The 144,179-nt window shown below is 45.4% G+C and overlaps 1 protein-coding gene across 2 annotated transcripts; it reads right to left on the bottom strand.

The window, feature by feature from the left end:
- Positions 1 to 24,660: 24,660 nt before the first annotated feature.
- On the bottom strand, positions 24,661 to 143,223 carry RNF144A (ring finger protein 144A). 2 transcript variants are annotated; one of them, XM_063078419.1, is made up of 10 exons: positions 143,138 to 143,223; positions 141,577 to 141,663; positions 117,898 to 118,097; positions 64,106 to 64,251; positions 49,899 to 50,003; positions 49,686 to 49,746; positions 43,803 to 44,010; positions 39,951 to 40,098; positions 34,320 to 34,409; positions 24,661 to 28,666 (listed from the first exon to the last, which is right to left on the bottom strand). In XM_063078419.1, exons 4-10 carry the CDS (start codon positions 64,238 to 64,240, stop codon positions 28,535 to 28,537), a joined length of 879 nt encoding a protein of 292 aa, XP_062934489.1. In that variant the 5' UTR covers positions 64,241 to 64,251; positions 117,898 to 118,097; positions 141,577 to 141,663; positions 143,138 to 143,223; the 3' UTR covers positions 24,661 to 28,534. The 2 variants fall into 2 exon arrangements, with proteins under 2 accessions (XP_062934489.1, XP_062934488.1); XM_063078418.1 differs by lacking the exons at positions 117,898 to 118,097; positions 141,577 to 141,663; positions 143,138 to 143,223 and adding an exon at positions 78,528 to 78,873.
- Positions 143,224 to 144,179: the final 956 nt, after the last annotated feature.

The raw sequence follows: 144,179 nt of genomic DNA, 5'->3' as shown, positions 1-144,179 counted from the left end.
GCATCCCAAACTTCAACAAGTGTAGTATAGCAAAGGTACTGATCTTGTATTTAGTAAATGCCAGGCCTCCTGCTTGCACTTCACAATGACATTTACTTGTAATCATCACAGCAACGTCAACACAGGTGCCGTGACAAAAGTGGCATTGAGAGATGAAAGGTGAGTGTAAATACTTGTGCATATGATGCAAACTTAGACTTTCTGACTCTATGATAAATGTTCTCTCCCCAGGAGCTTATCCAAAGACAGGCATGCTGCTGGTGCGTGCTCAATCTCTGGTTATCAGGAATACAAGGAGGCTCTTTGGTGCCTTCTATGCCAGGGAAAATCCAAGACACCACACATTGCATCTCTGCCAAACAACAATCTAAAACTCACTCTGATTAATTTCCTAGGGTTACCATAAAAATTAAAAAAAAAAAAAATCCCACAGCACAGTGGGTGTCTGAAAACAACAGAAATTTATTGTCTCATAGTGCTGGAGGCTTGAAGTTCAAGGTCAAGGTGTTTAGCAGGAACATACTCCTTCTGAGACTGGGTAGAATCCTTCTCCTCTTCCTAGCTTCTGGTGATCGCCATGGTCCTTGGTATGTCTTGGCTTTTGACAGTGTAACTAAAATTGCTACCTCTGTCATCACATGCTTTCTCTGTGTGTGTTTGTCTTCACGTGGCGTTCTCCTTTGGATGTGTGTCCAAATATCCCTCATTTTATAAAGACACGAGTCATTGGATGAGTAAGTAAGATTTTTAGCCAATCTTACTTTCCCATTCAGTATGAACTCATCTTAACTTGATTAAATCTGCAAAGACCTTACTTCCAAATAAGGTCACATTCACAGGTCCTGGAGGTTGGGACTTCAACATATCTTTCTGGGGTACACAATTTAACCCACCACAGGCCGACAGCAGTAGGAGGTGTCTAACTTCTGCAAAGCAGTCATGATACATCCCTGACCTCATGTAGTCCTTTGTATAAACAGCTCCATTTTACTGTCTCTGCTGAACGAGTTCCATTGTTCTGCAAATCTCCTAGAGTCTCATAATTCAGTCTGGTTAATACTGGTAGAGCTCTGATACTTGGAAAGCACTGTGGACCTTCTCAACCATATGCCACATCTTGATTGAGACAAAATTGTGTCATTATTTTAGCACTTCCATGCACAGAAAAAAGACAACTCAAAATCTTGAAAAGTTCAAGCAAGAGAATGGTTGACAACATACTGAAAGCTAAGCGGTCTCTCATCAATAAAAGCAACATTTTAAACTATTACAAGGAGTTAATTTCTGTCATATTAGAAACTTCCATTAGTTTAGTTAGACTGTGCATCTTCGTCATCTTATAGACTGACTGCTTTTTAGCCAATCTTCCTGAGTATATGCTGGGACCTGAATTCAAATTCCCTGTGCTCATCTCCCCAAATTTGGGAAAAAAATTAAAAGTAAGCAATTAGGTTTTGTCTATTTACAAATGGCTAAAGACTCCTATAAGAGCATTCTATTTTAAGCTACTAGAATTAGAACAACAGAGTCAGGCAGAGAGAGAATGAAAGAAAAGAAGAGAGAGACCGGTGTACAGAATGAGACAGATAGAAAGTGACACAAAGAGTGAGAAACAGAAACACTCAGAAAATGAAGAGGGGAGAGGAAAGAGAGAGAATATGAAAGAAAAAAAGGGAATGAAGTTACTCAGGAGAGAAAATAGATATCACTGGGACAATGTTAGGAAGAAAGAACAAAGCCTGGTGGAAAAACTTCCCACCAAACAGCCCTCTGGTGCTCAAGCTTGTTTTCAAAATAGGATTAATTTATTGCTAAAGGTATGATAGGGACCTGTTATCCATATAGCCTGGTCCCCTGGAGGCTGTGACACAGTTCTGGCTTGTGCAGAAGATAACTCTGGCAATGGCAGGGGGGAAGGGACCCAGGTGATGTGCTGTATCGTCATCCAGCACAGCTCCCCTCAGCTCAACATGTTCCAGATCCATCTGGACAAGCGCCATGCAGAATCACGGCTGTGGAGGCTGACCGAGCTGGTGGGCTTTCTTGCTGTGCTAAGATTGACATAAGGCAAATGAACTCATTTCTCAATTCCCAGGTCCCTCAGCTGTGAAACAGAGACAATGCCTACCTCCCAGGGCGGCTATGAGGACAGGGCTTTATAACAACATGTGGGCAAGCACTCAGCTCAGGGCTGGAGCCTGGGAAGTGCCAGTTCACCTCTACTTGGACGTGTGTGGTGACCTCAGCCTCCATGCCGGTGAAGCTGTCAGTGCCCATCTCCACACATCAAAGACGCTGCTGTGACGGCATCGCTCCAAGATGGTCCCCTGCAGGAACACGGAGGCTAAACCCCCCTCTCTGCTGCAAGCTGTCCTTGTTCCCCATCTCCTAGTCCCTCACTCACACCCAGCTGCTGTTACTCTTAGTAAAACATGCTCTCTCTTAGGCCAGGGCTTTCAGTCTGGCTTCTCTTGTCTGACTTGGAGCCTCCAGTCGCGCCCGCCAGTTTGACATACTCAATCCCCTCCTCTTGATGGTTTTAACCAAGACTAACAGATCAGCACAGAAAATTATTGCTGTCTCCCTCTCTTTATGATCCTTCTGTTTTGTGTTTCTGTGGCCATTCTCCAGGCCTGAGGGATGCAAAGCTCGACTCACTCAGTCTTGATTCTCCTTGCTTCCAAATGTCTGAAAGCCAATCATCACATCCTACCATTATTTTCACCATAAAGTTTCTCTTTTTTACTACCCAAATTACTTAACCTCTCTGTAATAGTTTCCTCATCGTTGAAATGTGGGATAAACTACCCATCTCTCATGGGTGACATACAGAATAGATACAGAGGCTGGACATCTAGTGTTTTAGCTCTAAAATTTCCTTCACCCTGTTAAAAAAAGAATTATTCAAAGATATTTGTTAAAACACAGTAAGGAAGACTTTATTTGGGATGATTGCAATATAGGGAACCCTGCAGTGGGATTTTGCAATGGGGGAGAAAGATTGGGCTCAACCCCAAATACAGCATGGGCAAGTGGGAATTTATAGCAAGGAGTAGGATGGGGGCCAGTGGATGGAAAATTACTAAGAGGAACTATTAGAGCTAAGGTGTGTTGTGGATGATAACTAAGCCAATTTAACAGGATTCTTGCTGAAGACAGACCAGAGTGATCATTCATCACTTTGTAGATGGATCATTCATCACTTCAGGATGAAGAACCTGAAAACATTGAAAATATCTGATCAGATATTGAGGGTGGGGGTTCTTGCTAAATGGACTTAGCGGGGTTCTTTTGTTAAAACCAGATTTTACAAGGAAATATGCAGATGGGGCTTGGAGAAGTGACGGAAGCTTCACTAAAGTCTGAACAAGCAAAGAATTTTTGTCAGTGCTCACTCTGGTTCAAGGAAAGACATTCCTTTGGGCACTACGAGGGGTCTTCAAAAACTTTACAGAAAGATTTGTCTATCTTTTAAATCTTTTTTTCATGATCTTTTTGAAGTACCCTCCTGTAATCCATTTTCTCATTCAGTAGCCTTTTGTTCATTAAGGGTCATTTGAATTATCTGTTGGGACTTGATAGTGAGGGATAGTTGCTGGATGGTGCTAGCAGTCAGGCATTTAATGAGGAAAATTTCTATGAAAATAGATAAATTTTAAAAAAAGATTAAAGTTGGAAACTCGATTTCTGAGTACAGAGGACAGCCAGTCATGAAAATTTCTAGATGCTGGGCTCGAAGCGTCTTAAATAGAGTGAGGGCAGGCAGTAGCCATCTGATAGATTTTCCTGGATTGTTGTCTGAATGTCACAAAGGTTGTCCATACATAAGTTGTTGTGGAGATTTCTCTGAGGTCTTTATCAAGTCACCCAGCTTCAGCTTTCAGGGATTCAGGAAGGGGAAGTTTAATTTCAATGATTCCAAGTCAGAAGGATGGGGAAAGCTAGAAATATTAGTTTGCAGAGTTGTAGCAAGGTTCGGGAAAAAACTTGAAGAATTCCGGATCCAGTCCAGTGTATAGGTAAATAACAAACCTCAGAAACAACGAGCAGGGCTAGAATTTAATAATGGGTGCTCTATAGTTTTCTCCTGAAATGCAACTTTTCTCTCTACAGTCATTCCCATTTCTACCAAAGATAATCAAAATATAAGACTAATTTGTTTGCAAAATAAGTTTAGTCTCATTAAACTTGGCCTGATTATTTACATAAGGGCAGCAAAAATAAATGATTGACCACATAAGCTCTTCTTCTGAGTTGGCTTTGCTAGAACTTTTCATAAGGAACTTCAGAATGGACTTTTAAAGGCCTCTCAAGGCTAGGAAGCTAAGCCAAGGTCTTGCCATCAAACTTTGCCTGCAATACCTATAGATCTGGGTAAATTCCTCTCTTCCCAAGGTTCCCCAAATATCCCAAGGTTCCTGGGTCTGCCAGGACGTGACATTTTTTTCTCACCTGTAAGGCAGCTATTTAAGGGAACTTTGTATGTGAGGTATGAAGCCATTTTTTCCCCCAGGGGGTTTATTGGCTTTATGAAGTCACCTTTAGGTTCTAAAAGCTGTATGGTAATATCTGAAAACATGACATTCCAGTTAAAGCCGTGGTAATATAACCACGGTTTCCAATAGTGTCCTGTTATAAGAACAGGTTTTTATTGAACTTGTGCAAAGAACTATATTGCCATAAAAATAAGAACGCTCACTGATAGCTTCCAAATTCTGGAGGGATCAGGTAGGGAGAAAGAAGTAATTGTTTCATCTTTGTTTACAAAGGTACACTTTACCAAACTGCTGTAAGCTATAAATAGCTTATGAAAAAAGAGAAAGTTTCCTTAAATCTGGAAAACAAAAAATTAGAGAACAAGCAATATTTCAAACAAAAGTCATAAAAAAATCCTCATCAGTTTATTCAGTTCCATGTAATTAATTCTTGTTCCTCTTGATCTTGGGATAGCACTTTCATGAACCCTCCTTCCATTTCTTCATTAGGGTTCTGGAAATTCTTTTTTTTTTTTTTTCCAATGATTATGCATATTCATGGGGTACAAACCTGACTGTCACCACCTGTGCCCAAAATGTGATGATCAGATCAATACTATGAGCATGTGCATTACCATAAATTGCAATTACTCCCCATGTCCCCCATCTACCCTCCCCTGCTCCCCTCGCCTCACTCCACAACCCCAGGTCTGCTCTCTCCCTCTGCAAGTCCAATGCACCACTGTGGTCTTTCCTTCCTTCGTTCTCTTTTAGCTCCCACTTATGAGTGAGGACATGTGGTATTTTTTCCTCTGTGCTTGGCTCATTTCTTTTAACATAATTTTCTCCAGCTCATCCATGTTGCTGTGAATGGGAGAATTTCATTCTTTTTTTATGGCTGAGTAGTATTCCAAAGTGTAGATATACCACATTTTCCTTATTTAGTCATCCATTGATGGACATTTAGGTTGGTTCCTTATCTTGGCTATTGTAAATAGGGCTGCAATGAACATGGGAGTGCAGGTCTCCCTTCAACATGATGATTTCCATTCCTTTGGGTATATACTTAGAAGTTGGATTGCTGGATCGTATGGTACATCTATCTGTAGATGTCTGAGGAATCTCCATACTATTTTGGGCTCTGGAAATTCTTACCCAGACCACTGGTATGAACTTAAAATTTTCAGCAGAGATCTGTATTTTGAAGTACCTTTCAGAATCTTTTCCATAAATCTCTCTGAAGAAGAGGTTTAGAACTATAGCTGATTGCAAATACTTTCAGAGGAGAATCAAAGTAAAACGGTGCTGTTTACAAATGGCAAAATACTTGAAATGGCCTTGCTTAAGGTCTGATGAAACTCCATTATAATAGCAATTCAACTGACAACGAAACTTGGTTATTTCTGTGCAATACAACATTTTCACATTATTTTAACAAAGAATACCAAATTTTTCTTTTTGCACCAGTGTACCATTGATATTAAAGCTAATTTTAACAAAACCTTATAAATGAATCCATACAATCTCAGCCAGTTTTGACCACATAAGACATGATTTATTTTCCAAGATTACTTTTCCACAAAAGTTTGGCCAAGCAAAGAAACTATGTTGACCCCATCCCACTTTTCAAGGACCTGCCCCTCCAGCTCTCTTGATTCCACGTGGTCAAAATGGGTGTAGTCATTTTTACAGTAGGTCCAGGACCCTTACTGTACCCCTAGCTGATGGGCCAGAGGGAGGCACCTGATCAATTCGTACCAGGAATCAGGGTTCTTCTCCAGGAATTTGGATTTGGAGCTAAGAGATTCCAAGATCAACCTAAATCCTCTTTGAACATAGGAAATATAAGATTAAGAACAGTTGTCATCGGGAAATATGTGTAGGAAACCTACAGAGTGTCTGAAGTAGGGACAAAGAGGTCAATGGAAAAGAATGGAAGAGAACTTTCTGAGTTCACTAGAAACCTCACGTGCTTTTTCCATCTATTGCAAGAGCCACCTGTGTGCCCACCTGTATCATGTCATGAGTCCACCTTCCTTTTTCTTGTGTCTTAAGAGAGCTCCATTTGATACCTGCAGATCAAAGGGTATATGAACTACTACACCACGAAAATGGGTTGGCGTGTACTGGTTTGTTGGCTGCCTCTGGGGACAGATCAGCTGGCATTTCATTCCGTTCTGCTGCTTCCTAGCTGTGTGACCTCAGGACAATCACTCCACATTTCTAAGCCCCCTGTGCTCACTTCTAAAGGGGAAATGAGAGTATCAAACTCATAGTGTTGTTGAGGGGATTAAATTTTTAAATGTGCCTAATATATAAGTGCCTCTCTGGGGACATGTTAAGCACTCAAGAAAATTAGCTTTTCCTGCATGGGTGGAACTGCTGAGCAAACTCCTCACACGTAATAAGCCCTTTAGACATACAAGCTGTGTTCATGGCAGCTGCAGGCTGTATCCCTGACTCCATGTCAATCCGTTTGTTCTGTGCTGCTGGATGACACTTCCCAAACCACGGCTCTCATCAAGTCACTTGACTGCTGCGGAAATAAAGTGGAACTCGGTTCAGATGCAACGTCCCCATGGAACTCGTGCTGACTCTCCAGCTACACAAGCGCTTTCCCTCTCTCGAGCGAACACTCCACGAGACAATGTGTGTGGTGGCATGGCCCCACGCTGGAGACGAGGACCCCCTCGGTGGCCGTGTGACGAGTTCATGAATCGCTCTATGCGTCGCCACCCATTTCCTCACGTGTAAGCTGGAGACAGCAGCGGTGCCTGCCTCACTGGACTGTTACAAGATTACAAACGTCAGCACATGCAGAACGCTCCGAGTGGAGCCTGGCACACAGCAGACCCTGCCTAAACGTCAGCCAGCACCATCACAGCCCTGTCACAGCAGCTGGCACAGAGCTGTCACAGAATGTGCTCCTGGAAGGCAGAGACCATGTTTCGTTTATCTGGGATGGCCAGAAAGGACCTGCTATCGCCCTGAGTTCTCGGTGCTGGTTGACTTAACCTGGTACAAAGTGGCTTGGAGTGGCTCTGCAGCCCTGAATCCCTCATCTGAATTCAGGGCCACTTTGAGCTTCTGGTTCCACATGAGTGTCCCGTTCAGCCTCAGTCACTGCTCATAGAAAGGGGAGAGCCATGCACGCAAGCGTCAGGGCCAGCTCAAGCACCACCTTTTATCCTTCCCTATTTCTGAGACTAGTGCAGATACCTTCCCCCCTCCTAGCTTCCATCAGAGTAGCTACCAGAATCTTCCAGAATCTACAGCCCACACTGGCCTGTGATCACTGTCCTGTTCCCTCCATAACTGAAACCACAGCCCCCCCCCCTTCCCTTGGCTTCAGTGAGGCTCTGAAAGTCCTCAGACGGGGGCTCCTTAATTTGGCTTTAGCACCGCTGTCAGTTCACCCGCCCCCAGGCCCGGGGCTAGCCTCCTCCCTGTGTCACAGTAGACCAGAGCCCTCCTTCCTAAAGCCCCTCACACCAGGATCTCCCCCGTTTGTTCCTGCTCACTTCTCAGCATTTACATGCTCTTCCATCTCTTCCACCTTAAATGTTTCTTAAAAAAGCAGTTTCCCTCTCTGGCATGACTGTGCTGCTTTTCCACTTCTTCACTCAAACATCTCCAAAGCACGGCCTGCCTCCCACTCTCTGGTTCCTTCCTCCTCTTCCATGAGGCTGGATTTGCCAAGGTCACCAGTGATCGCCTTGTTACCATAGACGACAGATGCTTTCAGGAGTCTGTATCTTGCATTCTCTGCAGCAATAGGCGCTAGACCATTTTTTTCTCTTTGCAACATTTTATTCTCCACTCCTGTGTTCTCCAGCAGCCACTTAGGTCACTTCTGAGTCTCCCTTCATGGGCTGCTCTTCCTCTGCCCATTGTTTAACACTGGGCTGCTGCCTTGAGTATCTTCTCTTTTGGTGTGTATCTCTCTCAAACAGTTCTTTGACTTCCATATCCTTACTTCCATCTATGTAACAGCTCCAAAAGTAACCCCCCACCCTGGTTATTTTCCTAAGCTTTGTTCTCCCACCTGCCCTTTGGACATTTCCATTAGGTTCCACATGTGCACGTTAAGCTCAACTGCCTCTAACTAAACCCGTAATCTGCCCCCGCCTGCTCACTACTCCCAGGATGCTGTCCACGTTCAACCAGGGTCTGCAGCCAAAACCAAAGAGTTATTTCTCCCTGTCACTTCTACATCTCTACACCCAAGCGACTTCCCATGTCTACCCTGCAAACATCTCTTAAATATGTCCTCTTTTCTCTAACCCAACCGCCAATGCTTTGGTTAGGGCCTTCATTGTCTCTTAGGTTTGGATTACTGCAAACTTAGTTTTGTGCTCTCTAATCGAGTGTAGCATCCACACCGAGTATGCACATTCTAAACTACAAAGCTGATCATGCCTCTCACCTGCTTAAAGCATAGCTCTGGGATAAATGTCAGGTTTTTTTTTTTAGCTTTTCCATCTCTGCTTAGTACTCAGATCACAAATATATCAAATAAATTTATGTTGTTTTGTTTTTTACTTATATTTTTTGGTTCCCCAAAAGAAGAGTTTTTAGAGAAGAGGAATGACCTGTGAGTGTACAGGTGTTCACTGGAAACCATCCCATCCGTAACGTGACCACCCAGCATACAGAGGAATCAGAAGTTTCACATTTGAGCTGATTAAAGATTAAAGAAGCTCCTGCTAGCACTGCTCCACAATCAGCCCCTGACCAGGGACAGGCTCTGCTTCCAAGTCAGCAGGGACAGAGAGAATCCTGATACACGTCTCTGCTCTCTTTCCTCTGGTCCATCCACTCCATACTCTCCACTCTGGTATCACAGGTGAGCAAAACTTATTGATCACACTCTTTTCCTTAGTTGTCTATAATTAATTTATTTTAACTTGGGGTATAATGTCTTTCCTACCATGGATGCAATGTCTCCTGTGACCTTTTTTCATTGACATTGAAAGCCCCTATTTTATTCCTCTTTTTCTCAAGTACCCCACAGCACTTCTCAGAACACATCTGTCATTGACTACACAGCTACTCTCTCCCCACAACCTCTGCAAGGTGACTTTACAGCAATTCCCACTAAGAGGAAGAATGTATTTCCCCACTCCTAACTCTGGACCAGTCTCCAGACTTGTTCTGGAAATAAAACAAAACAAAACAAAACACCGGCACCACCAACAAAAAACACAGCAGAATTAAAATGCAAGTTTCAAGCCCAGACCTTGAGAAACCATGCTTGTTTATGCTCTTGCTCAAACCTCTGCCCAGCCTGCCCTGAGGACAATTTCTGCCAAACTTGCTGGAAATGAGAAGCTGCATAAAACAGAGCCAATTCGGTCCAGTTTTCCTAGCAAAGGCTCAAGACATGGAGAGGGCCCAGCCTTGATCAGCAGAACCAGCCAACCCAGAGCTAATCAGTCTCAGTTATCTAGATTAGCCCAAGTTATTCCTGAGACTAGAAGGGCCCAGGTCACCACTAGACTCATGGACAATAATAAATGCTCACTGTTTTAAGCCACCAAATTTTGGGGTGATTAGTTACTTATCAATAGCAAACTCATGCACTCTTACCTCTTATCTCTGTATTAGAGTAAAATGTGAGAAAAAAAAAAAGCATATCATACAAGGGTACTTCAAAAAGTTCATGGAAAATTCATATTACCTTTCAATTCTATTTTCTCTGAATGTCTTTACATGTGTATTAGTCATAATACATGTAATGTGTATTAGTCATAATACATGTAATATTTGACAAGTAATGCCTATCAAATTGTATAGCTAAAGCACATAGTAGGTACTCAACAAATGTTAGTTCCTCCTTCACATTAACCTCTGAAATTCTAGAAATATTTCCCATTCTGTGTCAGGTAATTTGAAGAGCAGTGGTACCTTTACTGAAGTAAATGCAAGATGCAATTCTAGGCCTCAGTATTTGGCCTAGATCATGAACTCGAAAAAGCAGGCATGCCAACAAACTCCACCTTCTGACAGCAGGAGACTTACATCTGAACTGCGTCCTTTAGCTGGCTGCTTGGTGATGCAATTTGGCCTTGGACTGTGGAAATGTGTGCAGATCGATACAGGAGATAATCAGATCTTTAGGAAAGCCTGGGCTGAGGTTATTATTTTGCTCATCTTGGAAGAAAAAAAATCACCGCCAACCTCACCATGTGGCTTGGCCCTTGCATTTTTCCTGAGATTATGATTAATTGTTCTCTAAATAATAAACGTCTTCCAGGAACGATAGAAGGCAGCTACAACAGAATACTCATAAACACTTATCTGAAGACTGGTGGGAATGTTATACTTCCATCTGGGCTCTGTGCTGACTTTGGAAGTCAGAAACCAACTCAGAGACATTAAACTGTGCAGAATGATATTTACATAAACAAGCTTGGGGTGAGTTGTCAGAGTGCCATGTTCTGCCTTTGCCTGGACATTGGGAATTAATTTGGACCTGATGGTGAAGCTCAGGTCTGGAATGACTGACAGCAGCCTCTTTACATCTGAGACCAGCTCACGTGAATGTCAGGGGAGAAGAGAGTAGCATGACTCAGGCCACTAACACTGGCGAGCCTGGGTCATGAAAATATTGCTTTATTTCCCTTTTGATTCCATAGGTTCCATCCACCCTTTTAAAATCATTTAGTGTCCATCTACTAGACACAAGGAAAGACAAAGTATTAGACTCAGGCTCCATCTGCTCTCAAGGAGACTACAAAACAAAAGGAAAGACAGACCCAGAAAAAGGTCTTCAACAAATGGTTAGCCTTGGAGGAGGCTCACCGTGCCTCCAGGTGAGAAGAGAGCAGGGAGGGAAATTCTGGGGTGGCTGGATGCAGGAGCTGGAAAAATCTGGACAGAAATTTGGGACTCCAGGAAAACAGAGACCTTTCTCTCTATTCTATTTTTTGTTTCTTCTAGCTGAAGTGTTGGCAAGAGAGAAAGACTTTAGAGGGCACTGGAATCTTAGTCTGTCTGAATCCTTCGGGATTTGAGGAAACATAAAACCATCCAGTCCTGTTGGTCACCAGGTGCTTGAAGAGAAAGACACACGGTCGTGCGGACCCCGTCCACGTGGAACAGCCCCACGTCTCCCCTGTCAGGCTCTTCTCAGCTCCAGACACCCTTCTGGGAGCCTGCATAATCCAACTGGGAACTTTGCAGTGAGGACAAAAATAGAATCCTGTCTTATTGAGACTTTCAAAAGTTTGGGGGAAAGTATTAAGAGAAGGGGCAAAAACCAGGAGAGAAACGTAAGAAAGAGAAGTGACAGGAGATGTGAGGGAGGAAGGGGAGACGCGTGGTGGAGCTACGTGTAGCAGCAGATCCACTCTAGAAGATGCCGGTTTTAAATCTTGTTCTTATTCGGCATCTGGTACATGGATAAGGCTTCAAGACACTGACAGGATGAGCAATAACAAGTTACACAGATGGGAGCTCTTGAGATGCTTCTGTGACAGCATTTCAGGTCCCTAAGCAGAGTCCTTCCATGGGTTCCAATGTCTACAACAATGCAACTTAATTTTTCTACCTCCAGCAGCTCTTTAACTCAAGGGCAGAACATTGGCTTTTAAGCAATTTTTGTTAAACAATCAATTCAGGGCTCTTTTTGTTCAGTTGGCTTAGAGTTTCTACCTCACCCCTTCTCCCTCTGAATTAGTCTATGTCCCCAACTAGGGCAGTACTGGGGTCTCAGTTGTCAGCATTTCTTTTCATTAGAATCTATGGAGATTTCCACTTGACTGCTGATCTCTGGTTACTGGCCCCTGGAAATTCTGGCATTGCTTGAGATATCTGCCCCCATGTGGTCCCCAAGGCTCTGTCTACACTGGCCACTCTGAATCATCATCAAAAGTCCCTTTGGAATCTCGAAAGCTTACACTTGATTCTTTCGTTTCTCTCTGCATGTTTGATGTAATAACCCTACCCAGAGAACTTGCACATAGATGCTGCCTGGCTTGGGAAGTTGGGTTGGGGGTAGGAGGGGAAGATGGGGTAAGCTACAGAGAACAGAAAACACTGAGAACTAACCCCTTTGGTTGGTACTGCCCAATATTATCCTGGTACACTCACAACATTTTTTCTTAATGCGTTCCTCCTCTCATCTCTCAATCAACTTTACAACTCCCACTTTAAGTTCTTTAAGTGCATCCCTGGATCCAACGAGCCCACATGCACACAGGTAACTACTACCACCTGCACATATGGAGATGATCAGGACAAAGAGATCTTACTTACAGCACCACAGGGATACAGTCAGCAAAGTGAAAAATGTGGGGCATTCTATAGAAAAGACAATCCTGTTTCTTCAACAATAATGTTGCCAAAAAAATAGAGGGAGAAATCTACAGAATCAAAGAGACTTAGATATGTCCACCAAATGCAATGTATGGACCTTTCTTGGATTCTGATTAGAACCAAATAATGTAAAATCTATGAAATAATAGAAAAGGATTTTGACACTAACAGATTTGTAAACTTAAGAAATAATTATTACATTTTTTAGATGAGATGATAGTATCAGAGCTATGCTTAATGGAAAGAGTCCTTATCCTTTAGAACCTCCTGGGGAAATACGTCCAAACTGATGATAAACATCTGATTTTGGCTTCAGAATACAAAAGGTGGAAAGTGAATGGAACAGAGACGGAACAAGAGTCGATGGCCATGACTTGACAGTAGCTGAGGATGATTTCAACTCACAGAGGGGCCATCAACGATTCCATATGTTTTTGTGCTTGTTTTAAATTTTCTGTAATAAAAAGGGAAAAAAGAAATCAGATAATGGCTTTTTTTTTTTTTTTTTTTTTTTTTGTCATCTCTCTGTGCACATCCTCTTCTTTCACAAATGGGTGTCACGGCTCATGCTGTTCTCTCTGCCCGGAGTACACTTTCCTTGATTATTACTTTCCTTCACTTTTCTGCGTCTCTGATCTAATTCCTCTTTTTCTTAAAGTCTGGAGGTGTCTCTAAATCCTTAGGACAGGCTCTATGTTCCCACAGCAGCCGTATCAGGTCTCATTGATTCACTTTGTACCTTATATATCTGGTACAGTGACTGGCACACATTGGTACTAACATCAAGAAGATGATGACTATTTTTACCTCGGTGGTGCTGTGATGATAAAGTAACATGTGCAAAGCACCTGGCAGGTGTTAGAAGAGCAGCATTGCTACCTTCTCCCTTTCCCCTCCGCCAGTTACACCTGCCCATCCCCTCAACACTTAGTTCCAGCTGCTCTTGCTCCAAAAAGCCTCTCAAAACACCAGCGCCCCCACTGGCCCCTGTGCTGCCTACCTACGTGTCCACGGACAAACCCAGAGTAACGTTTGATCCCGGGCAGATTTCTAGGAGAAAATGTGCTATGATTTTCCTCATCTTTCCTCTTTTCGTTCCCTATCTACCCACCCCAAGCAATTAGCACAGTGCTGGGAGGGCTATCTAAAATTCATTCACGTGGATGAACAGCAACTAGAATCAGAGAGTTCCAAGACTGTTCGAAATTGTCAGCTATAACCCCAGTCTCCGTGGAAGGAAGGGCACCCTTCTGAGACTTACACATGACAGGCACATAGCAGCTTCCTTGGCCATTACCTTTACCCCATCCAACAGCAGTCAGAATGGCGGTTACGTTCACTATCTGGTAAAGAAAAAACTAGAGAATCAGGGAAGCCATGTGTCGAAGTTCTTCCGGCTAGTGAGAGAATTGAGGACACAGCCCGCGTGTCCTGACTCCTGATGTCTTGCTGTCTATGATACTCTTGCCAAAGGGACACCCAATTTCCTTCAGATTAGAATTTCCTTCCTTATTAAACTGTCCCTAAACCTTGCTTCTGGAATGATCCACAAACCACTTGTTCAACAAGTATTTATTGAGCCTGCAGTAGGCATCAGATTCTGTGCCAGAGTTGGGGCTAGATAAAGAGAAAACAGGTCAGCCATCAAATAACTTAGAATCTATTGTAAATACATATAATACAGTTCACTGTGTCAGTCTCTCTAATAAGGGATGTGGAAAGTTCTGTGTGGCACAAAGACGGAGGCGGACAGTTTTAAACCTCTACATTGCCATTACTAAAGCTGTGATCGTGCATCCTGTAAGCATCCCTTCTCACTCAGCTGGTGTATGAACAGTTTCTTTGATAAACACCAAACTGGTGAGAGCCTCCCAAGGTGAGATTCAGCAGTCCAGGCAGGGAATGCCGGGGTCCTCAGGATGGAAAACTCCACAGAACTAAGAACTTCCAGGTAAGGCTGATGTAGAGCTGCGAGTTTTGGGTGCACACAGTGAATGAGGTCCTCATTGCACAGGGTGCAGATACGGGAGGTCTACAAACAAGGGAGGCATGGGACAGCTGATGGCTCTTTCCAAAGCTGCAGACCTTGTTATAGATGGATGCTGTCTTAGTCTATTTCCGATGATATCACAACATATCTTAGACTGAGTAATTTACAAAGAGCAGAAATGTATTGTTCACAGTTCTGGAGGCTGGGAAGTCCAAGATAAAGGTGCCAGCCAATTTGGTGTTGAAAATATTAAGTCAAAAATGCATTTAGCACACCTAACCTACAGAACATCATAGCTTAGCCTATTCTAGCTTAAACACGCTCAGAACATATACATTAGCGTAGAGTTGGGTAAAGTCATCTAACACAAAGGTCCGAGCAGAGAAACCAGTTAGACCCATGGAAACAGGGAGATAAAAAACATGGTTTAAGGTACTAAGTTTTTACTAATTTGTTATGCAGTAATAGCAAACTAATATGATGTGCATACAAATCACCTGGGATTTTGTGAGAATTCAGATTCTGACTTAGTAGGTCTGAGGTGGGGCCTGGGATTCTGCTTTTCTAACCAATTCCCAGGTAATGCTGATGCTGCTGATCTAAAATCACATTTTCAGTAAACAGGAGACAGATGCCTATTGAGGTTCCTTCCAACTCTAAGATTATACACCAGCCAGAGAAGAAAATAACATGGAAATCAAATAAAATAATTTATCACTAGTTGCAAGTACGTAAACTGACTTTTGCAATTTCACTAAAAACTGAAAAATTATGTTGGACAAGTTTAAATGCACATGGAAGTATTTCACAGAAGTCACTTTCAAGAGATACTTAATGCTGTGCAGGAGAAAAAGACTAATGATGAAATAAATGTTGGAAAGAAAAATATAGTAAACTTCCAGTTTTGCTTAAATATTGCATATGCAAATGGGAGGTGTGTAGTTGGGGCACAGGGTTCTTCTGCAGGAGTTGTCCTGTTTCATAAGTAAGCAGAGAATTCTGGGGAACAGGAAGGTCCTCAGTGAATGAGTGACCCCCTCCCTCCATGTTACAACAGAAACTTAAAACATGCTCTCAGCATGGGGGTCTTGACCAATGAGTTTCTTCTTCTAAAATGCAGGACTAGAGACAAGACTGCACGTGTCCCTGGGAAGCGTGAGTAATGCATGTCCTTGGGGGTTTCTTAATGTTGCCAAATGTAATGCTTCTCTCGGAAGTGTGCTCTAAGCTTGGGAAGATCCTGTCGTGTAGCCCACAGTCCGGGGGACAAACTGTCTCAACAAACCCCAGGAGCACAAAGGGCCCAAGTACCCACCATCATTACCCTGCACCCCTAGCAAACGGGGCACAGGTGGGACGTGGCCACCCGATCGCTCAACTGACAAGGGAGCAAGGTTCCACAAGCCAGCCTTTGGGAACTGCAAATACCCTTTCATCGACGTCCTTGTTTTATGTTTCCACTCCACAGCCTGGGCACTGTACTAGCTCGTTTTCTGGTGCTGATAACAGAATACCTGAAACTGGATAATTTATAAAGAAATGGAATTTATTTGTCATGGTTTTGGAGGCTGGGAAGTCCAAGGTCCAGGAGGAGTGTCTGGTGAGTGCCTTCTTCTCAGTGCACACTCTGCAGATCCCGTGGTGGTGCAGGTATCACATGACGAGGGCTGAGAAGGGCGCCTGTCAATGTGCTTACTTGCTCTCTTTATAAAGCCCCCACGCTACTGCCTGGTAACCCATTAAACCATTAACCCATTAATACATGAACGGATTAATCCATTCATGAAGTCAAAGTCCTCAGGATCCAACCACCTCCCAAAGGCTCCACCTTCAAATAACACAGTCTGATTTCCTACTCTCTTCACCCTGTTACACTGGGGATGGAGCCTCAGGGAGCTTGGGGAGGACATTGAAACCACAGCATTCTAGACTCCCATCTCCTCCTACCTGCTATCTCGACAGCTTCCCAACTCATCTCCAGGCCTTCACCTTCTGCACTCCAAGCTCCCCTACCTACAGCCAGCATGGTGTATGCAGAGCCCACATCATATTATGTCACCACGGGCCACTCTCTAAAATCCTCCAGCCTGGCTTAAACCTGGTGGTAACTTCCATCCCTTACGGCTCCACTGCTCACCCCCACCTGAGTTTAGCTCTGCCCACAGGTTTGCCACTCTCTCCCTGTGCTTCTGTGGCTCCCCCACACAGGGCTGTTTGCAGCATGAACTCCCTCCCTGTCCCTGCTTGGAGAACTTCTGCTCGCTCCACCCACCCCACACGCAGTCCCTCTCCTCTGGGCGTCTGCTCTGACTTCCCCTGTGGGGCTGCTGTGCCCTCTGCTCACAGCTGTGCTTCCAGGGCAGCAGGATCTTCATGATTCTGTCTGCCTCACTGGACTGTGATATCTGAAGGCAGAGGCTCGATGCACAGTGGTCTGGAAGGGGGTGGTATCAAGACACACGTGAAGGAAAGAAATGACCAGAATCTCAGTCCTAGCCAGGCTGAGAAGCAGCTGTGGGGCTGTGGATGAGCCAGGAGGCCTCTCTGGGCTTCAGCCTCCTTATTTATAAATATAGATGGTGCCTCAGAGGTCCTTCCTGCACTGGGGCTGCAGTGACTTCTCCCTGGGGAGCCCCTTTACACATCAACGCTCGTCTGAGATGTTGGTATGTGGGGTCATCAGACTTCCCCACTGGGTTCAGTGAGAAAGCCCAGGATCCACTTGTCCTTCAAAGCAGAGTTCTTCGCCTTTCCCTTCAAGGTACCCCAGATAATTCATGCTACTGGGATATTTCAATACGTTCGAATTTGAAAAGTGTACATAAGGAGCAGTATTGGGGTCAAAATTTACTTCTTGAGAAATTAAAAATCCAAAACCAAGTAAAAAGGGTAACGTAATGAACAGCCATGCACTTTTTAACTTTTTTTTTTTTAACCTAACAACCATATATTGTTTGGTGTACGAATGAAAACATTACAAACTTGAGAAGTACCTTTGGGCCATTCCCTAGTGTCAAGCTCCCCTTCCCTTCTCGCCTTCCCCCTTCTCTCTTTTCTAGGAAGTAACTATCCTCAGGAATGGTTGTGTGCAGTCCCCATGTGCAACATTTCCACAGAATGTTGCCATAAACCCTGCAGAAGTTTTCACTCACAGGAGTTGCCTTCTGCTGTACGTACCACCCTGCACCTTGCTTTTCCCCTCAGCATTAGGTTTTTCAAAGCAAGCCATGTTGGTAGATGCAGATCTGGTTCATTCACCTTAACTCTGGCCTCGTATTCCATCATAAGACCACTACCCTCCGCGTGCCCACCCCCACGTGGCCTTGCAGGTTGTTCTTCCTCACAAATGGCACTGCAATTATCTAAGTCCGTGCTGGCTTCCGTGTTTAGGCAAACATGTCTGGACCATGCCACACCCGCAATAATAGAAAAAAAAAAAGACTCATGATAGACGGTGTTCTCCACTGCCATGGAAGCTGGAAAAGAATCCTGGGCACATCTAACTACATAATGTTTTGCTTTTTCCTTTCAGTCCTTACTTAGAAATAACAATCACAACACCAAGGACTCTATTTTGCTCCGCACCACAGTTGGAGTTTCAGTGACTTAAAAAAACAGTAAGAAGATGCCCCCGAGGGCTGTGTCTCAGGCCACGCTGCAAGGTCATTCATTCCTTCACTGTTTCATTCCTTCATTCCCACTGCGGTCAGCATCCACTGCTTAAAGGGCGTGATGTGTTTGCAAAGAAGCTGCAGGTGTCTGCAGAGGAGGAGGCACCCGCAGGAGAGGAGGAAGCGAAAAGAAAGAGAGGGCCACATGAGCGGAGCCGACAGCGGCTCGTGGGCGCACAGGAAAGGGCACATCCATCCCCCTGGAGGATCCAGGGAGGGCTTTGTAGAGGACACACACAGAGCTGCACCTTCGAGGTTAAGCAGTAGGATTTCTAAGGAGAAGAGGAAGAGAATCCCTTACTTGTGGGACAACAGCACGCAGGCAGAGGGAACCTGCAAGGTGCTCCAGCAACGTGGGTGCTGCCCGCCCCTTCAGGGACACTGTCCTGCTCCATGTGGCCCCTGCTGCAGCAGCAGGTGCTTCCTCTGCAGGGCCCGAGGTCATGCCTACAAGGGGAAGGTGAATTGATGTGTCTCTTTGGGGTAGGGTGGGGTGGGGGAAACCTAGGGAAGTAGGTAGAATTAGATGATGAAACATAGGCAGTGGTAAAGAATTTAGATTTAGTTGCACAGGTAATGAAGGGTCCACAATGGTTTTTAACAGAAGCATCACAAGAGGGAAAAAGGTAACATCCTAGGGACAGTACAGGGGAGGGCAGGGGAGCGGGAGCAGAAAGGCGAGTTAGGAGGCCCCAGGTGTGTCCACGAGAGATGACATGGACCTGAACCAAGGCACGAAAGGACCAAGGACCCAAATCAAGGACAGAGAACAGGGCCTGACTCATGGTGAATTCATCCCCCAGGAGGACAAACCAATCCTTACTTCAAAGACAAGCCTAGTTCAAAAGTGCATCCAAAATGAGGCGACTTGAGACTGAATGTATTTTCAACTGGGAAAGCAGAGTTCCCCACCCGTTTTCATCACACGTCCTGCCCGGCAGCATTTCCAAAATCCATCACATGGAACTGTTTTCCCTTCTAAGCCTGCGTGGGCCTCGCCTCTGGGCTTCCCCACCATATGCATTTTTGCAGGTGCATCTGCTTGTATTTTGCAAAACAGAAGTTCGCTTTGTTGTGACTTTCCCTCTCTGTTGTCCCTCTTCATTGTCTGCGTCTCCTAATTGTGTTTGTAAGAACTCCCAGTTTAGTATCATCTGCAAGTTCCATTTACATGCTGATTGCTCCTTTGTCATTAATAAAAACATTAAATTATTATTTAACACTCATTGTGCCCCAACAATGTATTAGGAGTTACAATAGAGAAATAGATTCTGCTGTAACTGCAACCTCATTTTCTCATCCCTGAAATATTTTCCTTAAGCTCAGTTGAGTTTTTGTCCTTTTCATCCTTGTGAATTCCAAGGGAGTCACTTCTTAGGATCTTGTGCTCCAGGTGGAACCAGCAAACAAAACCTCCAGAGGTTCTCCCTCCTGAGAGTGAGTTGTGTTACCCAATCAGTCGTTTGTCATCCATTGCTCTTATCATTAACCAAGAATTTATATCCCACCAATTTCACCTCATCCCTGGCCTTCAACCATATGAACAATTATTATTTTCTCATTAGAGCAACAAACACCAATTGAGCCACCACTGTGCTCAGCCACTGGACACAATTTTTTTCTGAAAATGTCACACCTTTCTATGTCTCTATTTCTTATCTCTTATCCTCCTCTGCCTGGAAGACCCTCACCATGCAGCCCACCTCAACATTCAATTCGGATGGTTAACTTTGCACGTGGAGACCCCCAGGCCCTGCCTTCCCTCCACATGTAGTTATTCATTGACGCCTCCTCCGTGATCCTGTAGGGCCTCACACAGCCTCTCATATAGGGCTGTGACTGTCTACACTGTAAATCCCACCAGTGAGCCCCGTGAGGACAGGAGCTAGGAACCTTTGCATCTCTTTGTGTCCTTGCTTGTCATAGGTTTCTGCAGAGTAGGTAGCCAGTGAAGAGCCAATGGCATCCAAGAAAGCCATGTAATCATACTTGACCTTAGGTTAAAGTGACTCTCTTACAGGATGGGTTGAGTGGACTTTGCCACCATTTACTTCTGTGGTTTTTAGTTTGATTCTGCTCTTGCTTTTATTCTATTTCAGACTGGACAATGCCAATTTCCAAGGTGACCCTTTCCTATGAAGTACTTTGCTGTCATGGAAACACAGTTTGGAAAGGGCCTCCTGCTGGTGTTAATCCCCCTAATTCCAGGCCCCTCTCCATTCCAGTCCCTCTAACACCCTTTCTGAAGGGAGGCTCCCTGGAACCCTTCACTGCCCTTGCCAGTCAAGTGGCTTTGGGTGTCTCGCTAAGTCCTGTGCTTGTTTCTGCAGGTTATGGATGGAGCTGGGCTCCACGCTCTACTTGTCATTGGGCAAGACTCCATAATTCTGAGCCTTAGTTTCCTCATCTATAAAGTAAAAACTTGTGGCAATAACATTTTCCTTCTCAGAAATGTGAAAATCAGTTCCTCCTCTGAATAGAACGTGGATTGGGAAGCGGCGTTTGTCCTGCAATGGGCACCATCTCCAGCCTGATACTGGTTCCGACACCCCGACAGGTCCTGTGTGACAGCTCGGGGCTGAGGGCTGGGTATTCTGTCTACAGCACCTTAAAGCATTCCAGATGCTATGTGTGTCCGAGTAACTATTTCTCCCTTAGGATCCCTGGGGTCATTTTTCTCAGTCATTCAGCTGGCTTGAAAATGCTAGTGTTTTTTGTCTTCAAATGGGATGTTAGCTTCAGGCACAGGGTTTAAAGTGTCCCAGGAGCAGAAGCAAGGCCGCACACCTTGCTGAGGGACGTCCCCACAAGGTGAAGGCACATCAGGAAAGGAGGGTGGGAAACCGTGTAACAGGAAGAGCGCTGGTTCAGGAGGGCAGACCTGGGATCCCAGCCCCACCCTGCCACCTGCTATTGATGCCACTTGTGGCCAATGGGCCTCTCCAAGCCCATTTCCTCGCCATACTGTGGAGATAAGACTTGAGATGGGTCGTGAGCATCACGCACCCCACGGAAAGCAGCGGCAAGGCGCCCCTCAGAACAGGTCCTTGCTTCACAATGGGCTTCCTTCAACCCAAAGTGGGGCTCTTGTTCCTAGACTGTCTAAACACCTTCAGTGCAAGCCTAATGCCTTTTTCTTTTTTTAGACGAACAACCCCAAGTGACTGGCCATCGTCTCCAAACACACACCCACACTCATGCACACACACAACAGAGCTTAATTCCTTCATTTGACAAGCGTTCAGTAAGTCCCTACCATGTCACGTGTCCAACAATAGTAGGAGCTGGTGATGCAAATATGAAAATCTCATTTACAATAATTTCCTAAATCCTTGGATAAAACTTAACAATGGAATCCGACTGTCAGAAGCTTTTGAAATTTCTTCTCTTTTGCATTTTGGGCCTTTCATAAAAGTGATAATGCTGGGAAATTCTGAGTGAGAAAAGATTATTCCTTCCTGGATCTTTCTTGTGTGGTGAAAAATGCATTATGTGTATGTACATTCTGAATGAATTTTCTAAATCAATGATTTAAAGAAAAAAAAGTAGACTAAATAAAAATATATTTTTAAAAAGTCCAGATAACTTCCAGGGGAACAGATGAATAACTTTTGATACTGAAAATCATGATTTTCCCATATGGAGAATTCTATTACATATTTCTTCGCATAAACCGCAGGGCCCAGCAGTCACTCCCTGGCATCCCTGGGCACAGTGATGAGAACCTGCCCATTTCACATAGCCTAGAATGGAAGCAAGGGCAATAGGGTGCTCTGCTGTCTGGAGTTGGAGGCGTGAGCACTCTTGTTGGACTGTCATACACACCCACAGCTGAGCTACATTAACGATTTAATGTATCGCCAGACACTATACACCACGTTTTACTTGCCATTCCCACATTTAAACCCAGAAAGATCCTGTGAAGTATTTTTTATCTTCATTTTCAAATGAGGAAACTGATGCTCCCAGGCTGTGTCACATGCACAAGAAATCCCCCACCCGCGGCCTGCACCAGCCCTCCCTGGCCACAGCGGCCACAGCCGTACTCTCCCACACTGCTCTGCCTCCCGCTCAGAGTCGCCTTCATCCTAAAATGCACACACTGAGAGATTTTGGAAAGGGAAGTGCGAGTTCCAAACAAGTAATGAGCAGCGATTGCTGTTTTTAAGTGTCTCAATCACTCACTGGTGTAGACAGAACTAAGATCAGTGCTGGACCCTGACTCATGGTCCAGCCACATCGGCAGGTGCATTCTCTCCCCTGAGTAATACCTGCAGATGACGAAGTCAGCCTTCAGAGCAACCTTCCACAAGCACATGCTATCATGTGCTGTTCCCAGCCGCCAGTGCCCTGTAATTTAGGTTCCTCTAAGAGTCTTTAATGTTGGTAAGTACTGACATGGAGAGAATCATTTTACAAAATCTGGAAACAAATACATGTGCCTATGTATACACATGTACAGACTTATTTAGCTTATACATCATTTTCTTGGCAGAGTGTTTTCTGGGGCAATTCCCACATCCCAGGTTAACTCAAAAAATTGAGGTCCCACCTGTTGTAGTGAAGAACCATTTCTGGGCTCCACTCCAAGCAACCCTCAGGCAGCTAAGCCACCCCCCACCCCACTTCTGTTCTTGTCTGCCTCACTTGGGGCACACTGTCCACTCATGGACAACCTCCTTAAGTTGAGTTGTGTTCCTCCAAAAGATGCTGAAGTCCTAACCTCCAGGACATGCAAACGTGAACTTCTTTGAAAACAGGGTCTCTGTGGAGGACCAAGTTAAGGTAAGGTCATCAGGGTGGGCCCTAATCCAACGTGACTGTGTCTTCATAGAAAGGAGAAATCTCAGCAGACGTGCACACAGGGAAGACTCCATGCAAAAATGAAGGCAGAGCCTGGGGCAGTGACTCTACAAGCCAAGGATGCCGAGGGTCACCAGCAACGACCTCAAGGCAGCAGAGTGAGATGGCAGCCTTCCTTGTGGCTCTCAGAAGGATGCAACCTTGCTGACACCCTGATCTTGGACTTCTAGCCTCCAGAACTGTGGGATAATGAACCTGTTGCTTTAACCACCAGTTGGTAGCCCTAGAAAATTAACACTACCTCCGCCCCCCACCCCCACCCCAGGACAGTCACTGGGGTGATTCTCCATCCCCAGCATGCCAGTCAGTCCAAACTACTTGCACCTGTAGGACTGGCCCATTCCCTGGAACACTCTTCTTGTTTCTGCTGGACTAACACAACTTGTCTGCAAGACCCAGCTCCTGCATGGCATCCTCTGGACAGCCCTCCCTGACCCCCAGGCCTGGCAAAGCCCACTGTGCATGTGTCTACCATAGCATTTGTCACACCTGAGCATGGTGACTGACTGTTCTGTCTCCCCCTGCAGACTAAGAGCCCGTTGAGAGCAGATACATTGAGACTTCAATACCCACAATGAATCACCAGTTAACAAAATACACCTCCCTCCATTTGCACCTTGAGATAGTAAGGGTGGTTTTTAAAATTTAAGCAGAGGACAAGCAATGGATTTCCTATTCCTAGTCTTTAATTTCATGTTAATGAATGAGGTATATATTTTCCTATGAAGCCTAGAAGAGGCTAATCAAAATCAAAGCAAGATATTCTAATCTTTGTGTTACTATTATTTATCCAATTAAACAAGTACACATATTTATTCTAATTTTTTTTCCCCAGCAGAAAAAGGATGCTTACTGATTTTTATGATGCTAGCCATAAAATGATCGGTGTAAGGCACTTGCCTTTGCCGATGGAGGCAGGGTACCCTACACGGGGATGCTTCCTCATACTGCATTATGGTTTGGCACCACGAGAGGGCGCCAGGGAGTGGCTGGATGTGGTGACTTATGCAATGATCCCAGATATTTTGGAATTTGAGAGTTGGATAATTCTGAGAGATAAAAACCTCAGGATACAAAAGCTGCTTTCCCAGGATGCAAGATCCCTCCCTGCCCGGCCTTTCTCCGTTGGACCTCTAATGCCCAGGATAGTGTCAACTGTCAGGCCACAGTGGTCAACTAAGCATCTACAAAAGATGGAGTCAGGCAGGATGCACAAAAGTCACCTGTATTCCAGCCAAAATATCTAGAAAAAGAAATACCTTCTAAGGCGGGGGAAGGGGGAAGACAAACTACATAAGACACAATACATTTAAAATATGTATTGAAATTACAAATCAAACTTTTCCATAGGATTCCAAAGTACAAAACACAACATTAAAAGGCATTCAAACAGCGCTTTTATACATCACAGTGTTAGTGGCACAAAATGTACTGACATTTCAAAAACACAAACCAAATTTGTTTTGTTTTTGTTTTACCACCACTTGTCAAATACAGAATGTCTACATATGCATGACTCATTCATGCGTATCTTTATACAAGATTAAAATACACCCATGGTAAAGTGAGCAGAGAAGAAGAGGCCAGGCCTGTGGCACGCATGTCCCCCAGGAAGGCTCCCACGCTGTGGAAGGCAGGACTACACAAGCCGAGGGCGGGGAGACCACAGGTCGTACAGACTGAGACTGCGCGCTCTTCTGGCTGTGGCGCATCGGCAGTTGTACTGTAATGCAGGACCCTGCAATCCATTTGGTGTGTGTGGCAATACCTGTCATAATCTCTTCATTTTGTTTATTTTCATAAGGGCTTGAGTTAATCATAAGGAATAAAGAAACTTTGGTATTTTTAAAAGAACTTCATGAAGCTTTATACGTGCGAAATGTTTTCCCTTGATTTTCTTGGGAATCATATGCATGTACATATGTATGTATACACACACAAACTGGTGTATTTATTAATAAATGAGAATCTGAGAAATATGCAAACGCCTACCCTGGTTCTCTCCAATCCCCTAATTTATTAAAGACTACCAAGGGAAAATTTGCTGTCCTAATTTATTAAATATCTTTGAATTTTTGTAATCTAAGTGAAAAAGATAAACTCATCTGGAAGGAATTTTTGCATCTCTGATAATCCCCCTCCCCTCGGGCCCTGTGTTCGAATCAGGAATTGGCCTGGGTCCTAAAACAGTTTTATGGAATAATATGTTGTAAAGAGAATTTGTTCTCCTTTGAGAAGATGTCAGAGGTGGCAGATGTTGGTCCCTCAGTGTGTAGCTTCTTCTGGGAGGTGATGAAGGAAAAACGGACTTGGACAGAGATTCATGCTAAAGGCTTCATTTCTGCTCAGATGCTAAGTCAGTCTCTGCTCCATGAACAGCCACGGTGACTCCATCTCTGAAGGCGCTGGCCTCGTGTGACATCAGGTACGTCCAGTAAAATCTCATAGCACAGTCAGTTACCAGAGGGCCTCAGATAACCTCTAGGTCAGCATGTCCTCAGCAGCCACCCCGATGGCACAGCAGTACAGTGGAACAGTCCCTCCCTAAGGGCCTCCTTCCTCTGCTCCCCAGGATTTAAAGGCCTCTAAATAAATAAACATCTGTGCTTCCAGGACATCAGACTAAAAAAGTGAATGTCATTTTTCAACTAAGACAGACCACACCGGATCGGAGGCGTGAATCCGTCCACTCCCACGTTTCACTGGGGAGCGGCAGCAAGACCAAGGTGAAGTCCAGGGCATCCTCCTGTTTCTATTTACGTTGTACGGTAAGCACGTGATCCCGCATCACCATAAACAATGGTAGTGGCATTCCTCACGCAAAGAAAAGCAGTCTGGCAGGGGAAAATGCAAGTTTATGCACCTCTATGTGACCCTGCTGGTATTTTGATACGGAGTGAAGAATTTTAACTGCGTTACTAAACCAAACTGAGGAAACAGGCATGCTTGATACAAAAAGTAAGAGCAGGTAGGTGCTAATTTGACTGCTCCTGGCTGGCCCCAGGATCTCTGTGGTCCCTACCTGGGTCACACCATATGCTTGTGAGACACATCGGACTGAAGGCACAAGGATGTTTGGGGCTACAGACGTTCATGATTGAGCCAAAGACTCTCCCAAGATAGAAGGAAATCTTGTCCCTCCAGGAATAAGGGGATCTGAGTGCTAGCCCTGGGGATGCAAGCTTTCCAGAATCTCTGACTCCCACCCGAAGGACAGGGTTCTACTGAATGGACTCATGCAGTGGACAGCAGGTATTACAGGCAGGAGGGTCTGGGGTGTCATAAACTCCTGCTCCATGGGCCAATGGAAATAGGGTCATGGCCTGCCATCTCTGATAGGCATTTTAAAGGGCACTGGCCAGACCACTGCACCCACAATTTGCAGGCTGAAAAGCCATTCTACCACTAGACCCCATCGCAGTATCTCAAACCTCATCCAGAAAGATGTTTCAGGCATGTTCTTATTTACTAAACTTTTATATTACAATTACAGGAACATTTTGAAAATAAATTTGACACAGATTGATTTTCTAAATGGCTTCAGTGTCATAAAGAAAATCAAAACTGGGTGAAGAGTGAGATGATGCTGATTCTTCTCACCTATTTAATATTAGGTAATAAAGAAGAAATTTCTCCACAGGGAAGGTAAACTAAGACCTGACACTGATACACAAATGTAGAAGTCAAATACACACAAAATCACCACATTTTAAAAATGTGCTTGCTATGAGCAAATAACTGAGATAAAAGGATTCTGTTTTTGTTTTACTTCTTTGTAGAATGCTTATTAACACATTTTAAGAAATGACACCATAATAAATCTACATTTGCCTTTTGCTCCTTAGAAGCACATGTGCCTTTGAAAGTCAACTTTCTTTAAAGAATACACTTTCTCTACTTTTCAATGTCAACTGATGGAGCGATGTGTGTCTTCTTATCGATCCATGCATTTTGCTGCCATAGAGAGAGTCACACACAGCCCTGCAAAAGACCAAGTGGTAAGATCCCCACATCGGAATAATTTAGTGAGATGGAAGCTTTTTCCCAGCCATGGCAAAAAGGTTAGTAAGGGACTTGGAACTGTGTAAGGTATATGATTTTTCAAAATAATTAAAGCATTTAAAACATGTGAAAATCCAGGAAGCTCCTCCCCAGCGCCCTGGAGCCCACCAGCCTCTGCCAGGATCAATAGCACTGCTGTTTTCTTACTGTCTACTGGAAGACTGGGGCAAGAGGCCATGCCAGAGTGATTCCGAGGAGAACTATTTCCAAGTAAAACATTTGGTCTGAAGAACTTAAACAGTCTTTGCCACTATCTGGGTGAGAAGGGACGAGTCCTGGGAGCTGAGCTGAATCAACAAAGAGAGAAAGAAACAAAAAGCAAATCTAATGGAGATGTTCCTTTAAACATGTCAATATTTTCAAAGAAACGCAGCAATAGAGAAACCATATTTAAAACAGTACACAGCTTACAGCGTTCGAAAAGTTATTACAGCAAGTTTCAAGAAAAACACAAAGAGCGCATAAGGCTTTCTAAATCTCCTGAAAAGTGGCCAAGCCAGAAAAGTCATTTAACCACAACTTCTCAAAATACACATTTCAAGAAAGGCATAGGCTGGTTTATATGCACCTTGTTCATTTTTACAAGTCAGTTGAAAAAAAACACAAAAAAACAAAGAACAAAAAAATACTATCTAAAAATGATTTTACTAAATGCCATTAGTAATAAAAAGAGTTGTCATAAACAGAGTGCTGTTCTCAAGCTGGAATAATCGGATTCTGTCGGAAGAGAGTTGTAATTCTTAAAAGATTTCTCGCAACAACACGGCGCCATCCTGAAGCCGAGGAGACGGGCTTCATTCTGCATGAGGTCTCTTAAGCCACCACCAGACACTCCTAGTCTACTGCCACAGGGAGAAGGCTGCCCGGTGAGCTGCCCCCAGACTGCACTTCCCTGTCACATCGCAGACCGACTCGAGGACGTGCCCTGCCAGTGCCTGCCTCGCCTCCCCACGTCCCCATGCCTAGATGACTGCACCCGGGGCCTCGGCAAACCTTCTGACACCAGTCCCTGAAATCATGGCATTCAGCCTGACACTGTGAAGCTCAATGGGGCACATAAGGCAAGAAAGATGTTTAGTGAGGGGGCAGCAGGGCAGGGTGGGGAGAGCCGCACTTCCTGGAGGCCGGGGTCGTGTTCCAGCACCGAGCCTGCTCTAGGTGGGTAACGGGTCATCATCGCCTTTGCTGCACTTGCACTTGCAGCAGAGCACAAAGGGAGTAGCCAGGAGCAGGAACGGTGAGGCCACCAGGAGCAGGAGCCCAAATCCAGCAAAAATGCCCACAACCTGGAAGAAAGGAACACAGGAATAGAAGTAGGGAGGGCTGGTATGTAGGTTCCATAGTTGAAGTGTAAATCACTCAGCCACCCACTTCTCCACCCATCCATTCATTACCCACCCACCCATCCATCCGACCCACCATCCATCTAACCAACCATCCAACCCACCATCCATCTATCCATCATCCACACATCCATCCATCCATGTAACCATCATCCACCCATCTATCCGTGTACACATCTATCCATCCATCCACCCACCAGTCCAGCCAACCACCCATCCACCCACCCATATTTCCTTCTCTTTTTCCCCTCCCAACTCGTCCTCTCTCCTCCCCTCCCTTCCCCCCTTCACTTCACTTCTTCCATGTAAACACCCAAACATCCATCCATCTACACAATGAACCAACAAGTACCCCTGAGCACCCACCCTGAGCCAGACCCTGTACTAGGTGTTGCAAATGCGGAGGCACTTAAGGTATTGGTCCTCAAGGAGCACCCTGAAAAGAGACCAAGATCTAACCAACTGAAAATGATACATTTTACAGAAACTGCCATCAGGTTCATGTACGAAGGGACCCCAAGTGACGGACACCTACATTTGCTAGGGGAAAAGAAGGTTTCCAGCGGGAGATGGCCAAGATTACGATGAGCAGGTGGTTAGTATATGAGAATGACTGGGATAAGGCATCCCCGATGAGAGAATAAGAATAACACGGGCATTGTACATTAGACAATGACCTGACCCTCGTCATTCCTGGTGTTTAAAGCCCAACACTGACTGTTAGGAATTTTGATTTTTGTTATAAAAGATGTGTTTCCCTTGGTATGGATAAGTGCCAAAAGGAATGAGCTACAACTGCAGACAAGCTGCCATTTAAATCAGGCAGCGGCTGGGCAGAGCAGCTCGGTGCTTTCGAGCAGCCTCCATCTGCCCAGGCCGTGGAAAGCCCAGAACTGACGCCTGAAGACGGAGTCAGACCGCCACCTAGCGTTCAGAGTGATAAGAACACGAATGCTCTATGCACGTGGTTCTAACTGATTAAGTCCTAACTTCTCCCTGGCTCGGTTTTCCCATCCATACAACAACGAAAAGGGAAAAGATCCCTAAGGAAGCATTAGAGGGCAGGAACTTTGCAAAATCAAAATTACCAGCTCTAAAACATGATATTATGCTGAAACAGCCCAGAAGTGTGAAAGAATAATGAAATCATATTTGATCCCTGAAATATAACCCAGTCCAACTTTCCCATTTCCCAGATGCCAAATCTATGGCCAAAGAAGCGATTTCAGAAGTCCCAGTACTTGCTTAAGACAGGGCTGGGCACCATAGTGTAAGCACGAGAGACACCATGGGCACACTTCACTGAGCTCTGAAAAGTTCCCTTAGAAGACACTGCACGTGGCTGCAGGGACACGAGCGTTTCTGGAAGGAGCTCCCGTCCTGCAGCTCAGCCTTGGAGGACATTACTGTGAGCGCCCCCATGGCCGTGTGTGGACGCAAAAAGTCAGTAATTAGCTGGCTTCAGGAAAGGCCGTCGTCAGGCCAAACATGAGCTCTGCCCTTTACCTGAGATTTTTTTTCACTGCTTAGAAGAGAAGGAAGAGCCGGGGTTGGAAAAGCATCTTCCTTGCTGGGTTCTGGCATCCTAAGGAAGTAGATTTACTCTGTGATAAAGTAATGTCCCTTCTCATGCTGGCACACCATGGCTGGTTTCTAGGATGCAGCTGGGAACAGCAGGTGAACACCTCACAGCAATCGTGTTTAAATAAATGTGCCAGCGGGCGATGAAGAGAGCACAGCTGCTGCAATCGACTCCTGCTCACAGCGGAAGGTGGCAGTTAGTGACACATAAAGCGTCTTCCGCACCCACGCCGGCAGTCAGGGCATTCACAGTGCCCTGTGACGCTCATTCTATTTGCTCCAGAGGAGACCCTGCTACACAGGATAAAAAATACATCACTTGGGACAAAATAAATGGTACAAAATCTTTAGACCACAGAGACGTGATTTCTTCGTTCACAGCACAGTGTCTTGTTTGGAAGGCCCGTTTGACAGGGCGCTGGGTAAAATGTATTTGGCACATTTTTACTCTCATAAAAGTAATGAAAGCAGCCTGTGATAATCTCAAGGAGGCACGATGAAATTCTCAAAAATCTTTTAGAACAATCTTACTGAACTTCACCTCTAAAGGCAGGAAGCATCAGGAAGCAAGAACTTTGCAAAATCAACAAATTATCTTGTGCGACTTCAGGCTCCCCAAAGTGGGCATCAGAGGACACTCAATTAGTGCATACTTCTGAGTAGTGTTGGGGTTTGAGTTGGGCAAGGCCCTGGGTGACAAACAGAAATATTTCCCCAGGGAGCTTATGAACCCTGACTCTGGCAGGAGGTTCTAAGTGACAGTGCGGTCTGTGCTGGGGGGTAGCACGTGACCTGTGCAGGAAATGCTGAATCACACTGGTGGGTCCAGATTAGGGGGTTAGTAAATAGAACAGAATATATACAAGCACAAGTGGGTAAGACATATATATTTATAAGATATATATGTATATGAGGGCGTGCACAGGTGTTTGTGTGGGGCGTGCACAGGTGACAGGAATATGCACGTCTGCCAATGGGCTGCGGTCAACTGAAGTTCAAATGCTGCTGCTCAGGTCATGCTGTGCCTGGGCCAGTTAGAGGCAGCTCACTAGAGGAGGTGGGGCTGAAGCAGGGCCTTGAAAATGGATGGAAGGGACGTGTGCCAGGGGAAGGAAGGAGCAAAATGCAGCAGGCAGAGAGGCAGCGGAGAAGTCAGGACAGCAGGCCACCCTGAGAGGGTTCTTCTGAGAGGCCAGCAGGCTGGCGATTTCTGCTTTGTAGAGCAGCGGAGAGGAAGTTAAATGGGCAAGGAAATGCCAGATGTGGAGGCCCAGGATCACCAGGATGAGACAGGTCCTGGATATGTCCTCTCTGAGCATTTTACTCTTCTGCTCTAAAACCTTCTGTGGCTCCCTAGTGCTGCAGTCTTAGGTCGACAGCACGACACTCTGTCCTCTCCAGATCCAACCACTACTCTGTCCCCGACTTCCCATCAGCTGCAGCCCCAGATGCTCCCCAGCCAGCCCCCCCGGGGCTCACATTCTGAGCACCCGCTTTCAAAGTGCCTCCTGCAACCTCCGGTCTTCAGAACCTGCATGGTCTGATTTAGTTGCCATTCGTTTCACACCATTTTTCGTGAATCTTTCAGCCTGAATCATGAAAAAGAAATGCTTCTTTGCTTCTAGCATCTCACCCTGCCTTGTAATCCTGTGAGTTCCCCAGAGTCTGGCACATGAACGTGCTCAATCAGAATTTGCCGTGCCGAGGGTTTCCTGCAGAGCACTGCCCTGGGGACAGTGGCTGGTACTGCAGCCGTGGAGGAAGGCAGGGCAGAGGCGAGAAGCTGGAAAGCAGGCAGGGGATGGCAGAAGCAGTCTCCTCAGGTGGACCCATTTCTCAAAGGCACACGAAGATGGGCCTGAACGAAGCCAGGGGTTTCTCAGGAAGGTGGGCGTCTGCCTGAGTCCCCGCACATCCATCATTTGTGGCACTGTGTCACATCCCCTGAAGCTCTGTTTCCCCAGGCACCACTGCTCTAGGTCAGATTTCACTTTTCTGAACAGGTATGTTGTTGTCTCCTCCAGGGAAGGGAACAGCAACACAGCCTCTCTAAGGACCCCCAACTGTTCCCTCTTTCTTTGACGAGGAACAAACAAGCTCCACATCCTCCCCCAGGAGCAGAGCCAGAAAGTGACACAGCTCTCACGGGCTCAGTGGCAGGAGCGCCACCACCCTCTGCGTCCTGCCCACTCCTGGGAAATGTTTCCCGTGTGCAGAGAGCAGCCACCGGGAAAAGGACCATCGACTCTGCAGGGGAAGGCTGCAAACCAGCACCACGGGAGGCCAAAGTGACCACTCACTGCTTCCCCCAATTACTGTCTCCAAAGCATCTTTTTGTCCCAGGCACAGGACCAGGGCTGCAGCAATGACAAAGATGAGCAAAACAAGTCCCTGCTATCAAAGACACCTTTGTGTGCTGTGAGAGAGAAGACACAGTCCGGGCAGACTGACACTGACACGCAGGGTCAGCATCAGGCTGTGTGAGCCCACGGGACAGAGAAAAGATCAGTGCAGCTGAAACCAACTCTCAGGACCAGAGGGCAGCAAGCTATGGCCCTCGGGCCGAGTCTGGCCTAGAAGCTGTTGTCTGTTTTTATAACAGCTTTATTGAGGTGTAATTCCCAGGCCAGACAACGCAGACTTTTAAAGTGCACAGTACAATGGTTTGCAGCGTATTCACCCAGTTATGCCACCACCACCACCGTCAATTCTACCACTTGTTTTGTAAACAGTTTTACTGGGACACAGCCATGGTCACTTGCTGGTACATGGTGGCAACTGCTCTTGGGCTACCAGGTGGAGTTGGTAGCTCCAGCAGAGGTCTATGGCCTGCAAGGACAGGAGTATTTGCCATCCAGCCCTTTACAGAAAACCCTTGTCAGTCTCTGCTGGGGATGCCTATGAGCTTTGCTAGTGATCTGTGTTTAAGACTGTCGAGGAAGTGCAGTTACAGGTGGATCTTTCCCTATTTCTTTCTGGATGTTTCTTCCACTTTCAGATGGAGATGACACAACTCCCTCGGAGGCCCTGGGGAGAAAGACTGTGACGGATTATGGACTTGTGCCCGTCACATCTCTTTCTTCCACAGCAGCCAGGCAGCTGCTGCAGACCTGACTTTCTTCTGGCCGATCCCCTGGACAGCCTCACACTTCACCTGGAACAATGGCCCAGTGTCATACTGTGGCCTGCAAAGCCCTCCGGGTCTGGCCCTGCCTTCACCTCTAACTGTCTCCCCCTCTCCTCCTTCTACTCTGTCCACATGGTGTCCCCTCTGCCCTGCCCCCACATTCATGTGGCCAGCTCCTGTCACTCAGCACTCGGTCATGGCTCCAACTCCCACAGGCTTTCCCCACCCTCAGTCTAGAAGACCCCCCGCCCCATCACATCACTTCTCTGCTGATTCATGTTATGTTCACATTGCTGGTTTATTGTCTCTGTCCCTAGACAGAATGTGGATTCTACACGAGAAGGACACATCTCTTATTCACTGGTGTGTCTCCTAGAATAGTACCATGCACAGCATTGGCGGAAAATACGTGCTGAAAGTGTAAATAAATGTGAACTAACACGAAAGCCATTCAAAACTCCAAAGGCTGTGCAGACATTACTACACAGGGATTTTTTCCATTCCTTCCCTGTTACTAACATGCTTAGCTCAGTCCTCTACAGATAGCTCTTTATTAGGGGCTATGTGAGGATTAACAGAGCACAGTCAGCAGATTATTACCAAGGTCATGAGTTATATGCAGGTAACCTAAAGTCTCACGCTACAGATTCAGTGTGTGCTAAATGTGATGCACATTTAGAGTAACTTTGAGTACTACCATAAGCATAATCTCAGACAGGAAAAGATCCCAGCAGGAATCACATTTACGAGCTCTGTTTTTCTATATAGCGCGCACGCGCGCGCACACACACACACACACACACTCTCTCTCTCACTCTCTCTCTCTCTCTCTCTCTCTCTCTCTCTCTCTGTCTCTTAGATCAAAGTTCCATGGCAGCCACCTCCTACCTGTGTCCGATGCCAGATCACAGATGCCCGGGAGTGGCCCAACTTGTTCCGACAGGGTCCTTTGTCATAATGTATCAGGAGGAAATCATCCTGTGAAGTGCAGAGAAAAGCAGGAGTGAATGGGGGATTCCTGCTGGGTTCACTGAGTATTCTGGCCTGAGCTGCAGCATTTCTGTTCCTCTGCTCACACTAAGTAGAGACATGAAGGAGGGGTGACAGCAGAGGATGGGCACACACCTGCAGACACCTGGCTGCCACCACCCCAGGGCAGTGGCCCAGCTCCTCCCAGGGGCCTCCATTCATTCTCACGGAGCAGTCTCAGACACTAGGGGAGGCATGGACCAGATTTCAGTCTCCAGCCCAGAGGAAGGCCTCTCTGGCAGTGGCCGCCTCTTGAGCTGGTAGGAAAGGGTGACTGCTGTGCTGACACCGGGCTGCTGCCCAAGCAGGTCAGATTGCTACTCGAAAAGCTCCCTGGCCAGGCTGTGTCTGATTCTACAGGGTTCCTCTGCATTTGCTTCTTCTGTCCTGGGACAGGACTGCGCCCAGGTTGACATCATCTCCTTGATCTCTGGTCCATCCTCCTGACCAGACTTCTCACCTGAGCACTGCTTCCTCTTGGCTTAGACCATGACAACGTTCCTCATTACTCGCTCATCACTCACGAGAAGCCTGGAACCATCTTCTACCCACAATTTCTCAGCCTAGAGTGAAGAGCGGCTCCCTCTCCAGCGCTCGTGGACACGTCCTGTCCGTGCCTCGTCGGGGGTCTCCGCCCCACCTCGAGCTCCAGTCTTCTTCCCAGCACAATCCCCAGCATGCTGTCAGGTTCCGGAAGCCGGGACTTTCACACCTGTCGATCTCTCTATGTCCCCAGCTTAGTGTTTGGCACCCAAATCTCAATACGCACATCCTAAGCATGAGGGGATGGCTTTTCTGTACAAAACCCTCTGCTCCAACAGGAGGCACCATTTTCTATCCTATGGCCAGTAGAGGAAACAGGTGAATGGTACCCAGGAGGGGAAACGGCTGTTTATTTGTCGCACTGAGGCTGCAAACAGCCCTTTTTTGAGAAAAGAGTAAATAAACACAGAGCCCAATGTGTCGGAGAGAATAGGAAGTCATACTCTGAAATCCAGGGAGAGCTGGGCAGAGTCGCGGCCTTCTGGCCCTTCACATCGATTACACCAGCACTAGGTTTCCTGTCCTCCCGAGAGCAGTACCAGCCCTGAGTTTGCCAATTTTAGAGGTCAAACCTCTGGGTGTCCAAATACATAGAGGTGTATCATTAAGTCCTGGCTTCATGGTGCAGTAGCAAGAAGCCGTGGCTGGGGGATGAGGTCCCAGCTGTCACTATCCACTCATCTTTTTGCCCAGACTCCTCACCTGTAAAAGGATGGGTGGGGGTACATGAACTCAACGCCCCTTCCAGCCACGTTTGTCTTCTACAAAGCTGCTTCTGACAACTGTCCTCTGGGAGCTCGCTCCTCCTCTAACACTTAATTACACTTCTCTTTACACTGATATTAATTTAAACACACCACTGACATCAGTTCATTTTTCATTTGTATGGCTTGTTTTCCCAGACTGCCTACCACAATGTCTTGTACCGTGAGCTCTTAAAAAGTTTTTGAGTTCGTTTTCTGAAACACAAACCAAATCATGTGGTTCTACCCAGTTTAAATGTCTTTAATAATCTCTACTAGCAGATGTGGACAAACCCAGCTGCACATCAGAATCACCTAGAAAATGAAGACTCCTGGGTCACACCCCATAGATACTGACCCACAGCTCTAGGGCAGGGCCCAGTTCCCAAACTCCCTAAGTGGTTCTGACCCAACCCATCTTTGGACCAGTGCTGGGAAGCACAGGCCTCTGTGCTGGAGCCTGCACCCCCTAGCGTGGTACCCAGAGACCTTCCTCCTAGCACTTGCGGCCAGGCCCAGGCCATGTACAGCTTCATGTCCTTCATCATGTCCAGTTCTTCGGTAGCTGCACATTCTGCTCTCTTTCCTGGTGAACAAGCTCTCACTCAGCCTGCAGGTCCTCGGCTGCCCCCAACACCCCCAGACCCAGTGACCTGCAGCCTCCTGCCTGGGGCTACCAGGGATTTTGCAACCATGACCACAGAGTCCTCTTCATAGTGAGGTGTCCGTATCACACATTTCAGGGTTTTCTGACAGGGAGATGACAAGCTCTCAAGGGCAAGGACTTCACCGGCCACCCTCACCTCCCTCACCTCGGCCACCCCGCATCACTCAGAATGGAGCTGCAGGCACTCACATGTATTTCCCAAACAAAACCAAAGCTTATTTAAAATACACCTTTCTCATCCCCTGACAAAAGCCCTCTAGTATGGATTCATGATAAATACGTGATTTAATTGTGATTTTAAGTTCACTGAGGAAGCCCTTGGGCATAACAATCCCAGGAGCTGCCAGGAATCGAGGTGTATTTTTGTGATAGGAATCATGTCCCTTACTATTTATTGTTCAGAGAAGTTTCATGAAACTCCTGGTGGGAACAGAAACAAGAAGTGTGGACAGAAAGCTGAAATCAGCACAAGTTCAAAGATAAAAGAAATGCCTTAGGGCAAGGCAAGCTGAGGTTTACAATTTCCTGCCACAAAGATGATGAATTTTAGAGTTTGAAAGATAAGCAACTGGATCCTCTCTAGTTTGGGGCTTTGGGAAAAGACTGTTAAGCTCCTTGGACTTTCTCTTGAAAAAAGGAAATAATAATTCCAACTCACAGAAATATTGTCTGTGTCAAATAAAGTAGGAATGCTGAGCAAATTGTACAATGCTGACACGTAAAAATGACCTCAATAAATATTAACTATCTACCCCCCAAAATAAGTGAAAGAAAGAAGCTGTTGGGACAGCATTTGTAGCTGGGAACCAATGAGGACTCCCTGGAGATGGGTTTGGCCAGGTGCAGAGGAGGGAACAGGGATCCAAGGAGAAGGAGGCAGTCTAAGATAATTTACTAAACTCCTGGATGCTGCATGTGCAAGAAACTGTGCCTAAGGTGCAAAAATTCCCAAGAGGAAAGAAAAGCGAAGTGAAATGTCCTCTTCTCTCCCCTTCCGAGTACCCCTGGCTGGCTTCGAGCTGTGCATTTATGCACTTGTCTTAAATCATTGTCAATGCCCTTGATAAAACACCCCCACAGTAGACTCCTTTTCCTTCAGAATCTGCTTTCTATGGCAACAGGGTCATTTTCCAGCAGCTCTTCAAGCACAAAGAAAAACAGGAAATGCTTGGCCACGAGGATGCTATCTTTGACGGAGGAAAAGCACAGTGTGGTTCCTGTCATTAGTTCAGGCAGAGCCAGATGCGAGGAGGCAGGATCCGAGCTTTGGGACAGAGGCAGATGGAGGGTCTTCCTTCCGGGACCACCACAGAGTGTGCCCACCTTTGAGCTCTGGGGAGCAGAACGGCAGCTTCTCGCCCACTCCCTGTGACATCATCAAGGCAACTACTAAGAGGGAGCAGCAGAAAAAGCGATTGTTCCAGAAACCACTTCTTACAATGCCCCTAAGAAATCCTCCAGGGGATCTGAGAACATGTCATAAAACTGGCATTCCACTTCCTTCACCCTTTAGGAAAACTCACGAAGGGTGCTAAACTGCAGGCCAGATATTAGACACTACATCGTAATTTGATGTTTAGTTTTCAAAAAAACTGAAATACAGGAAAATGCAACAACCACCCCCTGTACCCCCCAAAAGACTTTGAAGCCTTAAAGGGCTTTGTGATGCTTCAGATGTCACTCAAAACGCCCCCTCCCCACTGCAGGAAGTCAGGGAACAATCTCATCATTTGGACTTAAGCTAAAGAAAATGAATCGTGCCAAGTGAGTTCACTGACTTTGTCTAGGAAGAGAAAATGAAGCCTCAGGGATGGAAGGAGGATAATATTTCCCCCCGATTTGTTCAGCTACATCAGGTTCTACTGTAAAGTTTATAATTTAGAGTTAATAAAGGAACAACAAGCTTTTCAAAGGAACCACCCCAGACAAAGCAATCTAATTTTATTAAAGGTGGCCTTCATATTACAGACCTGTTACCTTATTTAATATTCCACCTCCAGTAGATACTCATTTTCTTCTTGACAGTCCATTGGCCTGTCCTTTCAGGACCGGCAAACTCTCAAAGTTATCACTGCATGTGCTCTGAGCCGTTTCTCCTTTACCTGCCCGGCCTGAGTTCCCCTGCCCGGCCATCCTGTGCTGAGTGGAACAGCTCTGAAATAGCACTCAGTGTGGACACTTACCGGAAATAGTGATGTCACACAGTGAAGACAAGAAAGAGCAGATGGACTCCTACCGGTCTAAAGCAGGGATGTTCGGACGCCCTCTATCTGAATTAGATCTAAGGGCTCAGTACTACTATCGGATGGACTGGATGCAGTCACCCTTGCTGTACAGAACAGACGTACATACAACCCTTTCGTGACCTATGACTTGATTCGCTTGCACTGTCACTAACTACAATGGTTTTTATAAATAATTAGATCTGCAATCTAATTCGAATTTTTAAAAAGTATGTACAGATGAACTCTTCTAAAACTAAAGTCACAATGTCATTATTGGGCCAAACGCCCACCCCCTCACATGGGTGAGCAAGGAGAAAAGGAAGCTGAAAAGAAGCATCATTTTCATTAGGCCTCAAAGGTCCAGCAGGTGTTGGGGGCTCTGGGAGAGGAGGGGCGCACACCTGGCAGGAGCTGAGCTCGTGCAGCACACACGGGTACAGGTGTTTGGGAAACGCTCATAGCAGAAGAGCCTCAGCATAGACTGCGCTTGGGAGAAGGTTACCCTACGAGGCTAGAAACTTCCATTCTGCCACACGGCAAAAGGTTTGTGCATTTTCCCACCCGCAGATGACATGAGTGTCAGTGAAGGGTGACACTGCCCCATGCCCAACATGTCTGTCCACAGCCGCCTGCCTCTGTGTATCCCTGCTGTTCCACTAACAGTCCCTGCTATGGACTGCACAGCTATGCATCCTTTCCCAAAATTCATGTGTTGAAGCCGTAATCCCCAATGTGATGATATTAGGAGGTGGGGCTTTCAGAGGTGATTAGGTTCAGATGATGTCATGATGAAATTACTGTCCTTCTAAGAAGAGAAAGAGACCAGAGCTCCCTCTCTCTGCCATGTGAGGGCACAGTGAGAAAGCAGCTGTCCACAAGCCAGGAGGAAGCCCTCATCAGAAACGGAATCTGCTGGCACCCTGACCTCAGACTTCCAGGCTCCAGAACTGTGAGAAATAAACGTCTGCTGTTTAGCTGTCCAGTCTATGGCATTCTGTCATAGCAGCCCGAGTTGACAAAGACAGAACTCTCTTAGACAAAACCTGAGATCCTAAACACGGCTTTAATGCTTAGGCTGAATCCCAAGTCTGCACTGGGCTATCAAGCTCCAGAATTCCTGCACGAGTTACCACCTGCTGATACCACACACTCTATGAGTTACTATTTTCATAAATGCAGAGAAAAACATGGAATAGCGTTACTTCTCTGTTTGACAAGCACAACAGACACACTCTTTAGGAAACGCTGGTCTATTTTTCTCTCTCCAAATGTGAACCTCAAAGCCCCGGGCAGGGGAGCGGGCCACACTCACGTCCAGGGACTCCAGGCAGTACCAGCAGAAGGCGTGTTTGCAGCTCTTGCACATCATCTGAGCACAGCCCTCGTCGCGCTCGATGTACACCCTGCACTTGGGGCAGCGCTTGATGGGCGCGTCATCCTCTTCCACTTTGAAAGCAGAACTGCAGGAAGAAAAGAGGGAGTAAGGAAAGGAAGGAATGAGAACATGCCTCAATGTAGGTACATACAGACAAGCAGAAAATACAGAAAAAGGCTTATCATGGAGGTACCCGAGTCATGGTATTACAGCCAAATATTATGTCCTTATTCAGATATTTGTGTACTTTGCAGGGTTGGTAATACCTTGTATGCACTTTGCTATTATCAGGAAAAAATAAATGTTACAAACACACACACATAAATGCACAGCACTGGACAGGTCTGGATAGGTCTGCAGTGGTTCACATGAAGGGCTCTAAGCCTAAGGTCAGGTGCTGGCTCTTCTACAAACTAGCTGTGGAACAGCTCCCTGAGCCTCGGCTTTCTCATCAGTGTGAGCACAAGAGAAGATGCTGTGTGACCAGGGCACAGTGCAGTGTCCAGCTTATGTGTAATGCCCAAGAAAGGTGGCAAGAATTCAAGGCTGCTAATAAAAAGGTAACACAGATATTTAGGTATGACTACAGAAGGATGTCCATCCCATGCTATTCATTTTGAAAAGATGGTTAAAAATATTCAAGAAAGCATCTGGAAGAACAAAGGGTAAACTGTTAAGAGAAGTGGTCCCCGATGATGGGGGCACATGTGTTATCTTACTTGAACTCCCTGCATCAATCCAATATCAGCAAAAGAAAAATGACTTCCCTTTGGGGTGGGCAGGCTTTTCAGGATTTAATACACTCATGAGTATATATTCAATGAAGTTGAGCAAATTCCGGCCTTTTGAGTGCATTCTGACTGAAGGTACGAACATCATAGTCAATATAAGAATTAAATATACTTTCACTTTAGTAGAAGTTGTCTGATGACTATTAGTGAGCTTTCCACATGACTATGTAGGGTTTTCCTAAGCACACAGTTCCTCCACTTGAGGTGGAGGCTCCGCTAATCGTGATTGTTTCATCCACTAGAAGGTGCTGGAGGGAGGGGGCAGTTCGCCTCCGTACTTGGGAGCACCATGGTGAGACGGGCAGACAAATCCTAGCTGTGCTATTTATGTATTATCTGTCTCGGGCTCCTCATCTGCAAAACAGACTAGTGAGGGTAACAGCATTGATCTCTGAGGGGTGTTGCGAGGATTTAAGAGTTTACACATGGTATATACATAAGCGCAGAAGCCGGCACATAGTTACCAATAGATGGCAGTTGTCGTTAATACTATTACTGAAAGATAACAAAACTCTCTCTAGTTCAGATTCTTCTCCAATTTAAGAGCAAACTACAGACCAACCTGGCTGCACAGAATGTGTGTCAGAATGAACTAGGGTTGTGGCAAGAGCAAATGAGATAACACATGTCCCAGAACCTCCAGCAGGACCCAGCAGGTCAGCTCTGCACAGACATTATCCAGGATTCCTTCTGGGAATGTTTTTGATATTGCAAAGAGCTGGAAGTCACAAGGCACTGAATCTGGCAATCAAGGTTGTTTACTAGGTTAGATAACATTGTTTTGGTTTGAAAGCCAAGTGTGACCTTAAAGTAATGAAACCAATCTTCTAATGTGACTCACAAACTAATTTTGAAAGAAATGTCAGAAACAGAGGCAAGATCACAGGGGTGTGTAGAGTGTCTCTCTGGGAGACTTTACAAAATAGAAACAGTTAAAATAAGTAAGCTCTGGTGCATGGTGTTATGCATAAAACTTTGTGTGGTATGTACAATGGTTTTCAAACATTTTCTGATATCTGAATTACACTTAAAATTATTATTAATAACTCTAAGTTCAAATTTACAAAGGCAGATAGGAGTTTCAGACAGTTTAATCACAATCTATGCGCCCTGATGCCTTCAAGGAGCAGGCAGGCAATTGTGGTGAGTGAAGCTGGTCAGGTGGAAGAGAAAAACATGGAGAAAGCGAAGATATAACCTTAAAAAGGAAAACTCTAGTATATGAAAAATAACCGAACGTCTTCTCAATTATAAATGGCAGCTCACAGTCAGCCTCAGTTCCAGGGAGACAAGATGGGAACGTAGGCTTTGTGTAGCTACACATTCAGATTTCCCAGAGAAACATGAAATTCTGATTTTTACGTGAAATCTTCTGGTTTTCAAATTTCTACAAAATAAGATTTGTGAATTTTGATTTGAATTGCTTTTGTGGAATGATGAAAACGAGACCAGAATATCATGCGTGAAGAAACACTCGGATCAGGTTTCAAACACTCACCACCCTCCATGGTAAGAAGGGTTCATGCTAAAGAAAACCTCAGGCTGGGTCCCTCTCCACCGCCCCCAGGAGCAGGACGTGGCTCCTTCTCACGCCTGGTCTTTTTGCTGAACAGACGCAGGAACTCACTCACTCATGCAATTGGGATTTCTCTTTTAAAAGATAGTGTGACTGCTTCACAGGGGAAAAAACCTCAATCTGCCTTCTACTTACCGCTTCCCCACCCTGGAAATCAAGCTCTCCCAGTTCTTTTTAATATTGCCAAACAAGAAGTGTGTTCCTTCTTGCAAAGTTTTGAAGCCTCTGTGACCCTAAGTATAAGTTCAGTGATGCATGCTAGCATGGGAGAGTCTGATACATGTTAGAACAAAGTTCACACAAGCGCAGGTCCTGACGTCAGGGGCTCAGCCTAATGAAAAATTGGCCACGGGAACAGTTGGGGGTTGTAATCAATGCAGACAATCTCAGCGGGAGCACAGAGAGTGGTGTCACCAACCCTGCCCTGGGATCTGGAAGGACTGACAAAGGGGACGTGAGCTCTGTCCTGAATGGGGGCAAGGAGGACAGGTCCGGGGACAGGAGGAGGGTGAAGGAGCACTGCAGGCACAGGACCAAAAGTGCGAACCTCCAGTGCGTGACGTGGTGTGTTGCAGGGACACCGAGAGGTTCTGAGGCTGGGGCACGGCACAGGGGTCAGTTGTGGGGACAGGAACAGGGGCTCTAGGATGGGAAGAGAGAGGAAAGCAGGGAGCAAAGGGCAACCACACCTCTGGGTGGGTGGTGGACAGCTGGAGCAATTCTCTGTCAAGAACCTCCTGTTGTGGCCTCACCAGGAACAAGGTACCTCTGTCTAGCTGGACCACGTGACGCTGCACATTATGCAGGACAAAAAGACCTCAACATTATCAGTTTCTTATGGTTCAACCTACTAAATTTCAAGGTACATGGAAGGATGCTGCAGTGTACATCTGGGCAAACAGCCTGACCATCTGAGGATAGGAGGGCAGGAGCACACAAGCATTTGCCCATATCTGCCTGACGGACTCAAAATTTTAGGGAGATATAGCCACCTGGGCCTCAGGCAGCTGCAAGCTTGTTTTTGGTGATCCTTCTGGTATTTATAACCACCATCCCACTCTCACTCCTGTTCCTGCACCACCATTTTGGGTCACCTTCGACCTGGTGGAGTCTTGGAAAAACTTCAGCTATCTCAGGACTTAAAACCCATAATAGCATTGAACTGTTCACGCATTTGTCATTCTGGGCAGGCAGTGTAGATATGGCTCTTACACATCTTTATACTTCCAGGGCCTTACAGCATGTCTGGCAAAGAGTTCCCCAAACACATTACAGGTTTGAATGAGATTCAAGAGGCAGAGTGTGTGTTCAGGCTGACCTAACTGCAGCCACGTCCTCCCTGGTGGCACCTGCAGGAAGAAAGCCACCGCCCCTCCAGCCCGCAGCCCATGCCTTCAGTGGCAGCTTATGCACAGAGGGTACCTGGTCTCCCCGGGAAGGAAGGTGATCGGCATGGTCTCTGAGCAGCCTTGGCCGGGGTGCCAGCTGGCTTTGCAGGTGGAGCAGAACTGCATGTCGCAGGCTTTGCACTGCACCAGCTGCGGGGTCTGCAGCCCCAGGTCCTGCAGCTGGCACACAGCCTGGCAGGAGGACGCCGGGCACCAAGTGCGACAGGGATCGAAGAGCACCTCTAGCACAGGGAGACAAAACAGGCAAATCAAACTCGAGAGGCCAGAGGATCCTGCAGAGCTTTGGGGTGGAGGAGGCCTGCAGGTGCCCTGCTCACATTCTCAGCAGAGAGGAGGACACCCGGATAACACAGTTGGACACAACGGGCTTCAAGATCCGGTACCCATCTTGCTCTTCCACCCAGGGCCTCCCAACTCATGTGGGGCAGATCCCCAGATGTCAGGTATCCTTCAGGGGGGCTCTCCTGCACTGGGAATGCCCCTGGCTCTCTAGGATACACCACCTGCCCTCATGCCAGGCTCACAGCTCATCTGGGCCTCCCTGAGTGTCGCACACCATGCCTCCATGTCCGCTGCCCAGGAGCCAGCCGTCGGGTCAGGCTGTGTCCCCATCCCACATCCCACAGCCTGGCCCTGTGCTCACCACTCTGTTGGCGCCCGGAAGACATTTGTTAGAGGATGAAAATACAGGTGGGAAGGATGACGGCTGAACTGTTCCTCTGATCAGATGGCTCATTTGCCTGGGACCACCGCTCCTCCCAGCTTCGAATCTAAGCTATGAGCTAACCAGTGAGGAAAACAGCCCTCTGACAGCCGGGTTGGCCCTCAGATTCAGAGCCCACGTCACCAAGAAGCCCGACTGAGTGCAAGTGTCAGGAAGCTCAGTTTTTAGAACAGGATACCAGGACACGCCTACTCTGTCACATCCTGGTCCAAACACTGCATTTATCTAAATAATGGGCCCCGGGCTGCCCTTCATGTTGAGCCTGGTTATTCCTGTCACTTTGCCTCCTGCCTGGTGTGACATGGAATTCTCAAGGAGGGGACAGTGGGCGGGGACCAGGAGGAATGCCACGAAGCTGTCGGAGGCTCACAGACTGTGGGGCTGTTTTTAAAAGCTTTCAAGCAGGACGCCAGTTTCTAAGCCTTTCAGCAGGACTGTTCTTGGCAGATAATCAAGACAACTGAATTCTGCCCAGGACCTAGAGGGTGGTGAAAGGGCCTCACACACTCGTGGGCCCTGTGACAGGCAGCTGGGGGCGTTCAGCTGACCTGCATCAGATTCACGCCTGCGGGGTTCCACTCGGGCAGAGGCTGCGCCTGAGCCCACACGTCACCTACACACGTCGCCACAGCAAGGGCAGCAAGTCGGTCTCCAAATCACTAGCTGGGGGTCCCTATGTGGATGCCCTTGGGCATTTTAGCACATTCCCCAATAAATGGGGAAGCCAAATTCTGCCTTTTAGGAAAAAGCTTGTGTCCGGTACAACCTTGACAATGATCTAATTGAATACAGGGGTTGGCAAACTCTTACAGTAAAGGGCCATACAGGGATTATTTAATCTCTGAGAGCCGTGCGGTTTTTGGATTTCAGTCAAAACTACTCAGCTTTGCTGTCTTAGCACAAAAACAGCCACAGCGATGCGCGAGTGACTGTTCCAGTAAAACTTTAATTACAACTGCAGGCCCTGAGCTGGGGCTGGATTTAGCCGTTTGCCACGGCTGGCTGACTCCAGATCCAATCTAACTACTGCACCCCCCCCCCCCCGCCTTTTTTTTTAAATGGTAAATTTATCAATGATAGAAAATTATGAAATTGGTAGGTCTAGCAGAAGATATAGAATAACTTGATCATATAAAGGAACTAAAGCTCAGAAACATACTCCTCTTTAACTGATCATTATACTAATGTAAATTCTTCAGGCTTCTCCTAATACTAAGTGAAAGAGCAAAATTAGCTTTTCTTATTGATACTTGCAATGTTTGCTTTTCTAAGAATGTTCCTGAATGTCAGATCTGAAGGGGTAGCTTTTTGGGAAAATGCAGCTGTTGCTCGTGGGCACATGGCTCGGGGCAGCTGCCTGTGCCTCGCCTAGGCTGAGGGGACATGACCAAGCCAGGAGGGAAGGGTGTACACACTGGCCTGATGCATAGAATGCGCCACTGAGACCTGGGATGAGCTGAGCATGTGGCGGAAATGCCAAAGGCAGCTTCAGGTCCGGGCATCATGCCCAGGGAGCAGAAGCTGCTCGGTGCCTGGAGTCCCCTCCCCTCCATGCCCTGTGCTCATATGCACACAGCTCCAGGCCTTCTGCCTGTGGTGCTGTGGCACGAGCCCCGCCTGGCCCTAGACCAGCTGGGAGGTCCTCTATGTGCACAGCCCGTGACACAGGCCCTGCAGGACACCAGTGCGCAAAGTGCTCAACACCACGAAGCACAGGAAGGAAGCCTCGGTCTGTCCTCACTTCCTTTCCCATGTGACCCTGCCTGCTTGGGTCCCCTCTGGTTCCCACTGCTCTCCAACCCTTCCTTTGCTCAGAGGAGCCGCTGACCTCAGGAGGGCACAGACTTTGCAGAGCTGTGCTCGAGTCTTTTCAGGTGCTTTCCTGCCACTATGGGCCACAGCCCGTCTTTCCTGCTGGCACCTCAGAGTGAGACGCTGTTATACTCCTCATCATGAAAGGCTCCGTTACATCATAGGGTGGAGGGGAGACCTGGATAAGGTTTCCATAGTAACAACTTAAATTTTGAGCTGTGGCATGGTGCTGCCTGTCCCCACGTGGAGAGAGTCCCTATCAGAAAGGTAAAGGACGAATAATCATTTCACTCTGCTGACTGCAGACATCCTTCCTATCTGCCAGGCACATCGACCTGCAAACACAGCCCTGGCTTCTGGCTGGGTGTCTGCTCATGCTCTGCATCACCCTCCCGCTGCTGAATCCCACCAGCTGTGTGTCCAAGATGGGATCGATCAGTAAGAAAGTCCACACCAGGCAACACTGGAAAGGTTTTCTTTTCATAATGTACATAACGTATATATCTTTCTCTCTATTGCATTCATATCTAGCAATAACATGCATTATACATTATATCTTAGTAGGATATCTCCTATACTTTATTTATATATTTTCAAACAACCATGCAAAGCGAATAGTTTCAAACATGCAAACAACATATTTCTAGAAGAAACTACAAGAAACCAGTCGTAACTCCAATCTCCCGAAGACATATAGATTAATGATGTAGGTCCCTAATAGCTCTCTACTTATGAAAGAGTCCAGGACATTTTTAAAAGGGGGTTTTCTTTTTAAAAAAGATTCTTAAGTTTCCAAAGCACACTGTGAAGAACAAACACCCAGAATATTCTCATGCACTCCCTCTCACCGTGCTGCCTGGCCTGGCTGGCGCCCTGCAAGGGGACTGAGGTGGTGGGTTTGATTCTTGTGAGACAGCCTGATTTTCAGGAGTCATGGGCTCTAGGCAGAACTGATTACTGGTGGATAACCCCAGCACGTTATTTAATCTCTCTGAGTTTTACTTTCTTTAAAAAAACAAAACAACGCAAGACCAGACCAGACTTCAGCATTCGTTTCAGCAGGAGCTCTCTTGGCAGTGGGACGGAGAGACAAGAAAGCTGCAGTCACTGTCTCTGGGATGGCATCAGCTTCCAGAAAGATCCACATGTAGGCACAAGTGGAGAATGGCACACACATGTGAGTGACCCGAGCCACCTCTCTCAAAAGTCCATCCCCACCCCAGACTTGTGAGTCAGCCAGGTGGGTGCTCAGACAGAAAAATAAACTTGCTAGTCCCCTTCCCTGGCTCCCTGCTTGCAAGATGCCCCAGCTAGAAAAGCGGAGAAGTTTAAATTATAATCAAGGCTGAGAGATCAGGTGAGATATTCCACGACTAAATGGAGACAGTGTTTGCAACTTAAACCAACCATAGGACTTTTTGGTAACTAAACCCTTTCAGAAAATTATTGAACTGAGTTTTCTCCTAAGAGTGTCCTCCACTGGCTGAACTTTAAAAGCATAGAACAAGTCAAAATTTGCCTTCTGATCACATTTCCAAACCTGTTCAAGATACCAGCTATAATCCATAGCTATATTTTAGCTTCAACATTCTAACATTTCATTTAGACAGGTCTTTTGTCATATTATAAATCCTTTAAAAAAAAAAAAAACAAAACTTTTAACATAATGTCAGTAAAATGTTTAAAAGTGATAGATTTAAGAGATTTTTTTTTTTAACCTAAGTCAAGTTGGCTTCATTTTTTATGCAAAAGAAAAAAAAATTGACTAAGCCTACATACTCAAAAAATAACAGTTAAATTAGGTAGGAAAATCTACCCAGCTGCATTTTTAAATTTAACTCAATGTCACAGAAAGTTCATATTCTTGTAACTCAAATAATTGCTAGTTTCCATCAAGATTTTCTCTGGAAAATATTTTTCAGAAGAGCCTGAAAGTTTCAGAAATCCAAATTAATTAATTTTACAGCTTTACATACAGACTTTTTCACGTCACAGCATTGTGTTTAAGCTATAAACTGCCCCAAAGCAAATGATAAATACCACATAAATAAATAAGGTCTTGAATACAAGTTTCAACGACATGAAAAATTCTGTTTGATTTCATTTTTTAGGTTGTAGCCATACATTGCCCCTTTGTTCTGAGAAGCAAACCTCAAGTGGAAACATAGCTAGCTAGCACTCCCCACATTCAGCTGAACTGGGAGTCCCTGGGCGTTTCCCTCTGTCTACTCTGCCTCGCATTCCCATCTTGACAGTGTTTCCACATAAACACGTCCTTAGAGGTTAGAACTTGGGAGTGAATCCCTGATACAAGGCTGGATCTCAGGAGTGAGTCCCAGTCCAGGAGAAAAAAGAGTGGGCTTCAGCGATTCTACACTAAGCTGAAAATTTCAGAATTCACGTACTGTGTCCTCACAACGAAGTTCTGCATAAGAGGTGTCTCCTATACACGGCTGCTATTCTGCTCTTTGGCAGACGAGCCTCTTTTGCAGACTCTTTTAAATGTCCTTTTATGATCTTGGAACACTTTAGGGAGCAAAGACGGACTCTCCTAGACATTCAACATGTTTTAAAGCTTTGCAATGAGATCCTGAAAATAATGTTAACACTGCACTGTCCCTACTGTTCTCCCTGAGAATCCCTGGGTCTGCTCAGGCCAGACTCCAGCAAGGAGGATTGTGCAGGGCCCGGGGAGTGGCAGGGTGGGGGGTGGGGGGGTCATAGCTAAGAATAGAGGGTCTGTCCCGAACCACCAACTAGAGAATGTTAGAAATCAGGTGAGTCACAGGGCCCTCTGGGTCGCAGTTTAACAGATAACGACCAATTAACCTTGCAGGGTTGTTGAGATGTTTACTGAGTTATGAAGCTCAATTATTCATTTATCACCACTATCAGAGGCCTGCAGTGGTTGCAGACTGCATGCACTACTCTCTGATTGTGATGGTAATCCCAATTACTACTACGTTGAGCCTAAGGACTACTTTCCAGGCCTTTCTATCTTTTAAACTCAGGGCCAGTCTAAGAGTTTAGCCCTCACTCCATTAGGCCTTAACCTGGCTGAAGAATAATGCACCATGAGGATCATATCTCTTTAAACCACCCGCAGAAGCCCTAATCCCTATAAACAAACTGTGTTTCATAAATTCCTCCTGCTACCAAACAGATCCCCAGCCAAGAGCTTTAAACTGTGAGCTGTTCAGAGAATTCAAAATATCAGCTGAATTTCAGAAGTTCTGTTTACATCAACTTTTTCACTCTTATCAACTGGTGTACAATCATATCTACCAAAAGAACTCCCGCCAAAAGTTACCCACATTCTGTTATAGGAATTACAACTAGCTAATATACTGGGGCACCTACCTCTTTCAAACTGTAGCTTTTTATATCTTTGCATAATTTCAGCTGCAACCATGCACTCAATCTAAGGGAAAAAAGATAAACAAAGATTATAACAAGCTGAGGGCTAGAATACAAAGCAACGTAAACCCAAACAGAACTGGCAGCATCTTGACAGCTAAGCAGGGCCTACAAGGACGCCTCCGACAAACCGACCAGATTGTTATCTGCACATGCCTCATTCTCCTGCAAGTGGCCCTGCTTAGGGCAGGCAGCATCTGGGCAGCTGATTGCAGTTTCTAATCCCTCTTTGATCAAGAGCTCAACATACTGTTTCAGGCACTGAAAGAGAAAACAGAGAAGTGTCTGTAAACATTGTACTTCCTTAATGCTGAAGAAATAGGGATGCATTGAAACAGTGATCAATCAAGTACATTGTTCCATTACAGTTTTATATTTTCACTGTGTAGTCCATAGCAACCACCAAATTAGAGGTTTAGAGGTTTTACTCATTCAACAAATAGTTGTGGGGTATCTGTTCTGCACCAAGGACCGTATGCTGGCTCCCAAGCTAATGCTGTGGATAAGATCCCTGTGCACAATCTCAGCAAACAGAAAAGCCAATACCTCTAACAGCAGGAAGAGAGAGGCAGCGAGGGAGGTTGGGAAGTAATACTTCTCAAACGCATATGAAATGTCAGGCACTGTACTAAATTATCTTCCACCATTTCATTTAATCCCTAGAACATTCTTATAAGATATGCATGACCGTTGCATCTTTTAGAGGTGCAAACTGAGTCACCAAAGAAGGAACTTGCCAGCTTACCCAGATAGTGAAGGCAGAGCCTAGATTCAAACCCAAGCTTGCTCGGATAAATGCCCACGTTCTCACTACTGAGAAGCCATGTGTCCTTGACAGTCCTCATTTCTGACGTCTCACTTACCTGGCAATGTCTTACTACCAACCTCATGTACCTGGGAATACTGCTTAAAATCTGAAGTGGGTCAAAAAAGACCAAGTGGACACAAAGTACAGTTGATATAAAACATTATGTGGCCTTTCTCGGGACCAATTTGCTCCTGTTTTACAAAGTCTATCAGTTTTAGGATTCTAGTAATTCCCTGAAAAACACATCATAAACAACAATGAGAATAAAAGATATAGACTTCTCTAGGCTCGCTACCAAGGGACACTAGAGACAGAATCTTTGAAGAGTTTATGCAAGAACCCAAAGAGCACAGAAAACTGGGGCTGTTAAGTGAAGGAAAAACAATGCGAAATACTTCAGCAGCATCTCAAATCAACTTTTTTTTTTTTTTTTTTTTCCTTTTTAGCCACTGGCCGGTATGGGGATCCAAACCCTCAACCTCGGTGTTATAATATTGCACTCTAACCAACTGATCGAACCAGCCAGCCCCCCCCCCACCCCAATCAACTTTTAATCACAGTCCTGGATAATATTTGAAGTTCATAATAGCAATGCTGCTAGTATTATAATAACACTATTAAAATATTATAATAACAATTCATCAAAAAAGCCCACAAGCTATGTTTGCTAAGCTGCTACCTCCCCCCCAAAAATGTATAATCTTTTTCATTCCAAGAACACATGGCTATTATTAATGAATGGATCTAAATTGAAATCCAACTGTAATTTCTACTACTTCTATGTTTAGAACAAGTCTGGTACTCTCTCTATACCAGCCTTATTTTCCTGATCTGCAGTTTGGGATGATTTAATCTGCCTTACAGTGGAGTTGTAAGAATTTTATGCAAGTGAAAGAGTCTACAAGAATACATGGAAAAGAGCATATGCTTGATACATAAATAATAATTTCATCTAAATGGGCAATTTTCCCCATTCTTGCAAATCAGAATATTTCATTCACTAAAGACTCTAGATAACAATTTCTTTAAAAAATAGAAATCAGTGCTATCTTCAGAAAGAACCATTTCCCAAAGCTTTTCTTATGAGTTTCGTGTGCGAATTACGATGTTGACAGCTGTGAACCGAGGCCCCCGGGTTTCAGCCTGCTTTCTTTTGATCTGCCTGGCCTCTGAACTTAGATTCACAGATACATCTACATTTTGCCAAACCAATGTTTGTGAAGGGAGCTCCCAGTGTAGTGAGTATGGATGAGCCCAATCTTGGAGTTCTGTTTGAGGCACAAGATGTCAGAGTTTTTAGAGATCAACTCACTAAAACCAATGCAAAGGCTTTCCCCAGAACAAGGGAGGGACAAACCCAGGGAGAGGCAGAGCATGAGGGAGAGGAGGTGACACGCCATCTCCGTCAGGGCTGCAGCCAGTTCTGGGAAGCACCAGCTGACCTGTGATGGACAATGCCGCTGTGGGTTAGCGGGGTGGTCAAGTGTTGCAGCAGCAGCCTGTTTATAGCTGGCAGAGCAGTGGAATGTGCTGTTTATGGCTGGTGCAACATGAGGGGAAGGACCATAGGCTTTGGAGCTAGATTGACTCAAGCAATCCTTATCCCTCTGTCAAAGGTCACGGGCCAGTTACTGGATGAGTTTGGGCCGGCCACAGTGCCCTTGATGATAAAATACCAATGCCCGTCTTGCTAGGGTTTGTGACACTCAGAAATAAAGTGTATGGAAGGACTTGGCACAGTCCCTGGTATACAGCACAAGCTAAGTAAAGAGCGGCTGTTATCTCTCATTTGTCTATCTGCGTGATATGTTTCTTATAGTTACAGGCATAAAGAACCTCCCAAACCTTAGTAACAAGATCATTACTGTACTTTATATAACTAAGTTTGTCTAAATTGGGTCTCTGGAGGATGCTGGAATGCTTTAAACCAGTACAACGCTGAAAACTCTCACAATATTGTGCAGAGCAGTATACAGTGACAGAGGACTACACTCCCTATGAAGCAAAATACAACAATTAAAACTGATGTGATACATACATCCTTGGCAAGTCTCTGAACATCGTTCCTCAAGAGCTTGCATGTGGCACCAAGTGGTGAGTCATTTCTGGCTGAAAGCCACCCCAGAGTGGACATGCTATGCTGTCGGAATGCATCGATCTATGCAAGTTGCAAAATGATTACATTCTAGGCATATCTGTTTACTGTCCAAAGAGAGATGAGGATCCGAGTGTCTGACCCTGCATCTATCAAAATCAAGCCCAGTCTTCTTCCAGATCTAAAGAGGGTCATGACTCACAAGCTATGTTTTTCAATCCAATGGCAAAAAGATATCTTGAAATGAGCACATACACACAAAATAAGTAAACAGACTTCTGTAAAAATAAACATAGAGTCCAAAAGCAGACATGAGGCATTTTCCTTCTATTGTATTAATTACAGCTATCAGTAATGAAATATCTTCTAAGTACCAGGTTCTAGGCTAATCCCTTTACCTATGTTCACCCAGTAACAATGTGTAAGAATCATAGGAGATGTTTTCACTCCCATTTTACAGATGAGAAAACTAAGGCTCAAGGAAGTTAAAAACCAGCCTAGCCACACCCTGTAATTAAAGGCACCAGGGCTCAAACCCAGGTAAGCCTGACTCCAAAGCTTTTTTAGGTCTTTTTTGTTTGTTTGTTAAATTCTTTGCCTCCTTCCTCAATTAAAAATTCTTTTCCATGAACAAGTTTAGAGGTGTAATGTACAACATAATGACTAAAATTAAGAAAGTTGCATTAGGGATTTTTGTTAAATAAGTAGATTTTAGCTGTTCTTGTCATAAAAACAAGTAACTGTGTGAGATGCTAAGCACATTCATCTAGATCACTATAGTAACCATTTTACTATCTGTATGTACCCCACAACATCAGGCTGTAAACCTCAAATGTACATGATAAAATTTATTTTAAAAAACTCTTTCTTAAGCCATCATTTATTAAGTATTTTCGGTTACCTCATATACTTTTTCATAGAACAAAGAATCACATGTATAAACTTTAAACTGGCGGAGTCTGAGTCAGTCCAGAGCACATCTCCTTTACACGTTCATGAGGCTGCAAAAACAAAGACGATCGGAGACCCCAGACCTCACAGCCTGGTGCGGGAGAAAGATGTGTACGCAGGTCATTATTATAACCACTGTGCTCGGTGGCCTACTGGGGCTTCTACGTTAGGGGTGGTGAGGCTCTAACAGGCTACCATGGGTTAGAGAGGAGGGGTCCCACCTGAATGGGGTTTGGGGAAGGCTTCCTAGAGATGAAACGTTGGCGAGACAAAGGCATTCCAGGAAAAGAGGCATCAGCTGCGCAAAGGGAAGAAGCGGGAGAGGCAACGGCGAAACCACAGAATGTTCCAGGCATTCCACTTTCCATTACGGCTTCCAAGTCTTTGAAACCCCTGAGACAGCACTGCTGATTTGCTAATATACCCCCACTGCATCAGAAGTTTCCTGCCAAGGAGAAGCGGGCCACAGAGACTCTCTGCCTCATCTAAAACTACAGCAAGTCTGAATTTTGTCTGTTTTCTCACTCAAAGGCCTGTTGGCTACAGATGACCCTAACAGCAGGAGAAAATGCCCAGAAACTGTGCTCAAAGATGCCTGAGTGGCTTAGGCTTGTCAGGGACCTACAACTTACCAACATTTTATGTAGGCAGGTCCAGACAAAAGCAGTGGGACCCCAGCAAACAGTGTTTAGTGATCAAGGACCCTGGAATTGCAGAGCTGGGTTTGAATCTGAGACTCACCCACTTACCAGATATGTGACCTGAGCAAGGACCTTCACCTCTATGAGTCCCCACTTCCTTGTAGTATGGGACAAGCTTGGCAGACAGAAAAAGGACCACTCAGAGACAATGCTGCTCCAGAATACTGCTGACACACCCCTCAAATGTTTCTCTCAGCATTTCTATAGCCATCAATAATCAATGATCTGTTTATGTTTCTGCTCTATTAGGCAGTAAGTTCTTTGAAAGCAAGACCTGTTTATTATTTATATTTCTATTCCCCATACCTAACAGAGTGCTGGTGAATAGCAAATCAATGCTGCACAGATAGATGGTGGGTGGGTGGCCATACAGATAAGTGGAATATGCACTGAATAACCAGACACCTGGCAATAGACATGTCACTGCATCTCGGCAGAAGAGCTGTCGACCCGAGGCAGAAAACATGCTAACTACACATAGCTACTGCAAAGCAGCGCAAGTGGCAATCCTGGTCCTCAGCACAGGCAGGAAGGCTAAGCCATGTCTTGCAAAGCTGTTGTCAAGGAGGCAGGAGACACGACCCAGCACAGCTTTTGAGAACGGCTTCACGGGAGTTCCCAAGAGACACTCGCTGGGTGGCCTTGGGATCCTGGACCAAACTGCCTGGCAAGCTGCACAGTGTATGCTCTGACAAAGATCACTTTCCTTAAGGCTGTAGGCATGTGGCCTTATTTACAAGAAAAAAAGTCCAAGATATAAAGGGTGCTTTTGTAAAATTAGTGGAATATAAAAAAACAGACTTTACATGTAACAAAAATGCTCTCATTGGCATATACTCTGTTCCTGACAATCCATTCGATCTGCTGTCTCCTAAACAAACATGCCCTGTGCTCTCTGCCTGCCACAGCTCTGCTGAAACTCAAGTGCAGTGCAGAGGAGGGAGGTGGGCCTCACAGTGGCTGAGTCTGGGATAAGATCAGTGCAATGCCCCCCATATTACCTCAGACTTTTCCTTAAGGTTTCTAAGACTGGGTTCCTTTAACTGCAAAACAAGGATAATGGCTCCATCTTGCAGGCAGTAGGTACCCTTGCTGGAAGGACTGCCTTTGCCCCACACAAAGGAGGGCCTCAAGAAATATTCTTTCTTTTACCCCCTACACTATCTCTTCCCTACCAACCTTACTCTGTTCTTACAAAATTTCCATCACCTAAAAGCCTTCCAGACCTCTAGTCCAAAACAGAATGGCCACAATCCCTCATCCAGACAGATGCCACGTGCCGTCCGTGGGAGTCCTGCTGCCACTGAGAGCATCAGTGCACATTCACATCCCCCACGTGTGGAAAAGGGGGGAGTCAGTGACATCAGACCTCTCTGTGACCCTCACTCAGTGGCTTGTGACTGCAGATGATCCATAAAAATGTGGATGGAGAGATCTGGTGTTAAACTCTTTCAGGAACTCCAAGTGGAAGGTTGTTGGTTATGGGCTCGTCACCTGTCGGGGACTTTCAGGTTAATTCAGCCAGTAGTTCTGCACTGAGCACCTGCTTTTTGTGGGAAGGCATGCAGAGACCTGGGGCGGAGCCAGGAGGACATGGACAGCCTCGCTCCACAGCCATCAGGAGCTCCCAGGAGCAAGGCAGGGAGGCAGGGCTAAGGCAGGTGAGGGCTGGATACGGACGCTGTTTGTTCACTATCAGTACACAGGGAAGAACTCGCCCATTCCCAGGTTGTGTCTATCCACGACAAAGAGCCATGCAGATGAAGGGACGCCAGCTTGACAAGAAGTGGTGTGCTCAAGAAACAGAGGACCTTGCCCTGGGTGGGCTGTAGGAAGCCCATATAAGATAGGGACAGGGAGGCAGCCAGGCCATGCCAACAGCGGGCTTCATTCCAAAGGCTGTGGGGAGCCATTTGCAGGGTGTCTGGAGCAGGGGTTGCATCATCAAAAGGCTGTTTTATCAGAACCAACTCTCGGCACTGCGAGGACGAACCTGAGTGGGCAGCGAGACCAGGTCATCGTTCAGGGCACCGTGTCACCCAGCTCTGGGGAGGAGCTCACATGATGGCAACTCAAGGGTGTAGAATTGGGTCCAGTCTGCAGCCTACATGGGACCTAAAAAAGCCACAATCAAGATGTGGTGTTCCCAGGGGCTTACACATGCAGCTGCGCCTGCTGACAGCAGGAGGGCTGCCCTTTGCTCTCACAGCTGCCTTTTCTGAGAACTGGGCAGTGGGCACAGAGACAGTGAGACGGCTCAATGACACCTGACCCTGGGGAGCTGGAGAAAGGGGGAGACTGGGAGGTGAGGTCAGGAAGGTCTGAAGATGGCACGGACCAGCTCCGGCCATTCGTGGCTGCTCTTCAGCCACAAGAGACTGACACTGATGCTGAAGCTGTGCTTCCCGCAGCTCCACAGAGACCAGCGAACCATCCAGTGCCTCTGCAGACCTCCCAGGGCGGTGCAGGGCTGCCTAGCAAGGGCGGGACGGAGAGAAGCCATGTCCTCTCTCCAGCAAGGAGCCGCCCCTGCACCTACGTGCTTCCAACCGAGCTAGAAGGGAAGCAGTGCAAGGACACCATGTTCTGTTGTCTGAATATGAAACCCCAACACCACAGAGGAGCAAAAATTAATATTTAACCCAAGCTAGACTTCATCACGAAGACCTCCCAGTGGAATGCAACACAAAGGCACTGTGGTAGGAGCATGTCAACACAGACAGCATCAAACCTCAGAGTCAGCAATGCCAGGGTCTCACTCTTCCTCCCCTTCCATGAGCATTTATTCACTCTGTTCCAAGGATGGGACACTGAAGACACTCGGTGGTTAAGCAAGTGTGCTAAATGCCTAGGCGGGATGAACCCTCGGTTGGACCATCATGGGAGGTGAAATAAATGTGCTTCTGCATGTGACTGTGTGGGGTCTGCGTGTGTGTGAATTTAGGAAGGCATGCGAGGGGGGACACAGGTGCATGACGATGTGGCAAGTCTGAGTGTGAGACAACATAAGTGTGTGTGTGACTGCTCAGAATTACTGATACCAGAGGGTACTGTGACACAGAGATACTCACTAGGCAAGATCTGAATTTTCCAGACCACCGGAGATCATTCCATCAAATGGCAAAACAGAGAGTTTTGTTGGTTTTTTAGCTCACGAGTAGGAAGGGGCCGGGAGATGGACAAGTGCACCAATTTGAGTGTCTTACCAATACTGGGGCAGGGTCCCGGGACCCCACCAGCAACAGGTCCCAGAGAGGCCTGCTGGAAGAAAACAGGGAGGCTGGCTTTGGCAAGGAGAGTCAAGTTCACAAAACAGGGACAGAGAAAACAGATCCCAAGCGCCCTTCCCAGGTAGGAAGGTGCCGGGGGACGTGGGGGAAGAAGGCACTCCCGACTTTGACCAGGCGACACAGATGCTTCCACGGCAGCCTTCCAGCCCTCTGTTACATTTCTGGAAAAGCCAATACTAGGAGTCAGTGTTTTCTTAAGGACTGGACTGTTAGCAGATATGGAATTTCTAGTGGAGAGACAGCCCTATCCACGGCAAGGACCACTTCCAGGTCCCACTTAGAAAAAGCAAGTGTCCGTTTTAGAGGATGCTACTGGACCAGCAAGAAACAAGAATGAGAAGAGAGGAAGGGGGTCTCTAGGGAGGCAGGCCATGGAGAGAGCACAGCGGCAGCCAGCCTGGTCCCAGGCGCTGGTGAGGAAGGCAAGGCAGCAAAGGGGCCAGGGGCTTGGAGTGCCAGCACCCACCAGTACAGACTAGCAAGGGTAGGGGGCAGCATGCAGACCTCGACTCTCCTCTCAGCCAGCGTGGGCACCAGAAGCAAGGGCCACAGGGATGTTACCCGCTCCCGCCTTCTGACATAGAGAACAGGATGCCCCTTCCTGACCCTCAGGCCCTGGTGAGGGTATGTGTCACCGCACGGGGGACCACTCTGTAGTGCAGCTGTGGTGCTTTGGTTATTTATCCTGTGCTGTCAGGTTGTGAATTGTTGCTTCTCATTAATTAAATGAACCCAGAACTCTGTATCTTCCATGTTTGTAGTATTTTTTATACTATAGATTAGGATAAACATGCACCAGGTTTGAAAAAGCTGTGGCTAAAACATGCACAGGCTCTTAGTGAAGTCCTCTGTGAGGAGTGAGGTGCATGAACTCAGACACTTCGAGGCCCCCATCAAACTGCTGGCTGCACCTGAGGTCTGAGCTATGCTGTGGATAACAGAGACAGTCAGATCTAAACTTTAAACAGGCGGGGGTGGGGGGGCATAGCTGCCCACAGCAATTTTCTGGGCTTTGGTAAGAGAAAATTATTTTGATTAAAGGAATAATGCTGTTGAAGATACCAATGTGTGTGCGTGTGTGTGCACGCGCACATACATGAACGTGCAAATTAGGCTATGTGGAATTCTGTAACAGCAGTTCATCAATACCACATGTAATAATAACAATAATAAAAGAGTAGCAGATGTTAATGCAAGGAGCAAGCACGCTGGAGCCACAGCACGCCTGGCAAATGCTGCAGAGCAGGCCATTTCATCTTTCTGAGCTACAGTGTCCTGTTCATGACACAGAGAATTCTGCCTGCTTCACAGGTTTTTATGACAAGTGAGATGATTCTGGTAAGCGCGTATCCCAGGCATTCAAGAAATCTTACTTCCCTTCCTCTTTTATCAATAAGATAAAATTTTAGAGGGACCCTAAAAGCCAGAAATAAAAATAAATTCTCGATGGTAGCCTGTGAGTTATGTTAGTAGAGAATCTGAGGGGGCCGGGTGCCCTAAGACAACAAGTTCAGGAAGAGTTCTGTACATGGGGACACAGAAAGGACTTGCACAGGCACCTCTGCACCTTGAAGTCATCTTGGCAGCCAGAAACCCCAGCTCTCTGGTCCATTCTCAGACCTGGACAACCCAGATCAGGACGAGGCCGCTGCTCAGCAGAAGGACCCCTCACTATTGGACTCACCCATCTCTGAGCCCTTCAGAACCCAGAGGAGGGGTCTGGGGTCTATGCCCATGGGAGCCTGTGGTCCTCAGAACCGCAGACCACCAGTGGCAGCTTAGTGGTCATCACTGGGCTGAGTGTGGTCATCTGGGGGGTGTGGCGGAGCCCCAAGGCCCTCCCCCATACCTGGCTTGAGAGCCGAGGGGGCTTCCAGTCCTTCTAAGTTTTATAGTTGTTCTTTGGTGGTGTTAAGACTTTTACTGGTATCAGAACTCTGTCTCCAGTCTGTGGACATTTTGTTTTTTCTTTTATTTCTGTGTTGGATTATTTGTATTTCCACCACTTAAACTCTACACTGGAACTAATTTGTGTCCTTTGCTTACTTCTAAAATAGGGAAACTTCCTGTGGGAACCAGCACTTGAGCCTTTGGGTTGAGCTAAATTGCTGCTTTGTTGCTGATTCCCTGGGGAAGTTTTTCTTTCTTTCTTTCTTTTTTTTTTTTTTTTTTTGTGCAACCCAGATTTTAATTGTTGATCTTGTAGGTACTTCCAGCTCCCATGAGGTCCAGCACACCTGCGTTGTGTGGAAACTCTGGTCTGGGCTGAGTCTTTTCAGCAAACTGCACTCCCTGCAGTTCTGTATTCCTGACCAGTCTACACAGAGTGGGCATGTGCTGATTGGGGGGCAGATCGGCTGTCCTTGCTGTGCCCCAGTGTTCTCCCTGTGGGCTCTTCTCCCCCACTGCCCGTGCTGCCAACACTTCCCATGGGACAGGCTGTGCTTCGGTCCCTTGAGATGACTCACCAGCCTCTGAGTGGCTCCTTTTTTTCAGTTGTTGTATTCTCTAGCTCCTTTGTGGGTTCACGGGAACCCTGTTAGTCGTCTTGCTTGCCTGGGGGCCACCAAGGCCCTCTTCTCTCCTGCTGCCTCCAAGCAACTTCATCTGAAGGGCACAGCTTGCTCCGTGTACTCAGCAGCTCCAGTCTTGAAGTGACTGGGGCTCGAAATGGTCAGAGCAGTTTTTTGTCTCTCTCATCATGGCTTCTCCCACCTTCGTGCACTCTGTAGGTCTCTCCTCCTGCTCTAGCATCCCCAGCTTCACTGTCGCTGCTTTTTTATAGTTGTGAACTGGTTGATTTGTGGGAGAGAGTGACGCTGGGGATGGTCTATTCTGCCATTTTGACTGGAAGCCTAAATGTCTCCTACATCTTCGGTTTTGGTCCATGAATCTCTGGGGCCACTATTCACAGGACTTGTATCACTGACCAACATAACGAGAATGGGACTGGCTCTCACAGTAGGACAGGGCGGCCTTACGTGAAGGAAGTATCAACAACCTTGTCTCTCCTTTCAGCATTTTTAGCAGAGAAACTGTTGGTTATGTAACATTTCACTTTTTGGCACACAAATGTTCAGGTTTACATTTGTCTGTTTAAAGTTTCACTTCACACCCAGCCAAAACAGAATGGTCAGAGATAACTGGTAGCTTTCAACACCTCCAAATTCCCAAAGCCTGGCATAGTGCCAGGAATGTGGCAGCACCAAGGTGGTCCCTGGGACCACTGAGACCCTTTGTCCACAACATAGTTCTCCTGTCCAGGTCACATCCCACAGACTCCGGTGCACAGACTCTCTTCAGCCTCATCAAAATCACAAAGACGACGTCTGAACTCACCCTAAAGCCACCAGACACCCACAAGCAAGGAAATCCCACAGGAACATGTTTTGGGGCAGTGCCATATTAGTAACTGGCTTCCTGCTCAAGTAAATTTGGGAAACGGAGGTTAAATAGTTTGTCTCTAGCTGTAGATTTCTCTGTGCTTTCCTTGTGCTCTGGGGCACCTGGAATGTCTTGGCCGGGGGTGGGAGACAGAAACGCAGTGAGCAGTATTTAGCAAACCCATCGAACCACAAAATTCTCTTCTGAGTGCATCTTTCAGGATGAACGTTTCTCAGAACACACGTTTGGTGATAGATGCTCAAACTGTTATTTCTGCCGTTCTAAACCCAAACTTAGAAGCTAAACGAGAAGGAACTAGGCCTGCTGAATGCCTACCACGTGATGGGGACTTTGCAAATGTTCTTCCGTTGGAACCTCGGGGTAAGCTATTTTTATCTCCACTGCACAGATGAGGTTGACAGGGCCCACTGAGGTCAGACCAGAGCTGGCAGGGGAGGCCTGGCCCCCAACGTCAGGTTTCCCAGCTCCTTCTTCCTTGAGATAAACTCACTTCAGAGCCTGCCTGTAATTCTGTAGTGATTATTGTTTTATGAGTGCCTCCTTTTGTTCTTACACAATTTTCTACCTTCCCATGTCTGTCCCCCAGGAAAGGGACAGTTGCAGGTCCTCTGGCCGTAGGCCTGGCTCCTCCCCAGGCTTCCAATGGCACGCCATGCGGTGACTTGAGCCCACACAGAAGAGACTCCTTCTTCCCCTTCTCAACCTCCCAACACACACGTGCTTCCTTCTCTTCACCCCACAGTGAGCTGCACACAGAAGCTGGACTATTTTCAACACTTTAATTTTTAATAAATAGTTGCAGAAAAAATACAGCTGTCTCGCTGTGTCTTGGTATCCCTAGCAGCCCCTCTTTGAGAAAACAGTGCTAGTTTTCTCTGTTAGCATTCATTGATGTAAATATAACTTTGGTATGAATTAGAGTTGCTTATTTATTTTTACTAAAATTCTCTAGAAATAGAAAACTAAAACAACAGCAATAACAAAACAAAATGAAAAGCCTTGGCAAAAACTCCAGGCAGAATGGAATATCTTAAGAGGGACACAAACCATGTGCTCACGACAGTGCACAGGCGACTGCAGAGACAGCAAACACACTCAAAGGCACTCTCAGCAGAGGGGACACTGTTCAACTGGTGGACACTGTGGAAGACATCCCTTCAAGCAAGAGAGAAGTGATTTTGCAGAAAACCAATTATTGAATCCATCCTGATGTGCTCAACCATCCTCGCTCACCTAGAAATGAAAATGAATCCAATTCACCGTGCGAACTGGAGATCTGACTCTGTGTCGTCTTCCACAGTCTCTCTCCCTCTTAGACTCCCCCATCTCATAAAAATGTCAAAAGCAATTTCCTTTCTTCCAGGTTGAAGTTACTTTCCTGGGGCTTTAATGAGGAACATTCTTGGATGTTAACTACGGCCTTGAGATCTATTCACTCCAGTTCAATCCCGTGAGCCTTTATTGATTAGCTACTATGAGTCCTGCACTAAACTTGGGGATACAGAATGAGTCAGAAATTCTTCTGCCCTTAAGAAAGTCCAAGTCTAGCATAAACGAGGAATTAGAAGACATAGACTCAAATGTCTGTAAAGTCCAGTCTCCTTATCTATAAAATGGAGATGATAATATTGGCTCTGCCTACATTCCAAGGAGATCATGAAGCACAAGTGAAGTAACACCTGAAAAATAAGGGCAGGAAGGATAAACCCATCTAATATAAAAGGGAGGAATAATTGTCTGAGTGACAAATTTAACCTACACATTTGAAAAATACATAGGCAGGCTGTCTCTACTGTCCATTTATAACTAGTTAAATTCAGAAGCAACTCTTTCGTTTTTTTTTTTTATAGTTTGAAGATAAAGTTTTCCTTTTTCCTTTTCTGTACTTTTTAAAATGACAAATGTTTTATTTTATTTTTCAGCTTTATTGAGGTATAACTGACAAATAAAACCGTATATATTTAAGGTAGACAACTTGATGTTTTGATATATATACATTGCAAATGATTACTACAATCAAACGAATTAAATATCATCACCTCACACAGTCACCATTTCTGTGTGTGTGTGTGTGTGTGTGTGTGTGTGTGTGTGTGTGTGTGTGTGTGTGTGTGTGTGTGTGTGTGTGTGTGTGTGTACAGAACACTTAAGGTCTATCCTTCCTAGCAGATTTTGAGTGCACAACACATTATCACTGAGTGCAGTCATGGTGCTGTACAGTAGGTCTCTAGAACTTACCTTGCGCAACTGAAACTTCGTACCCTGCGACCAACATTCCCCCCTCCCCTGACTCCTACTTTTTGTTTCTATGAATTTACTTTTTGTTTTACCCGTTCCTTGAGTGGGAAGAAAAATCAAGTAAAATTGCATGAGATTAAATAAAAGTAAATTGTACACACTTACTTTTCTTTTCCAGGATAAAGTTTGGGGTTTGAATTAGACCCAAACCCAAAACTTCTTGAGTTAGAAGTGCCTATATTCAAGGCCAGCCCGTGGCTCACTTGGGAGAGCGTGGTGCTGACAACACCAAGTCAAGGGTTAAGATCCCCTTACCGGTCATCTTTAAAAAAATAAAGAAAGAAGTCCCTATATTCATTAAGAACAAATCATTTAGCCCCAGAGGAATGCTGCTTACATCTTAAAATATATTCAAGGTGACTTTAAGACATACATATTCTAGTTTAGCACTAAACCAGTGAAAGATGACACCAGTAACTGAATGTTCTAGCTACACATAGTCACTAGGGTAGCACTGTGACAATCTCAAGCATGTGATTATTAAATTATACTTAAAATGAAGTGTGGGAAAGTTTTTCCTGTCCAGGAAGGAGAACATGTGTTATGATAGGTTTTTTAAATGGCATCACTAGCTTCCAAAATTCTGTTTAAGTGATTGCTTCTGCATCATAAGCAACCGTAATGGAAATCTCCTGCTTTGGGAGCCTGCCTGACTCACAGAAGAATCCCTCCAGTAATGGTGTGAAAGCCTCACCAAAGAGACTCCACCATCAAACAAAAGCTAGTCCAAAGGTTCGCTTGGTGTTTCTGAAAACAAAAGCAAAAAGCTCTCTTTGAAATTATTGTAAATACATATTTTATCCCAAAAGACCAACCAGCGTGCAGAAGATGCACTGGCACTGGGCTATGGTTGTCATCTGCTCCACCGGATACTCCCCAAGACAGAGCTTGCAAGACACCAGTGGGTCAAGGGCCAGGTCCCAGGTGGGCCGGTACCTTGCTGTGGTCATCGCAGAGCAGTCTGAAACGAGAGAAACACAGATGGTCAGGCTTCCCCACTGTGGCCTCCACCTGAACCACTGTAGGGATCACTTCTCTTGGCTGTGCCAGGGCCCGTGGAGGTGACCAGCTGACTGTTGACGGGACCTGGAGTTTTAGACAGCACTCATCTGGGTCCTCTGAGAAGTTTTAGCTTGGGATCTCTGACTTGGGTTTGAGGGCAGTTCCTTTACCATTTTGATGGTAAATGTCTACCCTCAAAATGGCAAAGGACCCACCCACCCTCCCTCCATCCTGCCAAAGTGCATCTAGTAAGACATCTCCTACCAACCAAGCACCTAGCCCAGGAGGGCAAGAACTTAGCAACCATGGAAGAGAAGCATTTGGTAAAACAGTTACTGCATGCATTTGACTCTTCTCCGGTTTCTGTTCTAGACGCATCCCAGGGAAAGCAGTCAGTGAAGTCCTTTTCCTTGGTTCCTTCCATATGGAATGTGCCTTTCTACAACTGGCTTTCATCCAACCACCCAAGTGTTACCTGAGCCTCCAGAAACAACTGAAGAACCATCTGCTTCTTCAGCCCCAGCAGAATTTCTAGAATGTTAAATTTCAGGAGGGCAAGGGTCTTTGGAGGACTGGCTCACTTATGTAGGTCAAGTGAATCCAAAGGTGCCTGGTATAGAGTAGACACTCAATAAACGATCCTCACTTCCCCATCCTCCCAAAACATTCTCTGGCCACATCCTAACCCACCCATGGTTGGTGTTCCCTGACCTCATGCATTTTTCTGCTACTACAATGGTCACGCCATGTCACCACTGCTTGCTGGGCGATCTGCCTGCTGAACCAGTGAGCAAGAAAGAGTGGGAAAGACAGGGAAGGTGTGAGTTTCCAGTTCTTAGCTTAGCATCTGGCCCCTGGTGGCCTCCTACTAATTGACTGTTGGTTGAATGAACAAATCACTTAATTTAAGCCTTAAGCTGCTCATTTTGTACCTGTGATAGATAAGACTGTGTTTTCTTATTCCAGTACCTCTTGCCCTCCAAGCTCATGCTAACCAAACTCAGACCTGAGTAAGATTCAGATAAAATTTCCGATAAAATCTCTGGCCAGCTGAACACTCACTACTTGCTATCCAAATCTGAGGATCCAAATTGACATAGATAATGTGGTAGCCTTCCCCATCTAAACTCACTCTCTCAACCGAGGAGTGAAAACAGATTTGGACAGCAAGAGATACCTGCATCCCCTGCTAGTTTGTGAGGCCAAAAAAAAAAAAGAGTATTTGTCTTGTCCAACTTCACATTTCCCGCAGAGTCATTCACATAACAAGACAGAACACATGAAGGAAAGGGAAGCCAAAACAGATCGTACTGCCAGCAATGCACACAGATGGCTCTAGGATCTCGGAAAGACTGAAAGATGCGTGAGAGACAGTTCCCCACCCACAAACCTTCAGATGCAATTCAGGAACACCCTTTAACAAATAAAAAGTTAACCCATATTTCAAGGCAATGTATGATTAGGGGCTAAATCAGTGCTAAAGACCCTAGGTAAATACTAGAATGAGCCTGGGTAGAGGAGTCAGAAGAGCAGGGCTGGGTGGGGGAGACGAGGCTTGTGCTTGGAGGGGACGTCCCACAGGTGAACGGGAGGCAGGTACCAAAGCAGGAGGAAGAAACCACCTCATGCCTTCAGCAGCTGGCAGTGACAGGCAGCAAGGCAGGGGCAGAGCCAGCTCTGTGCTTTGTCATCAGGCAGAAGGACACTTCCAAACAATCTCTGCCTGTAACCATCACAGTGCACTGTCCACCACCACCAGCCTCAGTGTGCCCATCTGTACAATGGGGTTCATAATCCAGAGGGGCTGTAAGGATTAAGTTGAGTGCACACAAATTAGCTGCCACACATCGTAGCTGCTCCGCAGAACCACTTCTCCCCTTCCCGGGATGCCTCGTCTGTGACAGCGAATCTGACATGTCCCTGTGCTCTGCAGTCAGGTGCTGGGCCTTACCGTCGTGTGTGTACCTTAATCCCCGGGTCAAGAAGCTGTCATGAGTTTTATTTATTTATTTTTTTAAATTTACATCCCCTTCTCAAGTTGTGTCAGTCATAGCTCACTGGGTGTCACTGACAGAATAGTTAGGACAAACCACTTTGCGAACTCTACACAGGGCACAGCGGGAGATACACGGAACGCCGAAGGAAGAGCCTGCACTATCCTGAAAATTCACACAGCAGAAACAGCAGTGGTGGGAACATAATAGCCGAGGGCAGGAGACCCTGGCCGGGAGTGCTCGTGCACACCAGGGGGGATGCAAGGGCGGCCTGGGGTCTGCGCTGGGGACAGGTGATCAACATGCAGGGCAGGCACAATTGCCTCTTCCCAGAGCAGCTGGTGCCTGTGATGAACTTAGTCCAAAGTCAGTGTATTTTCCTTTATTACAAAAGGACTCTGTGAAACACATTCAAGTGATTTTTGCATTGGTTGGAGACTTGAAGATAATTTAAACAAGCACCAGAATTTGGCTTAAAACCAACAGGCCTAGAAGAGTAAGATGGTTTGTGGGGGTTACTCAGCTCTCTGGGAGAGTAAGGAATACAAAGATCAGGGCTTCTCCTGCCCGAGGTCATGTTCACTTGGAACATTTCTCTGCACCTTGGACTTATGTTTTTCATTCTCATTATTATCATTATTATTTTAATGTCCACAAGGGTTTTCTGGGTCCTGAGCTCATGGGCCATGATTTTTTTCTTTGTATTTCTCTGTATCTTTTTCTGTTTTAATCCTTAATAATTTTTTTTTCAAGTAGCATCTTTTAAGATTCACTGTACAAAGTGGTGATTCTATTTTGAGTAAGAATGTTAGCTAGCCCCCAAAGGGATCCCAAACCTTAACCTGAAGCACTGAGACTTGGGATGGGCTTCAGAAATTACTCAAGGCTGAAAATGTCCCCAAGGGGACAGCGGCCACTAATTGGCTTCTCCAGCCTGCAGAGTCGGGGACAGGATGTTGTTGACAATGTTGAAAAGGCACAGGGTCCAGATTCTGTAGGGCATTGTAGCAAAAGTTCTAAGGGAAAGAGCTCACACTTCGGAATCAAGCAGACCTGGGTTCAAATTCTTGTTCTGCCACTTGGTTATGTGATTTTGGAGAAATTACTTAACCTCTACGAACTTTAGATTTTCCCCCCTATGAAACCTACATGCCATCATCTCCCATGTAGATTCGTGAAGAGCCAGTAAGAAGTAGTACACTTAAAGTTCCTGGGACATATTATGAGCTTGGTAAGTGAAAGTCATTATTACACATCGGGTTAAAGAACTTGGACATTAACTTATACAGACTAAAGGGAGAAGAAAACTTGTTGAGCAGAAAAATGATATGATGCAAATAGTCTTTCAGGAAGATGAATCCAATGGCTGAAATATCTGGAAGAAGCTAACACCGAAATCTCCTAAAGCCTCCTGCTCTATCATCAGCTATGCAGTGTGGTCCAAGACTAGACATCACCCCAGAACGCATTTCAGGATGGTAGGAATTCTAGAACTTAACCAGTGTATCAGTTAGTTCCTGTTGCTTACAACAGAACAGCTAAAACTGGGTATTTATAAAGAAACGGAATTTATTTCTTACAGTTTTGGAGGTTGAGAAGTCCAAGCACAGGGAACACATCTGATGAGGGCCTTGTTCTTGGTGGTGGCTCTACAGTAACACAGAGTGTCACATGTCAAATGGATTGGGAGAGAGAGCTAATCTGCTCACTCACTCTCCTTATAAAGCCATCAGAATCACACCCATGACAATCCATTAAACCATTAACTTATAACTCCATGAATGGATCAATCCACTCACTAGGGCATGGTCCTCACAATCTAACCACCTCTTAAAGGCCCTACCTTTCAACTACCATAACAGGACTTCTCACCTTTAATACTGTCCAAGTGAGGATTAATACAATTCATCCTATAGCAACCTGTTTCACATAGAGTCCTTGAATCTCCCACCTCGCTCCAAGTCCCAGAGAGGGCAACATCACGTAAATGGTTTCTTGCCCCATAAACCACTTGCAGCCTCTATCCCAGACCACTGCCCTATCCTGTCTTGCTTGTTACTAAGTCTTCTCTATTCCTGGCTCTGGGCTGGGCACATTTTCCTGGTTACAGCTTCTCCTATGTGACCCTTAACACAGCTTGGAGGGCTTGACCTGCCCGGCATCCTTTCTTCCTGTCCTGGACCATGATTTCCACATGACCCCCAGTGGCTTCCCACTGCTGTGGGCATAAGTTAGCCCACAGCTTCACCTCCCACTTCTACCCCAGCCCTGCAAGCTGGACGTGAAGCAGGTCAAATTTGTCCAGGCACATCAGATTCTTTCCCCTCTAGAGTACACAGCCTTTGAGATGTGCTCAAAACCACAATTCATATGGTGACAACAACAACGGGACACATTTTACAACAACAACAAAAAATGTATATACTGTCTAAGCCCATCACAGAGCTTCCCTATACACAGGATGGCCTGAATATGATTCTGCAAACATTGAACAGCTGCGAACTTGCGATAGGAATTTGCTAAAAGAATCACAATGCACAATAAAAGAAAAAAACAGTCTTTGTTTTCCTAATGTGAATGTCAAGTCATATGAGACAGCAAACTATTTTAAGAACATCTGGTCAATTATAAGTATTATTCAATTTAAGCAACTCAAAATGTGTGCAAGGCAAGTTACTTATTAAGCACCACTGAGGTTACACAAAGGGTTGTGTGTTGTGATGAAAGAGAGATAAATATGAAACAGAATTGGAAGAGAGAAGACTCCATGCAGGGAGATATCCAGCATATTAATACATGGTCAGATGTGGTTATCTGGCCAGAACCATCCCATCACCAGGCTCTGAGGCTATGGATGTCTATGGGTTCCTCTTCTCTCCACCTTTACCCCTTCAAAGCAAAGTGAGGGAAGGGAAAGAGAGCAGTTGCCTGCAAGTTGTTACCCACCTCTAACTCTCAGGACCTCCTCCAACAGCCCCTGCTCTCCCCTGGAGGGCTCGGCCACAGCCATGTTTCTTTCCCACCAAACTCCCTTCCCTTCCTCAGCATTTCCCCAAATCCCACCAATCCTTCTGCCCACCATCAGTCTATGGTGCTCTGTGAAGTCTCCGCTGGCTCCTCGGAGCCCCTCACCTATCTCCCCTTTCTCTGAGTCTCTGCTGTGTGTGGTCCATCAGTGGTTCTCAAAGTGTGTTCCCCGGAACAGCAGCATCAGCATCACCTGAGAACTTTCTAGTATGTAACTTCCTGCGCCCCAGCCCAGACCTACAAAAGCAGAAACTCTGGGGAGAGTGGGGAGGAGGCTCAGCCTTCACGAGCCTTTCAGGGAATCCTATTCACAAGAAAGTCTGAGACCGCCGGTCTGTACCATTCCACTTGATAGCACTTCCCACCCAGGTCCATCTGACTCCCAAGTCAGGTTAAGCCCACCAACTGCACCGTTCCTTAACAATACCACAATCAAGCAGCCTGTGTCTGCCAGGCACTGGGCTACACTCCGCACATTAACTTTTATTGATTCTTTACCACAACTCTGCCTGGGTAAGTGTGGCTTTTGAAGTCTACCATTATGTGTTAGTTTGTCTCCCCCACTTGTGCTCTATCCTTCAGGACAGTGCTGGTCACAGGCAGGTATTCCATAATTATAACAATTATATATGTATATATATAGAGAGAGAGAGAGGGAGAGTATACACACACACAGACACACACATACATACAGAGAGAGAAAGAGACTGCTTAACATGCATCAGGCATTGTGTTAATCATTTTCATGCACTCCTTCAGTTATCTGCACAATGACTTTGAGACTCCACCACTGGAGCGGGAGGTGACAGATAAGCAAGGGGGAGAGGCCAGAATGACGCATATGGTGATGCAATAGAGCTGGACATATCACTATGAACTCATGTTTAACTTAATTCAGATGATGACATATAGTAGTATTTATAGATATGTCCACATATTTCCTTGCTGCGTCAGCTGACAGGGCACAGAAGCAATGATCCCTTAGTTTGCGACAGGCACATCTAGTGCCCAGATCTTGGTTTCTAACACCATGTTCCAATTAAAGGAACAAGGGTTCACTGGAGAACGCTTGATTCTCAGACTATGGCAGAAAATATTCAAGATGGTCTTGGAACACCTTGCAGTGTCACAAAGCAAGAAGAAAATGCTCAAAACAAACACACAATCACATGGGTGGGGGAACATCAAAGCAACATAGGAGCCAGCTGAGAGCGCTCCCAACGGCTAAAGCTGAAAACTTGTGCAACAAGGTAGTATAAATTATAACCCAGAAAATAAAATAAATATCCATGAGTCTAGACTAATATAAGCAAATGACTGAATAAATAAATAACTGAGGGGAAAAGGACACATTTCTCGTGTAGACAAGGCCCATGTAACTTTAGTGGAAACTCCACCCTCAAGGCGTCGGACTGTAACTCCCAGCTCTTGCGGGGGCTGCAGACAGAGTGGCTTTTCTCCAGAGCGCACTGTGCAGACAAGTGAGAAGAGCACCTGTACCGTGCAGAAACCTGGTGAACACACCTCAGTCAGGTGGTCAAAGTCGACACCAGGGGATGAGTCACGCTGATAGTGTGCACCCTTGACAGGATGCGATAAGAATGGCACCTCTCCTCTGCGGTCTTCCTCCTGGAACCCTGAGTCCCCAAATCCCAGCTCAGGAATGCTCTGCATAACACCACTCGAACTCCTCAAAGTGTCAAGGTCTTCAAAAACAACGGAAATCTGAGAAACCGACGCAACCTGGAGGAGCCTAAGGACACATGACCCTGAATACAACGTGAGGTCCTAGAACAGAAAAAGGATTTTGGGTAAAAACTACGAAAATATGAATAAAGTGTGGATTTCGATGACTAATAATCTATCAGTATTGGTCCATTAACTGTGACAAAGGTACTACACTAATGAAGATGTTAACAGAGGGAACTGGGTGAGGTACATGTAAACTATCCCGAACTTCTGTAAATCTAAATCTGAATCTGTCAATCTAAATCTAAAACTAAATCTGTCCATCTAAATCTAAACAGCCCGGGGTCTCAAGATGGCGGCGGCTGCGGCGGCTGGCGCGGAGTAGCTGAGGTGGAAAAGGTGGCCACTGGGCCTCAGGCAGCCGGGAAACTTGTGGACCTTCCTCTGGCCATCTCTTAAGGGAGGACTGCTGCTGCTGGCCGGTCGTGGGGGCTCAACGCCACTTTGCCCCCGGCAGGAGAGGCTGCCTCATTTACAGGCAACAGCTTTGAAGTGTGGAGCAGGAAAAGAACTGATTCTTAGCTGCAAAAGCGAGTCTTGAAACAGGGAACACGGCGCCAGGGCTGCTGTGGGTGCAGCCAGGATCCCGGAGGCTGGGGCCGCACTGAAGGCAGCCAGCTGCCCTATTCAGGATTCGAGGTTTCAGGCCGGCATTAAAGAAGATTCCTGGGAGCGCCCGAGCGGCGCCGCGACTGAACAGCCCGAGGCGGCAGCGCCGAGAACACGGAAGGCAACAAACCAGAGACAGAGCGAGCGCCCGACCTGGCACAGCACTGTGAGTGATCCCTGGCCCACGCGGCTCCCGCCTGCACCACCAGGCCACTCACTGCCCCGGTGCTGCCTCCATTTTCCCAGGTGCGGGCAGCTCCGCCCTGCTCGGCCATCACTGAGCCCATTTGCTCGGCCTGGCGCGGGGCTTTCCGGACCCTGCGGGCCGGCCTCCTCTCCCACTCCCTCCGCGGTTCTCTGGCGGGGCTGGGGGTGTGGGGCGTCCCGACCAGTGTTGGGAGGGCTAGAAAGTACAGGCGGGCCGACTGTCACTCCACCACACCCTGGACTCCGGTCCCGGTAAACTTCCTGTTACTGGGAGGCAGATAACATCTCTGCGACCACCAGTTTGGAAAAAAAGCCTAACGAATTTCTGGTTGGGAATAGTGTGGCAGGAGAGTTCCCAGGTCCGCTTGAACCTGCCGGAGAGCAGGCTGCAGGCAGGCACTAGACTCGGTTTATACCGGGGGGATACAAAGGTGAACAAGACCCGAGAAAGATCTACACAGTGCTACAAAGGCACCCAGAGAGACCGGTTGTCTGTGCCTAGCAGAAACCTGATAGACTTCCTGGGCGAGGCGGTGCTGAGCAGGGTCTTGAAGGCCCAGCTGATAGACGAGGGGTGCAGAAGACACGCCCCAGCCCAGCACAGTGTGCACAGAGGGGGGAGACTCGACAGAAACCACACACCCGGTGGGGTCGCCACTGCACGATCTAACAGCCTGGGCCAGAGCACACGGAACGGGGAGAAGTCCTGTACAGAAAGTGAAAGCTCAACAGAGATCACACACCCTGTGGTACGTGATCCACCAGCCCAGCAGAGTACAAGCTGACCAGAAAGGTGGATCCCCGGAGAAGCCCAAGACCCGAGGCAACCACACACACAAGACACTAGAGGCTAACTGAGCAGTCACGGCGGGAGCCATACCAAATTAGCAACCACAGCAACATCCTAGTTAGTCATTAGTCTCAAACCGGTGGACTGTGAAACCCCCTGCCACAATGAATAAACACCAAAAAAAAGACACCAGAAATACAAAAAATCAAGAAAGTACACCACCAAAAGTTAATAAATCTCATACTCTAGATCCTATAGAACAAGAAGCCCTTGAAATAACTGACAAGGAATTTCGAGTGATAATTCTAAGGAAACTGAATGAGATACAAGAAAACTCAGCTAGACATCATGATGAAATGAGGAAAAGTATACAGGATCTGAAAGAGGAAATATACAAGGAAATCAATGTCCTGAAAAAAAATGTAGCAGAACTTGCTGAACTGAAGAAATTATTCAGCGAAATAAAAAACACAACGGAGAGTTTAACCAGCAGGCTTGTCGAAGTTGAAGAGAGAACCTCTGAACTTGAAGATGGGCTGTTTGAAATAACACAAGCAGACAAAAAGAAAGAAAAAAGAATCAAGGACATGGAAGAAAATCTGAGAGAGATATCAGACAACCTCAAGCGCTCAAATATCCGAGTCATGGGTATTCCAGAAGGGGAGGAAAATGGAGATTCCATTGAAAACATATTCAACAAAATAGTGGCAGAAAACTTCCCAGGTATAGGAAAAATCACAAATCTTCAGATCCAGGAAGCTCAACGATCTCCAAACGTATTCAACCCAAAAAGGCCTTCTCCAAGACATGTCATAGTCAAATTGGCAAAACTCAGAGACAAAGAGAGAATCTTAAAAGCTGCAAGAGAGAAGCGTCAAATCACCTATAAGGGAGCCCCAATCAGGTTAACATCAGACTTCTCATCACAAACCCTAAAAGCTAGAAAGGAATGGGATGATATTTTCAAAATACTAAAAGACAAAGATTGCCAGCCAAGAATACTCTACCCTGCAAGGCTATCCTTCCGAAATGAGGGGCAAATAGTATATTTCTCAGACAAACAAAAACTGCGGGAGTTCACTACCACAAGACCACCCTTACAAGAAATCCTCAAGGGAGTACTGGGTTTGGTTCCCGAAAAATAACTACCACTGCCATAAAAACCTAAGAAAAATCTAAACCCGCTAGTACAATAAAAATGGCATTCATGAAGAGAAAACAAGCTAACAAAAACACTATCTACAACCTAAGGAACCAACAAACAAAGAAACCAAACAGTAAATCAGAAAGCAAGGAACAAAAGACACCTAAGACAACCAAACAACCAATAAAATGCTAGGAATAAATCAACACCTTTCAATAACAACTCTTAATGTTAAAGGCTTAAATTCCCCAATTAAAAGACACAGACTGGCTGACTGGATCAAAAAGCAGGACCCAACTATATGCTGCCTACAAGAGACCCACCTCACCCATAAAGATTCACACAGACTAAGAGTGAAAGGATGGAAAAAGATTTACCATGCAAACAGAAAAGAAAAACGAGCTGGAGTGGCTATTCTTATATCTGACAAAATAGACTTTAAACTAAAAACCATAAAAAGAGACAATGAGAGACACTACTTAATGATAAAAGGACTGATCCATCAAGAAGACATAACAATCATAAATATGTACGCACCCAATGTTGGAGCAGCCAGATTTATAAAACAAACTCTATTAGACCTAAAGAAGGAAATAGACACTAATACCATAATAGCAGGGGACCTGAACACTCCACTGTCAATATTAGACAGATCATCTAGGCAAAGAATCAGTAGAGAAACACAAGATCTAAACAAGACTCTAGACCAATTGGAATTGGCAGATATCTACAGAACATTCCACCCAACAACCTCAGAATATTCATTCTTCTCATCAGCACATGGATCATTCTCCAGGATAGATCACATATTAGGTCACAAATCAAGTCTCAATAAATTCAAAAAAATTGGAATTATCCCATGTATCTTCTCAGACCACAATGGATTAAAACTAGAAATTAATAACAAACAAAACTCTGGAAACTATGCAAACACATGGAAATTAAACAGCATTCTACTTAATGACATATGGGTCCAAGAAGAAATCAAGCAGGAAATCAAAAAGTTTATTGAAACTAATGAAAACAATGATACATCATACCAAAACCTGTGGGATACTGCAAAAGCAGTATTGAGGGGAAAATTTATTGCATTAAATGCTCACTTCAGAAGAATGGAAAGATGGCAAGTGAACAACCTAACACTTCACCTTAAAGAACTAGAAAAACAAGAACAATCCAATCCTAAAGTTAGCAGACGGAAAGAAATCATTAAGATCAGAGCAGAACTGAATGAAATTGAAAACCAAAAAACAATTCAAAAGATCAACGAATCAAAAAGTTGGTTTTTTGAAAAGATAAATAAAATTGACAAACCATTAGCATGGCTAACAAAAAAAAGAAGAGAGAAGACTCAAATAACAAAAATTAGAAATGAAAAAGGCGATATTACAACTGATTCATCTGAAATACAAGGAATCATTCGAGACTACTATAAACAACTATACGCCAACAAATTTGAAAATCTGGAGGAAATGGATAAATTTCTGGACACACACAAGCTCCCAAAACTGAACCGTGAAGACGTAGAAAATTTGAACAGACCAATAACAATAAAGGAGATTGAAGCTGTTATCAGAAGGCTCCCAACAAAGAAAAGCCCAGGACCAGATGGATTCACAGCAGAATTTTACCAAACATTCAAAGAGGAATTGACACCGATTCTTTACAAACTATTCCAAAAGATTGAAACGGACGCAAATCTCCCAAACTCATTCTATGAAGCAAACATCATCCTGATACCAAAACCAGGTAAAGATATAACCAAAAAAGAAAACTACAGGCCGATATCCTTGATGAATATAGATGCAAAAATCCTCACTAAAATACTAGCAAACAGAATACAGCAACATATACGAAAAATTATTCATCATGATCAAGTGGGATTCATCCCAGGGATGCAAGGTTGGTTCAACATACGCAAATCAATAAATGTGATACACCATATTAATAAACTCAAACACCAGGACCATATGATCATCTCTATAGATGCTGAAAAAGCATTTGATAAAGTTCAGCACTCATTCATGACAAAGACCCTCTATAAGTTAGGTATAGAGGGAAAGTATCTCAACATAATTAAAGCCATATATGACAAACCCACTGCCAATATCATCCTGAATGGGGAAAAGCTGAAAGCTTTTCCTTTAAGAACAGGCACTAGACAAGGATGCCCACTCTCACCACTCCTATTCAACATAGTGTTGGAAGTACTAGCCAGAGCAATCAGAGAAGAGAAGGAAATAAAGGGCATCCAGATTGGAAAAGATGAAGTCAAACTGTCCCTGTTTGCAGATGACATGATCCTATATATCGAACAGCCTAAAACCTCTACAAAAAAACTGTTGGAATTGATAAATGATTTCAGCACAGTAGCAGGATACAAAATCAACACACAAAAATCAGTAGCATTTCTTTTCTCCAATAGTGAACATGCAGAAGGAGAAATCAAGAAAGCCTGCCCATTTACAATAGCCACCAAAAAAATAAAATACTTAGGAATTGAGTTAACCAAGGAGGTGAAAAATCTCTATAATGAGAACTACAAACCACTGCTGAGAGAAATTAGAGAGGATACAAGAAGATGGAAAGATATTCCATGCTCTTGGATTGGAAGAATCAACATAGTGAAAATGTCCATACTACCCAAAGTGATATACAAATTCAATGCAATCCCCATCAAAATTCCAAAGACATTTTTCTCAGAAATGGAAAAAACTATTCAGACATTTATATGGAACAATAAAAGACCACGAATAGCCAAAGCAATGCTCAGCAAAAAAAATAAAGCTGGAGGCATAACACTACCTGACTTTAAGCTATACTACAAAGCTATAATAACCAAAACAGTATGGTACTGGCATAAAAACAGACACACTGACCAATGGAATAGAATAGAGAATCCAGAAATCAACCCACACACTTACTGCCATCTGATCTTTGACAAAGGCACCAAGCCTATTCACTGGGGAAGGGACTGCCTCTTCAGCAAGTGGTGTTGGGATAACTGGATATCGATATGCAGGAGAATGAAACTAGATCCATACCTCTCACCGTATACTAAAATCAACTCAAAATGGATTAAGGATTTAAATATACTCCCTGAGACAATAAAACTTCTTAAAGAAAACATAGGGGAAACACTTCAGGAAATAGGACTGGGCACAGACTTCATGAATACGACCCCAAAAGCACGGGCAACCAAAGGAAAAATAAACAAATGGGATTATATCAAACTAAAAAGCTTCTGCACAGCAAAAGAAACAATTAAAAGAGTTAAAAGACAACCAACAGAGTGGGAGAAAATATTTGCAAAATATACATCTGACAAAGGATTAATATCCAGAATATATAAGGAACTCAAACAACTTTACAAGAAGAAAACAAGCAACCCAATTAAAAAATGGGCAAAAGAGCTAAGTAGGCATTTCTCTAAGGAAGATATCCAAATGGCCAACAGACATATGAAAAAATGCTCAACATCACTCAGCATCCGGGAAATGCAAATCAAAACCACATTGAGATACCATCTAACCCCAGTTAGGATGGCTAAAATCCAAAAGACTATGAACGATAAATGCTGGCGAGGCTGCGGAGATAAAGGAACTCTCATACATTGTTGGTGGGACTGCAAAATGGTGCAGCCTCTATGGAAAATGGTATGGAGGTTCCTTAAACAATTGCAAATAGATCTACCATACGACCCAGCCATCCCACTGTTGGGAATATACCCAGAGGAATGGAAATCATCAAGTCGAAGGTATACCTGTTCCCCAATGTTCATCGCAGCACTCTTTACAATAGCCAAGAGTTGGAACCAGCCCAAATGCCCATCATCAGATGAGTGGATACGGAAAATGTGGTACATCTACACAATGGAATACTACTCAGCTATAAAAACGAATGAAATACTGCCATTTGCAACAACATGGATGGACCTTGAGAGAATTATATTAAGTGAAACAAGTCAGGCACAGAAAGAGAAATACCACATGTTCTCACTTATTGGAGGGAGCTAAACATTAATATATAAATTCACACACACACATACACACACACACACACAAATCGGGGGGGGGGAGGGAAGAAGATATAACAACCACAATTACTTGAAGTTGATACAACAAGCAAACAGAAAGGACATTGTTGGGGGGGAGGGGGGGGAGGGAGAAGGGAGGGAGGTTTTGGTGATGGGGAGCATTAATCAGCTACAATGTATATCGACAAAATAAAATTAAAAAAAAAAAAGAAAAAAAAAAATAAAAATAAATAAATCTAAACAGCCCTATTAAAAAAAAAAAAATACTGCTTTTATTTTAACCCAAATAAGCCCATTATAATGCAGATTCTGGAAAGAGTGATATTTTAAAAGCAAGTGTTTTCCCCAAACAGTATTAAGGGTGACACTTAAAATGTGAGTAACACTAGACTAAATGCAGTTGAACAGGTTTGTTTGTTTATTTTTAACGTTTATACTCCTCACAGTTTTGGACGTGCTAATGAACACTGCCACAATCCAGGATGGGAACACAGTAGGGCCCAACCAGGCCATAAAACATTTTCTCACGTGCTACCGCGCACCATTAAGGTTCTGTAAGAAACAAAAGCAAGCGAGCTCCTTGTCATTCCGCTGTCACAGGCTTCCCTACATTCAGATTCCACAGGGAAGCGGGGAAGAGCAGAGACTGTCAACACAGGACCAGAGGGAGGGTGCCCACCTGTCGGCGCTGCCATCCTGAGTCAGGCCGGGTGGTGACAGTCACTGGAGAAACAGCCACAGACAGACGTGGAGTAAGCGGAGGCGGTGGTGCTCTGTACCTCTGACATACACCTGCCTGGGTGAAGTCGCAGGTCCAGCCATTCAGAGCCCTCGACGGTAGCAGAACGTCGACGTGCACGCAGGTGCTTCTTCTCACAGACTGGCCCACGTCCCCTTAAAGCCCGGCTTCTCCTCCGCCCCATCAGAGTCCTCCTGTCTGCATGTTCCCCACCGGGGCCATGAAAGAGAAGCCTGAGCCGGTGTGAGCAGCTTTCTGCAGCAAGCTCCCAGGGCTCCTGCTGCTGCACGGCATGTGACAGAAGAGAGACACTCCCACACGCAGGACAGAAATCCTGCTGAAAATGACCTCAGAGAAATGTCCAACATCGGCCAGGGCTTGGCCCTGAGACTCTTGCTCCCTGGCCTCAGCAGATCTGCCGGCCAGCTTCTGGAAGCAGCCTCTCCATTCCCAGGGGAGAGCTTGCTCCTTCACTCCTAAGACCTAAACAGAGTAACTCTTCCCCAGAGCTCTGATGAAATACTCCACATTCATGCTTATGAATGCTTAGTAGCTTCAGCAACAGGGTCTGCTTCCCACAGAGGGCCCAGCCACAGCCACGTTCTGACCCCGTCCAGGAATGAAAGGCAGAGGAAGATACAAAGGGCCTATTATTTCAACTCTGCTTTATTTGCCCAGATAAACATTACACTTAGGCTACTGGAGAGCCATGCTTTAAAAATCAAACATCAAGTCATTCCACCATATTAAAGTGGAAGGGGATCTTAGGATCACTCTTCCCTTTAATGACAATTTCCTTACTCTGGGCTGTTTAGGGATTGAAATCACAGCAACCCCAGTCTTGACCCCAACACCACTCCCTTCTACCTGATAATGACTTACCCTTAACGTGTTATTGCAAAAAACTTGCCAGTCCCATCCTTAGTCATCATTTGTTTTTCAGATAAAGACACAAAGATAAATAAGTAGAATAATATATGGACATTGATGATGAACCCTGCATAAGCAATGGGACACCCAGTTCCCTGTTCTGAATTAATCTTAATCACACTCTGTTAAACCAAGACCCATTTGTGGGGTACAAGAAACTGGTTTGTAGGGTCACGTGCAGTTTCTTCTATTTCTTTAAGTCAGTTGACGGCATGGGTGGGACAGGAGCAGGCCTTTGGCCAGCTCGGCCTTGGGGCAAGACGGGCACAGTGGCCATTTCCTTTGAGAAGCCTTGTTGCTAGGGCAATAAGCCTGGGAAACGTCTGGGTTTGGACCTTGGCAATCCCTTAAGTTAATGGAAGCAGACGTCATGGAGGGAATGAAGTGTGGGGAGGAAGCTGGGTGGAAATAGGTTTCTGTGAAGACTCAAAACACCTGAGTTTTAATCTCAGCATTGGGCATGACTGACCATGTGAACCTAAGGCTGTCCCTTCACCTTCATGGACTAGTGACCTCATCTGCAACCCTAGGATGTTGGTTGGGAACACTGGCTTCCAGGATTCCTCGAAGCAGTGACTTTCTCTAAGCCTGTGAAAGCCTCACTCCTCCTGCCCACCTGCAAACATGTGACTTAGCTCGTGAGTGAGAGCCTCTTCCACAGGGGGTGGGGAATGCATCTCAAAGTGAGAGAGTGATAGAGATAAAATACGCTTCTCAATTTTAAAACCCTGTTAATACAGATCAATTTCAGAGCACATGCTACACCTGAGGCTTTAAGTTGTGTTCCGTCCACTAAATCACTTGAACCTTCCTTATCCTTCCTCTCTGAGAATTCACCTGCAATTCCACCCCCAGAGGTCCCTCCCTATTCTTATTCCTATATTTGTATGCCCCTAATCCTTCCACTTACTCATTATTAGTTATTCAGCAAACTGGCATTAGGCTTCTAGAAAGTTCTAAACACTGTTTTAGACACAGGATTATGAAAGCCAGCAGGGACAGAGTAGCCACCCACAGAGCACCAGAATAATAATCAAAGCTCTTTTCCTGTAATTAAAGTGCCTGCTTTTGAAGATCTTCTCCTTGTAAGGGAAAAGGGATAAAATAAAGGGTACAAAATAACAAGGAATCTGTTCAAAGAAACTGGGGAGTCTCTGGAGTCACCCTTTCTTTTATCAGCAATAGGCTGCAACTCTAACTTATGTGACCCACTTCCACCAGGAAAGTAAGTAAAACTTGCGTCTTCCAAATACACAGAGCAAATCTACTCTTGCAACAAGTTATAGATTTCTTATTTCAAGTTTATTTCGATCTTGTCTCTGCTTTCTAATAGCTGGACAGGGAACAGACGAGAGACTGGGAAACACTAAAAACAGAGGAATAAGCTGAAACAATAAACCCCGTGGGGGGATAACAGCTGATATTTATGTTTCCGATGAGGGAGGCAAAAATATCTGGTAGACTCTGTGAAGACAAAACTCAGCAGGATGGGCTAGTGGACTCAGTGAGGGATTGGAAATAAGAAAGAGGGGAAATGATCACACACACAGGTCCAGTGGTGCCCGTGCATGTCAGAACCATGTTAAGTCCCAGAGGCTGGGGACATGCACCATCCAAACGACCAAGAAACACATATGCACTTAACACTCCTATTCTTTCCACGTATGCCAACGTCACCAAGACGAATAAGGCACACATTAAACTAAAAGAGTTACTAAATTCACACATGCTACAACAAAGACATAGACCTCCTTCCAACCAGGAGGTAAGCAGACAGCTTGGAGCTCTTTGTTACAGGCACTGCTCCTGTTAACTAGACATGTTCACAATGAACAGAACAGACAGACATTCCTGCCCTCCAGGAACTTACACCCAGCCCGGAGACAGAACATAAATAAATAAGACACATCAGTAAAGCAGACACTTTTTTGGCGAGCAATGTGTGCTCAGTGGGAAAATTAAGGAGGGAGGGGGTGTTGGGGCTGAAATTGTCCACTGGGTGCCCGATACCCCAGAGGGTAAAGGCAGGGCACAGCTACCCACAGTTGTTTCCATCGGGAGGTGATTGCAACAACCAGGGAAGAGATGTGGTACCGTGACAACAAGGCCTGTGGCAAAGGTCATATTCCAGATGGACTTTGAAAGAAGAGCTGCCCAGACATGCTGACAGTGTGGGCACGGGTGTGGGAAAAGAGACAGGTCACGGGTGACTCTGAGGTTTCTGACCTAAGCAAAGGGAAGATGGAATTGCCTTTCCAAGTTTTCTGGGGAGGAGCAGGTGTGGGCTGGTGGCAAGACAGTCTCCACCACTTACCTGCATGGCTTTGGGATTATCAGTGGGTCCCTCTGAGCCTCTGCCTCACCTTTCCTGTAAGCGGCACACGGTATATATCATCCACACACCAGGCAGGCACAGGGCTAGACAGGACTCCTTAAAGCCCTTACTTAACAACAGGGTCTGTCAACTACGGACCAAGCCCTTGTGGGGGGAGGTGGGAGGGTACAGCCCTCAAGATTTTTTTTTTTTTTTTAACATTTTTAAAGATTATAAATCAAGCGAACAAAACACAAGCAAACAAACAGACATTTAGGCCATCAGAGCCTAAAATATTTACTCTCTGGCTCTTCACAGAGCAGTCTGCTGACGCCTGCTTTCTAGGTCTGCCCTCTATGAGGATTCCTGAACAAAGCTCAGGAACAGTCAGGACATTCCCGCCACAAATCCTCCAGGAGAGTGCAGTGGGGGTCAGGGCTGCGGCAAGGACCTAAGACATCTGCACCCTTAAAATGTCACTTCAAATCTGCTCCTCTCTCTGCCTCCACCCAGTGACCCTTGAAGGCCGGAGGCTGATGCTGACTGTAAACTCAGCTGCCAGCGACATCCAGACAGCTGCAAGTGCTGCCTGGCATTTCTGCATTTTCCCCTCTTGGCACTGAGCTCATAGAGATCCACAGGCCCCTAGGGATTTATTCTAGAAAGATGACAGCATGGGTTAGCTGGAGGGCCAGAGTGCACACACCAGCTTCCGGCTTCTTGTAGAAAAGAAAACAGGCGCCTTTAACTCCCCTTCTACCACGTGGAGGGAAATGTGAACGTGGCAGTCCTCTGGAATCTGAGCCCACTCAGCCTGTGTCTTTAGAGCAGGACACATCAGACACCTACTAGGCACCAGCAGGGCAGAGATAAGCAAATCCCCTGTTCTCACTGACCTGGAAACTGTAACACCACTATGACAAATGTCTTTCTGATGCTGTCTTCAAACTCTCACTTCCACCTTCGGGTGTGGCCAGAGCTAACTTGAAATCATGAAGGATGGCCCGCTGTGCCGCAGCTAGGCAGCGCTATGCGTCCTATCCCACGGGGCCTCAACTACCTCCCGACGTGATAAGGCTCTGAGAACTACTGAAAGGTCTTTCTTTTTAGAAAACAAGCACAATAAGCCTAAAGAGTCCCACTGTCACTTGTGCAGTGTGATGACTGATGATAATGTCACCAACCTTAATGGTTTCCAAAGCACATAGGTCCACACGCATTAAATCGCCCACTTTTGCCATCGTCTGATCACTCACCTAAAACAGCCAGCACCCACCACTCCCTGCCCCTCTCCCATCTTCACATCACTCCACAGCTGTTCTCTGACATCCTGATGTGTGCTTCATTTATTTACTGACTTCTTCCCCTCACAAATGTAAGCTCCATCAGGAGAGTCAGTGTCCAACTGCTCAATAACCTTTTCAAAGGAAAATGTTACGTCCTTTCCTTTATTGCCCAGTTAACTGGGTGGGAAAAACGCTAGCCTCAATCCAGCAAAACTGTTTCCTGGGGGGGTGATGGGGGTAGCTCCTCTTCCCCAACAACCAAGGAGCCAAGCAAGGGTGACGCCACACCCCCTGCCACTGACAAAATGGGGGGTGGTCCCCTGTATGCCTACTTTCTGATGAAATAATGCCGAATAGCACCTGGTGACACTCCTGTGATCAGCTGCAGCCTTTCCTAACACCTGCATCCCACTTCATAGTTTGGAACTCATCAGTCAACATGACAGAGATATGAAGGCAACTCAATTATCTTCATTTCAAAGGTCAAGAACCGAGGCGTAAGAAGGGCACCAGATTTGCCCAAAGTCCTAAGGTCGTAAGTGGCAAATCCAGGATCTGAACCCATGTGGTGACTCCCAAAGCCTGGGATCTTTCTATCACTAAGCGCTGGCCCAGAACGCCTGCTGCGGAGGCCTCTGTAGTGCTGGGAGAGGCTCCTGCAGGGGCAGGATTGCCGCTTCCTCACACAGCTGCTCCACCTCCAGAAATGCTGACCAGGTCGCCCTCCCAGCAAAGAAAAGCCACGCCTGGTAAGACTGTCCTTCGCATTACAGAGTCCTCCAGTGGTAATGACAGACCCTTAGTTGGCTCGGATGCAGAAACAGACCCCTCCTCTATCCTCCCTCCAGGCCAGCACCGGAGATCATCTGTCCCAATAACCAGGAAAGACAAATCTCTTCTCTCGCGTGCATTCCCAGGCTGGGTGCTCCGTGCGTCCTTCACAAGAGTGAAGGCCACAGGCTGAGGGTGCGTGCACCACAGCCCCCTGCAGCCACTCCGAGGAGACATCCCTTTCCAATTGCTTGGCTCAACCTGGGGACTCAGGGTCCTCGCTGCAGCCCCGCACACCCGGCCCTGCGAGCCCCAGTGCATGGGAGCTCGGCGAGCGGGCGGCTGGCAGCAGGTGCCTCGCCTACCCCAGCCCTGTCACTGGGTGGCTGTCAGCCCCCGAACACACACACAAAACTTACTCAAAATGAGCTCCGACCTGGCGGCAGCCATCTGTGGGCTTGAAGAACTGTTCACCAAGACAGAGGAGAGGCCTGAAGTGCACAGGGCCCGGGCCACCGAGCTTTGTTCAGAGCCCGACCTCAGGGAACCGAACGCACTCGCATCAGCTGATGCAACCTTTCCTGGAGGGAAATAAGGGGGACTCCAAATTATTCCCAAGAAAACCCCGATGACAGCCTGGGCCCCGTCTGCGGGCGGGAAGCATTCCTGCTGGGAATACTCATGAGAACGACGACGTCTGTACCTCGCGCTTATTTCCAGCCCCCTTTCCAACTTGGGTCCTGGTCCTGGAAGCACTGGTTGCACGTGTCCCTGGGCTTGGTGCCACAAGGCGTGGAGGAGGGCAGGGGCGACCTCAGAAGTCTGCTTCTGGAAAGGACAGAGCTGTTGAAATGAAAGTGTATCTAAGAGGACTGCATGCTCTTGAGAACATATAACTCCTCGGTCACTTGAGAAACATTAGTAAAGAATGACAGCACCAAAAACAATAGAGCCCACTATGTCTGACCAATGTTTTCCTCACTCACAGGCTGTCAAAGGCTCTGACACCCACAGGCCAGACATTCCAGAAGGAAGGAGCTCTGCAGTCTCCAGGGCTACACAGGAGCACAGACCCTCGCCCTGCTGGTGCCAAGTCTCTCTGCTCCAGGTCTGCTCACCTGAGGGAAGATGAGCGTGGGGAGGCTGAGACAGTGTCCCCAGCCAACCACACACCTGCCAATGACACCATTTCATCAGGTCTCTCCCAGCTGGCAACTTGCAGTGACTCGCCACATGCATATTAAATGAAAACTCTTCAAGCACGACACCCAAAACGTCTCCTGACCTCCGTGCTCTCTTCTGCTTAAAAAGACCCAGCACTGTGCCTTGTTTAACTTATTTCTCTTGTTTATTTTGTTTCTCTGTCCAGAATAAATAGTCCTTAAGGGCAATGATTTTTATCTGCTTTGTCCACTACTGTATCTCAAGCATTTATAATAGGACCAGCATAGAGTAGGTGTTCCATAAAAATTAGTCAGGAAAATTGATTGGACACTCCAAAACTCACTTCCTAGGAAAAAGCTCCAGGAACAGTGTTAACGGATTTACCTCCTCTACTACATTAGAAGCTTCCTAATAACAGGGTCATTTTATGCCCATATTATATCAACTATGTGGTATAATGTACTACGTGTGAAATTAAATATTTACTGAGTGAATGGCTCAATAACTGCTAGCAATGAGGTGTGATTTTCTCTGCAGTGAAACGGAAATGTCCAGTAAACATTAAATATTGACGTTCAGTGTTGATTTGGGCTCAATAAATGTATGTTAAAGTTTCCAAAGAACCATGCCCAGTCACCTATGCTTTGAACTCAAGTAGAAACATGCGAGCGTCCCTTCCTGAGAACAGGGAGACCTGGCTTCTAGCCTCAGGTTCCTCTAGCAGCTCTGCGATCTTGGCAGGTCTCCTACACTCTCTGCACCCCGATGTCTTCATGTGCAGAATGACAGGGTTCATTTTTCACCTAGCAGACCGACTGCAATAACGTGGTTATAGTGTTGGAAAAACTAATAAACAAACATAGCTAAGGGTAATACCCAAGGAAATAACACTTTTGAGAGGCAACATGCAACATTTATCAAGGAATTTAAAAATGTTTAAATCCTTTGATCAAGTAGCCTCATTTCTGGGAATTTGTAGAATAAAAAATTGAGGGCAAGAAAATGTTTATTACAGAATTTCCAATAATATTAAAAAGCTGTAAGTACATAAATATAATGTTTTTAAAAGGATGTCAGACCAATAAAAGAAAAATGGAAAAGTGCATACCACAGAATGGCATTTTGCATTTCGTAGTACTAACCAATAGTTTTATGATATAATTTTGATAGGTGGGAAGTGAGCATAAAAACCATATGCTCATTACAACAGCCACTGTGGACAAGAAAGGAAGGGCACACACTCACACACATAAAATCACCATTTGATTAGAACGAGGAGAAACTACTTTTCTTTTTTCTTCCCACAAAATTCCTTTATAGATAAAAATTTCGAAAACTTCTGCAAAGCCAAGGAAACGTTAAAAAAAAAAAAAAAAAAAAAAAGCAAAACTTAAACAAAAATGGCACCCAGATGTACACACTCATGAGAAGGGGCATGCAGATCGACTGTATCATGATGCTAGTCCTCACGAGCTACTTAGCAGATATTCAAGCGTTTGGCAGAACACCGCTGGTGACTCTGTGAGTCAACGGTCACTCGCATACCTTACAGGTTGGAGAAACCAGGAATTTGTCAATACCAAAATTTTACCTATTTACCTACTGACCTGGTAATCTCACTCCTAAGCATGTGACCAACATATGAAGTGTCTCATTGTGGTCTTGTTTGCAATACAAAAGTTGAACACAGCCCAAGTAGGGGACTGGTAAAATAAAGCACCAAATGTTCCCACAGTGGAATACTCTGTGACTAAAGAATGAATGAAAAGCCTTCTATTCACTGAAATGGAAAGATCTGCAAAACTTAAGAAGAGCAATATATTATGCTGAACTTTGTGTATATTTGTACTTACTTGTACTTACATAAATAAACAACGAGAGAATACCCAAGACTCTAATTAAAAAGGTTACCTAATGAGGAGAGGTGGGGAGGGCTGGACGGTGGAGAGAATGGATTCTCTACATAGGCCTTTAAATAAGTGTAATTTGAACCACATGGATGTTTCAAAATGACAAAAATCTTGGTAGAATAAACACAAACGCCATTATTATAATAATTTAGAATAGATGGTCTCTAACTTCTCTTCTGATCTAATCCAACCAAGGAATCGTGTTTAGTCATTCTGTCCATCTACTTGCCTACACGTGAAGTTAGGAGATACATTTCAGTATTGGATAACTTACAAAAAAAGGTCCCAATGATATTTTAATATGAGTTTTCTTTGCTGAGCTAACTCAGAGTTCCAAAATTGTCAGTGTATATCTGCTCTCCTATGTGTCTCTTCCTAATTTAAAATCTGAAATTAATTTTGTCAAAAGGTGCAATATCCTTGACTCATCTGCCTGTCAGAGCTAAGAACTTAGAGAAGTGCCAGTCAGCTCATGCAGTAAGAATTTCACAGTGTCAGACTTTTGGGGAGAGTTTTATTTTTCCCATGAAGGGGGGGAAAAAAAAGCAACATTAATTCATGTAAAAATTAAGAAATGATAATAGCTAACAAGTATTAAGAAACTGCTAGATGTACAAATTCATTAACCACTTAATACTATAATAGTTTGGTGAAATAGATATTAGTATCCCCCATTCGGTACGAGGAAACTGAGGCACAGAAAGGCAAAATGGCTTGTTGAAGGTCATGCTGATATCAGACATGGAAACAGGGTATGGATCTCAGCAATCTGGATCCAGTTCCATTTTCTCAGCCACAACTGTATATCTAATTCTTTTCTAAAATGAAATTAGAATGCACGTGGTATCAATTGCCATGAGGCAACCATAATCTTTTTAACAATGTGCAAAATCACGCTATGGTCACCATTCTTCCTTAAAAATTCTGTGCTGTCCAGTGCTGCTGGTGAGCTGGTATATGTAAGTTTCACCATCCCATTTTACAGATTATGAACTGAGGTGGAGCTGGTAAATGACCAACCTCAAATCAATTAATGAGCACTAACCACGGCCTAAAAAACCATAGACTCCAGATTCTCACGTAGTCTTAATATCCACATCCTTCCTTCTACTGGTGAATATTGTGTTACCCCAAACCCCAGTAATAGTGTAGACCAGAGGACTGCAAATTTTATCTGTACAGGTCTGACAATAAATACTTTAGGCTTAGTGGGCCAGGGAGTCTCTGCAGCAGCTACTCAACTCTGATGATGTAGAGCGAAAGCAGCCAAAGACAACACATGGACCAATGGGCACGGCTGCCCCCCAATGATACTTGATTTACAAGAACAGGTGGCGGGCCAGCTTTGACCCACAGACCATATGCTGACCCCTGCGGTAGACAGTGATGATTTTCTAGTGGTGGTGAAAACTGGTCTCCCCACTCTAATCCTTTCCTTCCTCCAAACACTGCTAAATATTGTAACAAAGTTGTTTTTCCTAAAAGTCCATTTCCATTCCAAACACTTAAGCCCTTCATGAAGACATTTCCTAGCCTGATCCTTCCCTGCCTACCTGCTTATAGCAACTGACCTCCCCACTGCTAGCCTGGCCCCACGCAGGAACCTCCATGCTGAAGCGGTCAAGTGAAGGAAGGAACCCTCCCTGCAGGCCACCTCACACAAGCATTCCTTCTGGGGATTTGATGGCAATTGATAGCTTTACTGTGCAGATATACATGGGAGAAACTGAGGAAATGCAACAGAAATAACCCAACTAGTCTGTGGTCAAGCAACTAATGGCAATTCTGGGACGAGAGCCTAAGTGTCTTTATCCGAGGAGCCTAAGACAACATGTGAGCCTGATATTACAGACGATGTCCTGTCCTGCAAAGTGTGTAATATTCCCAGACCAGGGACCATTGGGCTCGAATCCCAGCTCTGCCACCCAGCCATGTGGCTGTGGCAAATCACCTAAGGTTGACAATAGCTCACAGTGACTAAGGTATCATCTTACGGTGCATTATTGCGTATTGCTTCATTTAATCCTTTCAACAAACTGTGGAGTAGAAATTTTTATCCCCATTGTATGGACAAGAAAACAGAGGTTTTGAAGTTCCGCAATCTGTCTAATGTCACAAAATTAGTAAAGGTCAGAGCCTAGTTTCAGTCTGGCTGCAAAATCCCTCTCTTCAAATCATAAAATCTACCGCCTTTTGGGAATGGCTGGAGAAGGTATCTGCTGTTATCACCAATATTATACTCCCATTGTTAGAGGAAATGCATCTTTCTAGCCCAGAACTAACCTCATCAACTCTCTCCTAATCTTCTGCTCTGCCAGATCCACACATCCATACAATGGTTTCCTCTGGGAGCTGGGAGCTGGATGCAACTCAGGAATAGAACCCCAGTCCTTGGCCCCATGAGTATGTACAGTGCCCCCGCCCAGGGTGGGACAAACCCTGAGACACAGCTGGCTGCCTTGTTAACTGATCCTACAAGTACAAGCAGCAAACAGCAAATCTCTACGGTAAGACAGTTCGTAAGCTGGAGAGGCCAGGAAGGGAGGACCCAGGATAGGAAAAGTGTTGTCGAGGGGAATCTTTCAATCTCAGATTCCCACTCCAAGAAACAGCAATTAACCCCACAGAACGAAACACCTGGGGCTGTTTCTGTTCAGTCCTACTCATCTGAAAAATTCTTCTAAAAAGGAAAAATAAGTTATAAACATATGAAGCCATGTGCAGTTTCAGAGGGTAAGTGAGGGTGAGCATACAGAGTTATATAATGTCCCTTGTGGATCTGGGGGAGTTGTCTCCAGAAGTTTGACAGATGAACAAAGAAGTACAGCAGCATTTCAGACTGTCAGTCAGTCTTGCTGAAGAACTGCCATGCAAGTGGGAGCCTATGCCCACAACATGGGCTGGGGATGAGGAAGAGGAAAAGTACGGGAGGCACACCAGTTAAAATTAAAATCCACTCTGCTGTCTGCTTTTGCTCAGCTTCCAGGGAAGTGGGGAAGCTTAAGTGGCTTCAGTTTATTTGCAGCTACTTGTATATGGTTGTGGGCCCCGGCCCTGCAGGAGGGAGCAGCTCCTCCCCGGGGGCCTGAGCAAAAAAAAAGGAATGAGGCTCCTCCTCCAAGCCTCTCTGTTCAAGAACCAATCTGCAATCTCTCCTTCTTGCAAAGGGGTAAGAAAAGATCATAAACAAAACTGCATTGAGTTCAAAAGCACCAAAACAGAAATCTAGAAATACACATATCAGACCTTCTTACCCTGCAGTACAGAAATATCCAAGGCCCCACTGAAAGGTAGGAAAGTGGGGTTAGACCACTGGAAACTGAGACTTTAATCCATGCCAAAAAACCAAGTCAAAGTCAGAGCTAGGGAGAGCCTGGGGAATCCTACTGTACAACCCCTCACTTGATAGTATCACGCAGAGACACGCAGCCGAATGGCAGAAACAAATCAGAAGACAGGATTCCCACTCCCAGGTCAGTGGTGCTGCACCCCCTCACACTGAGGAGCCGAGGCTGCCTGTGTCTGGGATAAGTGGCTGCCCCATTTCAGGAAGCTGCTCCAGACTGAAGGATGGGTGAAGGCAGGCAGTCTGCAAGAGAGAAGGGCTACGGGGAAACCTCTCATTAATCCTGAAGTGGTGCCTTGTTCTCAGCCAGACCCCGCCTAAGAACCCCTCTGTCCTTCAGTTTTCACCAGCCCCTCACACAGGTCGCTCTGCATTTCAGTTCTGCCACAGTCACTACCTTTCTGGTGACTATGCCAAACAAGATGGGAATCGTCATGTGTACTAAACAAGCCCATCATCAGAACCCCCTCCACCCACCCCACCACCCACCAGTGCCAACTCAAGAAAGCAGGCAAGGGCTGGCAACCCTGCAAGTGGAAGGGAATGCCCGAGAATGCTGCCAGTCGCACGCCCTCCCCAGGCCTGTGAGCCCCTGCGAGGCCAAGCGCCAGCGGCCGCAAGGACAGAGGGAGACCCGCAGACACAAGCGGTGGGCTACAGTGGCAATCTGTATTTCTGCTTTTCTGTACTTGCCGGATAGTCTACAACGTGCAGGCTATACACTGTAATAAGAGAAACAAGTAAGAAAACTGTGGCCAAAGAAAAAAAATAAGTTGAGGAAAGAAGTGATTTTAGTGCACAAAATTCAGCTATCCAACGTTTTTTGTTTTTTTTTTTTAAACATATGATTTTGTGCACTAGATTTTGGGCAGGCCATGCTTTGGGAACAACAAACTTGGCTCAAAACTTTAAACAGGGCCAAGGGTGGTGGGAGGAAGGGCAGGGCAGGCCTCTGGAGAGGTCATTGCGCCCCCAGAAAACTCAGCCTGTGTCTTGCCCATGGAGGGCACCGTCACCATCACCGCCATCGGGGATGGCAGCTACAAGCATGGACGCCGGAACCAGACGCTTGGGCTGCAGCCCCACTGCAGCCCCTGCACTCTGGGGACCACAGACAGGGTGGCTTAAACCATGTGATTTATTTTCTCCCAGTTCTGCAAGACGGAAGTCCAAGATCACTGTATGGGCAGGGCTGGTGCTGCGGAGGGGTGTGACGGAGGGTGTCTTCCAGCCTCTCTCCTGGGCTTGTAGATGGCGTCTTCTCCCTCTGGCTCTGCACTTTGTCTTCTGTGTACCTCTGTCTCCAAATTTGCTGTTCTTATGAGGACACCAGTCATATTGGGTTAAGGCCCACCCTAATGACCTCACTTCAACTGGATTACCTCTGCAAAGACCCCATCTCCAAATAAGGTCACATTCTGAGGTACTGGGGGTAAGACTCCAACATATGAACTTGGGAGGAACACAATTCATCCCACAATAGTACCCATCTTCTAGTGTCCTCAGTTAACAGATGTGGCACACTACTGACAGGGCCTGGAACTCACTCAATGCTCTATAAGGAATGGCGATCATTGTCATCATAACCGCCAGCACTAGCATCAGCCCTGATGATGGCCTGTCACCTAAGGTAAGTGACAAGGTTGCAGTCCTGGACCACAAGGCAGGACACCCAGAGCACACCCTGGGTCCGGATGCTGCTCTCCACTGACTGTGCTGTGGCCACAGTGGCCCTGAGTCTGGACCTCCTCTTACCACCAGGAATCCCCTGGCCCTGGCCCCTCACCATCACTGCAGAGATCAGCTGGGAAGGCCTGGCCGGGCAGCGCTCAGAGGAAGCAGCACCGTGGCTATTATTATCCACCTGATGTTTGAGGAGGACGATTCCCAGGGACACTGGCAACTGCTTCACCAAGTTCAAAGTGTCTACTTTGTCCTGAAGAAGACTTCATTTGTTTTTCCAGACATTGCGGCTAAATTAATTTGTAAAAAACAAATTTATGGGTAATTCTGGGTGCTATTTTGTATGAATGGAGAAAATGAGTGTTTTGTTAAATGTGTTTGTTCACTGTGACAAGAACAGACGGGCCCCAAGTAGGAGAAGCGAAGCCCGCGTCTTCAACACCAGGTGTGTGGCTACTCAGCATGGGGCCCCCCGTAATTGCCACCTCCACGAGAACACACTCCAATGCTGGAGTCGATTTCTGTGTTCCCAGGATGTTTATCTCACTGGTCTGTCCCAGCTGAGAGGTGAAGAGCAACAGGCTACGCTGTGTAGACCCACCAGGAGTCTGCTCTGACCTCGCGTGTGCCAAACCCTAAACGGTCACCGCTACCCGCTTCAACCAAAATCACCTAAAAAAGTACCTTGACCACATATTTTAACTTGTGAGTCATCCTGGAGGTTACTCTCATTCTGTATTTTCTAATGGAAATGAGGAAATAGCCCAAAGGTTCTAGAACACATTTCTCCCAGTCTTCTCAAGGGTGGCCCAGAGAAGAGAAGGTGCTTGAGGAAGGATCAGCAGGTTGGGGTGGCTGCCAAGTCAAAGTCCTGTGCTACTGCCCGTGCCACGCCATCTCTACATGAGACCATTTCAGTCAGTAAGACTCGGTTTCACATCAAATTTCACCTTGTTCCACGTCATAGTGCAATGCTCTGGGGAACAACTATGGTAGCGCAGGAGGGGTACACAATTTAAGAGCAACTAACAACAAATCCCACAGAATGAAGAATCCTTTCAAGAGGGTGCCATGTCCCCTATTCGACAGATGTCAACAATTGACTTACATGCACTGACCCATTTCTGAAAAGTATCAGTGTCCCTTGAAATGCAATAGGAGGTCCACCAAAATGTAAACATGTGAATTACCAAATCAAACAGGTCAGTGCTTAGAGTTTAAAAGGATATTTTTTTTTTATTTTGGTGTCTAGTAGACACGTTAATACATATGACATTTTCTGCTTTCATTTTATCAGATAAATGACGTTTTCTGAACTCTATGGGAGATACCATGAATCTACCTTATAGATAATGAAAGGCTCAGAAAAGTTACTAACGTGTCAAAGGCATATAGCTACTGAATGGATGATCATCTGACCCTAACTTTATTTTTTTCCATTCTGAATAACACAGACATCCACATGTGTGGACTTAGGGAAGTTACTTGACCTGTTTGTGTTCCATTGTCCTCATCTGTAAAATGTGATAACAATAATATCTACATCTCACGAGTGTGATGATCCAATTAATAATTACATCTAAAGCACGCAGGACGGTCTTGGCATATATTAGACACTCACTGAGCTGTCGTTAATATCACTGATATTATCAGTGGAGAAGACAGATAAGACCAGAATCACTGGATGAGTTCTCTCACTGCCACTCAACACGTTGTTTTATCCAAAAAGTCAGATGATGTTGTCGTCCAAACTTCTTCCTTAGGCAACCCCTAAACGACAAGCCAGATGCTTTGTGAGCCCTTCCAAGTGCAGCTCAGGTATCATCTCTTGCAGGAAGCCTGTCTTGATTACCTCTGCTGCTCAGGTTTGAATACAGTATGTTCATGCCCTTTAATGCATTTGATTCTCCCGGCCACAGCTTGGGTTTTCCCTCATTTTGCACATAAAATCGAAGTCCATGAAAGTATTTAAACTTGGCTTCCTTCAAAAGCTGACTCTGAGACAATGATTCCTGAGCAGGTGACTTGAGTTTCCTGATCCCAGTTACAGATGTGGGGAAGAGAGGCAGGCAAGGAAAGGCAGCCAATCAAGGGTTCATCATCACTGTCACCACTGTGGTTAACAGACACGTAATCCACAGGGGAACTTGGGAAGCCACTGTCACCCACCCACTGAGGGCTGCTCCAAGGAGGGGTGCTAATGGCCACACTCCCCTCCTACCAAGGGGGCAGGTCTGGGGGCACCCGCCTGGGGGCTCCCAGAGCAAGTTCTCACAAAAACAAATATGGGTGCCCAGCGCTGGGCCAGCGGGCTTGGGGGGCAAGGGCGGGGTACAGGAGGGACACTGGGGCTGGCCACAGGAAGTCCTAGCAGACCCTGGCCTGTCCCCATCATGCTCATCCTCGAGGCTTCTCCCATACTGTTGGCGCCCAAGCACCCCAGGGAAGCTTTTCTGTGGAAGATGACAAGCGAGCTGTGTCTCTCTGTAGATGAGGAATTACATCTTTCACATAACGTTTTCACAGCTGGATTTGGAGTAATTTGTCAGATAAATTAGACTCTCATTGGAGAAGAAGAATGACCTCAATACATAGGGACGGGTTAGAATTGATTATAACGAGCGTATGAATTGATAAGATTCAGGAACTGACAACAGGAAAATGAAGAAGCAAAACAGAGCGGGACAGTCATGCAAAGGGAAAGCATGGCCCGTCATGGGACAGCGCACGTGGGGGGAGGGCACGCTGTCGGCGTCTCACAACTGTCTTGCAAGAACAGCTGCAAAGACTCACACCATTAACAGAGGCAGTAAAGCCACAAAAGTGGGGTCAACTGGGAAAATAAGTGGGTGCGGGCTAGAATCATGGATGCGTGAAGAACAGATCTTCCTGGTGGAAATGCCCCGGAAGTATAATCAGAGCTCTGGTGACAGGGGATTGGGTGATGTCCCCACCTGGACAAACACCGGCTGAAGAATCACCTGAAACACACAGGCTTGTGCAGCTGCCCTACCCACCGACTTCCTAGCTACCCTCCTCCCAGAACACCCTGCTCAATTACTATTCTGCTAAAAGAGTAACATTCTTCAGGCCACCTCAAAATAGCCTCTCAATCACTCACGGTCTCACATCAATATTTACTATCCTTCAAAAATGCAAAGGAGGAGGGTGTCACTGAAAAGGAATTTAGCTACTACTAACCTACACCTTAAAATACTCTTTTTAGAGTGGGCTGCTTTGGATATCTTGGTGACTGGGGATTTCTCCAGTGGCAATTTATCCTTCTTCCAAAACAAACCTCAGAGCACAACCTTTTCAGGTTCTGGGAAGACCAAAGTGGCTTATGCCGCCTTGAGACTGTTTAGTCTTTATGGGTAGCTGTTTTTGTTTCCACATCCTAGCTAAATGGTGAAGAAAACATTTGGAGAATAACTCTGATTTTAAAATATTCCAGAGTTTCTCTGGCCAATACTGTCATGATTATACTCACACAGTCAATTCAAATCACCATTTTTTCTTAGTACTAAATATATGGGTTATGAAATGAGGCATACGCAGTGTCTCACAAGGTGAGGGACACAGATGATTATTGCAGGTCAAAGACCTCAACACTGCGTGTGTGATGTTGGTGTTTGTTGGGGGGGGGGGTTCCTTTTTTCTTTTCTTTCTTTCCTTTCTTTCTTTCTTTCTCTCTCTCTTTCTTTCTTTCTTTTCCTTCTTTTCTCTTTCCTTTTCTTTCCTTCTTTTTTAATGACACTAAAATGTTGACTCTCTCAAAACTAAAATGCAAATACTGTTTAAAAAACTGGAAGCTTGGGGCTGGCCCGTGGCTCACCCAGGCGAGTGTGGTGCTGATAACACCAAGGCCACAGGTTCGGATCCCATACAGGGATGGCCGGTTGGCTCACTGGGTGATCGTGGTGCTGACAACACCAAGTCAAGGGTGAAGATCCCCTTACCGGTCATCTTTAAAAAACAAACAAACAAACAAACAAAAAACTGGAAGCTTAATAAATGAAAACCCCAATAAACATACATGGGCCAATTTTCCACCTGCTCAGCAAATACAAATAACATACCTATTTGGGAGGTAAAAGAGAGATTTCCTTTTAATATTACAATTAATTATCAAAAAAAAATTTGTAAATGTTATCCTTATTTCACTGTTGATCTGGAAAGGATAGGGAAACAGCTTCATCTATGAAATCCTGAAGACATAATCTATTACATATACACTTTCCAATCCAAGATACATAACATTTCCCAAAACTCTGTGCCATTGGCCTACCAACTCCACACTTGTAATTAAGTCACATAAAAGCTATCTGTGCTTAAATTTTATATCGTGTCCAAAACTTATGAAAGTTTTTCTCTCTATAAGGCAGTGGTCCTTCAAATGCCATAAAGGCCCTGAATATACAGACCGCTCTATAATTGGGTAATTGGAAGAAAACTTCCTTCCTAGGAAGGAAGGAACAAAGGAAAGGAGGGAGGGTGGGGAAAGGGGTTAAACGGCAGGGCTTACACAGTCCTCTTCACTTGCACTGTTCTCATTCTCTCATTTCTGGACACAGAGGCTCAGGAAGATCCCACCTAAGCAGACATCATACTTTCATAAGCATTCATTCTGAGAAAGAAAATGAAGCAAGAAAAAGTGGTTTACCTTAGGAGAACAAGTCGAGGAAGAGTTTAATGTGTGACCAGGAACGTGTACGAGCTCAGACAGTGACATACATGGTTCTAGGATGGAGCTTCACCAACCTCTTATGGAACAGGAGGGAGCCAGCATAGGGGTATATCCAATCAGAATGTGCGGTGACCCAACAGAATGAGTGGAAATTCATTTGTCTACAAAATGCATATAAATATTTCAACCCACAGACTCCTTGCTCGGCCAGTGAGGGTGAAAATGCCACCTCCCCAAAATCAGGCTTGCATTTTTAGGTATTTAATGTTTATATTACCTGAGGACTCGTGATATCTTCTGTGATCCCTTCTGGTCAGACCTCAGTATCTCTTCATGGAAGGCACAGTTCAGAAAGATGTCCTCAAACATCTCAAACACTGAAAGTTGGATTTCATCAATCAAATTGCTACTCCTAACTTAGCTTGAGTTTGAGTGCTGAAGACAGTCACCCTCTCAACCATCTTCTAAAGTTACCATCATGATCACATCGTCTCCCTCGAATGACCAACCATGGTTCCGAGACCTCCAAAGGAGTGACACTAGCGTCACAATGGCATAAACCATGGAGACTGTGTGACTTGTCTAGTCGTTCACTGAAGACCTTCTACGTGTGAGGGCCTGTGCTGGGGAATGGGTAAGACACCACCTATTTACAGTGCCGTTGATAAAATAAGACAAGTGTACAAACAACTAAGCAAAATAGAAAAGAACTAAGGTTTTATTGGTTGCCACATAAGTGTTAGGAGCTTTATCTATTTAAGTTAGTTTAAGCATCATCATAATCCAATGGGATATGTGACTTCACAAATTAGGAAATTGATCCTTGGTTAAATAGTTCACACAAAATTTCACATGAACTTAGTAGACAATAGAGATTTCCAAATGTCAATCAGACACCAAAGCTAATATTATTTCCACAGTACCATACACTGCCTAGGAGTTCTGAGAAGAGATGCAGCATTTCCAGGTGGGCTCATCAGGGATGCTTCCTGGAAGATGTGCTATTTGTGCTGGGCTTTAAGAGACTGGGGTGTTGCTACGTGAGTGAAAAGAAATTCCAAGCTGACGGAACAAAGGGACATGGAAATTCACATGCGGAAATGAAGAGAGGACCTTGCAGGAGCCTTCCATAGTAGGACCCCCATTGGAGGTTCCCTCTCTTAGTGTCACGTGTGTGGGTCTAAATAAAATATGAATTATGTCCTTATCGTGGATGTACCATCTCTCCAAACACATTAAAATTTCCAAAGGCTGAATCTGTCAAATACCTCTGGATCCCAGGAGCTCCACTCACACAGTAGGGACTCAGTACAGGTCTGTTAGATGAGTGATTAGCATTCTAAGACAGAACATGTACTTTTATACGAATTCAGTCTCAAAACTAAAATATCTCCACTCCTCAGAAAACACTGGTTTTCCATGGTCATACTGGTGCTGCACGTGATCGTTACCATCATACCTGAGCACAACTGAGGTCAGAAAACATAATCTGAGCATAATCAAATACCTGTGAAGCAGCAGACCTTTCTGGGACACAATAAGAGGCCATTAGACACCTCAAGCTTAGAAAAACAAGCATTTATTATTTCTTTTCCAATTGCAAAAGTATCACATGATGTTTTAGAGAAAAATTATAAGAAAAGGCATGAAGAAGTTAAACCACAAATCTATGAACCAAGAAAGACAACCAGAGGACCAGGTTTTATTTCAAACACAAGTGCAGGTTTTTTAAAAAAGCTTTCTCCAGTAACACACACACACACACACACACACACACACAAATTTAAATTGGCATTATACTGACCAATGACTTCACGCAAGCACTTCCCTGCCAATTTTGAATGAAGTGCAGGCCAGTACTTTCTTCATTTCTTCCTTTGTGCTGAAGGCAGTAAACAAACCACTTGTGAGTGTGAGAGCGACCGAGTGCTTGGAACCCTGCGAAAGACCTGCCCATCCACGCAGGGGAAGCAAGAATTCTGACACCCCCACACGGGAGGCCCCACACATCTGCCAAGGACATTTCATATGTGCAAGGGCCTCGAGATGATCTGCCACCACCTCTTCCTTTCACAGATGAGAAAATCGAGGACCGTGGAGAAGAATAAATGCCTAACCCAGGCAGAGGGCAAGCCAAGGGCTCTTCTAACTTCAATAATCTTTTCCTGCATTCCAAAACTTCTGATGGAATTCATGACTGTTTTACCCTTAAATTCAAGAAGGTGTTGAATTTCTTCAGTTCTGTGTTGTGGTCTTCACTTTCCATAACATATCCACAGCTGCTCTCACTGACGTGACAAAAGAGCAGCATCCAGGGGCCCAGATGGACTCGCCCCGGCTCAAGTTCTCTAACAAAACAAAAGCGAAGGCCCCTCCACAGTGTGCTTTCCAAGTGTCAGAAGTAAACTTCAGCTAGGCTAACTCGTAGAAGATGAGAAAGCCAGATTCTAAGAGCTGCTCTGAAAACCATCGAGGTTTGGCTCTGGTGCAGAGATTCCATTCCAAGGCACAAATGTCTATGCTGTACATCTTCCCAGATCACTCCAAGGGGAAAAAAGGAGAAAGGAAGATTTCAGGGCTTCACTGAGCAAAAAAGAGAAACAGCATAGTTTATGTTTCTCCTCCCATGTTTCCATTTGGTTTTCCAGTGGCCTCCACTGCCATAAAATATCCTCCTAGACACTAGAGGCGAGTTGCACATTCCTAAACAATGAATTCTTAGAATCACAGAACGTGTGAGCTGAAAGGGTCTTCGGAAACTGAGGGCCACAGAGAAAAAGTAACACGGAGCAAAAATGTGTGGTTTCCATAGGAGAGCAGGAATGTACATGTAGCACCTTGAGATCAAAAAACCTATTTTGTGCTAGAAAAGTGCTGAGGAATCCGAAGGACTTGGGGACACTACCTGCTGTTCTAGCAGCCGTTCTCCTACCTTGATGTGCGTGTGCAATCTCACACCAGGATCCCCGTTTTCTCAATTATCAGATAATGGTGCCAATGTGCAGCTCTTACCTTTCATTTCCGCGCCCCCCCCCCCCGCCCCCCACAGTTCCTCTGCTTTCTTTCTACAGTTTCAGCTCCTGGAGATCCCCCAGCTATCCCACTGAGAGAACAAGCAGTGAATGTTACAAGGCTTCGTGAGACCCTGAGATGCGGGTCACAGCTCCCTGGGGTTGCACACTGGCTGGGATGCTTCTGGTGGATTAGATCGCCAACCTTACCCAGAGCTGCGACTTGGCCGCAGGGATTTGGAGGCCCTGTCTTCTCACCAAGGGAGTGTGTTTGGGAGGGGTCACAGGGATACCTCAACAGAAGCGTCGTGTGTCCTCTGCTCCAAAGCAGGAAGAGAATGATCATACGAGCCTCAAGCTGCACTAACAAGAGGATCTAAAGTGCAATTAGGGAGCCTGAGCAGTGGATAAAATATGAATCTCAGAACAGTTTGCAAAGAACTTTCAGAGGGACTGCTCTTGACTTTGATCTCTGCCAGGCCCACATCGCATATGAGATGCCACACCGGGTCACAAGCCTCGTCCTCTCTTCTCCCTTATGGTTTGTGGGGAGAGCAGCAGTTTCTTAATAATGTCCTACTTTAGGGCATCGAACATTTGACTTTTGCAAAGTAGAAGCTCAAGAGATATACAGTGGGTTAAAGTGACCTAGGAGCATAGGCACAGATGTATAAAAATCACCCAGTGGAAGACAGCACATCCTTCCCACTGCACGAGTGGAATGAGGCATGCAGCAGAAAGCAGGTGGGATTCGTTCTTAAGCAAATCCACATTTTAAGTCCGAATCAGCCCCCCAGCCATGCAGCGTTAAGCTTAACATCACCGCAATTGTTTCTTCTCATAAAAGATGAGAGGATGATGACACCTACTGCATGAGGTACTGCAAGGAATAAATCAGGTAACATGTGTAAAATGCCCACCTGTGTCTGGCCAAAGGCGGTCCTCAACAGTAACAGACCTCTGGATAACATATGTCATTATAGAAAGTCAACACTGAACCAAAGAGCAAAATGGCTTTTAAACTTGTTTCTTAAAGAATAAAAAACCCACCAAAGTTCCCTAATATTTAACATAAACATAACACATCGTAATTGCACGTGTTTTAAAGTGGCCAAGCGGGGCTTATTATCCTTTACAGTCCAGTGTGTGACAGATGGGTGACAGCTATAAGGAGGGGTGTGAAGGTGAGGCTTCAGCTTCCTTACAGCTAAGAGTGCACAGGGATCCTGGGACAACACAGCCGATCTCCATGAAGACTAGGCAGTGCGGTAGAGACGCTCACAATGAACTCTGCACGGGGACTGAGGATCAGAAGCACACGGCGCCTGGCCCTCCTGCTCAGACACGCCTGTGCATCTGGATGGACAGACAGCAGGCAGGCAGGCACAGGACCGGGACGCACCCCAGTGGCTGCACGAAGACTCGGGGTACAAAGGAAGGAGGGCTTAGTCCTCTGCCCCAGCTCAGTCACACTTGATATCTGATTTGTGGGGAAGAAAGTTCTGCTGCCAAAACAAAAGTAGTTTGTAAACCCCTGGCCTACATCAGTTGCTAAGGCCCCCACAGGGTCTGCAATGCTATGACTTAACCCTGCTGCTGTGGGTCGGGAATTCTGTAAATGCAGTCAGGCCACCGCCCTGATGGCCACACGAGGTAGGGGAGGAAGAAAGACATCTGTGTTGCTGACCTCTGTGCTCGTGCACAGTGCAGTCGCAGCAACACGTGGCTGAGCCGCGCCTGTGTGGATGGCCGGCTAAGCCCTCCTTGACCTCTTCCCGTCCAGAGCCACAGAAGCGATCACCGATTGGAAAGCAGCAGCCAGCCCAGACCCTCTAGGATATCAATTATGGTCACATGGGCTTTCCCAGAATAGTGGACACTGAGGCTTTGGCTTGGCACCAGAAAAGCCACATCAAAGTCCGATGAGGTGACCACTGTGACTCAGGAAGAGGCTTACTCACATAAGTAGGCTCTAGGTGGGAGTCACAGCCCCATGTCTGTAACTCCTGGGGGGAGTCTGAGCTTCAAGAACGTCCTAAGTGGACCACACGGGTTATTTTCTCAAGGAACATGCTGAGAGGTCTACGGATCACTAAGGTATTTGGGTCTGGAACTTTCTTTTTAATAAGCTGCTCTACCCCAAATACATTCTTTTATTTTCCCGAACTGCTTGATGACCAACTAACCAGATGAGGGGAGAAGAGAAAGCAGGGAGGCTTGCCCTTGTCTGTTCTGCCTCCGTCACAGCAGTCGGCTGAGTTAGGTGGGTTGTGCCTTCAAATCATTCCTTTTCGCTTTCTGCCCCTTCACCAGCCTTTCTATGGAAGCAGTAGCCAAGAGTAGTGGCTTGCAAAAGAGACTGATGCAGCTGACCAGAGTGGCAATCCAGTTTCAACTTTCAGCAGAAGACAGGATGCCCAGCGCCCCATGGTGGCTGCACAGGACAGCCCTTTTGCAGACGGCTGTGTCCTTACATCTGTCACTTCACATGCAATGAGATAGCCCTCCAGTGATCCACGTGCATCCCTGGAGCTGCGTCCTTACTCCCCACCCAAGCCTGTCATTGCCTAACTGGGCACGTCTGAGATTAGGCAGTCTCAGCTGCAGCCCCCAGAAGGAAAGCTCAGAAGTTGCTATCAAGCTGTTAAAAAACAGACAAATCAGGATTGAGTGGGGCGGGGGAGTTAGCGATGGCCCACAGCACCTACAAGACGATACACAGTTCTAAGATTGGAAAAGGGGTGGGAGGAAATGAGGACATTTCTTTTACTTAAAATAAAAGTATTTGCAGAGAGGCAGCTCTCAGAACATGCCTTCAGGTGTCCTCTAGCATCTCAGAAGAGGACCAGAACCAGAAGGATCACAAAGTCTGGGTATTTAGAGAGATTCCAGTGTCTGGGTATTTAGAGAGAGTCCTATAAGCACTTGTTGAGAGCCAGCTCTGTACAACAGCATGCACAGCTGCCTCAGGGATATAGGGGCAGGCAACGCAGAGTGCCCACTCCCCTGCCAATTCCACAGCCCTCTCTGCACAGTGTGTACTTTCAGTCCAGGACCACTAAAGTCAACATGAACACAGGGCACACCAGTTCCCCCTGAGTAATCACAACAGCAAGCACCCACCTGCACACAGTCACATCTTCCAAACAGCCACACATACAAGGAAGTTTTTGATAATGCTGTTCATTCAGCAAACATTTACTGAGCTTCTAACCTCCAAGCACTCTCAACACTGAGCAGATGCATGGCCTTCTGCACTGTGCTCAGAGCCCAGTCACAGCTAGGAAATCCGAATACAGGGCAGAGGGCTGCAGGTTCTGATAGTGGCAAGTGCACAGAACAGAGAAGGGGGTCTCTTAACCAGACTGGCTCTCAGGACAAGCTTCCTGTAGACACGTGACCAGTGAGAAACCACAGCGCTGTGAACCAAAGGGTTATCTGGGGCCTACAGGTCACGTCCTGCAGTCTGTGCAAGGGCCTGAGAATAGAGGAGGCTGAGCAAGGCCAGGAACTGCCTCAAGGGTTCAGAAAAAGATCTGAACTTTGCCCTTGAGGTCCTGGGAGCCATTTATGGAGCTTTCAAAAGAACATATATTAAAATGTTTGCTTTTAGAATGATTCTCTGCAGTATCAGTAGCAGAGAAACAAGTTAGAATTTCACTGCAGCTAAATCATAACTTGGAAATGCCCTGCAAACCTTCCACAGTTTATGTTTGTGCTGACAGGCTACCAGGTAATGAATGACGGAATGGACCCTCAACTGCCAAGCCTTCCAGAAGCAAGTAGGATCATTCTTATGTTGAAGTTCAGCAGCCCAGGATGCCACAAGATTAAAACTGGGTGTCTTTGAGAATGGACGTGAGGTCATAGTGAAACAGAGAGAACCTCGTTCTATGATTCAAGGGACCCAGATTCAATGCCCAATCACAAATTAAATTCATGAGATCTTGGACCATTCCACATATCCCTGGAAGCCTCAGTATTATCATCTGTAACATGGGTTAGTAAGAATGGCCCTACTTCTCACAGGTCTGTCATGGGATCAGTGAGACAATCTACAGAAATGAAATGCAAAAAACATTAGTGCTCTACAAGTGGGACCACTGAGGCAGGGTTCCGAAGGCTTCTTCTCTAAACATCTCGGACTCTTGTGCAGCTATTTCACAACTATTTCAGGTACATACCATGTACTGGATACTGAGGATTCTGAGGAAGGAAAATGTCCTCTAATAGTTTACAGAAGAATAAATGGCTATTACTGTGCATCCTGTCCCAAAAAACACAGAAATAAGAAAAGAGCTTGCCAGTGGGCAGCCAGGACTCTTCGGTGTCAGACACAATCCTCTATGAATCAGCAACTCCCTTAACATGTAACCTGGGCTATTTTGAACCCACAATAAGCTTTAAAAAGGTTAGGAGAAATCACCTTATTTTTAAAGGTCCCAGAGGGCTCACAACCATGTAATATTTTTATAGCTTCTTTCAGAGTCAGGAGCTGTACGGATTTTGTGCTCACTCTGAGTTTAGCTGGTATTTACGTGTGCTGATTATAGCTGCAGACACACTTCTTGTTCCAGTGTGTGGCTGGGGAGGCGGACAGGGAAAAAGCTTTGGAAATTTACAGCACAGAAATAGCATGTGGTCTGTCTGCTTGAAAAGAGTCAATCCCTCTGTGACCAACAGTGAGAAACCAGCAAAGGGCCAGTAGCAAACAAGACAGTGAGTAAAATGGGGCTTTTTGCAACAATATCTCTGTGACCAGACCCTGGACAGGCTTTTCCAGTCTGGGAGACACCCCAGGAAGCCAGCAGGCAGCAGACACAGATTTGGGGGCCTAAGCAGACATGGCAAGTATATTAGTCTGTTTTCTGTTGCTTATAACAGAACACCTTAAACTGGGTCATTTATAAAGAAATAACATTTATTCCATACAGTTTTGGAGGCTGGGAAGTTCACAGTCCAGGGGTGTGCATCTGGGGAGAGCCTTCTTCTGGGTGGGAACTCTCTACAGGGTCCCATGGTGACCAGGGCATCACATAGTAAGAATGGCAAGAGCTCTCTCATGTGCTCCTTATAAAGCCACCAATGCACGCCCATGATATCTCATTACTCTATGAATGGATTAATCCATTCACAAGGGCTCCATCGTCATGATCCAATCACCTCTCAAAGGCCCCACCTTTCAAATATCTCACTCTCTTAACACTGTTACAGTGGGGATCAAGTTGTCAATACATGAAATTTTAGGGGACACATTTGACCTATAGCAGCAAGTATGCCTGGCAAATTGGCAGTCATTAGGCAAAATGTTAGATACTATGCTAAGTAATTAAAAGTAGAAATGTACCCATCATTTCCTAATTGGCTTTGCATAGAGTGGCGACTGTCCCTGGTTCTGGAAATGAGCTATAGGCAGCAGGAGGGCCTGGAAGGATTGCAAAGAACTAACCTCTGGTCCAGCCTCCATCCAGCCTGGGATCCTTGGGCATCCAGCCTGGGATCCTCTGGCTTCCAGCATCTCCTATGCTGAAATGGCGTCGTTAAATGTAAAGAGTGCTCTGTGGGTCACCTGGGTTCCCTAGCTTCACCTCAGGGGCTATGGAAGGAAGGCCTCAGCTGATATGGGCCAGAGGTGCCCCAAGTTGTTTCCAATCTGACCCTGGGCTGGATTTTATTTATTTTAAGATACTGGGCTTCCATGAGACTTCCTTTGAAAAGATCACTACACCACCACTCTGAAAATAATTTTTGGAAATCCTTGCACTGCATGATCCCCATTTCCTCTAAGCTGAACTTTCCATAATTCTATACTTAGACACATCAGTGTTGTTCTACCATAAAACATTAAGAAAAGGGGCTTCTTACCTTACCCTAAAAGGATCTGGCATTGTGCTAAAGATACCCAATACACATGTTTGGTAGTGAAATCATGATGTGCTCAGAATTACATGTCACCAAGAAAAAACATGAAAGAGGTTTCTATTTTTAAAAATACACTATTTACCTTTGCAGGGGAGGGAGGGTATGGGTCTCTTTGTAAATGTTAATATATGTTTACTATAGAAAATAAGGGTGACATGAAATCAAAGAATTAAAAACTCTAGAATACCACCTTGATCATAACTAATTTTAACACTGGTGTGTTTTTTCTCTATGTTTGTATAATGTAAGAAGGGGCTCTCATATTTACATACTGGTGAGACCTGCATCATTGGTCTAGTTTAAATGAACCGAAGAATCTTTCTTCTACACTGCCGTGCCTACCTCCCTGAATCTACGTCAGTGTCCTGAAACCTTCCTTCCTAGCAGTGAAGGGTTTTCACCCTCTCTGAGGCTCTGATACTGAAGTGGGCTTTGAACCAAGGGACCACCCATATCTTCAGTAGCAGCAAAGATCAAATTGGAGACATTTACTCCCCTCATTAAGATGGATAATATTCTATAAAGACCCTTCCCACTGGAAAACAACTAAAGCCTGAGAGGAAAATTCATAATATTAAATGATCATATTAAAAAAGAAGGATAAAAATTATTGAGCTGTTTCTGGCTTAAGAAGTTAGAAAGCAGTAAACACGAAGACAGTAAAAAGAAAGACCTATTACAGATAAAAAAAAAAGAAAGAAAAATGAAGTTACAATAGAGAGGGTCAACAAAGTCAAAAGTATTTTTCTTTGAAAATAATAAAACATACACCCTCTGGCAGGTTGATTGAGAAAGAATTAAGAGAAATGGCCTAAGTTGTATTTTTAATAGAAAATAAAAGAGATTCAAAACTATATTAATAATTTGATGCTAATAAACTTGAAAAATAAGGAACTATGAATGTACTCTAAGTAAAATATAACTTATGAAAACTGACTCAAAAAGAAATAGGAGTGCAAATAATTTTACAAGCTTTGGAAAAAAATTGAATAGCTAGAAAAATCTTCTTAAAATGAAATCAATAGGCTTCATTCTCAGTTGAGTACCACCAAAATTTCAAGAACAGTTAATTCAAATCATACACAACATCTTCTGGGGAATAGAAATAGGAAAAAAAAAAAAAAAAGAAGCCTGCCTCTTAAATCAGACAAAAGCAGTTAAAGAAAGAAAAAAAAAACATAGGCCAAACTTTCTCATGAGTAAAGAAGCAAAAATTTAAAACAAAATATAAGCAAATAGGATCCAGATGTGTATCAGACGTGTATTTAAACAAGCTAAACTTGTGCTAGGAGTGAAAGAGAGTTTAACACTGGAATAAGCTGTAAGAGTAATGCAACACAGCAAGAGAAAAGCAGTGGGAACCACATGGCCATCCTAATAGATGCAGAACACGGCTTTGATTAAATTCAACATGCACTTGTGATCAAAGACACAAAACACAACTCTGCCAACTAGGAACATGAGGGAATTTCCTAACCTAATAAAGAACATGTAGAAAAAAGCAACAGCAAACATCATTCTTAATTAAAGTAGACCATTTTTTATAAAAAGCAGGCATGAGGAAAAGATACCTTCTATTCCTTCAATTCAACATTGTACTATAGGCCTTAATGCAAACAGAAAAACAGAAAAAAAAAAAAAAAAACCTAAACAAAGTGTGAGTACTGAAAAGGTATAAATGATGCTTTCATTTTTCACAAAGGACTTCACATGTATGGGAGGATCTACAGACAAAATATTAGGAATACTAAAGCTTTAGTTAAGTGATTGAATGCAGGATCAGCCCACAAAAAGCAATTTTATTTGTACACTCCAGCAAAGATAATAGTTCCAAAGGCATCAAAAATCAAGGATACCTAGGAACAAATTCTACGAAAGATGAATAAAACCTATCTACAGAAAAAATACCAAACTTTTAACAGAAAAAAATTTAAGAAGGCATAAAATTATGGACAGCAATACAAAGTTCATGGATGAGAAGATTTAATATCAGTAAAAATGTCAGTTCTCCCTAAATTGACCTATGGATTTAATGCAATCCAAGCAAATTCCCAACAGGGATTTGCTGCTGCTGTTATTGTTGTTGTTCCTGTAGGACAAAGGCCCAAGTACAGCCAAACATCACTGAGTAAGAGGGAAAAAATGGTGGGGGGAGAATATCAAGACTTATCAGGGAGCTGTAGTGATTGAGAGCATGGTGCATTGACAGATACAGGGGTGCTAAATTAACCAACAGATAAATAAATGAGACCCAGAAACAAGCCCAGGAATACATGGAAATGACACATAACAGAGTGTTTATTTCAGATCAATGGTGAGAAAAAAAGACTAGTCAATAAATGGCATTATTTTTCCTAAAGGATAAAAATCGTATTGGATTCCTACTTCACACACAAAAATTAACTCAAGATAATTTTAAAACTATTAAAAGAAAACATGAAGGAGCAATGTATGAGCTCAGAACACAGAAGGATGTCTTAAATGAAAGACCCTAACTGTAAATGGGCAAGGTTGATATATTCAGCAGATTCAAATCAAGAACTTCCAGTCATCAAAATGACACATTACAGAAAATGAAATTTCTTCGCACCAATTGGGAGGCAATGTTTTTAACACATGAAAATAACAACAATAGACTTCAGATTATGTAAAGTAAGCTTTGAAATCAATGAGAAAAAACACAATCCAATGGAAAATTTGACCAAAGATATGAACAGTCATTTTACAACAGACAAACAGATGGTGATTAAACATGTGAAAACAAGTTCAACACTATTGTTATGCTAAATTCACTTTACTATTAATTTGGCAAAAATTAGGAAGCCCAATAATGCCAAGCATTGGGATAAAAAAGGCATAAATTTTAAAGAAAACTTTTATCCACTGCTGATGGCAATGTGAATTGGTATAATCGCACTTTGGAAATCCCTATGACATTTTCTCGTAAATTTCTTGAGGACCAGACGCACTTCCTAGGTATATAATCAAGAAAAAATTGTACTTATGTAGCCGGTACACATAGAAGAATATTAACAGCAGAATGTTTTGTAACAGTAAAGACTGAAAATAACCCAAACATCCATTGACAGGAGAATGAATGAACTGTTCAATGCTAATATTGTCAAATATTAGTTAAAGATGAAATGAATGAATACAGCTACATGGAACAATGTGGTTACATCTTAGAGACAGAACACAGAGTGGACAAGTTCACTTACAGCGTGACATTATTGTTAATTAGTAACATGACATATCATTAGCAATACAGACTGCCTAAAACAGCAAGGGAAGATTAATAGGTAGTTCAGGTGAAGGTGAGATGTAGAGCAGCAAAATATAAGAGAAACATTCACAACCATGCAACAGTATTGATGACACTTTTGTTTGGAATACAGGTTTATGGATATTCATTAATTATGCTACATACATAAAGTTTCCTACATGGTTCTACCAAATACATTTCTTTAAAAGTACTGCTTAGAACAGTACTATGGCATAATCCTGTTTCAATTAAAAAATGGGTAACTTTTTATGAGTCTCGAATTTTTCTAGATAGTTAAACTAGAAAAAAAATACAGTGGTTTTCTCAGGGGAGGATAAAGAGATAGAGAATTTTAAATTTTACTTAACACCCTCTCTGCAGTTTTATTTTAATGACTTTACTGCCTGCACGTATTTACTTAAAAACTAAAAAGTAAACTTAATTTCTTACTTACTTAAGGAAATGGTAAACTTCTGGAACTCAAATACAAAGGTTAAGATTAGGAGCAAAGACAGATCCCAGAAAACATGATGTTGATTTATTATCAATGAATTTAAAGAAAACATGCATGGTCTGGCTGAGTTTGGGAAGTCACAGACAATACCCACACCCTCTGCAAACCACCATCTCCCTGGCTAGAGACACAACTCTGTGCTCCAGCAGCCCAGACCTGCCTCCAGTGTCAGCTCTTAACGTCTACAGATTTTATGATCACTTTTTATTTTTAGTTACTCATGATCCTTTTAATACAGAGGACATCCTTCAACTCCTGTCCTACATAAGTACCTTCCTCAGGCCATGCACTGTCAATTTATTCTCTAGTCTACTGGAAATTTCTTTAAAAAAAAAAAAAAAAAAAAAAAAGTACTGTGAAATGCCTTCCCCAGGCTAATCCTTTCTTCAAAGATCCGGAAATATGATTTTTTTCCCCATCCTGGAACAATTTATCAATTTATACACAAAACCTCCTGTTTCTGGTTAATCCTCATATTCAGTTCACTTACACCATGGAGAAAAGTTTTTCACAGCAAGGTCTTTATTCTGATATTTCAAAACCTCAAATTGCATTTGGTTTTCCTCCTGGGGGGTGTTGTTGGTAAGATCACATTCTCTAGGGTTGACTTCAGCCTGCGCCACAGGATTCAACTTAACTGGACAAAGAGGACCCAGGACAGTATTCCAAAGCAGCATGTGGTCATCTTGAAAGGCCACATTTCCAGAGACAGATGCCCCAGAGCCCACCGGCGCCTCTCCTCTACCCCACTGACTTCGTCTGCTAATGGACCTCACGGCAATTGTTCCCAAACTCTGCAAAATAATCTGATTTCAATATACGTGTTCCCTCCCATATCAGGATACAGTTACTGTTGGGACTAAAAATCGGTTTTGAAGCACATAAAACACCAGCAGGTACCCCCTAAAGAGGCAGCTCCAAAATGCTAACACCTGGATCCCACACCACTTCCACCACACCCATGCCCATCTGGATCCTAAAGGTTCTTGCAATCCTAAATCACTTCCAATCTGAATCAACACATTTTCCAAGATTTCCTAATCTCCCCTGCTTCCCTGGTGCTGAGTCACCTCTAAAACTTCTATCAGGCAGAAAGGTAGCACGAGATTTGGAAGCTGGGCATCCTGGGCTGGTTCCACCTCCACCAGAGACCAGCTGCATCAGCCTGAGCAAGTGTTCTCAGCTGGACAACAGGAAGCACTATATCCCACAGGGCTATACTGCAGAGTTACAAAACCATGGTGCATATGGAAGTTCACTTATAAACTTCAAAGGGATACACAAACGATAGCTGTTAGCAGCAACCACTGGTTATTTCATGTCTCCCTAGACCCTTGGATGGGGTCCAAACCTGCATGGCTCTGAGAACTGGAAAATAAAATCAGCCTCTTCTAAGGCAGTCCCTTTGCTCTGTGCTGTGATGGAGGACATCCCTTAGCCAGATCCAGAGCCCCCAAATTCCTACAACACTCCATCCTAATCAGAATATTCCTCACTCAGAGAACAGAACATGTATGGCCATCTAAGCGCCTAGCCCTCCCTGCAGCTGTGAGTGGCAGGGCTTCCTGGCATCCTGTTGGCATCTTCTGTGGTCCTAAGGTTCAGCCTGGCTGCACCAGGCACATGCACGCTGACCTTCCTTCCCCCTCCCTTGGAGCCCCTGACGCAGCTGCAGGTGATCGTGGCATTTGCTTTTAGTTCTTTGCCTGTCACTAATGTGGGAGTGACTAATACCTCAGTGTTATTTACACCTAATGAAAAACTTCCCCATCCTTCAACACATCTGATCCTCGGTGAGGACTTCCGTCATTCCCATTTTACACTGAGGAAAACCAGGTTCAGGAGGTGAGTGGCTTCCAAGCTCACCTGAGCAGCTCGGTCCTGCACCCCCTCTGCCTCTTGATCCCCACCTCTTCTGACTGCCCCCAGAGCCACTCCTTACCTCTGTGTGGCCTGTGTGTGTGTGCAGAGTCCAAAACAATTTTTAAAAACTACACATTCCTTAGCTGCCATCAAAAAATTGTTTAAGAAATTCAAATAGTTGAAAAAGATGTAACTTCTGGCATACTGAAAATACTACCTTTTTAAAATCAATTCAACAGTTGAAAAATTTAATTTTTGGCACTTCATTTACTTTTTAAATACTATGTGCATGAACTTGTTTTTCTCTGACAGAAATTTTGTAGCATTCCTTTACCTCTCTAAAACTACATTACCATTTTTAATCCCTTGACAAAATTTTAACTCTGTATATTATCATCTATGATCCTTTGTGTATATATTACTATAAGTATTTTATTCATTTTTAAAAATGAAGAAGAGTATTTTATTAATTTTTAAAATAGCTTGTTATAAAGTTCTGAGCATTAAAAATTACTGATTGTAATTATTATATTATATAAATGATAAATAGTATAAGTATATAAAATTGATGTATATATGTTGCAGATCTAAAAAATAAACTCCTATTAAAAATAGAATGATTTAGATTCTTTTCTCCTGATGTTTGTGTATCCTAGATAAAAATTTACTTACATTTTTAACAAGACCTAATTCAAGATCAATTCTGTTCAAATTTTTCATTTTTGTAGCTGTAATAAGTTTACTACCTTGTTCACATAAATATATAGATGGGAACAGATGATGTATTATAAAAATGAAACCCAACTCTGTGAACTTCTTCTACATATATGCCAAAAATAACACAGTAATAAATTGAAAACTAATTTTAGTGATCAGCTGACAACTCAATCAACAGATCTTTCCACAAAAGAAAACCTTTGGAAACCACCAGAACTGCACAAGAACATATTACCAAGACATTAGTCTTTCAAGTCATAATTTCTGGAAATACATCAAAAGACTGTACTAAGACTTTATAAATAACTTAATTGTACTCAGTACTTTTTCTTAGAGGCACCTCGTTTAAGCTTATAGGCTCAGAAAGAATTTGAAAAAAATACTTAATGCACGATTGTATAACAAACGTTTCAAGTACATGTTTGTCAATATTATTTGAATATTTAGCTCATTCCAATAACCCAAAGGTCAAAGCAGGTTCTCGCTGTCAAACTAATAAGCCAATCAGACCTACATTCTGTCATAAAAGTTTCACCGTATTTTTAAATTCAAATAAATGTTTTTATATTATTACATATATTTATATATTAAATATAGTTATACAGAGATGGAGACAGGGAAATACTATTTAAAACACTGAGAAATAAATCATGGAACACAACTCAAAATGGATTACTAAAATCAGCAAACTCAGGATTAAAATGAGGCTGAGGTCAGTGAATTATGTTATCCATGCTATGACAAATTATAAGGGCAAGATACTAATGATTTTCTCATTAATATTTAGTGAAGCAATGTTAGATACAGCTAAAATTAAAAGTTGATTATGAATCTGTAAGGATGAGAGAAGGCATAATATTTCTTCAGTAAATTTGTATACATGTATCTAGGAAGCTCTGTTGTTAGACTCTGAGGAAAACCAAGAAAACTCTGTATTTTCAAAATCAGGTACAAATCCACTATTTTTGTTGAGCCTCATGACCCAACTTTTATTCTGAGTCTTTTCCACCTTCTCTTTCCTCTTCATCCTAGAAGCCCAACAGCATCCAATAAACCTGTCCAGAGCACTTTGGTGTTTAATCCTGTCCCTGCTGTTAACACAAATGTTAATGTTCTCCTCTGCCCATGACAGACCTCAACTCCTGAGGAGGTCAAACCTTCAGATTCCAGCACCAAGTGTCCTGGGACTGCTCTCTGAGGGCTCAGTCTCTGCTGCTCTTCTCTCTGCACAGCAGGCTCAAAACGTCTTGGTTGTGAGAATTCTTCTAACACTCAGCATCCATTTAGCTCCAGCCTGTGCTCAAGCTTGGGAAATGAAGTCACATCCCCAGTTTATTATCACTACTCAAAAATATATATATATATTTTTTTTTTTAAGAGAGAAGTGTGCCTGTGTCTCCTCGTTTATCCTCAGGGCCCCAAGCATATGAAGCTGTACACAAAGGATGCTCATTAAATGTCTCCGCTTGCTCTTCCTGGAGAAATCTCCACTACCATACGGAACATCTCCCGTGTAAACACCAGGAAGGCTTGCAGAAAACTCACCCAGCAACAGACCGCCTTAACATCATCACCCAGAGCACAGCACATATATAAAATAGTCCAAAGCGCTCAAAAATAAAACAAAAAACAACAAAAACTGTAACTGAGCTAAATGTGGACAATGTGGTGGTTACGATTTATTTTAATACCGTCAGCTACTGCATCTCAGAACAGCATCTCTGTTTCCATTTCTAAAAATATTGATCATTTCCCCACGTCGGCAACTCTGAAACCATGAAGAACTAGAGCAGAGTATTGATTTTCGTTTCCAGTTCGTGTTTTGAAATGATCTTTGCTCACCAGCCTAACGCACACCAACAGCCAGCGCTGTCATAACCTGCTGCGGTCTCCAATCCCAGCTATTCCCAAGGCTGAACAATGGCCAAGGCCAAGTCAAAGTTTCTTAACCAAAGATATCTTTTTTTACCAATGATATTCTCCACTTGGGAAAAACAAAGCAAAGCAAAATAAAACAAAACAATAAAAAAACTATCTTTGACATTTAGCTACTTCAATCACAGATATGAAAATCGAGGGTAGCTTGTAGTCTATGAAAATCATTTTACTTTACAAACCCTAAATATTTAAAGGTATCTTTGCTTGTGCTGAAATATCATTTTCTGGTATTTTGGCCTCTCTCTCCAACGTGAATCTTTTGTGAATATGAAGCCATTTTACAGTTCTTGGAATTTGTTTGAGGCAGATTCCCAAACAGAACGTCCTGGGAGGTGGGCAGCTGCAGGAAAAAAATGCGAACTCCCACGTGGCCTTGTTGGGCATTTTTTCCCACGGGGCTTTAACGTGCTCCCTCCTGCCTGAGGAGATCATATGAATCTATGAATCTCTTTCGGGCTAGCCAGCGTATTGCAAAGATGCAATAATCCTAAAAAGTGAAAGTTGAGGTTGAAAAACCATAAGAGGTTACCGCACTTACTTTCCAAGGGATGGAAGAGGAAGTGGGAGGGCGGCCTCAGATGTCAACTTTCTCATCACCGCGTTCCCGACCACAGTGACTCGGCAAGAAACGCACCCATGACATGTCGACAGATTCCAGAAATGCCAGAGGGGCACACTGGTCACGTCCGCACACGGAGTGGGTGTCCAGTGAGATTTCTCAAAAGGCCCTTCCAAAGTGCAGACAAGACAAACGGGAGCAAGCAGGGCAGACGAGGAAGAAACCTGGCTTCCCGCGATGCCCACCACATTGCCAGTGCCCGGCCTGCGCAGGCCCCTACCCCGCACCTGCGCCCACAGCACCCCGCCCCCCCCCGCACACCTGCACCCACAGCACCCCGCCCCGCCCCCCCCCCCCCGCACACCTGCGTCCGCAGCACCCCCCGGCCCCCCACACCCGCAGCACCCCGCCCCGACCCCCCCGCACACCTGCGTCCGCAGCACCCCCCGGCCCCCCACACCCACAGCACCCCGCCCCACCCCCCCGCACACCTGCACCCACAGCACCCCGCCCCGCCCCCCCGCACACCTGCGTCCACAGCACCCCCCGGCCCCCCACACCCGCAGCACCCCGCCCCGACCCCCCCGCACACCTGCGTCCGCAGCACCCCCTGGCCCCCCACACCCACAGCACCCCGCCCCGCCCCCCCGCACACCTGCACCCACAGCACCCCGCCCCGCCCCCCCGCACACCTGCGTCCACAGCACCCCGCCCCGCCCCCCCCGCACACCTGCACCCACAGCACCCCGCCCCGCCCCCCCCGCATACCTGCGTCCACAGCACCCCCGGTCCCCCACACCCGCAGCACCCCGCCCCGCCCCCCCCCGCACACCTGCGTCCGCAGCACCCCCGGCCCCCCACACCCACAGCACCCCGCCCCGCCCCCCCCGCACACCTGCACCCACAGCACCCCCGGCCCCCCACACCCGCAGCACCCTGCCCTCCCCGCCGCGCACGTGCTCCCCAAGCCAGCTGGCGCTGACCGTCCTCTCTGTCTCTGTTCATGCGCCCTCCGCCTCCTTCTCTTTCCCTCCCCGTGCCCTTTGTCCTCAAGTCTCCATCGGAGCCCCCGTGACTAGGGTCACCTCTCTCCCTTGCACACTGCCAGCTCCGGCCTCTCTCCTGCCTTGTCTTTCTCAGCTCAGCCAAACGATCCTTCAACTCTTGACCTACTTGGGGCATCAACTCCCCAGCAGGTCCTCTGGAGGAGCATGTAGGACAACCGAGCGGCCCTTCAATCTGTGGCCACCAGCTGCGAGGGGCCAAGACACCACCTACACCTCCCTCTGGAGGCCTTTTGCTGCCTCCCTCCTCTCCACAGACTCGAACCCCTCCTCCGCCACGGCGCTTGGGGCCGGAGCCTTGTTTCCCACTTCACAAGGAAGTGAGGGGCACTGGGAGAAGAGCGGCAGAGCCTCCCCCACCCCCAGCACCCCCCACCCCCACCATTTGGTGCGCTCCTCCTGAATGAAGCCAGCAACCCCTCTGGGCCGCACGCCCACCTCTCTCCCCTGCTCCGGAAAGCTTTCTGCAACCCTCTGTCCCAGGGCATCAACGTCTCACTCTCCTGAATCCCTCCCATCAGCTTACACTCGCCGTTAATGCTTCCAACCAAAAGGTGAATCTCCTGACCCTCTGTACCCCAGCGGACACCCCCCACAGTGTGCTCCCTTCCATCAAAGCTTCTCAAAACAGCTGCAGACAATCTCTGTCTCCAATACCCTTCCCTCCTCCCTCCAATCAGGCTCCTGCTGCCACAGCCACCAGACCCACACCAAAGCTACCAAGGAGTCCAGGGCACGGATCCAAGCATCGTTCTCAGTCTTCCCCTGCACCTGGCCCAGCTCATCACGCCTCCTTTTTGACATAGGTTCATGTGGCTTCCAGGATGCCATGATTTTGCTGTCGCTTTCACTACCTCTTGCGTTGTGCCCTCCCAGTCTCCTATGCTGGCTGGTCCTCTTCTCCTGCTCCTCATGAAGTTAGACCCCCGACCCCCAAGGTCTAATCCTGAAAACTCGCCTCTTCTCTCACTGGGGATCTCATCTGATCTTATTCCTCTGAATACCAACCATAGACTCCCATTACATCTCCAGCACAGATCACCCTCTTAAACTATCAGGTCTGGATGTAACTGCCCACGCGACATCTCCATCTGGGTGTCATAATCTTCCCTAGCTCAACATGTCCTAAACTAAACTTTGTGCACCCCAACCTTCTCCAGCACAGCCTTCCCCATCTGAGTTGGTCACAACTCCATCCAGTTGCTCAAACTAAAATCCCTGGCACTACTATACACCTGCCCTCTTCTCACACCCACAACCCCTCTGTCAGGATATCATAAGGGCTCTATCTTCATATTACATCCAGAGTGTGGCCACGTTTTCACTGCTTCCATGCACCCAGCAGAGCATGCTGCCACCGCCTCTTCTTGCGTTGCTACGATGGATTTTTCTAATGGCCTCTGAGAAGTCACCTGGATTCTACCCTTGCCCTCTACCCACTACAGTCTATTCTCAGCACAGAGGCCAGAATGAGCCTATTATTTTGGGTTGCAGATCCTCTCTCTCCTCTGCTTAAAACCCTGCATAGATTTCCCATTGTGAAACCAGAACCCCCAAAGCTGCAATGCCAGACCTGGCCAGGCCCCTGCGACTGCCCCTGGCTCTCTGCTGGTGACTTCCATACACCTGCCTCGCTGGTATTCTTCCAACGCACCAGCACGCTCTGGCCTTAGGGCCGCCACACCACTGTTCCTTCTCACTACACTGCTGTTGCCCAGATCCAAAAGTCTAATCCCTGTGACTTCTTAAAGCCCATGTTCAAATGTCACTTTTTTAATGAGACTTCCCTGACCACTCCATTTAAAACTGCAGCCTGCCCCACCCTGCTAAACCTGGGCTACACTTCCTTTTTCTACAACATTTGTGCCTTGCCACATAACATGTAATCTACTTCTACACACAGTAGGTTATGCACTGCCTGTCTCTCTCCAAGCCTGTCCCCAACCCCGTCCTCCACTGGCTTCCCTGTAAAACAGAATCTCTTGAGCACAGGCACTTGGGCTGCTGCTGTCTTCACTGTATGTCCTGAGTCAGAGCAGTGCACACCAAGAGCTCAATCCATATGTTTTCAAAGAACTGATGAGTAGCTTTGACCATCTAACCCTGTTTCCTGTTTACACCATCAGACTAGCACAAGACTGTTATAAGCAGTAAATGAAGACTCATGAAAATCTTTGCAAAGCATAAAATAATGTGTTTAGGAACACCCTTGAAATTCATTCAGGGGAAACTTACTAGGTAATTGCCTATATGGTATGGCTTAGGAGATGTACAAAAATCCACCCAGGCTTGCCTAACAACGTCCTGAGATTCCACTAAGAAGAGTAAATGAAGGTTTTCAAGTCTTCTTTTTCCAAATTCAAAGTTACCTCTGAGAAGTCCCGCAGACAGGAGAGGAACAATCTTCCAGTCAAGACCTGGTGTCCTGCTGTGCTTATGTGCATTCAGCTGGCTCTTCCCTCACTTCAGGTGCCCACATGGACAAGTGGGAGAAGGTCTTCTGGCACCAGGGGTCCCTCCCGGCCTGGGGGCCCTGGGAGCCTGTCAGGCTCAGCAGGGTGCTAGGTACCTGGGAGCAAGAGAAAGTCAGGTGGTTCAGAACAGGAAGAAGAGGATGGTGAAGTTCACAGCACTGAGATTCCTCCCCAGCACCAGCCTTTCATATCTCCAAGAGCAGAGAAAAGGCTGTTGGCGTGACTATTAGAAATCTTATCAGATTAAACATTTGCAAAGCATAATAGTTCACCAGAGAAGGAACTGAGGTATCCTATGTAAAAAAATGAATACCGTCAAGAAGTTAACAGATAAATCCACCAACACAGACAATTTTCAGATCACAAATTGTCCCTGGCTCTCCCATTCTGTCCCCTCCTTTTACGATCGCAACCATTCAACCTTACCCCAATGAGACTCCTTCAAGGAGGAGTTTAGACCCACAGAAAAATTTGATCCCCAGAGCAACCATGAAAAAAATAACTCAAAAATGTATAATAAAATTGTTATGGGTTGAACAAGTCCCCCAAAAGTTCATGTGTTGCAAAACTGATCTGTATTGTGACAGTATTAAGGAGGTATGAAATCTAATTACAGTATTTGAAAGGTAAAGCCTTTACAAGATGATTGGATCGTGAGGACTGTGCCCTTGTGGATGGATTAATCCATTCATGGAGTAATGAGGTGATGGTTTAATAGGCTGTCAGTGTCATGGTTCTGATGACTTTATAAGGAGAGCCCATGGAAGCACTCTTGCCATTCTCACCATGTGACTGCCAGCATCACCATTCTGTAGACTTCCCACATAGAAGAGGGCCCTCACCAGATGCACCCCTGGACCTCGGACTTCCCAGCCCCCAAAACTGTAAGAAATAAATTTTATTTCCTTTAAATTACCCAATCTCAGATATTCTGTTATAGGCAACAGAAAACAGTCTAATATGAAATAAAGAAAAATGTAATTAAAATAGTATAATAGAAGCTATCTCTTTAACACAAAAGAAAGGAAAATGGAGGAACAGAAGAACAGAAGAGACATAAGACCCTTAGGAAACAAATAGTAAAATGGTAGAGATAAATTCTACTTTACCAGTAATTACATTAAATGGCTTAAACACTCCAATCAAAAGGCAGAAATTGGTAGAATGGATATGAACTATATGCTGTTACAAGGGACACACTTAGAATGGCACCAAAAAGAATAAAATACTTAGAATAAATTTAACAGAAGATGTGCAAGACTTGTGCATTGAAAACTACCAAGACACTATTAAAAAATATTAGAGAAGACAAGTAAATTGAAAGACATCAGGGGCTCATAGATTGGAAGACTTCATATTGTTAAGATAGCAACACTTCCCAAAGTGATTAATAAATTAATTAATATATTTAATACAATCTCTATTTAAATGTCAGCTGCCTTTTTTTGAAAAAACTGACAAGCTGATCCTAAAATTCATATAGAAATCCAAGAGACCTCAAATACCCAAAAGAAGCTTGAAAAGAATAAAGTTGGAAGAGTTTCATTTCCTAATGTCAACATGCAGTACACAGCTATTTTAATCAAGACAGTGTAATACTGGCATAGAAACAGACATATAGATTAATGGATTAGAATTAACAGTCCAGAAATAAATCCCTACAGTTCTGGTTAACTGATTTTTGACAAGAGTGCCATGACATTTCAATGGGTAAATGATAGTTTTTTCAACAAATGATGCTGAAAAGCTAAGTCTAGATACAGACCTTACACATTTCACAAAAATTAGCTCCAAATGCATCACAGACCTAAATGTAAAAGCTAAACTTATAAAACTCTTAGAAGAAAACATAAAATCTTTGTGATCTTAGATTAGCAATGATTTTTAGATATGGCACCAGATCACAAACAAGAGAACAAATAGCTAAACTGGACTCCATCAAAGTTCAAAATTTTTGCGATGTCAGTGGACATCATCAAGAAGGTGAAAAGACAACCCTCTGAATGCAAGAAAAATATCTGTAAATATATATCTGATAAGGGCCTTGTATCCATAATATATAAAGAATAATGTACTTAACAATAGAAAGATAGCCAAATAAAAAATGGGTAAAGGATTTGGATAGACATTTCTCCAAAGAAGATATTCAAATGGCCAAATGCACATGAAAAGATGCTCAATATGATCCATTAATTAGAGAAATGCACAATCAAAACCACAAGGAGATACAACGTCACTCCCACTAGGATGGCTAGAATGAAAAGACAGACAATAACAAGTGTAGACAAGGATGTGGAGAAACGTAACCCTGCACACTGCTGGTGGGATGTAAAGTGCAGCTGCTTGAGGAAATACGGTCATGAGTTCCTTAACAATGGGCACCAATGTGAGAAACGTACCGTTAGCTGATTTTGTTGTTGTGGGCACATCACAGAGTATACTTAACACAAACCAAGACGGCACAGCCTATGACACACCTAGGTTCTATGGAACAGCCCATTGCATCTGTGTGAGTAAGGTGTTGCTCCATGACGGTACAAGGGCTACAAAGTCACTAGGTGATAGGAATCTGTCAGTTCCATTACAATCTTATGACAGCACTGTCCTGTAGGCAGCCCAACACTGACCAAAAGGTCGTTATGAACATGTGACTGCAGTGTGGCAGTTCCTCAAAGTGTTAAACACAGCATTGCATAGGACCCAGCAACTCCACACCTGGGTATACACTCAAAATAACTGAAAACATATCTCTACACAAAAACTATACATGAATGTTCATAGCAACATTATTCCAAATACCCAAAAAGTGGAAACAACCCCTATGTCCATCACCCAACAAATGTGTAAAGAAAAATGTGGTATATCCATACAATAAAAAGAAATGCAGCTCAGTGCTGATTTATGCTACAACATGGATGGATCTTGAAAACACTGTGCTAAGTGAAAGAAGCCAGACACAGAAGTCACGCAGTGTATGAAACCATGTATATGAAACATCCAGAACAGGCAAATCCACAGAGACAGAAAGTAAAGTACTGGTTTCCAGAGGCTTGAAGCATGGGAGGAGTGATAATGGACACAGGTTTTTTTGGAGGATACTGAAAACGCTCTGGAATCAGACAGTGGTGATTCACAGCTGCAAAACGCTGTGAATATGCTAAAAACCACTGAATGGTACGTTTCAAAATGGTGACTTTTATGCTATGTGAATTGTATCTCAATGAAACATTATTTTAAAAGAAAGGAAGAAACATATCAACTGGAGAAATTAAAACATGCAAAGAATGATTACATCAGAATTTGCCAAATTTTCTTTTTTCAAGTATAGCTTTTGCTCATCAGGATTGCAATACCAGTATCTAAACTCTGCTTATTTTTAGGCATTTCTTGTAAGGGAACAAAGAACAAAATCAACTGCATCTTTCTAATTCCCCCTCCAGCCTCTATGGGACCATCCTTGTTTCTTCCCAGCATAAGCAACGTTGAAATCTGAGTAGACAGAAGACACAGAACCACAGGCCTCTTTGGCAGATATTCCCTCCTCACTGCCCTCTAAGAAAACAAGCTTTGCCCACATGCAGCCTAAGAATGCTGATTTTCTTGCAATGCTCATGACCAGGCTGCTCGAGGCTGAAGCCTCCAGTGCTCACACCTTCCCCAGCAGAGAGCTCTGACCTGACCTCCAAACATCCCCTGACCTTGCACAGAGCAAGCTTCTTGCTCCCATAAAGCTGCTCCTTCTCTGTGCCCCTTCTCTGTCCAGGACAGCATCAAGACACCATTACAGAAAATGTCATCCACTTTGTTTCAAATCTATTCTCTGCCTTGACTTGGCAATAAATTCCAACCCTTCAAACAAAAGATAAGACAGTCTCTTACTACATGGTCTGCCATTCTTCCCAAGTAAGAAAAGCCCATAAATAGAATTATAACCTCCAGCAGGAAGAAAAGCTCTCTGCTCAGCTGGTGCACTGGCAACAGGAGCCTTTGAGTTGTATTATAAAAAGATTTAGAAAACTAGAGAGCCTGCCAGCAGAGCTGCTGCCAGCAGGTTGCAAAGCCCGGTCCCCACCTCGACAGCAGGAGCCCACTGTCACACACCTGACTTGCTCCTGCACTGCCTCAGCTCCAGCCAACAGGTGAGAATAAAGAGCTGCAACAGCTCACCTGGTGGCACAGCCTCCAGCCATGGTGCGTGCCCACCAGGTATCAAGTGCCGCTCTTCTTAGTGCTCTGGTTACAAAGCTGCACAGATTCGGGGTGGCCAGTCCCTACACTTATATTTCCCAACAAGTCCTGATAGTTTCTGCAGAACACCAGCAATGCAAGTTTCAGGTTTTAGCAGAAACACACATAGTGAATATGCATTCATTCCTCAACCTTTTCTTAAGACTCTGGGTAGGAGTGAGACAACGATGAGTAAGACGCAGTCCTTGCTGTCAAGGACTTCAGATTATGTAATGACCTTCTGGCCCACACATTACCCTTTGAGTGATGATTAAAAAAAAACAAAAAACAAACAAACCCACTCTTGGTCACTCTTGATATACTAAAGTACAGGATAGGGGAGGTGGCTGGTATATGCCATCAGTTAGTGACAAGAGCTAAAATAAAATAAAACCAGGTAAGGAAAGGGGTGGTGCTTTCTTAGAGTGGTCTCAAGGCCCCCTGGGGAGGTGGTATCTTAAGTGAGAGGTGAAGCAACGAAGAGCAGGACGTGAGAGCACGTGGACACAGGGCAAGCTGCACGGGCACGCCGGAGGCTGATGGGACTCTGGGGACAGCATTGGGAAGCTAAAACCCAGCCAGGTTCTACCGGTGGATGCAGAGCATCTCCTTCCAGAAGGGGAGAAAGGAAGGAAGGAGGGAGGAAAGAAAGCAATCAGAGATAAATCCAGGTTTTAGTCTTGAGCAGTTGTGTCCTTGCAGGGGTTAGAGGCTGGGACGCCCCTCAGACGCCCACTGCAAATGCACGGAGCACACAGACAACAAGCTGAGGACTTGTGGGGATGGCCTGGTGACACCAAGTGAGAAGCCTTGGTGTCTGTGTGCTGTTAACAGTCAGCAGACTAAGTGCGCTCACCTGGGCGTGCTGTCACAGGGAAAGAGAACAAAGAGGCCTGAGGACACGGCCGTGGGGCCTGCCCTATCACATATGCGACAGAGGGCACGAGGGGCGCCCGTGTGGGAGGAATAAACCTGGAGGGGGTCGTTCCGGAGGCTGGGGGACACTGCAGGACACTACACCCTGCCTGAGAGAGACCTTGAGGTCTGTGGTCACCAACAAGGTGGCCATTGGCAGGGCTGAGGCTTTCTCTCCAAACACATTAGCTGCTCAGATGCACGTGGAGGAAACTGGATTTAGCCAAAGCTGGGGTTTTGCCAGGTGATTATGAGAGTAAGAAAATGGACAACATTCCAGAAAGAAGAGGAGTGACCACACACGGGTGGCAGTGAACACTGAAAAGGAAGCTGGGCTGATGGTCCTGGTGGGGCTGAGGCATTTGTAAAGACCAGGCACAAAGAGGCCAGTGACAGTGAGAGAGGATGGTGATCACAAAAGGGGGCTTCGGGTCCAGGTTTTAGAAGAGATGGGCATTACCAAAGGAATGAGTAGTTGATGAAAGAGAGGATACTGGAAAGAAGGCGATTGAGGAAGAAACTGAGGGGTCACAGTTTTGGAAAGACCTGCCACGGAGATGTAGCAATGGCTAAAGTAGTAACAGAAAGGAAGAAAGTGAATTAGTTGCTAAAATCTTCAATAAATGTGGGGGAGGGTCTCAGGGGTCTGCAGGCAACTCAAACAAGAAGAGGGATGTAAAGTCTGGCAGCTCCTGATTCAAGGGAGAGGGGGGTATTGAGGAAGGAGGAGCAAGGGTCTAGAAGTGGCAGCAAGAAGCAGGGACAGTGTCTGCCCAACCCTGACCAATGCACGTATTTTTGTTTGGTTTTGTTTTAAACGATGACTATGTGACAGTCACTGAGCTTGGCTGTCATAAACACAAGACTGGTAAAAGCACGGCTACCACACAGAGCTGTATTTTAGAAGCAAGGTCACAGGTTAAAATCCTTGCCCATAGTTCAACGGCTGGTGAATGACAGCCCAAGTGAGTCTAGCGGCAAGCCCCTGTCCCTGCCCTTGGCTCCACAGTTTCTTCCACGTAGATAGCTCAGAACACCCCTAGGTAGTGTCTCAGAACAACTGGAGAAAGATGGCCATTCACTAAATAGTGTGGGGACAGCTACACAGGAGGAAAAATGTTGCTGGTTTCCTAACAATCCCTAAAGGTAAAACTATAACTTTATCAGAAAAAACATGACTAAATTATTTATAACCCAGGAGAGAGAAAGGCCTTTCAAAGCAGACCTCAAATATAAAGAAATCATAAAGATCTAACTATATAAAAATTATATTTCTATTTAGGAAAAAAAAGAAAAAGAAAAAAACATCAGCTAAGTAAAAAATAAATGGCAAAATTGGAAATAATAACTCTCACTTTATATAATTTACAAAGGAGTAGATCAGTAAAAAAACACTGCAACAGAAATATGGGCAACGGAGGTGAACAAGTACACAGAAAGAGAAAGAGTGGTGGCTGATAAACATTTGAAAAAAACACTGAATCTCACTCATAATTAAAGACATGAATTAAAAAGCTACCATATGTCATTTATCATATCAGCAATGATTAAAACCTCAATACTGTTGAGTAAAAAGTCAATACTATTGAGTGTGGTGAAAGAGGAACCTTCATTCATTTTTCAGTAGTACAATAATGGATGCCGTTTTGAAAAATGATTTGAAAACAGATCAAAATATGAAATACACATACCTTTGACCCACATATGCCACCTTGAGTGGCATATTTCATGTGTATGTTAAAAATAAAAGCATTCCATGTAGAAGCAAAAACTGGAAAGCTATTTAAATGTCCATCAATAAAGGACAAGTTGAATAAATAACTTGGTATCATTCATATACGTGCAGGATGAGCTGAACTGCCATGTGCTGGTGTGAAAAGATGTCTGAGATATACCAGCAAATAAACATACACAGTACAAAACAATTCACATGATATGATCCCATTTGTGAACATAAATTTAAGTATACACTCACACACATAATTTTTCTGTGAGAATGCAAAAAAAAAAAAATGTTGATAATCACTTTAGACTAAAGAGAATTTTACTTTTCATTTTATATTTTTTTCACATTTTTTTACTCTCTGCATTTTGCATTTAGAACTTTTAATTTTTAGAGGCTAACGATTTTTAATGTAGTATACTTTACCCTTGAGACACTACACACTGAGAAAAATTATTTTTCTTTTGTTTCACAAGGGATCACATTTCACAAATATAACATATTGCAAACTCTAAATCAAAATTCCACAAAAAGGCTGCATTTCTTTGCATTCCAGCCTCCCTGAAGCAAATCCTTAGAGCAGGTCTGCTCTGAAATCCACAAAGAAATCAGTTAGCGAAGGCTCCTTCTTATTGTCTGTCTCCATAATGAATGGACACTTCAGATTCTATGCCCCCTGCTTATCGCTGTGAAATACTGCTCAAGGAAAGAAACCCTCCCAAATACCCACAATACCTTACATACAAGGACACAAAAGGAATCCAAAGGAATCCCTCTATTTCTCCCCGAGACTCTCAATTTCCAGTCTAGAATTGCTTTTTTAGTTGCTGCTGAACTTGGTAGTTAATATTTCCAAAAGCAGTGTAGCTCTAGGCAGTTAAGCTTATGCAGCTACCATAAGCAGAGGTTTTCACATGTGTGATTTGCTTGACTTTAATATGAATGGAGGTCTTGTCCAGCTTCCATAAAGCACCTCTCTGTTTGCATGCATCATATACTAATAGTCTTGTACTCTGGGAAACACAGGGCCACAGTCATCCCCACAGTCATGCTGTTAGTTATTTCACATTTGTCTTCTCTGGGGGGAAATAAAATATATTCTTCAGCAATCGAGATAGTTGTCAAATTATAGCTATGAAACAAACTCATTGGCTCATTGCTTATCAATTCATTAAATGAGGTTTGTTGTTTTATTTAATTCTCTTGTTGTGATAAAAGGCATTTGGCTAATTCTACCATCATTCCTGATTCTAAGAAATCACTCATAAAAATGAAGCTGATTCTTAGGCTTAAAGCTGCTCACAAAGAACCAATTGATCTACTCAACTGGATACCAAAGTAGGCACAAAATAAGAAGCTTTTTATTGTAGAGGCATTGCTGCAGGAAAAAATAATTTATTTAGAATGGTGAGATAAGACACACACCAACTTTAAAGAACTTAGAAAACAATTTCTTCGACTATGTAATTTTGAAAAGGAATATGGTAGATTTATTTGCACTGATAAGGAAAAAATCTCCAAATTAAGTAGAAAAAAAGAAAAAGAAAAAGAAAAAAGAGCAATATGCAGTGTTTTTTATTTAAAAAGTGGGAGGGGAGTTGGCAGTGGAAAGGTGCCATGTATAAAAAACTGGCAGTAGCTGAGGCCTCTGGTTCAGATGACTGAAGGCCTGGGGCAGGAGGAAGAACTGCTTCGCACTTTAAAAGTTTTGTACTGTTAGATTTTTAAATTTTTTATGTATTATATATTTTTTATTGAAGTCAAATTCACATAGCATAAAATTAACCATTTTACAGTTAAACTTCAGTGGTATTTAGTACATTCACAATATTGTACAATCATCTTTACTATCTAGTTCCAAACCAGTTTCATCACCTCAAGATAAACCACTTACCCAGTAAGCAGTCATTTTCCACTCCCCTCTCCCCAGCCCCTGGCTCCATCAACCTGCTTTCTATATTTATAGCTTTACCTGTTCTGGATATTTCATATAAATGGAATCACACAATGGGTGACCTTCTGTGTCTGGGTTCTTTTGTACTTGATTTAAAAAAATTGAAATTTAAATAAGATATTTCTTGGAGAAATTTTATTGATGTCATCCATCATATTATTTAAAAAAATATATATTTGGGGGCCAACCCCGTGGCGCACTCGGAAGAGTGCGGCGCTGGGAGCGCAGCTACACTCCCGCCGCGGGTTCGGATACTATATAGGAATGGCCGGTGTGCTCACTGGCTGAGTACCGGTCACGAAAAAGACAAAAAAAAAAAAAAAAATTGGATGGCTCATATCTGTAAATCAATTACAGCATGTCCATAGATGAAAGAAAATGAAACCATCCATGCAAAAAGTATCCAGATAATTATTATCTGCTTAATAGGGCAAAAAATTATCAGTCATTGGAAAATTCTGAACACCCAACATATGCAAAATATCTTGCAAAGTACTATGAGTAATTGAGAAGAAACAGAATGAGAGTTTTAAAGCTATCATTTTATTTAAAGAATTCATTTATTTTATTTAAAGAATAAAGGGTTTATTAAGTTTTACCTATAGGTTATAAGTTGAGGCCCAGAACCATGCTGGTAAAACTGTCCAGCCTCATGCTGGTCGCTCTGTGAGCCCTGTCTCATTCGGCATCCTCTCCACTACCACGGCCAGTGCTTGCACAGGCTTGTAACTTAACACACAGGAAGGAGGCCGCAAGGAAGAGGTGGGTATAAAATAATGAAGTTGGAGACCTGAGGTTTCAGCTCCAATATGTAAAGAGTGGGAAGTCATCACTCCCTTCCTTACAAGAAAAGCCTGGGCAAACAAAATCAGCAACTTCTTAGACCCTAGAAAACTGAGGTTGCAGAGCAAACCAACACCCCAAAATCTGGAGAGAGACATGAAATCAGAGTTGCAGCCAAGATCCGCTTGCCTGGGGGAGAATCCCCTGGACCAGAACTGTAGGTAGACTTCAATGGCCATTTTCATGAACTGCGGCAGACTGAGCATGAAGTAGCTTGAGAATTAGCCAAATGCCTTTTATCATTTGAGAGTAGGAAAGGAATTCCTAGGGGCCAAGACTTGGGGGGAACCCCACATTTCATGGGTTTTTACCTCCAGGAACCCCACCAGGTTCTGAAGATGAAGAAACAAGAACATTCAATTCCTGCAGAAAGGTGTGACCCAGCTCCAGCCCCAGCTAGCCATCCTGCCTTACCCAAGCAGGGCAAAATAGCTCAGAAACACCTTTATTCAGGCCTGCTACAAGTCTGAGGTTTAATCATGAGAGAACAGGACCCCATCAACAGGGCCCTGCGTAATAACAGTGAATTACAGCTCATAGAGCTGCAAGAAACAGACACTATCTCATGGGAGTTTTTGGAAAGTACAAAGTCAACGGGGAAAAAAAAACAAGGTCACTAGAGGCATTTTATTTTTCTTATTATTAATTGTTCTAAAAGAAAATTGTTTAAAGCAGTAACAGTAATGATGTATTGGATGATTTTAGCAAATGGATAAATAAAATGAAAGACTGCAATGTCAAAAGAGACAGGCAGAAAGAATCAGGAATGCTCTGTAACAAGGCAAGTACCTTCCCTACATATCAGATGGTATAGTGTTATTTGAAGTGGACTTACGTTTAGTTAAAAAATGCTTATTGAAAACTCTATGGCAACTACTAAAAAATATCTAAAAGCAGTATAACTGATATGCTCACAGAAGAGATAAAATTGAATTATAAAAAAATCTTGGTTAAAACCAGAGAAGTCAGAAAAAGAGAAAGAAAAAAAAAAAACAGATGTAATAAAACAGAAAACAATTACAAACATGGCAGATATTACTCTAACTACATCAGAAATCACTTTAAATAGAATGATCTAAATAGAAATAGAACAGTTAAAAGATTTTCAGAGTGGATAAAAAAGCAAGATTCAACTATATGTTGCATTGTCTACAAGGAAGCCACTTTAATATAAAGACTCAGGTTTAAAGCCAAGGGATGGAGAAAGATTTGCCATGCTAACATTAATCAAAAGAAAGCTGGATTAGCTATGTTAATTCCAGACAAAGCAGAGTTGAAGAGTTCACAACAAAGAAAATCGTCAGGGACAAAGAAGGACATTAAAAAATAATAAAAGGATCAATTCTCCAAGAAGACATAACAATCCTAAATGTGTACACACCTGACAAACGGCATCAAAATACATGAGGCAAAACTGATAGAAGTGCAAAGAGAAATAGATAAATCCACTATTAATACTTGGAGACACTAACAGCTCTATATCATAAATGACAAAGCCAGCAGGCAGAAAATCAGTAAGAACTTAGTCAACCTAAAAGTACTAACAATCAACTGAATCTACTTGACACGTAGACTATTCCATCCAACAACAGCAGAACACACATTCTTCTAACTCATATGGGACATTCTTGGCCATAAAACACATATTAACAAATTAAAAACAAACAAAAAAACCCCAGAAATCATACAAAGTATGTTCTCAGATCACAAGGGAATTAAACTAGAAATCAGTAATGGAAAGATAGCTGGGAAATCCCCAAATATCTGGAGATTAAACAGCACATTTCTAGATAACACATGGGCCAAAGAAGTCTCAAAAAAAAAAAAAAAAAAAAAAAAAAAACTGAAAATACTTTAAACTAAATGAAAATGAAAACACAACTTATCAAAGTGTGGGATGCAGCAAAAGCAGTGCTTATGGGGAAATATATAGCATTAAATGCATATATTAGAAGAGAAGGAAGATCTCAAATCAATCATCTAAGCTTCTTTCAAAAACTAGCAACAATAAAAAAAGCAATTTAGGCTTAAAGCAAGCAGAAAAGAAGACAGAATAAAAATTAGAACAGAAATCAATGAAATCAGAAACAGGAAAGCAATCAAGAAAAACAAGAAAATCAAAAGCTGGTTCATGAAAAGATCAATAAACTAAGAGACATCTAGTCAGACTACAGTTACGAGCTTAATACGGGTACAGAAAAAATAAGGGATTATGATCCTTAATAACAACCGTGTGCACATATATAACCACAATTCTATGCTTTGCTGGCATTTTCACTAAAAATTTCAGACAATCGAAACAGAAAAATTGGGAAAGGAGGGTATAAAACTATAGAAAATAATTAACAGTCCTGATGGGTCTCATACTTTCAATTTCTGTAGATCAGGGCAGCCAAGGAAGCGTTTTCAAGACAGGACTTGAATGTTCCTGGCAGCGTTTGACTGAATTCCCACAGCCCTTCCTCCTAACATCTCACACCTCCCCACCTGTGCAAGTCCAAGGGTTACCTGGGGACCTGCCTTTCAGATCGGCCTTCCAACGTTTTTCTTTAAATTTTCACAGGCATGATGATTTATTTAATCCTCAGAGAGCCTCACCAAAGAAGTAACCCTAGGACTACACTCACTGTATAGATTAATAAAATGGGAACATTCACAGAGAGGATAAAGGTCTTTGCACAAGTCCCAGTGGGGTCCTGAAGTTGTGAGCAGGATTCTCGGTCTCTGGGTCCTCACAGCCTTGCATCATTTAGCTCAAGCCCTGACCACACTGCTGCCAGCACGAGAGGGTCCGGACTCTGTAGGGCACACTGTCACAGCTCTGACATTAACCGTCATCACCAAAGAAGGTAAGCCTGGAGGGACAACCCTTTAGCAATAATGCTGGAGTTCTCATTGTCTGTTTTGTTCATTAATTCCAGCAGTTTCCTTCTTGGGTATCACTCATTTCTCTTCCAGCCCACAGCAGCAAACATCCACTCGAGATACAGGGTTAATTTATGTGTCGCAATACATATTTGCTGTGCATGAAATAATAAGATTTGTGGTGTGTCGGGGCAGAACTTACAAATAAATTTTTTTAACTAAAATAATCTATTGCACTAAGAAAATAGAATCACAATAAAATAACAGAAAAAAGTCACACTCCTTACGAGTTATGATTCTTCTCATATTTGCCATGTTTGTACGATTCTGCCTCACAATTGTTTTCACTTAATAATATATTATAAACATTTCCCCATGTCCTCAATCTCCAAAATCTTATCTAATCAGAACATGATATTTACTTAACCATATTTAGATGTTTTCCATTTGGGGCTATTATTTGAAAACAAAACAAAAATGGGAAGCGTTTGTGCATAAGGCATTTATTTTCCTCCACGTTTAGTATCAATTCCTTGAGCTGGATTCTCCAGAGAGCAACTGTCTAAAGTAATCATGCCACTGAAAATAAAAATAACAATTTATCCTTAAGCCATCCCTTCACCTAGTTTAGGCCTAGAAAATCATCCTTCCTGCTGAGCTAACCTGATTTATGTTTACTTCCTTCCAGCAGCAGACAACTTTCTCATATTAGAAAACATTCCTTTTAGCTAATTTCTCCAAAAAATAATAATAATAATAATAATAATAAATAATAATTTCCTGCTGACCAAGAAAATCTTTATCTTATCTCCCAAGGTATTTATTATCACATAATGGTCTTGTATTGTAACTAGACTGGTTTCTGCATAAACAGTGTGATACAGATAACATACATAGAGTCAATACAAGGAATGATTCAAATATAATTAAAACTAAAGTCATACAAACTATGATTGTATGAGCTTCTGGATGATTATTTTTATTAGTAGCTCAGCTAAGGGTTTTTGCCATTTGGGGTCAGTTTATGGACATGCATGGTTTTGAAAACCACCATATGGTGATGTTTCAGTAAAAGAAAACCAACCTATAGGCAGGATCTTAATGTCTTTTATTAAAAAAAAAAAAAAAAAAAAAGAGTATTGAGTTCAGTTAAAAGTTCAGCACGCTGAAATTCAGTATACCTGGTCCTGTGCTGGAAATCAGAAACTGAGTAAGACACACCACTCTGCTCCAGGAGCCCAGCTTGCCACCCACTCTCCCCATGTAAGGACAACAGACAAAGGTCACACTCCGAGTCTCATCACTGCTGTCAGGGAGCGCTGGGCAGCAGATGAAGGACGGAGGGACGGCACAGCTTTGTTCAGTATGTTACCGACAGAGGCTTCACCTCACTCTATGCCCAACGTTAAAAAGCACCCTCAGTTCAGGCTAAATACAAGTATAATTTCTATCAACTATGGATTGAATTTCAGTTGTCTCAATGATACTTATACTTTGTTGACATAATATAACATACATGTTAACATCAATTCTGGTTTTTAAAAAATACTTCGGAGCTAATACTTGTTTCCAGGTTTTGAAAATATTCCATTTGGCAAAGCTCACAGGCCCTCCACGCCATGTCTGCTATATCCAGGGAGTAAACGGATGCTGGCTTCATTCCACGTCACCTCCTAAATGCCACAGCCGCTCAGGGGGACTGATGAGGCCTGAAGGGGCCATGCAGAGCCCCTGTCAGTTGCAGAAAGAGGATGGGCCAGTTTTGAATGTTGGTAAAGTCACCATGCAGCATGAGGAAACTGAGGCTGAGGCCAGGCTGGGAGGCAGGAGAAGGTGGGCGAAGGAGTAGAGGGCACACGGGAAGCCCAGGACCGCAGAGCGTGTCAGGCGACAGCAGGCAACACAGCCAGCTGTGACGAATAGACCAGCAAAAGCCACAGGTCTGGAAGATGCAGAGGAAAGCACGGGGCAGCCATGAGAACAAAGATGCGGAGGAGGAGGTGCTGTGGCCTGAGGGGGTGGCCGGAGGACAGTGGGGTCTGGGCAGGAGCTGGCCAGCCAAGTCTGCTCAGTTCAGTGTTCCAGACATTCTGATGTTCACTGAGGTGCAGATGAAGGATTCACGGAGAAGAGACAGGGACGGCAGAGGTTCTCTGAATCAGTCTTCACCGGGCATCTATATGTGTGGGATTCAGTGGGTGCCATTTGTATTTTTCAATTTATTTTATTTTTTTTATTTATTAAGAATATTCATGACATACAAAGCTAATTGTCACCCCTCGTGCCCATGATGTGAGGGCCAGATTCATACTGGGGGCATACCCATTACCAGAAATTACTTTTGTACCCCATGTCCCCCACCCAATTATCCCCCAACCTCCCACCCCCTCCCCCCTTCACTCTGCTTCGTAGCCCTAGGAATGTCCCCTCCCTCTGTTAGACCACCACACTACTGTGGTCTTTCTTTCCTTCCTCCTTGCTCTCTTAGCTCCCACCTATGAGTGAGCACAGGCGGTATTTATCCCTCTGTGCTTTGCTTATTTCACTCAACATAAGTATCTCCAGGTTCATCCACTACAAATGGGAGAATTTCATTCTTTTTTATGGCAGAGTAGTATGCCATAGGGTGCCACTTGTCTTGATCCTTGAAGGCCAGGAGAATGCCAACGGCAAACACGCTGGAAGCTGTGAGAGGGACAGCGGGACCAAGAGGAAGAATTAGGAGGACCTGTGGCAATTACCCTGATGAACGTCAAGGTAGATTTCAATGGTCAAGAAGTTTTGTAAAGAAAACTAAGTTCATCTAACCCAAGTCCTTCCTTTAACACATTAAAAAAAAAAAAAAAAAGTCCAAGGATTTTTGAACCTAAATTGATAATGAACTGAGTCCTGGGAATAGCTAAGTCCGAATAACACTGGCTGTAGAGAAGAGAGGTGTGCAAACCAGCCACGTTGGGTGGGAGCCTGAAACATCCACAACTAGACTCAAAACATGAAATGAGAAGTGTGCAGGGCCAGAGAAATCGCAGCACAAACCAGGACTCACAGCCATGGGCATGGGCGCCCATCAGTGCCAGGACCCTGGATCTTCCCAGGGCCGGCCAGCTCTCTCGAAAGAAGGGGCAGGTCTGGTCAAAAGGCCTTTAACCTCGAAAGAAATCCACCCCACTAAGTCCCTCCAGATCAGCACCGCATCAGTCCAAGGATATGAACGCAAGCTGCATAAGGAATTTTAGATTTTCTGTTAGCCACATTTAAAAAAAAAGAAAAGAAAAGAAGTGGGGAAAAGTAATTTTAGTAATATATTTTATTGAACCCAACATAGCCTAAATGTAATCATCTCAACACGTAATCCACATGAAAATTATTACTAAACACATCCTGTTTCTCACACTAGATCTCAGAAACCCACTTTCAGAGCAGCTCACTGGGGGACTTGCCAGAGTTCAAGGGCTCCAGCGCCCCAGCCAGCCTGTGGCTACTGTGCTGGACAGACCAGCTGGAGCGTGCCTGCCCTCCACCTGCAGCGTGCCTGCCCTCCACCTGCAGCGTTTGGTGCTCTCCCGCAGCACAGAGAAGTCCTGCTATGGGAAAAAACAGCCCTTAATGCCAGGCCGCAGGACTCAGCTCAAGGCCTCGATCAGTGCCCTCAGCAGGCACAGTCATGCTGGTCCCCCCAGGGAGAGGCTGGACCTGCTGCATATGGCTAGGGACTGAGGGAAAACAAGGTCACTGTCAAGGAAGCAGAGCTGCAGGCTAAAGGGGAACATGCAGGCTAACAGATGGGAAGGAATCACACATTCATTTCAGGAGGAACTGAAAACATGTCCTGAGTCTCATTCACATTTGTACACTCAACAGCACAGTCCCTGGCCCAGAGTGGGGAGGCCAATAAATGTTTACTCAGCATATGATAAACCCGCACATTAAATGTCAAGCTATTTCACAAATAGGAGAAATGAAGAGCAGGCAGTATTGCTGCATAAAAAGGGCCTCCTATTTTTCCAACTAGTCATTTTACTTGAGTGAAAGTGAAATTTATAAAATTCCAAAAGTTTAAGAGATTAATGGCTGCCCTGTTGACTACATGACCTTGTTCCAGAAAGGCCTCCGCAGCCGCTCATGCCCGCTCCCTACACATCCTCAGCCTCACGGTAGAGTCCTCAAACTGTCTTTGAATCCCCAGTACCGAGTTGGTTCTGCCAGATAAATGGGTAACTGAACAAAAGTAAATAATAACAATATAAATGAACAGTGTGATAGTCGTGAATGTTACAATGAACAGACGTGGTTGTTTCTGGATGTGAATGCCTTTGAAGGGAAAAGATGCAGATTCAGTTCTACAAATATTTACTGAGCACCTACCATGTGACAGTACAATGCCAGGCACCAGAGGCACACAAAGGTGAACGGGACAGGACTGTGGGTCCCAAGTCCCCACTGCACCTGCACAGGTGTGCTTAGCACTACACCAAGAACACTTAAGCCACATGTACATCGATCTGGACCCTGTATGGGGTCTTGCTCTTCCAGGAAGAGCAGGTAAGAGAAGGAAAGACAGTTTATTTACGCCTAGGGCGCCGGCCAAGTACTGCACTGGGAGGCTTTTTAGATGCTTTGTCTTGTCCGATCCTTCGCCCTGCTCAGCAGCCTCTCGGTTCTCACCCTCTCTCATGCTGGAGGTTGCCACGCAGCCCAGCGCTAGCCACTGAGACCTGCACAGTCAGCTGTGGGATTTTAGAAAAGCCTGTTTCTTCCTGAAAAAAGAGGCAGATGGGGCTGACACCGACTCCCCCCCACCCCTCTCTCTACCTTCAACACAGATGCCAGGCTGCAGCCGTCTCGGATCATGGGTGACCCGCAGAGGGCCAAGGACAACACGCTGAGGATGCGGAGCAGAGAGAGAAGAACCTGGGTTCTCAGGACCATCAGAGAGCCGCTGCCCCAGTGCCGGCCAGACCTGCCTTCAACGCCTTGTTCCTAAGGTTAACTCCTTGTTAATAAGTGTTCACCCGCTGGCCGAACACAACAAACATATCCTAATTGATATTGGTGTATATACCATATATGATATGAGATGAATTGTGTCCCCCAAAAGACATGCTGAACTCCTAACCCTCAGTACGTGTGACTGTGACCTCATTAGGGTCTCTGCAGATGCAATCTAGTGAAGATGGGATCAACAGGGTGACGCATCCAGTACGGCAGGTGTCCTTATGAGAAAAGAAGGGACACAGACTCAGAAGCTCAGAGAGGGGACAGCACATGCACACACACGCACACGCACACAGAGGCAGAGATGGGGCGATGCTCCACCCGCATTCCAGGCCATGCACCTGCCCATTAACTGAGGTGTGCTCACAGCATGTTCTGAGATTTCTGCTACTTTTGTCCCTGGATAAACAGGAAATCCCACACTCGTACCTGGTCACTTTTGCCCCTGTGCATGACGGCAAGAGGCAGGTTACGAAGACATGAGACAGTGAGACCAGGAGGAGGATGAGAAAATGCCCACAAACGGACAGAAGAAGAAGATTATTAAATCTTTTTCCTGACACATGTGGCCCTATCCACCACCCTGGTCTCAGTCACCAGGGCCTGGCACTCGTGACTCACTGAGACCTAAAGAATGAAGAAACTACGATGTCTGGGCACACAGAGCCAGCTCTGTCCCAGCCACACCAGGGACAATGGTTGTCTTAGCCCTGTCAAGTGATTAGGAGGAAATATACACTTTTTAGCTAAAAGATTTCAGATCCAGAGGCACCAACTCTGTAAGTCTTCTGAAAGCTCTTGACTCAGCCCTAGATTCTTCTGCTCCAGTGCATGCACTACCTAGAGGAACCATGTGGCAATTGAGGTCATCAGGAAAAATTCACTGACGGGACCAGTGGCTTCTTGATGTTCTCGATCATGACAAAGAGCCGCTCCCCAGGGTCTCAGCAGGCCAGCACACATCCCAGAGCAAAGGCTCCCCTGGAGCACACAGCCTTACTATATTTATGAATGCACTCTAGCACCACAGACCCAAGAAGAACACAATCCACACAGAAAAGGGGTTTCTCAGAGACAGAAAACACACTGGATACATGAGGTACTCTGCACACACTGCCCAGTACAGCTAGCAGCCGCAGCCCAACTCCTCTGCAGGAAGACCCACGTGAACCTACGACCTCAGGCCTTTACCTGGCAGACACTCTTCGGAGGAACTGACCACCTCTTTGGTGAAAGCATCCCAGTCTTTCCTTAGGAAGATGTGCACTCGTGAGAGTAACAGAGCCCCGCCTTCCTCTGCAGCTCCTGGGCCTCTGTCCACCAGCCCTGCCTCCAGGACACCCTAGGAGCAATTCCTGCTGTGCCCGAATTCCCCTTCTCCACTCTGCCCCCTCCTCAAAGCCCACCCACACCCACCCCAGCCTGCACTAATCATCTCTTCACAAGACTTCCTGTGAGCAGATCCGGCACTTGGTCCTAACTGTCACCTCGTGATGAGTTCCCCTTTGCCACAGCATGAACGTCACAGGCAAGGACCGCATCTCAGGTATATTACAACGCACCACATGCCATAAGACCCCAGCAACAAGACCATCCAGCGCTCGCCATCTGTCACACTGGAACCAGCCCCTCTGCCACCTACACAGCCCAGCCGCAGAATCAGGACTCTCAAGGGCTGCCTCTCCACATTCTAGGCTCCAGGGCTGCGTTCCACTGTCCTCACTCTCGAATCCCAGCACATTCCCAGTCCACTGAGCACAGTTCTGTGCTGTAAGCTCTGTGAACTGACCTTCCACAGACGAACCTACATCTCCTGATTTGCTCAGAACATGCTGGAGTACAGAACTGAAAATCTAATTCCATTTCTTCGTGAATAATCAGCCCTAGGTTTCCCTCCTGAATCAGGATTCTTTACCTTGTATTCAATCACTTCACAAAAAATTCATTCAGAAAGAACATGATCTGCACTGAGGGACTGCAGAAGTGAATAAGTTCCTACCTTTGTAGAGCTTATAATTTAGTAGGGGAAATAAGACAGTTGCATAAATCACTAATATTAGATAAGGGAGTTTTAAATGCAATTACAGGTTCTGAAAAAAAGTTGCTATGGAAGCAACTGGTGGAGAAACCAAATCTGCCAGAGGACAGGAAAAGGAGGTCACATGAGCCTGCCATGAAGGGACTGTCCCGAGCCCCAGGTCTGCAATCTCGTCCCCCTTTTCACTCTGTGCCTCCATTTTCTCATCTGTGCCATACAACACCTGAGGAGTTGATCTCTAAAGTCCCACATCAGTGATTTTATGGCTGCAAGAAAAGGCAACATTTGTGCTGAATCTTCAAGGATCATTAGGAATTTGGCACATTCAGATGGTAGGAGAATGTTCCAGAGCATAAGTCGGAGGCTGTTTAGAGGTCAGCCCTGGAAAGACAGGCTGGAGGCAGCTGACGAAGGACTTAACAGTGGTTTGTGCTGGAGGCATCTGAGGAGGGAAGGGACAAGAGAGCGAAGGGGACAGAATGCTAAGGAGCAGCAGTGGGAACAAAACAAAGAGTCCCAAAAGAGTGACAAAATATTTGTATTGATTCTGGCTTCAGCACATACCTACATAAGTGAACGTTTGAACTTGAGGAAAGAGAGCTCCCTAACGCAGAGACCTGTATGTTTCTGTGAAGGGGAACGCTTCTCACCACCCACAAACTGAACGGGCAAACCTCTGACCGGCAAGCTCCCCTTCCTTCAGGGCATGTGGGCAGGCCTCACGGCAGAGTGGGTGGCAGGGACAGGCAAGTGGTGCAGAATCCTGAGGGTCCATTCTGGAATGTGGGGGAGCTCACACACGAGGGTACAGACAGGCAGTGTGGCAGGTGAGCAGAGGGTCCATGCAACCAAATGTGTGGCTAGCCAGTGAGCACATCTTAGGTTTGAGGGTACACTATACAAGGACAGGTCCCAGCAGCTTGCTTGGCTCACAGGAGTTCAGTGGATACCTGAGACTCATCCTAGCTTGAGGCACTGACACAGATCCCCTCCCCCCAGATGACTTTAATATGCTGCCCACCCAACATCAAACATGCGCTGGTCCAAAGGACTGCCTGAAAACTGGCTCTTCAGAAGTCTCAAAATTTTTCCCAGGCACACAAAATTGTAAGAGGTATGCATCCTCCTAGGACAGACACAAAACCCTGTTTAATCAATAACCCAACAGAGAGACACAGTCGTATCAACTTCCAGAATTTGGAATCCTCCCCTGTTGCCCCAATAGCCTGCACAGCTGTGCTGTACAAACAGAAGTCACCAAAGCCTGCACAGCCTAGCCTTCGCTTGGGCTGACTTCCAGCTCAGAGGCTCCCAATCCTGAGCCCCAGGTTGCTACAGGCCTGGGGAAAGCACCGCAGACTTCTCAGGCCACTCTGAAGACAGGACAATACTGTTGCTGGATTCTGAAAGCAATGGTTGCTACAGGTGTTTCCTCTGATCTTTCCCTGAACTCTCTTTGCTCCACCAAATAGACCTGGAGGAATAGGAAGGAAAATAACAGAAATACTAACAGGGAGAGAGGCTCTGAAACAAAATAAAATGAAAATGCATTGATGAGACCTTCCAGAAGACATCAAAAGTGAAACCAATGGTGTTCCAGCCTGGAATCTTGGTGGGAACAGCTCTCAGAGACAACGGCCACCCTTGAACACACCAAGAACAACACAACCCTGTGAGCTCAGCCCACCTGGGCTGGTTCTAAGTTCCCTGTCCACCCCGACTATTTCTTGCTGTTCTCTTACCCCAAATTTGACCTTGACCCTCTAATTTGTCTGACTAACTCTGACCCATCCTGCAAGTCCCCACCAGGTACCATCTGCCCCGGCAAGCAAACTCCTTACAACCCTGGAGCTGAGCCAGGTGCCCTCCCAGGGACCCCAATCTGGACACCTGCACCACTGCCCTGACCCCACTGTTAAAACAATATTAGTGTTTTAGTTTCCTGCCTCCCAGACTCTAGCCTCTTCAAGGTCATGGAATCATTTTCTGCAGGACTCTGAGTTCAAAGTCAGGCTTTACCATTTATCAAGGGTGTGGATAATATCACCTGCTTGCTTCGCTCTCTCCTCCATCAGGTGAGGTGGCAACATATAACTGCACTCTGAGGCTGTGTGAGAAATGCATCCATAATCCACACAAAGCCCTGAAGGTCAGGGCCTGGTGCACGCCTAATGCTTAATGCAGATTAACTACTGTCTCTATCTCCAGTGCTACATGCATAGATGATAAAATGTTGGTTGACACACTTCTTTGCCTCATCAAGGAACTTTCTTTTCTTTACAATACTGCATCCAGCTTATGTACTTGCTCCTTAAAGAAAGCCCTCCCAGTTCTACAGAATATCCAGGACACATTCCAATTCAGGTTTTAGATTAACAGAATGAAGGAAGATGGAGACTCTTATAAGCAAGGAACCACCCTCTTCAAAGCTTCATTTCTCAACATATCTTTGAGAAAAGCCACTCTTCTGAAAGTTAAAATATATTTTTTTCTTGCAAAAACCCATACAAATCATTGCATCTGATGAGCAGTCCTGCAATATTGATTCTCCTGGAAAATAACATTAAAGCACGCATTTTTACTTCTGGATTTTGGAAAACACTTAGGGCAGCACCTCAATTTAATCCTGAATGAACTGGGGCCACCCAAGGAGTTTAAGACACTTGCCCAAGGTCAAATAGCTGGGGCAGGAAGTGGGGCAGGAAGTGAGGCAAGCGCTGTCCTTCAGCCATAATACCCAGCAGGTACATTAACAGTAACTTCAATTTAATTTCTTCTTCTAATTAAGAAAATGTATTCATGTGTATCAGTTACACAGAAACAAAGGAGAAAAGAGGCTGGTGCCTGAAATGATTACCTCAAATGACTTTTCTAGTCTTAAAGGACAGAAAGGCACCTTCAGCCTAGTTCTTGGATCTCAGAGGTAGAAAACTACCCTGAGTGAGTACGGCGAGCCCGTCTTCCTTGGAAGCCTTCCATTCCATCCCTAGCCTCTTGGCTGCCTGATATCCCACACCCTGGGAAGCCAGGACGTTCCCGGCTTGGTTAAATGCCCTGGAAGAGTCTGAGGGTTCAATATCATCCTGAGTGGCCCCAGACCCCCAAGCTCCCAAGGGAGCAAACCTATCTTCATCCTCTCTACTTCAAGTGCAGAGTGGGAGAAGGGCCAGTGACAGAGCAGGAAAAGCTGATGCCAGGGACAGATGAGCCACATCCCTTAGTGTGGCCTGGGCTTATGTGTGGCTGACCTCTCCGCTCTAAGCTACAATGTCGTCATGGTCACAATGAGGGGATTGAGCTAGCAAATGTGTGGTGACCTATCCAGCTCTGAGATTCTCGGTCTGTGAGGAGAGGTTTCCTTCCCCTGTCTCTACCACCACAGAAAGAGCTTCCCAGGAGGGAGAAGAAATTTGAACAAAAGAAGGCAGTAGGCCAAATTATGAACCACAGTGGAAAAAACAGCATTCTCAGAGTCAGGCAACGTGGCTCACAGCTTCTGGCCCTGCCGCCGTCTGGCTGAGCGGCACTGTCACCCCAGAACCTCAGCAGCTTCAGTTAAACAGTGTATGAGGTCCTTCCAAAGTCCCAGACCACAGTAAATTCTTGAAACAGGAACCGTACTCTAGTAGCAGTCTGGATACAGGGATTACAAACTAGCAAATCTAGGACACTGGAATATGTGTATAAAATGGAAATTTGATAGTACTCTTCCAGTTTCCAAAACACGCATCCATTGCATGGCTGGGGGTGCCCACAGCATGCATTTGAGTCCACCTTCCCAGGAACACTGACATTAAATCAGGGCCTCTTTTAAAACATAAACTGCAAAACTCAAATTGTGCTGGGTCTGGAAATTTTACATCCCATTAAAATTGGATTATTTGCACTCATTTTCTGATGAGGTTCTCAAATCATGCACGGCCCTTTGATATGATATACACCCTGTGGGGGTCCAACTCCAAAGCCCACCATGGACACCATGCCATCCCCTTCCCTCAACACTGCCATACTCACTCGGAAGCAGGGCTCAGATCACTCAGTCTCCTCTTCCAAAACCATCGATGGCTCCCACTGGCACGGGGTCAAGCCCAAAATCTTGGCCTACAATTCAAAGATTTCATGATTTAACCCCATCTGACCTCTCTAGTCATATTTCCTTTCTGCACACTGAAAATTAATAAAAACAAAATGTAAAAGGCACTAGAAAAGTACAAAAGACCAGGTCCCTAATCTCAGTACTGGAGAAGAGAACACAATCAAAACAAGTCTTTGGTCTCCTCCAGAGTCCCTGGGACCAGTCCCATGGGAGAGTCAGGGCTTATACCTCTTCCTTCCCCCTTCCCTTGCTGGGGCAGGTGCCTCAGGACAGGGGCCCTTCCTACCACCTTGGACCTGCCCCACGTGCAAGCTTTGACTCAAACACCACCTCCATCACAAAGCCGCCCTGACCCCTCCTCTCCCTGCCCGTCCCTCCTGGCGACTCCCACGGCTCCCACCTCTACACCACCTTACTTTCTGCCTGGCGTTTTATCTGTAAACCCGTCTCACCTGCCCGGCTAGACTCTCACCACTAGCCTGATTCACTGGGACATGTCCTTACTAGATCTCCCAAGCCCCGTGTCCGGAAAGTGCTTTCTTCCCCAGTTAATGCAGGATGTCTGGTTTCCTTCTAGTGTAGGGAGAGTTCCCTGAGGGCCTTTAACTCTTCTCTGCTATCCGGCCTTTGACCCCAGCACAAAGCAAGTACAACGTATTCGTTCAATGGACATTTTTCTTTTTATTCACAGAAAATGAGACAGAGAGAACGAACTTTGGGAGTGACCACCCTGAGACCAACCTAGGAAGAGCATTAGAGTCAAAGAAGTCGCCTCTTCCCCCCAAGACAGGAAAGCCTCCAGACTTGCCTAAGCGACCAAATAGCTGAGCGCCCCGGCTGGTGCAGGGAAGGGGCGCATCTGCTGCAGGGTGGGGTGGGGTACAAGCTGCAGGGAACTTCCCCGGCGGCCTGCGGGGAGAAGCTGGCAGGGAGGGCAGCAGGGAGCGGGCGGCCGCGGTCCCCGTGCGCGCCTGGGAGGTGCAGAGCGGGGGCCACGCGGCGCCCGGGGCCAGCCCGGACCTCCCCACGCCGCCTCGCCGCTCCCGCGCGCCTTCGCCCTTTCCAAGACCTCGCAGCGGGGCCCGAGCCTCCAGCCCCCGAGCCTGCGGGCGGGTCCCCAACAAAGAGAGCACCCCCCCCGCCCGCCCGCCCGCCCACTCGCCCCCCGGCCCCCGGCCCCCGGCCCCGAGCGCCCCGGGACGCAGCGCCGCAGACCCGCGCCCGGGACGGGCTGGAGGCGGGCTCCGGGGGACGCGAGCTTCCGAAAGTGGCCACGGCGCTGGGGGCCCGGGCGGCGCGGGTGGCACCCCGAGCGGGCCATGCAGGGGCAGGGGCAGGGCGCGCGTCCTCTGCACCGAGCCGGAGGCGCCCCACCCCGGTCCGAGCGCCCGGGCAGCAGCCGGCCGGGCAGGCGCGGCCGCGATCCCCGAGGCCGGCTCCGGTGATGCCGACACAAAGAAGACGCGCGCGTCACCCTACCTGGTCCCGCGCGGCCGGGGCTCCTGCTCGGCCGCGGCGCGCGGCTCCGACGGCTCCGCCCGGGGCCGGCTGCGGGGTGCCGTTACCCGCCGTCCCCGGCCGCGCGGCTGCCGCCCTTTATCCCTCCCCCGCCCTCCAGCCCCGCTCGCAGCCGGCGCGGGCCGCGAGCGCGCACACAGGCGCGGGCGCGCGGGACGCTCGGCCCCGGCCCCCGGCCCCCGCCCCGCCGCGCAGCGCCCCCTGCCGCCCGCCCGCCGCGCAGCGCCCGCCTCCGGCTGGGGCGGCCCCGCAGTGCCCCGCTGCCCTTCGGAAGAACTCACAGGTCACCCACTTGATGATGCCACCGCCGATAGACGTGGAGATGAAAATGAAGATCCTCCAGGAAATGGTACCCTGATTCCAACTCTGGGGGCACAAACGTCAGCAAGCTAGGAAAGAAATGCACGACCCAACCAAACCTAAGCCAGACTCCGGCTGGGTTCCAGTGCCACCCTGTCCGGGCCTAGACAGACACGAGAGCCATAGGGCTTCTCAGAACCTCACTTTCACGGTCTGTCATGTGGGGACGTCGCGGCGATGAAGGCTGAGAGCCTTTCTGTGCCAAACGTAACAAGAAATATCTTATGTTCCTCCTACTTGGTTGTTTTCATGGGCGGAGTAGAGAGGGCATGCTCGATAGTCGCAGAAGTTTTATGGATATCTGGGATCCAGGCACAGCCATTCTTTTCATTTTCTGAGGTTTCTAGCTTGCTAGAGTCTAAGGTTCTCTGAAGGTAGAATTCCTTTATCTTCTTGTCACTCCTAGTAGCTAGAAACTACACAAGTGTCAAGTTACATGTCTGTCACATGCAGATATGAACCCAACCTATGGGGGTGTATGAAATAACACCCCTTCAATGTCTAGACTCTCTTTTCTCCGGGATTTTAGGGAACACCCTCTATAATATCTTCCTTCCTTAATATCATATTCCCCCATTCTACCTAGTTTAAATGCAAGCTCTACCACCGACCAGTCGGTGCCCTTCACAAGTTACTTCTTTGT

Source organism: Cynocephalus volans, chromosome 14, assembly GCF_027409185.1.
Source record: "Cynocephalus volans isolate mCynVol1 chromosome 14, mCynVol1.pri, whole genome shotgun sequence".
In the NCBI taxonomy this organism is placed as follows: Eukaryota; Metazoa; Chordata; class Mammalia; order Dermoptera; family Cynocephalidae; genus Cynocephalus; species Cynocephalus volans.
The sequence above is the reverse complement of the archived record's forward strand: the minus strand, read 5'-3'. Positions and strand labels throughout refer to the sequence as shown.

Bases quoted from the DNA above. Each gene is read 5' to 3' on its own strand.
- RNF144A (XM_063078418.1), bottom strand. The intron at 44,011-49,685 runs GTAGGTGCCCCA...TCCCTGTGCTAG, and splicing joins AAAGCTACAGTTTGAAAGAG to AGGTGCTCTTCGATCCCTGT. The intron at 40,099-43,802 runs GTACCCTCTGTG...TTCTTCCTGCAG, and splicing joins TTCCTTCCCGGGGAGACCAG to TTCTGCTTTCAAAGTGGAAG.